Genomic DNA, 144,179 nt, shown 5'->3' with positions numbered 1-144,179 from the left:
TGCTTTTGTTTTTTTTTGGTCCATTTAGAATAATATTTCGGGAGAGGGGGAAGATTTTTAGGTAATACATGTGTCATGTTTCCCATGCAGATGGAATAATAGCACTAAGATTGGTGAATAGCTGTGTGCATGTTTCCGCTCAGTGTGTGGTGTCTGAGTGGAATCTAATACAATAGACATTGCTGGGCGTACATGTACCAGCAAAGAGGCCTATGGAAACATAGTTCAATAATGCATATAAATTAGTGATAGTACCACAGGTTATTGAGAATGCTATATGTGAAACTGTGGTGTTTCTGAATGAAGGTCCGAGGCCTCTATTGATCACACGAACAGTCTAAGAATAGGAAGTATTTTGTGTATATTGGGGCCACAAATAAAACAGAAAAATTCAATCACATGAAAAATTTCTATCACATGATCGTAGTAATAGGGAGAGCTACATCAGCACTAGGTACTTAGGAGATAGGTATGATATGTCAGGTATGAACAATAACCAGAGACAAAATCAGGATCAAAGAAATAATGGTCCCTACCAGACATTGGGGACACAGAGCAGATTTGATCCCAACACCATGATATATGGTTATCAGGATAGACCGCGATATGTGAATCGATTTATTGATAATGGGAATCAACATAGGGGTCAGTACCCACAACTTGAGAGACAGGACATGAGGCAGAATATGAATTACGTTTCACGTCAGTACAGTGATTCCCCACCAGGGGACTATAACCAAAGGATGGGTGCACCCCGCTCCCCTCCACATATGAGTTAAGAGTTCAGGAACAATCCCAATAGAAATCATTCTCCTGAGAGGTATCAGAATAGATCCAATCAGGGGGAAAACAACCAATATCGATCTAGGCCACAGAGAGTGGATTCTAGAGAGATGGAAAGATTCCAGTGTCTCGAGGCCCAAGTGAAAATGTTAGCTGAGCAAATAGGAAAGCTCTGTACAGCACAAAAACAGTCATCAAAGGAGGGGGTAGAAGGCCGTAGCAATGACCGGGTGGTTTCTGAAAAGTGACTAAGTACTTATAATACCTGCAGTGCCAAGAAAACAGATTGCTCTGATGTGATTTTCCATAATGACTCTGAGATGTATAAGGATTCAAAAATAAAGATACCGGTAAATGAACATGTGACAGAGAGTGCAAATACCCTTATTAAATAAGTTCGGTTTAACCTAGAGCTAAATCAAACATTGGAGATTTGTACAAATAAAAAAGGAAAACCTGAAATTCCAAAGGAACAAAGAGACAGATTTAAGAAAAATGACTCATGCATGGGGAATACCAGTGAACAGGGAGTAAGTGGGGATGCTATAACTCCTTCCTTGGGCAATCAGAACAATAACCAAACACAGGCAGAAAAAAGAAATACTCAAAAGGAGGGTACAGGTCAATCACCTGAAGAAGTCTTTGAGCCACATATTTTTGAAGAAGTTGAAAGGACTGGTACCATACTAAATAATCACAAAAGCACAGAGTTAGACAATGACAAATTGCCAAGTGATGTTGTTACACATGTTCAGTTGAAGGATTGTAATGTGACCTCTGATGATACCTGGATGGATGGGCGAACGGTGGCCACACTCCAAAAAACCTCTGAACATGGAGAAATGAATAAAGTCTCTCACACAGAAATGAGCAAAAAGGAGGGGAAAATGTCTTTCCATTTACCAATGTGCTTAGCCAAAAGTGAAAAAGGCCTGAGAAAGGTGAGCCCTGAAATCAGTTAGAATTCGCACTTCTTATGTGTGTTAGAGGAAGTTGAAGACAGGTATTATGCTCCCATCACTGTAGAAGAGAAATGCAATACATTTGCAATGATTGACACTGGCGCACAGGCCACAATTCTGTCTAAAGAATTGGTAAAGAGTATTAATGAAGGGAAATCCCCACAGAATCAGATCACAGTGAAGGGAAATGAAGGTCCAGTACATAATTTTAACAGGGAGGAGGTGCCCATTATAGGTGTTACCGAGGTTGACATAAAGATAGGAAAACACAGAATGAAACAGGAGGTATTGATCACATCTATTTGTGAAATTCCATTTCTGACGGGAACAGATTGCCTGAAAAGATTGTTTCCTCTCATAGATGGGGTGAATGGAGTACTGTGGTCCTTGACCAAAAAACCATTGAGACCTAAGAAACTAAAATCACAAAACAGCAATATAAATGAATGTCACACCGTTGCCAAAACAAATGATGCAGTAGAGGTATATCTCCAGCATAGCTGTATACCTAGCGTCACTGTTATCTTGATGTGTCAAGATAAAATGCAGAGTGAAGATGAGAAACAATCTGTACAAAAATATTTAGACCCAAGGAAAAAATGGCAAACTGCCATAGATGAGCACACATTACATTTTTATTTAAAAGAAAAGACATGCAAACAGAATACTGCTCGTAAAACAGATACAGAAAAACACATCGCCACTCTTGCTGAAATACACATGGAAGATGAGCAACCATGGGTTCACATTGGTATAAATGACTATTCTAAAATAATAAAAGCCACTTTAGCGCTTGAACAGGAAAGAAGCTTTATTAATGAGAATTGCTGCAAAAAATAATGGAGAGGGAGGAGATCCCGAAATTTAGAATTAAAAACCAATATGTCTCTGGTTTGGACAGTCCAGATTTTGAAAAACGAATTGCGGGCAGATGCATGCTGAAGATTAGTATTGGACAAAAAAAATTCACCATAATGTTTGGATAGTGAGTGGGACACAAAATGACTTTTACATGGGCAATGATATCATGCACAAAATGTGTATGGTTTAGATTTCCTTAATCAAAAAATATGGTCACGCCTAGGTGGGCCGGCACCTGAATTTGAAGACAAAAGAAGGGCTTATCATTGCGCACAGCTGGTCCCATATGCAATTGAATTACAGCTGAGGAAGGATACTATTATCCTTGCATTCACTAAGCAGTTTGCAATAACACTAAAGTGCAAAAATGGACAACAGATGAAAGATCCTGATGCATTTGTGTGTTTGAATGAATCCATAAAACAGCAAGGTCTGGATTATGAATACATGCCATTGATAGATGTTAGTGAAGGGTCTATAAAGATTATGATGAATAATAAAGGGTGTCAATATGTTTATTTAGAGGAAAATTCTTCATTAGGAATGGCCATACAAAAATCACATTATACTTAGATCTAAATAACATGGTGATTGGAAGTATCCCTAAAAAGTATGTGGATGCCAGGGTAAGTTGCCAGAATACCTGGATTCTCAGCCCAAAGGAATCTTTAAAATTCATTCTGTGTACCCTTATGATTCAAATGAGGCAGTGTGCTGTCATCAAGAGGATTGTATAACATTTAACTTAAATGAAAATGAAACAGAAAATCAGCCAATTGAAGTGGAAGCTGATATACCAAAATATTTAAAAGTGGCAGCATTACAGAGAGACAAAGCCACACAGTTAGAAGAAAGCACAGAGATTCCTCCACTGGAAGATTTCCCAGAATTTTCAAAAATGGTAGATGAGCAGATTATATCAGCAGATGCATGCGACAGCGATGAGGATAGAAATGAATTGAGGAGAATATTTATGGAGTTTAAAGATGTCTTTGCTAAAGATGCTTATGACTGCGGCCTAATCGATTTACATGTGGCCACGCTACTGGAAGGATGTAGTAGAAGCCCAGTATTTGTGCGCCAGTATAGGTTACCACTGGCATGTTTAGAGTCATTGGCAGAGATAATTAAAATTGTGGAGTCTCGGGGAATCATCAGGCCTATTCAGAGCACATCCAACACACCTATTTTAGGTGTGTTAAAGCCAAATGGTCAATGGCAGCTATGTGCAGATTTGAGGGAATTAAATAAAAGAGTGCCAGTATCCAGATGGCCACTGCCATTCATTGATCAAGGCCTGGCTCAGGTGCATGGCTCAAAAGTGTTTAACACGTTAGATCTCACCTCTGGATATTGGTGCGTGCCATTGGCAGAGGAGATCCTGAATTTATTTTCATTTTCATTTGATAAGACTCAATACGCATGGGTTAGAGTTCTATTTGGGTATGTCAATAGTGGAAGTGAATTTGGAATATTTTTGAGAAAAGCCATGCCTGATGCAGCGGAAAGGGGAACCATAGTTTATGTGGATGATGTCCTGATAAAAAATGAAAGCTTGAAAAGCCATTTTGATGAAATAAGACATGTTCTTGGCCAATTTCAAAAAGCAGGCGCCAAAGTATCTTTACAAAAAGCACAATGGTGCAAGAAAAAAGTGAATTTTCTAGGCCATGAAGTGACAGAACATGGACTAAACCCACAAAAGAAGAAAGCAGAGGCCATACAAAAACTAAAAGACCCTAAAAGTGTGAAAGGGGTAAAAAGTTTATTAGGAATGACAGGCTATAACAGGAAGTTCATTGAAAATTATGCTGAAATTACTCAACCATTGACTAAACTGTTAAAGCTGAATACACCCTGGAAATGGGAAAAAGAGCAGTCTGGGGCAGTGGCTAAATTAAAGGAATGTCTTGTAAAGGCACCATGTTTAGCATACCCCATAAAGGATAGGGATTTCTTTATAGAAATACGTTTCTCTGAACATTGTATGTCAGCAGTGTTATCACAAAAACATGATTTCAATCACAAAACCATTGCCTATGCAAGTAAAGCGTTTTTCCAAGTTGAAATTAAATTTAATGAATGTCAAAAGGCCCTTTTGACCACAGTCTGGGCGCTACAGCATTTCCACCCCATTGTTCAGGGAGAAAAGGTGATAATTGAGACAAATCATCAACCTTTGCAGTTTTTAGAGAGTAAAAGAATTAGGACAGGTAACCTAGCACAGTCCAGAATCACTTAATGGACACTGGCATTACAGGGTTTTCCTGTAGAAGTGAGATATGGCCAAAATAAAAAGAGCCCAGCTGCTCAAGGTTTAGCAGATCTACATGACTGTGCAGCTGAACATGTATCAAACGAAGTAGAAGTGGAATCTAGTTTACAGGAATTTGGGCAATCACCACACAAAGCTTTTGATGAAAAGACATGCAAGGATTTCCTGACTGTATATGTTGAAGGTTGTGCTTTTCACATTCAAAATGACAGTAATAAACAATTGGTGTCAGGAATAGGAAATGTCTGGTTGAAATGTGAAGACATCCCCAGTATAGGGATGAGAATTGGAGCTCGGAGCAGTCAAGTAGCGGAATTGGCAGCCATTTATGAAGCAATTACTACTGCAGTTGATAATAAATTTAGTGAAAGTGTCCTGGTGGCGGATTCTTTGTGGAATATTTACCTGGCTGAAAAGTGAGAGGCATGATTACATACAATAAGAAGCCACTTAAACATGGAAAAATGATACAAGCCATAGACAAATTGGTGTCAGAGAATGATTTGACAATATACTGGAGAAACATTCGTGGACATTTAAAAACTCCAGGAGAGGATAAGGAAGGAAATGATAAGGCAGGTCATTTAGCCAAAATTGGGGCTGTGATGGGAGAATTGCTACCTATTGAACATTTACTTGGTGAAATACAAATTGATGCAGTAACACGCTCTAAAGCACCAAAAGAGGTGGATCAACCAATAGTACAATGGAATTACGATACACCAGATCAAGATCTGATTAAGGTACAGAAGGATGATCCCATTTTGGGAATCTATTATAATTATTTGATAAACCCTGAACAAAACCCTTTAACAGAAAATGATTGTGTGGGAAAAGAAGAGTTGAGGGTGCTATTAAAGAATAAGAAACAAATTAGACTACAGGATGGGCTCATGATTAGAGAGTCCATAATAGGACAAATACAGTGGGTGGTGCCCCTTTCATTCAGAGGGCTAATGCTACACCATGCACATGATGCAATAACTGCAGGCCACAGAGCTTCACAAAAAACATTGGAGATACTGAAAGATTATGCTTACTGGCCACATATGTCCCAAGATGTGGAATTATATACTAGAGGATGTCTAGTATGTGCCCAATTTAAACCTGCTTCACCAATGCATAGAGCCCCATTAATGAAAAGAGGCTTAACTCTTCCATGGTCAGATTTGCAAATAGACTATGTAGGGCCTGTAAGGAGGTCGAACAGGGGGAACCGGTATATTTTTGAGTGTGGTCTGTTTAATGTCAAAATGGATAGAGTGCATTCCTGCACCAGATTGTAGTGCGCAAACAGCGGCTACATTACTGGGAAATCATATATTTTCAAGATTTGGGTTACCACAAAGAATAGAATCAGACAGAGGAAGTCATTTCACAAGCGCTCTAATGAGTAAGGTATGGCAAATACTGGGAGTGAAAAGAAAATTACACATTGCATATAGACCTGCTTCTTCTGGGGAAGTTGAACGCTGTAATAGGTCTGTTGTGGATATATTAAAGAAGTTTGTAGTAGAGGCAGGTTCCAGCTGGGATTTACCTTTACCTTTGGTTTTGATGGCAATCAGATCAACTCCTGCCAAGGCAACAGGTATGAGCCCTTATGAAGTTTTGACAGGTAGGAGAATGGTGTTGCCGCAATACCTGCTATACAGAACACATAAGCAGACACTTGTAAGCGCATCTACAGTTCATGAATACATGGATGAGCTGAGGAAGCATTTACAACATGCATTTGCTTTTGTGCAGCGGAATCTAGAAAGCACTGCTGACAGTGCAAAGTCATATTATGATAAAAAGACATCCATGAAAGAGTATTGTGTGGGGGATCAGGTGTATACATTTCATTTTGGAAAAGGTAAACAGAAAAATTCTAAATTTCTGGCAGCCTGGCAGGGGCCATTATAGATAAGATTTCTCCCGTGGTGTACAAAATTTTGAAAACTGACAGTGAAACAGTAACAGAACAGTTTGTTCATGTAAATCAAATTAAACCCTGGCACCCCAAACTTGAGCGTGTAGAAATAGATAAAGCCCCTTAAATACATGAAAGAGGATACATGAGTCTATTCATAGAACAATGACAGAGAAATAAAAATAGAAGTGATTGTTGTAATAGAATAGCTGTGAACAAAAAGACTATATGTGAAGATCATTAAAATAGGGTTGAAACTGGTTTTATTTTTACAAAGTTGAAATATGTTGAATGATCAATGATGCTTTATGTATATTTGTTTTCTCTCTAACATGTGCTTAATTCCAGAAGGTGAAAAGAAAAGGGCGAAAGATTTTGCAAAAGCACATGGATATTTTTTTGCCAAAAGGGTGAAATTAGTATTGTGCTATATACTTAATTTGTTTCTTTCTATTTGATTTAGAACACTAACAAATCTTTGGTTGGAGGTCACGGGACCGGAGGACACGGGAGACGATGGAGTCCTGAAGTCCCCTGGATGAAGATCAAGTGATACCTGCCTCCGGGTGGAGGTGAAGACAAAGTAACCGGGATGCCAAAAGAGATGACTCCTATGGAAAAAGCATCCAAGAGTGCCAGGATGAAAGAGTGCCCCAAATGAACCAGATGATGGGATGTTGCTGATCGGGACTTCTCAGAGGCAGACAACAGTAAAAGAACAATGAACTTGCAGCATTGTTGGTGCATGAATTCCGATGTGTCCTGGAGTATGGAGTTCCACGTCTTTATTGTTTTAATTAATTATTTTAATTTGTTCTGTTAATTCTTTGTTTTAATTATTTATTTATTTTATTGTTTTATGATTGACTTCAAGCATAAAAACAAGACACTAGACTGTAGACACTTCAATTGGGAAGAAATATGTAAAATATTTTATAAAGACTGATGGACTCAGAGATGAATTTTGATATTACAGTGGTTGAACAGTGATTTATTGTGAAATGTGTGAATATTCATTTTGTTGAATTGCTATGATTTAAAAGAAGAAAAGGAGCGCAAGTTGGGTTTCTTCCAATTGTGGCTTGGACCACTGCCAAATTCTCAGAAAAGGAGGCATAATGTAGTATAATTTATTTTGTTTTGGAGTACAGCGCCACTGAATGTGATAACATTATTGCCAGCAATAATGTGGCACATATAGCCAGCCCTATGTTCCTAGCATAACATATGAGTATGCAAATGGAGACAGGCTGCAGGTTTAAAAGTACACCAGAATATATATTTATTTTTTCCTTTTTTCTCTTACTTGAAATGCCTCATTCACAGGAGACTACATTAGCTGTCTAATTTACTGACTTAATTAACAAATACTAACACTAGTACTAACTCAATAACATTATAATGTAATCTCTATGTGGAAAAGAGGCAGAAAGACATGTTCTGAGATTCATTTTAAACGTGCATTTGGATTTTTGTTTCTTCTCTCTTAGTTCACTCTGTTTGCAGAAAGCAGAATATGCATGCCAGGAAATGAGTTTAGCTACACTTTCTTACTATGAAAATGTAGCTATTGTGGAAGGAAGGGTAGGGTGATACGGTCTTTTGAATTTGATTGGTGCAGAGTATCTGCAGTGATTCCACGTAAGCAGAGGGGGACGAGACTGAGGTTTGCTGGAAGAGTCGGACAGAAAAAAGTTCAGATTGCTTTTTGCTAAGCTGCTGACACGGACCATCTGAGACTGGGCTGTGAGGAGGCATTCCCAGTCTCAATTAGCACTGGCTTGAGAACTGCAGATAACTGAACTGCATGTACTCGCTGTGCACTTCAAACTTCAAGATTACGAGGACAACCCTGGGCCCATTCCTCAGAGGCGAGCAAAGGGAGGTCGCTTGTGGGAGAACTACAGATAGCTTGTAAATATCCAAAGTGAATTGAGGTTATCGCGTGCTGTATGAATGTCCTTCTATAAATATCCGGCAGGGAGAGTAGCAGAAGGGAATCCCCTGTGTTTAATTTCCACGCTACAATGTTGCAAAGTGAATGTTGTTCTATCACTGTGTTTTTTTCCTCTTCTGTTTGTTACAGATGATGCAAAGTGAATTTCGTCCTATTGCTGTATTTTTTATCTCTTCTGTTTGTTCCAGAGAATACTGTAATAAAAAAAAGCTAAGATATTATTTTGAAATGCAACTGTTTTATAATACAAATGTAATGTACACGAACCATGTAGAGTGTTTTTGCTTTTGTTTTTGGGTACATTTAGAATAATATTTCAGTAGAGGGGGAAGATATTTAGGTAATACATGTGTCATGTTTCCCATGCAGATGGAACAATAGCACTAAGAGTGATGAATAGCTTTGTGCGTGTTTCCACTCAGTGTGTGGTGTCTGAGTGGAATCTAATACAATAGACATTGCTGGGCGTACATGAACCAGCAAAGAGGCCTATGGAAACATAGTTCTCTAATGTATATAAATTAGTGATAGTACCACAGGTTATTGAGAATGCTATATGTGAAACTGTGGTGTTTCTGAATGTAGGTCCGAGGCCTCTATAGATCACACGAACAGTCTTAGAATAGGAAGTATTTTGTGTATATTGGGGCCACAAATAAAACAGAAAAATTATGCTCATTACTAAACCACCAACAATAATGTATACCACTAAATGATCCTATATAATGTAATAAGGATTGGTCACTGAAAGGAAGTAAGGCCAAACCCAATCTAAATGCAAGGAGTAGTCAACACCAAATTACCATTATTTTTGGCAGTAAGAAAATACTGCCAGACCCCAAATCTACACAAAATACCCAACAGTTCAAATGGATATGGGAAATGTAAAAAATGTTTTAATTGTAACAATTCGTTTTTTTACAAACTTTAATTACAAAACAAGAACAGTGACATCACAAGACACATCACTAAGAGATAAAACACATAAGTCCAATCAAACATGTGGGCTCAAGCAACACTTATACCAGCCATTGATGGTTCTTCAGTCATCTATGGTGGACGTTTGTTTCCACTTCCCTCTCGCCCATCTTATGATTTGTCAAAATGGAACTTTGTCAGTGTTGGCAGGCCACAGTAATTCATTTGCTGGAGTACAGCAACCAATATAATTCAATTCAATTAAGAGATTGGTCACTATTCCAAGAGTTTTTCCAGGAAATCAATCACTGCACAGGTTACCATCACATTATTTCCAGTCAGCAGCTTCCACCACCATTCATCCAAATTGATGTCAGGTGGTGCAAATCTGCCCAAAAAACATAGCCGTTGAGTAGTTATTGTGGGACATTCCATAATTAGATGTTTTAGTGATTCTATTTCCATTGTACAGAATCGACAAAGATTGTCAGCCGTCTTCAAGTCGTGTATTCTCCATAGAACTTCTTTCATTTTATAAACGTTCAGATGCAGCCTCAGAAACTTATTCCGATGCCACCTGGAAGGAAATCTTGCTAGTTATCTTGGAAGTTTATCTAAGCAGTTACAAGATAGACATAGATTCAAGGATGATGACATTGGCGTACGCAGTTCTTCATTCGAAATCCAGTTCCATTGCCTTAGTTTTTTCTTTGCAAGTTGAGGCATTGCTATTACCATCTGCCATGAAATATCAGCTATTTCTAGGATTTCCCTGATTTTGTTTGCCCACGCCAAAAGAATTCCTTCATGTGGATTCTTAAGTGTTGATTCAAAGATCTTGTATGCTGGAGCTTTATTAGACAACTGCATTTTACGTAAGACTGCAATAGATTTCCATTGGATGGTTCCATGTAGTGCCTCCAAGCCCAGTTCATATCTTAATGCAACAATCAAGGTGCTGCTGGGAAGTCGCAGAATTTTCTTCCAAAATTGGCCTTCTAAGATGGCTCAAATTCGGCTATCAATGTTCCGTCCTGCTTCTGCCCCATACGTAATTACAGGGATTACTTACTGTATATAAAAAGTCATAATGTTTGGAGAGTGAATTTGCTGTATTCAAAGTGTAGCTTTTGGCATTGCATTGTTAGTATGGACATACAATGTTTCAACTCTGCCACTCAAGCTGATTCACAGATCAAGCTATTTATGTGCACACCCAGATATCGGATTGCTGATACAGTCTAGATTAACTCACCAGCTGCCGACCACTTGAATTAGTTGGATTTCTTTTTAAGTCCTGTTCCAATTCCCATTATTTTAGATTTCTTCGTGTTGATCGCTAAGTCATTTGCTTGAAAATATGAGACTAAGTTATTCAAAAGTCGTTGCAGACCAATTTGAGTTAGGTGGAATAGCACAATGTTGTCTGCATAATAAGCCCAGCTGATCTCTTGCCGTTCAATTTCGGTTTAAAACGATGGGTGTTTTCTAGAGTACTTGAGATATCTGAAATGAATAATTTAAACAGTAGGGTAGCTAAAGGACACACCTGTTTTACACCCTTAGAGGTTTTTATTTAATTTGTCAAATGACCAGATGCATCCAAGCATACTCTTGTAGAAGTATCATTATCTAGTGCAATCAACGGTTGAAGCAAGGCTGGTGGGCAGAGCCATGATTGTAGTTTTGTCCATAATCTTCCACGATTAATAGTGTCAAAAGTTTGAAGCATGTCTATAAAAGCTATAAACAATTTCTTGCTATGTTTTAGTGCGTTAGGTTTTAGTAAGTTTAATATCAGCAAGTTCACCTCAGTTCCTATGCCTTTGGTGAAACCTGTTTGTCGACAGTCCATTAGCCCAATGGCGTATGCCCACGATGTTAACTTTTGTTGTAAGCAGGTTGAACATATTTTTCCTATTGTATCCAGAAGGGCAATAGGGTGATAGTTGTTCGGATCATCCCTATTCCCCTTCTTGAATACTGGTACAATAACTGATGTTGTCCAAGACGTTGGGATGCTTTTTGAGTTTGATATCAATTGTAAGAGGTTCTCGATGAAATTGGCCAAAAGTTCCTTCTTTTCTTTTAGCATCATATTGGACAAGCCGTCAGGGCCTGCCGCACGAGAGTTTTTTAGTTGTTGTATCAGTATCAAAATATTATCTTTTGATTCATTCATATCCCAAGGTGCTGGACAATCCAAAGCTATTTGCTCAATTTGCTTTGTTCTGCCATTAAAGGCTAAGTTGAAGTGGTCTTCCCAAACGGATGCAGAAATTTCATTTGCTAATTTTGCATCTTGGCATAATGATCCTTTGTTCAGAATTGTCCAAAAGTCTTTTGCTTTATGTTGTGCAATCAGTTTTAGCATAAGTTCGGCTCGTTCTTGATCTCTTATTAATTTGAATGATTTAAGCCAATTTCGATATTTCGCCTTACGCTTTCTGATTTTGATCGCCATGTCACAGCCTCTACTTTTTTTCAACAGCCTTCTGTCTTTGGCCAGTTGTTTTTTCACGGTGCTCACCAGAACACTAAATATGTATTTGTTTGTTTGACAAGTGTTCCTTTGCTGGGATTATTTAGTGCAAATTGTTGAAGCAGAGGAGAGAAGTTTAATCATTTGGCTATGGCATTGGTCGAATTATCTAAATTTTTGCTCAGCATCTGAATTTGTTGGTTGTTTATTCTGAGTCTGTTCATTACTTGATTTATCACAGGTGGACAATTGTACATTAGTTTTGTACCACACCTTGCTATTAGCAAGGACAACTCCAAGACATGATGATCGCTTTTAGATGACTTGTGTATGTCTAAGCTTTCTATTTTTGAAGAGCTGATCCAGAAATAATCTAGTTTTTCTTACAGCTCTCTGTCTGCCATGTGAAACCAGGTGGAATGTCACTTTGTACTCTACCGTTTATCATTTCACAGTTTCTTGCTTTTAGAGCTTGACTCCAAGGCTCACCTCTTGACAATCTTGTGGAGACCGTGGTTGAACTTGTTTGCAAATCTTCATACCAAGAATAATTAAAATCTCCACAAATTATTATGACGAGGTTTGAAAGTGTTATTAAACATTGATCGATGATCGTTGTGACAGAGTTGATAAACTGTACTGTAGATATCGTGACAGGGTTCTAGTAGATGTTCATCAGCAGCAAACGTTTCACCTCCTCTTTCTTTATATGCTAATCCAAAACCAGCAGAGTTCCTTGTACATAGATGTTCAGGTTATATATCTCGATAACCTTCCATCCATAAGCGTTGTTCACTAGAGTTATTAGCCCAGAAAAAGGGCGGCCCAGCTTGTTTTTGCCAGCTGCGTTTAACAGTAAAGTATAGCCGTCTTTTACTGGGGTTTCACGCAGCCAAGTTTCTTGAAGAAAAATTACAAAATTGTTTTCCAAAGGTAAAGACCATTCTTGGAACAGGTGATTGAAACCTCTTGTATTCCATGAGATTAGTCCACACTTCTCCTCTCCACAGAGATTTGCTAGTTATGAGTTCTGTCTAAAGTTAGCGCTTCCTCTTGAATTAGTATCAATGCTTTGTTGGTAGCGCGCTTCTTTAGATGGTTTGGGCGATTTCAATTTGAAATGTTGCCTTAGCACCTCTTCTAGACTTGTTTGAAGATTTTGTGCCTACTGGCGACATGTTACTAGCTACGCTCAGGTCGGATTGTTGTTTTTCGACCTGGATGTCAAAGCCGTATGATAGTAACTAACCCGTCCTTTGCAGCAAGTAGAGTCTTTTCTACTGCATTCAATCTCATATGCAGAAATATCCTATCTGCAACATCCTCTGAGATGTATTCGACAATAGCAATGTCGTCCGAGGTAATTGTCCAAAGGGAAGGAATTGTGTGAAGTAAAGGCATCATGTTTCTTCGATTGAGATTGTCCTTGTCTTCCGGGAAAAGATTTTCGACTCTGATCTTCCAGGTCTTTGTTTTTTTTCCAAGAGGGGACCTTGACCTCATTCTTGTTTTGCGATCTCCTTGGTTCTTCATTTGAGCCAAAGTCATTTTTGGATTAAACTTATGGCTCTGTGAGGAACTTACTTGCGCAGGTTTTTCCACAGCGACTGCTGGCAAATTTTTGATAATGAGAGTTTGGACATCGGTTGATGTTTTCGCAGCTCCGCGATCGAGTTCTCTAAGAGGGGGTATGTCCTCATCTTCCATATTGTTAGGCCTACCACGCAAGATCGTACTGGCAACCGAAACAATCGGGGCCGACTGCTGCGGCCATCTTCCACCATTAATACTCATGGAGTTAGCTGATTCAATGGAGTAGGTCAAAAGGTCACATAAATTGATTGATTCGTCTTGCACCCGACTAGCATCCATTTCAGAATCGATTTGTGCTCTTTTCCTAGAGCTTTGTTTTTTAATTACAGTTTTCTGATCAGATACTTTTGGAATTTTTGTTAAATCAACATTTGATACTGAGTGTATCTTTTGAGTTTTCTTGACTTTGTTGCGATCAAATAACCCCAGTTTTTGAGCTGTTGGTAAATTTTGTACAAATTATTTAGTATTAGTTGACTTTCGCTTTGAGCCTGGTTTTGTGGCCTTTATGTTAGTTGTTCTGACTTGGCTTTATTCGATAAAAGACTCTTTTCAGACAAATCCATAGTGGACCTGATAAACATTCCAAAGGAAGGTTGCTTTGACTTAATGGGCACACTTTCTTTAGTGGACTGCTTGCATGCTGGATTAGAGCCATTTGCAGCAGCATCCCCTGAGGCACAGATGCTAGTACTTGGGTAATCAGTCGAGTTTGATACAGAATTTGCCAGAATAGCAGGCACATTTACGGCAGGAGCTTCAGTTAGCGTCTTCCGACTGGGAGCTGAACCCACGGCTGAGTCAGAAGTTAGCACGTTCAGTGTTTCGCTCAGCACTTTGGTAGATGACGTTTGTGATCCTGTGCTTTTGGCAGAAGTTGTGTGCCAGGAAATGAGTTTGGTGGGTTGTATTTCAAATGCCCACTTTTCTTGTTTTCATTATGACTAAACCATTTCATGCATTCATAAGAGTTGCATTATCAGTATGTGTGGTAGATGCTAAATCACCTAGTCGATAATGCCATTGTGTTGATATTTCTGCTTCCCTTTCGGTGAGCATCTGTAAAGCATTATTAGATTGTTCCAGTTTCTCCATTTTTGTCAAGATGGTAGATAGCTGTGAACCTTGGTCTTTTATAGAGTCATTGAGGGACTCATACAGTTTCATAAAAGGAATCAACGCTAAAGAGGTTGCTGCAAGCACATTATTGTGAATTTGAATGCCTGCAGCCACTGATATGTTCGCTGTGTTACAGCGCTCCATTTCTTGGTCCTGTGTATGGAGAGAATCAGGGCAAGGCTGTGTCTGGCCGATGTTGGAGCACATGCTTGAGGCGATGTGCAGCTGGGAGACACTTTTATCCACCAAACTAGTGGAAGGAGCATCTAACACGATGGCCTCACTGCACAGTAGAAATTGATCTTTTAATGCCAAACCCTTCATGAGTGGTGTGCTTGTCTGGGTCTTGGTTTGCAAGTGTAAAATTGAATGTTGCGACTTTTGCAACTCATCCTTGGCAAATGTAATTTTAGGCTGTGAATGAGGCTTTTTCATAGATTTGGAACAGAAACTGTTGATTAGCTTGTCCTTTATTTGTTGATAATCAGCTGACAATCACTCCGCCAGACGTGCTTCACGGGCTGCTAGGTCATGACCTGCCAATGTGTTCAGTTTGGCAGGAACTGCAGAGCCATTCACAGGTGGTCGTTTATCTTCAAGAACGGCACATGAAAGTTGCGGGGCAGTGCGACCAGGCGTGTCTATTAAGCTATTGGAGTGCAGAAGAGACCCCTCCAGCATGGCGCTCTTGTGCACGCAATATTCCTGCCTCGCTTTGTCTGGCGTGTCCACTTTAGCTTGCGTGTCCACTTTAGCTACAAATGATTCATTAGATGACTTTTTTGAGAGCACCATTCCTTTTGTTTTTATGTCGTACCCACTTGAACAATGCTGCAGATTTTTGTCGAGGAAAGGGATTCATTGTTTCGTGGGTATCAGTTCATGGAGCAAAACATGGGATTGCGAAATATGGAGCATCACACTTTCCGAATCAGGGTTTCTGCAAGGACTCTCATGCGCACGTTGTAGTGCAAAACAATCATCACCTGTGTGAAGTGGGGTATTGAACACGAATGGCAGAAACTTGTATTTAGAGAAGCTCATGATCTGTTACATCAAACAGCGAGAGAAACAACTCCGTATTTATTTCTATAACTTTTCCTCCTGCGTCATCATTTGGCTCCAGTGCACAAGTGAAATTTACTTCTTGGTCTGCGAGACTACGATCTACAATGTTTCCATCTAAAGTCTGGGAGTCAAGTGTTTTCGCAGTTGCCGCTCGTGCATTGGGTTTGTATATTTCATCAGATTCATCAGCCGGTAATAAGGTGCCCACAGGTGGTGCAATGCGCCCATTGTTTGGTTCTTTTATTAACGGCTCAGCTTGTGAAGTGACTGGTAAAATACGAGAGCATTCAGGTGCCGCTGACCGTAATCCATTGTCAACAACGTTCATTTTGGCTAGAGATTGTAACGTAGGAACACGTACTGCTGAGGTCAGTTTCAAGGCTTCTAAATCAATAAATCTTTTGTCGCAGCCTTGCTTATTGCCGAAGGACTGTTCATTCTGCTTTCATTCACATTACCTGGAACCATGCGCCTTTCCAACAGCATGCGTTGTCGTGTGGAGGGGCCGACCATGTCTAACACAGGCGCAAGGCAACCTATAGCGGACTGGGGCAGACTGGGACTCTCCTCGGGACTCCGGGTGGCGCTCTGCACCCACAAACACCTTTGAAGGTGGAGTCTTGGAGTTCCAGCCAGAAAGTTTTAAAGGGTCAACACAGTAAATAGAAAAAGTGGCAAAATGCAGGTCATTTCTGCAGCTCCTCTTTCACAAAGGGACTGGCAGAATGGGACTCTCCTAGGGACTCCAAAATGTAAATGTGTCCTGTACAGTAATCCAGTATGTGGACGATTTGCTTGTCTGTAGCACTTCAGAAGAGCAGTGTCAAGGAGATTCAATAACGTTGCCCACCCTGCTTGTGCAGAAGGGGTACAAAGTGGACAAAGAAAAATTGCAGTACTGCCAGACAGAGGTAGTATATTTGAGACAAGTGATATCGCCCACAGGAAGGAATGTAATGCCAGAGAGAGCCACCACAGTTCAAAATACACCTCAACCAGTCACAGTGAGAAAAATACAGTAGTTTGTGGGACTCTGTAGAAGGGTCTGATAGAACGGTCTGAAGAGATGGTGACTTGCTTTCGGGAACTCAAGGCTGCGATCAGCAATGCTCCGGTCTTGGCGAATAACAAGAAAACATTATATCTGTTTTCTCACCTAAACAGACAGGTGATGACAGATGTCCTGGCCTAGCAAACATTGCTAGGCCATAAACCTTTGGCATACCATAGTGGACTCTTAGACCCAGTGGTGCAGGGACAGTTCCCTTGTGAGCAAGCTTTAGTGGCAGTGGCTCTTGCAATTCAAAAGTCTTCAACCATTGCTACAGGTTGCCTGGCGACATTGTATGTGGAGCAAGCAGTTTTTTCAATCTAGGAAAAATTAAAGTCGACTTTAATGACTCAAAGAGTCTTGGGGTATGAGGTTATTCTGTTGAATGCATACATACATTCTGTATGGTGTCATATACTCAACAGTGCAACATTTGTAGCTGAGCCAGTGAAACCTGATGATATTGTCCACGATTGTGCAACGTATGAAGGAGTACATTTTACTTGCAAAAGAAAGCAGGATTTTGTGATTTGTGTTGATTTATGAACATGTTACAATTTCATCCCTTGAATATAAACATGTTACCTCCCTCGACACGTGTTTCCCCATAGGTCAAACTATGGTTCATCAGGAGAGATAACTTTTGAAGGTATAATGGTGTTCACTCTGAACTGCAATTTCGCTTTTTGTTATAAACAAGAAAGTTTTTCTCATTGTGGCTGAGTTATAGAATCTTGTTAATGGTCATATGTCCAGGTGTTGACCTGATTGGGCTTTATTTCTTATTCTCATAACCTTGGAGTGTGGAAGGGTATGTTCGATGGCCTTCTACACATGCGGATCCTGGCGCTGTGCCAATGACTTGAGATTGGTCCCTGCATACACCTTGATACAGCAAATGTTTTGGTGAGGGAGGTATTTCCATGGTGGGGAATTTGTGAGGTCCTGAAGTCTCACAATGGAACACACTTCTTTGATGCCTTGTTCTCAGAGATCACTTTGCTCTTGGGGATCAAGCACAGGTTGTGTTCAGTGTACCACCCATAGGCCAACAGGTTTGTAGTTCGGCTCAATGTCATTCTTCAGGTTTGGTTATCCAAAATGTGGAGTGATTTACGTAAAAATTGGTTGTATTGTTTGCAACTGGTTTTGTTTTATTTGAGGAATCTGTCAGAGAAAGAGCACCACATTTGTCCCCATGAGAGTGTGACTGGGGCTAGGTTACAAACACCGCTCTCAGCTACACACGCACACCATCAGATCCACATAAAGCAGCAGAGGTCCTGGGTGAGGAGTTTAGGGCAGTAACTAGGGCATTAACCAAAGGTGTCTGAATTATTTCTTCACAGGTTGTGTCTTCTCACCAACATCCTACAGGAGGAAGTGGCAAAGAATATGATGATCTGCACAAGCAACCATCACTCTAGAGGGACCTGATTTTTATCTGCTCCTTTGTGCGATGCTGGAATGAGCAGCGTTTCCATGGGCCACACCTCATGATTTTTGCAACTTCAGCCCCTCTAGTGGCACAGGAGCATGACCAGGACCAGGCTCAAAGTTAAATATGCCCTAAGGAATCTCAGTTCATTCTAGTAGAAAAGGGCTGAGAAAATAGAAACCAATACATTGTTATTTTTCAAGAATAAGAAACCTTGGATTTCCAATGTTTTTTAGAATGATTGTTTATATTTCTTTCTTGTTTCTCTTGCCATCATGTTCAAAGATGGCAAACAATATGGATGTGAAGGGTTTGAATGTATCTTGTATTATAGAATTTGATAAGATACTATTGGAGTCACAAAGGAATGTTGATGCTGGTTTTCTGGGTAATGAGGACAATGTACAAACAAACAAACAATGTAAATTTAGCACCGATATTAGATGCACATGGTTTTGCAGCAGATAATGTATGGCATGGCCATATGAGGAGAGTGGGGAGAGAGAGAGATCTCTAGGATTTTGCTACATATGCTCTCTGATCCCCCAGGCTTCTGATGTGACTAGGATGTTATCCCAGATGAAATAGAGTTAGCAGAGGCACTATGTCTAGTGCACCTAGCTTTGTGCAGGGTCCAAGGGCAGTTTCAATAGCAATCAGTCACAGTATCTATTTGACCTGTTCAAAAAGAATTTTCAGCTACAGATCGTAAAGAGCAGATGAATGTTTGGTGTACACCAAGAGTCGAGTTCAGTTTAAAAGTGGACATTACTATCAACAACCAATGGGAGCAAGGGGTGAGGAGTTGCAGAGCTGGAGGTTTGGGAGAATTTTCAGAAGAAGTGGTGGCATGTGTGAACCAAGAATGTGGAAATGTGTGGCAAAAGTACTTAAAATATCTGACATGGCTAAAGGAGACAGAAAAACTTGTTAAGATACAGACACTTTCACAATGTGCTCTGTGTTTAAAGGGAAATGACACGGTGCCTGTTGGCACAAATCGAAACTGCAGCCACACGCTTTGTATCAGTGATCAGGCTGGTGGTACAGAGGCACTTCTCGACATATTTTGGACTTGTGGAGAATATGCCTATAGACAATTGCCTCCAGCCTGGCGAGGTGTGTTCAGTTTCACCATGTTACATGTGCCTGTTCTTGTTATTCCTGAGGAAAATGTAATCCTTGCCCGCCTGATGCTCAAAGACACATCTGTGCCCCCTTTGTCCCCTGTGCCCATTGCTTCCCCTGTATTATCATGCATGGACACCCCAAGGACTTTGCCTGATGGCGGAAAGAAGTGAGTATTGCGACAGACCAAGCGCTTGAACTACCTCTCAGTAGCATCTTCAAATTTGTCTCTTCCCCCCTGGCACCTAATGTTCAAGCTACTGCAAATGCAAAGTGGCTCCTGGTGACCCGGTACAGATTCCTGCTATTTTTGAATTCCTCTGAATCAACTTTCAGTGCCATCAAGGAAGAACTACTGGCCCTGAGGCTCATTGCCTTGCAGAATAGATATATTTTCGACCTCCTAACAGCTATGGAGGGAGGGGTCTGCCAGAAGATAGGGAGCACCTGCTGCACATTTGTGCACCCTACTGACTCAGAGAATGGGACTCTGACATAAACAATCATCACCTTGCACAGGCTTAGGGTGGTCATGCAGAACGAGGCAGGCATCACAAATGACCCTTGGTTGGACTCTCTTCTTTCTTGGTTGCAGTCTTGGATGAGCCTAGTTATGAAGATTGTAATACCAATTTTGGTCTTTTTTCATTGTTATCACTTGCTCCTGCCAAATGCTCTTACGATACTGTTCTGTCCAGGTACCGAAAGTAGCTGCCTTGATGACTGTGACCCTGTCCACAGCTAGCACCACTATCATTTAATTTCACATGTGTTCTTAGACTGAAGCTGTCTTGTCTACTCCACCAAATTGGGATGATCGTGTGGAGCATCGGGTAGATTGCAGAAATGGTTGAGGGACGAGTTGGGTTTGTTCCGTGGAGGAGTATGGCCATATTGGGACCAATGTGAGAGACTATTGTAGAGGTTTTTCCCCAAAGAAGATGGTTTTAAAGAACAAGAACTTGGTGTTTTAGGTAAAATATTAACTAAATGGGGGAATGTTGGGGTGGTCAGGTAACGTTCCAGTGAGAAAGAGGGGTTCGCATTGCGTGCACCATATTGGTGACTGGGGGAGCAGCGAAGCTGGCGCGATGTTGCAATTTTACATGTATCTAAGCGTAGTAAATGAGAATGGGATATGTGTTACTTTAGTGTTACCTTGTATTTTAGTTGATACATTTAGATTTGCATGCACGCACGCAAGATAAATGCCCAAATTGCTGATGAAATATAAACACAATATGGGTATGGTGTGCCACGAAGTGCCTAGAAGTGATGCAACGTGGCACTTCATAATGCACATGCGAGAAAGGAGATTTGGCATGAAGGAACCACTGTGAAGAGGATGCAGTAGTTTTAAAACATGCATGCACAAACATACATACATGCAGTCTCAAGGGAAAAATGCTGGGGATAGTTTGGGGTACATGGGACATTTACAAATCTATATGCAGTGTGCTTTTCATAGTTTGGCCAAGCTCTGCAGCCAGGGTTTATGAGATGAACTCTCAGTGACTGGGAAAGGATTGAAGGACCGAGCAAGGGCAGCTGTAACAATAATCAGATTGTCACACACAGGTAGGCACAGGGTTTTTATGACTTGGCAGTATTGTGGGAAGGAGATGCAATCTTTTTAAGTGCATGGGAGCTTGTTATTTATTGTTTAGCAGAATCTGGCCTTTTGTTTTTTGACCAGCAATTAACCTGGGGTAAAAGGATGCCTGAGACCAGAGTTGGGCGATACATTATGGGTTTTCAATTATTTTCTCAGATTGTGTCTGGAGGACATGAGTGTTGAATTGGTAGTGGTTTAGATTACAGTGTTCCAGGGACGCCAGCAAGTCTGGGTTTAGTTTAGTTTGGTTTATTCATTTGTATTGCGCACCAGACCCGAGGGTATGAGGGCGCATGAGCAGCAAGGTGATTCAAAGCTTGGTTACAGGATGCTTATACTTTACATTACATAATTATACTTTACATTACATAATTACAGTGTGACGATGAAGGAACATGTGTACAGTTTGGCAGGAGAGAATGCAGTAGATGTATTTAAAGAATTACAGATATATACAAGTTTAGTATTACAAATTTACAGATTCTCTTAAAGCATGCAACGCGGAGAGCAGCCGTGTGGTGTTAGAGGTGTTAGTGGTTCGTGTTCTTTAACCAATGGATGTAGTTGCGTCTAAAAAGTGAGTAAGGTTGGGGAGTTCTGAGCGATGGTGGTAGGGAGTTCCAGTGTTGAGGTGCTTTCACCTGGAAGCTGTTGCCACCCATTTTAGTGTGTTTAAACCTGGGGACGGTGAGCAGATTAGCATTGGAGGTTCTGGTGGGTCTGATGGGGCTGTGTTTGCATATTCTGTCTGCCAGATAGCGTGGGGCAGCATTATTCAGGCATTTGTGGGTGAGCGATGCTACTTTAAGCAGGATTTTGTCTGTTGTGCTGAGCCAGTTATGGGATTTCCTGATATTGGAAATGTGTTCCCTCCTGGGAATATTGAGTGCTGCCCTAAGGGCGTTGTTTTGTAGCGTCTGAATTTTGTTGGTGATTTGTTTGGTGGCTCCTATGTAGAGGGCGTTACAATAGTCCAGTTTGGATAATACCAATGCTCTGGCTAGTGTAGTGCAGCTGTGGGTGGAGAGGAAGGGTTTGGCTGCTCTTATGAGCTTACATGTGTAGGCCGTAGAGGATGCCATCGAGCTAACCTGTTTGTGGAAGGTTAGGGAGGAGTCGAGGTATATTCCTAGGGTTTTTACTTCTTTCGAAACCTTGATTAGGTTCCCATCTATGATGAAGTTGGCATAATTGTGGTCGAGTTTGGTTAGGTTGGACGTAGAACCAAGGATGATGAGTTCAGTTTTGTCATCATTCAGGCATAGACTGTGCGAAGCCATCCATGCCTGGATGATGAGATACACCCTGTTCACCAAGGCCAAATCCTGGTTGTAATCTCCCGTCAACGGGATGAGGATCTGTATATCATCGGCGTAGTTAGTGTAGGTGATACCCAGGCCATCTAGATCATCAAACAGGGGCTTTGTGAACACGTTGTACAGAGTGGGGGAGACGCACGAGCCCTGTGGGACTCCACATGTAATGGGGATGGGTTCGGCGGCGGCAGAGGAGGAGAAGACTCGCATGGATCTGTTGTTGAGGAATGACTCAATCCAACTGATGGCTTCTTGTGAAAAGTGGGCAGCTGAGTCTAAATGATTACATAGGATTTTATGGTCAACTAGGTCAAACGCTGCAGAGAGGTCTAGCAGGAGTAGTAATGCAGTTTTCCCGTTATCTCTAAGGACGTCTATTTGGGCTTTGAGATCTATCAGGGCTGTTTCAGTTCCATGTTGGGGTCTGAAGCCGGATTGTCTTATTCCTAGAAGGTGGTTTGTTTCAAGATACTTTTGAATTTGTTGGTATGCTGTCTTGTCTAGTATCTTGAGCAGGAATGGGACGGTGGTAATCGGTCTGTAGTTGGTTGGGATGGACGGGTCAAGGGAGGGTTTTTTGAGGAGAGGGAGGACCCAGGACTCTTTAAGGTTACTGGGGACTGTTCCTGAGGAAAAAGAGGCATTGATGAGTCTGGTGATGAATGGCGAGAGGTCTCGCGCCGCGTCTTTAATGATTTGTGGGGGGCAGAGGTCACCTTTGCAGTTGGAGGGTTTAAGGCCAAGAATTATTTTTTCTACTTCGAGGGAAGAGACTTTGGAAAAGCTGAAGCGAGCAGTGTTAGGTGTGTGGTGTGAGGGTGGAGGGCTCGAGTGGGCGTTGATGGGGTTGGTAAGATTGGTGAGGGAGTCTTTCTTATTTTTAATTTTTGTTTGAAGGCCAGTGACTTTGTTGTTTAGTGCATTTTGGACACTGGTGCACCATTGTTTGTTTTTAACGCAAGTATCTGGGATTGTTACCGGGGTTTCCAATTCTTTCAGGATAGTAAATAATTCTCTGGAGCTGCAGTTGGATTGGGAGATTCTCTGGTTATACGATTCTTGTTTGGCCGCTATGATTTCTTTTTTATAGTTGGCCTTTATTTTGTTAAGCAATAGTTTGTTGTGGTCAGTCGGAGATTGTCTCCAGACTTGTTCCAGTTTACTCTTTTCCAATCTAAGGGTTTTAAGATGGCTGGAGAACCATTGGTTGAGGTGCTTTTTTGGTTTGGATTTTCTAAGTTTCAATGGTGCAATGGCGTCTAAGGCTATGCGCATGGTGTTGTTAGAGCCTTCTACGAGGTCATAGGGATTAGAGTCTTGGAGTTGGCTTAGTGTAGGAAGAATGAGTGGGATCAGTTTTTCTACTGTAATATTTTTTTTGCTTCTCGTGTGGATGGCTGGGGCTAGTGCCATGTTGGTTGTAGGGCTTGGGGCCTCAAGTGAGAAGGAGAGGAGGTGGTGGTCGGTCTAGGATTGGGGAGTGTTGTTAGTGATCGATACGGCACAGTTATAGTCTGCTATCCAATCAAGGGTTCTCCCTTTGTTATGGGTGGGGCTGGTTACTTTTTGTGTGAAGCCTAGTTCAGACAGGGTGTTACTGATGAGAGTGGCTTGATTGTCTTTGGGGTCTTTGTAGCCTAAATTGAAGTCTCCTAAGAGAAGGCATTGTGAGGAGTTTTTTAGGTTGTCGGTAAGGATGGCATTGAGGTCTTCCTCGAAAGATCCCGGGGGTCCGGGCGGTCTGTATAGTAAGTGAATGGATATTGTTTGGGAGTTAGCGATGGGTAGTTTGGCTGTAAGTGATTCACATGATGGGAGGTGTGTGGCGGAGTTCAGTCTGATGTTAAGGTGGGTCTTGGCAATGATGGCCAAACCACCGCCTTTAGCTTCAGTTCTGTCCGCTCGGATGATGGTGTAGTCAGTGGGGATGGCTAGCGAAAGGGCTGGGCCTGCGGCTGCATGAAGCCAGGACTCTGTTATGGCTAGGAAGTCTAGGTCTTCAGCTAAAATGAGATCAGCGATGTCCGTGGCATGGGCAATCATGGAGCGTGCGTTGATGAGGGCACCTTTTATAGGTAGGGTTTTGGCTTTGGCAGGGGTGGGGGTGGTAGCTGTGTTGAGCGCTCTATTGTTGGTTGTAGTGGAGTTGACGGGTTTAGGTTCGGGTTTTTTTAGCGTAAGGTTAGCGCAGGAGCTAATGGATGTTCGGTGTGTGAGTATTGGTTGTGTGGAGTCCCTGGCTCTAGGCTCATGTATTTTGGGAAGTCTGGATCGTAATCTGGTCAGCCTGTCAGAAAGGCATGGGGGAGCGAGTAGGGTAAGCATCATTGTGGTGCAGGGCTCTGTGAGGGTGGGTGATGCGGTGCCTAGGCTGGTCAAGTTAAGGGGTGAGCTGGGCAGGCATGCGGAATTGGTGATGTGGAGAATGGTTCTCAGTAGTATAGAGTAAAGGCCCGGGAGGAACATTGTGTGAGGGGGGTAAGGTGCAGTGTGTGTCCTGTCTAGGTCGAAATCTAGCAGTGGACAGTGCGGCCTGCTTGGAGTAGCCGACTACTACCTAATCCATGTAGTGCAAGGTTGCAGATTGGCATCTGGCTCAGGTACAGGTAAGCAAAGTGGTCATAGTAAGCGTTTGTCAATTAGCACAGCATTAGGTTTAGAATTGCGCCAGTTTACCAATTAACATCTTGGATCAGAGTAGCATGTATTCAGAATAGCGCCTGGAATGGGAATAGCACCTAGGTTCAGAGTAACACTTAGTTCAAGATAACACCTAGAATCAGATTAACCCCTAACTTCAGAATAGCACTTAGAGCAGATTAAGCACAACATTGAGTTTAGTGGCTATAAAAGTATGTTGAGCGGGGACACATTGGCCTGCAGGTCAACAGATCTAGAGGCAATTGGTGAGCAGATCAGCAGAACAGAGCAGATGGTTACAATGCGGTTAAAAATGGCAACTAGAATTGCATAGGGTAGCCGAGCAGCAGTGAGGCACAGTGCAGTTATATGTTACAGGGATGACTAGCGACACAATAGTCTAAATGCGACTGAGCACCTATGTACTTGAAATGGCAGCAACTTTGGGCACAGATACAGCATGCAATAAGGCCTGAGTGCACGAGAGTGGCAATAAGTAGCTTGTGGTAACAAAGCCTTTTCCAGAGACTAGGCAGTTCAATTTAAAAGCGAAGTGGCGTTTACCGTTGAGGCTGGTCTGGAATCCGGCAGGGGGTCCAGGCGAACGGCGAGGAAGGCTGAGGACAGGTGAAGACAGGTATTGGCCTTATTATCCTGGGCCTTGCTGGGAGTGGGCCGGCTTCGCCTACCGGCTGGCGATAGGCTGCTTAAGGTGGCTCAATGGCCAATCGGATGCGAGGACAGTCGGATGTGCTCAGTTAGGCACTGGGGTTCCTTGAGACATGGCGGGCGGCCATCTTGGAAGTGTAAAAACCTCGTGGTGGCTCGTTCCTCTCCTGGCGTTCCTCGTCAGGGAATCGACGGCCCTTCTTGAGTGCCCTCCCTCACGGGTCTTCGAACGTCCGATGGAGAACAGGGTGAACTACAGCGGTGAAGTGGCAGCTTCTTTCTTAGCGGTGCTCGTCGACGGAGAAGCGTAAACGTCCTGCAAGGAAGAAGGCGTGCGGGGCACCTCGGTGTCGATATTTCTGGACTGCAAAGAGTTTGAAGAACTGTGGCCCAGCAAGGATGTCGAGTCGTCGGCGTCTCTGTGGTCTTTGGGTGGCGGGAAACCCACCGGCAGATGCTCCCCAGCACGTCGAAAGCCTGCCCTTCTCTGGCGGGATAAGGCGGGCGGTGGTGCGGATGGGCACGTCCGTGAATCGAAAGTTCTTAGGCAACGGGAGCACGTCGGCTCCGGTTGGCGACGGCGGTCGTCAGCAGTGGCGGACTACAGTCCGGGCGCTTCTCTTTGGGATTCCGTGGCAGTCCCCGTCTCCGGTCAGCAGCCTGTCGTAGGTCTGTCTACCAGGGAGCTTTGGCAAAGATCAGCTGGTGCACGATGGTCCCTCGTAGCTCTGGAAGAGGGCGCCTTACCAGGTCCTCTCTGGGTCAGTCCTTGGAGACACAGCAGCTTTCAGATTGATGAAGAAGGGCAACAGCAATTCTTCTCTTCCAGGGCTTCAAGGACAAGCTTCATTTTCACTCTGGGTGGGTGAGATAGTTATCACCAGTTCAAAGGAAACTTATTTACTCTCCCTCTTCCCATATTGTTTGAAGTGCAAACCATGTGCAATCACGTCGGGGGTTAAAAGGTTCCAGACCAGCTGGAACTTGTAATGATTACGTGTCATGCCCGCGCCGCTGGCGCACGCTTTGGCAACCCTCATGGACTACTTGGTACTCATTTATCCTCCTAATACTCCTTGAACAACTCCTTTTCACGCCTTGGTCTTTTATTTCCATTTGCTCAACTTTGGTTCTTTCTTATTTTATTCAATTAACTACATTTACCACAATGCACCTGGCTGCAGTCCTCAATTCCTGGCTATTCTCATTCATCGTTATTGGGACCACAATCCCCAGAAGCCCTAGCGGCCAGTGCTGCTTCCACCTGCTCAGGACCAGAGAGGGAGGAGGCAGATTGTCTTCAGGTGTGCTGCTACAGGTGCTGTCAATTAGCCTGCCTCAGAACAGGGCAGGGCTGTATATAAGCAGCTGCCTGCAGGAGCACAGTGTCTTGCATCTTGAGTTCTCCCTGCTCCTGTTTGTCTTGACCCTTTACTTTGTATGCTGTTCCTGTTGCTGCATTATCCTGTTTTGTTCCAGTGCCCTTTCCGGGCTCCCTGCCTTGCAGCCGATCACGCTCCGCGGCCTTCTACCTACAGCCCTTGTCCTCTGGGCTTCCTGCCTTGCAGCCTATTACAGTCCTCTGCAGCCCTCTACAGTCAGCGGCCCTACTCCTCTGGGCTCACTCCTAGCTGTCCTACTCCTCTGGGCTCCTTGCCCTGCAGCCTGCCTCACTCCGGCTGCCTACAGTCCTTGTTCTCTGGGCTCCTTGCACTACAGCCTACCTCACTCCGGCTGCCTACAGTCCTAGTCCTCTGCAGCCCGCCTTGCAGCCTGCCTCACTCCGGCTGCCTACAATCCTTGTCCTCTTGGCTCCCTGCCCTGCAGCCTGCCTCACTCCGGCTGCCTACCATCCTTGTCCTCTGGGCTCCCTGCTCTGCAGCCTGCTTCACTCCGGCTGCCTACAGTCCTAGTCCTCTGCTGCCCGCCTTGCAGCCTGCCTCACTCCGGCTGCCTACAGTCCTAGTCCTCTGCTGCCCGCCTTGCAGCCTGCCTCACTCTGGCTGCCTACAATCCTTGTCCTCTGGGCTCCCTGCCCTGCAGCCTGCCTCACTCCGGCTGCCCACCGTCCTTGTCCTCTGGGCTCCCTGCCCTGCAGCCTGCCTCACTCCGGCTGCCTACAGCCCTTGTCCTCTGGGCTCCCTACCGTGCAGCTTGCAACCTTCTGCTGTCTCCAAGCCCTTGTTCCCTGGGCTCCTTACCTTGCAGGCTGCACCTCTTCGCTGCTTACAGCCCTGCTCCTCTGGGCTCCCTACCTAGCGGCCCTATTCTTTTGGGCTCTCTGTCTGTCACCTACTACTAATCTCTCTCTGTCCTGTTCTTCTGGACTCCCTGCCTTTCAGCCTACTACAGTCCCTCCGCAGTCCAATACAGTTTGCCTGCACCTAGTGCCACTCTTGACTGCAGACCTGCTTCCTACTTTGCAGCCTTCTGTTTTCCTGACTGCTGCTCCTTGTTCTCTTCCTTGAGTCCTCTGTACTCCACCTTAGGTTATCTATTTCAGTCTAACTGCCTTTCCTTCATTTCGTTCTGGTAGATTGGTCATTGACTTCCTTTTCGCTGGATATTTCTGTTCTTGTCTTCTTATGTGCCTTGTGTAATCCCTTTGTACAGAGCTTGCCCGTTGGTTTCCGGCAGGCAACCTCTGCCCCTTCCTTTGTCGCATTTTCAGTGTTACAGACACCCACTGCTGTTGTTCCCAGCCATGAGCATACAGCTTGGGCCTCTGTTATAGCAATCTGTGCAGAAGGCTGGAGTTTCCTAAGGTTCGTGGAACACTCTTCCCCTTTTCAGCATACACCCCAAGAGGGAATCCAGTTTGTTTGTACCTTTGTATCTTTTGCCCCTTTTGGCTCACAGCTACTATTTCCTACTCTTCTTTCTTGTTGAACTTCCTGCTGTGTGTGCTTATCTGCTACCTTACCTCAGCACAGCCACCCAAACCTTACTTGGGTACCCTGTGCCACTCTTGACAGAGCGCTGTTCCTGACATTACGTTTATGTTTAACTATGTGATGATGTCATGACCTACCACAGACAAATCCTAAAAGGGGGTGTGCTGTACACACGAGCTAATGATGGTAGTTAAGATAAATGTAACCAATGAGAATGGGTAATTGGAGAAGATTGGATTTCTTTTGTATAGGTTTTGATCAATCATGTGTGGGAGTGGTTGTAATAAAATATGTGGGGGATTTTTAACTGTTGCGCAATTGTATATAATGTGTCAACATGTGTGGTTTAGGGAGACTTCGGTTAGTTTGACTCTATAGAATCATCTAGCCCCTCCAGTCCGATTGTACAATAAACCTGCTTTACGTACACACGTGCAGTCGCTTCTTAAGTTGTGGGCCTACTTGTGGGTGAGGTGATTAAAGGCCCATCCACACAATTCTAACACACTTGGTTCAAGTATCTCTCAAAAAATCATTCCATCTTTTGTTTTTCCGTCTGTACTCAATTATCTTCTACTAATTTGTTTGGGAAGCCCAATTTACTAAACACAATGGGCCTCATTACACGGACGGCGGTGGACCAAGGTGCTATTAGCACCTTCGTCCATGCCGGTAAAATACCGGCACCGCCTTGGAGGAAAGGGGAATTACCACCCTATTCCAAAGTTGGTGGGGAGGTAATTCCCCCTTCCCCCTTGCCCTTCCCCATTCCCATTTTTGCCCCATAGTGCATAATGGGCATGGGGAAGGTGCTAATTACGGCACCGCAAATTGCGGTACCGTAATTAGTTCCCTGGTCCCTTTGCGCGTTGGTTTTTAACGCCTGCAAAAAGCAGGCGTTAAAGTCTCCAACCCGCGAAGGGACCTCATAGTAAGGCGGTAAGGGTTAACGGTCACCGGTACCATTAACGGTGACCGTTAACCCTTACCGCCGTCCGTGTAATGAGGCCCAATCCCTACAAATGCGATAATAATTCTAGCTGTTTCCTTAATTATGATGAAAATCTTAGGCTGTTTGGAAAATCGATCAATGTGTGTGAAAACAAACGTTTTACCTACACTTTGGGCACTAATGGTACCAGGTATTGCAAGGATACTTTTTTCCAATGAAACCTAGGCATGTTGCACGTGTCTAAAGATATTTGTTAGATCTTTAACACTTGGGACATCCTCAACAGTTTGGCACTTTTTACCTTGGCCAAACTTGATTGCTGTTACATTATGCTGTAACAATTTAGTAACGGGAATAGGGCCTCATCAGGGGTTGGGCGGAGCGGAATAAATGCGGCAGTAATGCTATACTGCTGCTTTACTGCTCCACCCAATCCCGAGTTTGGGCAGAAAGCTGGAGATTTACATACAGCTCTAGCTGGAGATTATGCCCATTTTCAGTGCTATTATCGCCAGTGCTATTACTGCCTGCGGTAATAGCACCGAAAATCCCCATGCAGACCTATGGACTCATAACAAATGGGGACTAACAGCACCACCGCAACTCAGGATCTGGCACAAATTGCGCCAGACCGAGTTGTAGAAAGCTAATAGTGCGGGGTGGTACCCCAGTGCAATTACCGCCGGGATACTGCCCAACACGTGATGAGGCCCATAGTCTTCATGATTAGAGTTATGCGTAGTAAGTAGTTATCCTCCATTTTGGAGTGTCTTGGATGTTGGACTCGATATGTTTCTCTTCCACTTTGTCCTTGGTTGGCCAAGATGCATTTGTTTCAAGCAAATCAACAAGACTGTCAAAACTGCGAACCCCAGAAGGCGCTGTAATTCTGCATCAATGGGATATGTGGTGGCCATCTTTGGTCTTGAGCTCTATAAATAAAGCTGACCACTTCTCCACTGTTGCCAGACATCTGACGCCTTGCTCAGAAAACCTACGCATGCCTGCATATGTCTCTCAGACTTCCAGCAGCCCCTTTTTAACCCCTTTGAAAATTCAGCGGCCGGATCTGAAATATAAAAGCACAAGTGAAGAAAGAAGGAAGAATAAGGTGAGCCCACCTGTTAAACCAACACCCCATTTTTGTTGCAAATACTTACTTTAACGAATTTTACCCGACATCTGTCAAAGCCTACATCCAATGGAAAGAAATGTAGAAGAAACTAGTATTTATCCAACATAACCTAGCAATCCACACTATATAAGGGAAAGGGTACTGTGCCAGGGACCTTCTGCATTGGACACTGGCGCAAGCATTAGGCATAAGAGCATATCATGTCCTGGACAATAGTGCTAATTAAAGCATACGCAAGTGGTTGCTAAACATGAACAGGAGGACGAGGTTAGCGCAGTTGCCAACAGGTTGCACCATCAACTCCTCTCACCCTGCAGGTGAATATCAACCACATTTATCACACCCAGATTTCATCTACAGCAACCATGGATGCACACAGGTGCTGTAGGTGCCTTGGGAGGGAGGTAGGCTGGAAGTTAGAGAATTTGGAAATAAGACTAAAAACCCCATGTTGTAGGGTGAACAGACTTCTCAGGTTTTTCCAGGACTGTCTATTGGGTGCTCTGTCCCCCTTTCTCAAGATTATGTTACCATTGGAAACTGCAGTGACCCCCGTTTTTTGTAGTAGGTCCTCAAAGCTGGCTGCCAGGAATGCATAATCTCGCACAGAAGAAATGCTGTACTTTACAACTTAAGATAGTGTTAGTTTTGAGATAAATTCATTATAATATGTGTTTCTTTGAAACACTTAAGCCCCCTTCTCCTCCCAACGCTACTGAAGTGCAGTGCCTTGACAGCCAGTTTCAAGAGTTAGTCCTACTTTTATATTGGTTGCCCTGTCCCAGTTTTTTTCTTTTGAAATCTGGTCACCCTACTATGTTGCCTCCTTTGAGGTAGAAACCCTGCACAGAGCTGAAGGAGGAATTTCCTGTCCAAGCACATTCCTGCAAGTCAACTCAACACTTTTCCCATATGAATAATTCACTTTGAGCAGTTTCCGTTCCAGTCCTTTCGGAATGTACGCGTGGGAATGGAAATGCTCAAATTGCCTCTGAATGAGGGGCCGCTAAATCCAACAGCCAGTGTGATGGGAGCTGGCACAGTCATTTTTAAGAAAATGTATCATCTATGCAGAATTCCTCCTGTTTTCATTTGGGATAATAGTAATAATAACAATAATATTAATAATAATAATCATACAACCATGTTTGGTTTTGTTATCTAACCAAAGGAGACGTTTTTGGTCCTTAGAGTTGATACTACGAATCAACAAAGTGTGATACGCAAACAGTTTAATACAATGATACAATTCCTGTCACCCTGATGAACACACAACACCCATTATTTGGAAGGCTGGGGTCTTGTAATAGGATACAGGAAGCCAGTATATTTGCTTATATGGTGTGACTAAAAAGTAACAGGAAGATGAAACTAATTATGTTATAGTCATTGCCCAGGATCACATGGGCTGGGAACTGAAGTCTTGTGCCCGGGATTGACAATGCCTCTGAAAAAGACATGACCAGCATTGCAAATACGGATGGAGAGTTGGTCTGGGAGGCACACGTGTGCAGATGAAGGCTGGAGCAAGGGTAGATATTTGACTTATGATAACAGGAGGAAAACACAAAAAGTGAAGAGAACATGTGTTGCATGAAGAAAGATCTAGGTTTGAAATTACAAAATGGAATCTACTAAGAAAGGCTGAATGTGAGAATGTACAGTGGAATATCTTTCCAGCAGGTAATGTGCAGACCACGGAGAGTTCCCTGGCGCTGAGACTGTAATCTGACAACATTCTTCTTGCTAAAGTCTGATACACTTCTTCTTTGGTGATTTTTTTTTGGTAGAAGGGTTTTTATTGGTTTTTCATAAATGCTGATCCATTCCACTCATAAGAAATGAACGAAGAATGGAACACCACAACGGAATGCTCAAGGTTCCCTTTACTAGTTAGTGACATCTCAGGAGGAAATTGGCTGGCAGTTGTCAGAGAATTGAGTCCTTCCATCAATGTATTATAGGTTAATGGCAACTTCCTGATAATTTGCTAGTATTCACTCTTTGGTGGTTATTTTATTTGATTTATGTTTATAAAATTGTTTATAAAATTGTTTAACAAGGCTACTTTAGTAATCATAATATGCATTTCAGTATGGACCTCTGCAAGAAACTAGGGTCCGAGCATTGTGATACTCACGTTCTAGTCAGTGCTTATAGTTTAGTGCAATAGTTTGCTTGGTGTGGGCTAGAAGGCACTCAGCATTTATTTTAAACTAGCAAAAAGTACCTGTTCTCTGAACGGGCTCCGTGGACAGACATGACAACACTGTCTTCAATTGTTGAAAATCAATGATCCTGTAGGTCGCTGTTCCGATTCACTTATCGCTTGATGTGCTTTGCACTCTGGAGTAAACTGAACTGAGAATTGGTGCGTGTGGCTGGCTGACATACCCTAGAGCAGACTATGGAGGGAGGCGAGAGTTGGCGTGCTGCTGCATACTGGGATGTTCTGTGCTCTCTCCCTACCTTTCGCCTCACCCTGACGTGTTGCAATTCGTTGCAGTGGATTGCAGTGCACATCTCTCAGGAACCATGCATCTTAGGGCCTTGAAATGTGGTTTTTGAGTTCCCATAAGGACCTCAAATTTTGTTCCTTGTCGAGACAAGTCCTTCTACGACCACATTGCTGTTTTGACAATTTGAGGCAACTGTCTCATGTGTGAATGTGCTGAAATCTGGGGAAAGGGGTGGGGTGTCCTAATGCCATGTAGCCAGTAATGTCCGTAAGGTCCTAACAGGTAACTATGCAAAATGTGGTGCAGATTGGTGAAACGGTGTAGAATTGTATAAGGAACAATGCTTCGCCAAGCCACAAACACACATATTTTGACTTTTGCCGAAAACCAGGTAAAGAGGTGGGGTGTCCAAATGTCATGTAGCTAGTAATGCCTGGAAGGTCCTAACAGGCAACTATGCAAAATTTGGTGCAGATAGATGAAACAGTGTGGAATTCTAAAAGGAACACCGCCTCGTCAAGCCACAAACCTGCAAACACATTTTGACTATTATAAATATAGATGAAACTGTTTTGAAGAGCAGCAGAGTGAAGCAAGGGTGTCTGGGGTATACTGCCTGTATACGGCATGGAGATATACTTGTGGAGAAGTGCACAGCGCTTAGAAATCACTTTCTATTACTGTCATTTGAAATAGAGAATAGGGTGTCTCCAAAATGAATTGTCATGTGTTGAAATAGCACAACATTCTTCTTAGCAGTTGAGGAGCCAACATGCTTTCATCAGAGTTTTGTCACATTATTAGATGTGTTAGAAGGGTAGGGGAGAAGAGAGTAAGGTGAGAGAAAAACACTGACATACGTGCGTTTTAGACAGATCACCGTTTATAGATATATAACATGTGACATGAAAAATAAATACTGTCAATTAAGGTAGCCAACCATTTGCAGAAGAGGCCAAAATACTGGACTGCACCCACCCAAATCCCCCCAAGTAAAATATATAAGCATTCAAATGACTTTTGTGGTTTAAGGCAAATCAATATAGTTCCTATTGAAGACACTTACCATGCATTAAGCTGTACTGATCAAAGAAAGCCACAGATGCAAAAAACAGTATCCACATATATGATTAAGACCCGGACAGACCAAAAGGGCTGTAATTCTAGATTTGTGATAGCCGGGATATTTCCAAGTCTACTATGCAAAGCTATTTCTCAGCTAAGCTTAGCTAGGAGCTGGGTGCAAGTCTGGAAAACGAGCAATTGTCAACCCCCTCGGAGGCGGTTCCCGATGGGAACGAAAGAGAAATAGAAGTAGCAAAGCATTGACTTGAAAGTAATGAATTCCACAGGGAGATGCGAAGGCACTTAAGCTGATTTAAGATAGTTGAGACACAGAATAAGCCATAGATATGTAAAGTTAAGCGTTTTTAATGATACTCTTTTATTGTGCTCATTCATACCCCTAAAGTAACCTATTTCTGGCAATCCAATAAGTCAGTTACCTGTAAACCTATGTTTTTTGCTCTACTCCGAAGAAGGCTAAAATGAAATGCATGTATGCCTGGCCTCCTAGCATCTGCTTGTTCCAATTTAATAGTCTGCATAAGGAACCTGGATATGAGTTCTCTGTCTGTAATATTCACAATGCTGCTGCCATAGGCAGCCTTGCCTTAAGCATCAACTGCTAGTACTATTATATAACATACATGCACACATGAATCCAAGAGCCCTGACAGAAGAAGGGTGAATATATATGCTTAGCAATGGTATAGAAAGTGTGATGAAGTCTTATGCCTGGTTTAGCAATACGGCAAGGTTGTGACTCGGGATAATCTGGCAGATTGCATAGCTCCCAACCTTTTTTGTAACCAAAGCGGGTGAAAACACCTGATTTTATTATTGGCAGGTGATAGCCTATTTAAGTGAATGGGCATATGAGGGACATGGCGGGTGATTCAGCTGCTTGCAAGGTGGGTGACACCCGCCAAAATCGGGTGAGTTGAGAGCTATGACATTGGGTGCAACCCCGAAAGAGAAGTTCAGCCTGGGAGTGGTATGGGTAGGATCCTCTTCAGGACGCTGCCCACCCTACTGGCTTAGTAGAATAGAAAACCCCTCCAGCTCTAACCCCCTCTGAGGCCCAGCTGGGTATTAATTGTGTAACCCATCTTCAATCGAGAGAGCCTTCACCTCGCTATAAGTAGACACAAACCTTTAACAGTACAATTGACAGATTTCCCTTTAAGGTAAAACAGTTATTTTGACGTGCCGCTGCAAGTGAGGCTTTTGTTACAGTAGCAGATTCAGCCAAGAATTCAAATTAGCCAATTCACACAGATTGATGGACATGTGGTTAACTCTGGGGTCCTGCTTACAGAGTTTGCCAATTCATTACTTCCCGTGCACTGAAGGTTTAGGGCAGGACACAAAGTTACCAAAGCATTGTTACCTAGCTAGAGCTTGGCAGGCTGGGGATATAGAGTTCCAATTCACCCACATGCAGGGGCAAGGGTGCTGCTGTAGAATTCACGATTTGGACACATTTGACCAGATTTTCATGGATGGCGAACCACCCAAACACTACTTTGCGCAGTATGACTTGCTTGCACAGTGTACTACAGAGCCACTTTGAAAAACATTTGCAGGGGCGCTGTTGGTTCCCAGTCTACTACTGTTGCAGAAAACATCAGTCCACGGGACTGAAAGTATTCATTAATTTATACAAAATTCATTTATACACATTCATTGGCTACAACAGGGCCTTCACATGATATTTTGTACAATGATAATAACACATATCTGTTTTAGACACAAAAACCAGACACTGGTATTTTCCATAAAAGAACCTTTACATACAGCTAGCATCAGCACTGGTTAAGCTAGGGCAGGTTCTCTATAACAAAGAAAAGGAATTGAAATAAGACACTGGAAAATACCAGTGTCTGTTTTTTGTGTCTAAAACAGATATGGGTTGTTATCATTGTAAAAGCATCACACGAAGGCCCTGTTGTGGCAAATGAATGTGTATACATGGATTGTTTTTTTAAGAGAGATGCATATAAGTCATGCTGGTACAAAATAATAAAAGAGATCTTTTTATGAGAAATGAAAAAGTTACATAGTACTGGTTGGAAAAGTGTAAAAAGAGGGGACTGTGACACAATAGCCTTGGCGAATTTTTTTTTTTCTATAATATACCTGGACGACCAGGGCTCACCAGGAACCCTTATATAAGATACAGGGGACTGAAAGTCAAGAGGATTGCTAGGAGCAGGGGGTCAGGGGAAATTGGTAAGAGCCCTAGAGAAGGGGAAGGTGACCACACAGACAAAGTAACATCCAGAAGCAAGACGTCTTGGAGAGGGTAATGAAGATACCAAGAATAGCTTGTATGGACACTAACGGTGGTACAGGCTGAGGGAATAAAATAAAGAGGAGAAAGGAAACAGGAACACCAGGTGTCCAGGAATGGGACCCGGAGGAGAGAAAGAGAGAGAAGGGACAGCTTAATAGTATGAACAGATACAGTTCTGGAGGGCCTGGTTGCTCATCGTGGGAAAGCCTGAGGATCGTCTCTAGCCCTCCGTGCCAGCGGTTTCCACTGACCAGCCTGTTCATAAGACCTTGTCATTGAGGGTGTTGTGTGGTACGAGAGACTGGGAACCAGTAGCCAGTTCAGAATAAACAGAAGAAAGGTTCAGTTAGCCCTAGAGCTTGCAATGCCAGAAGGGATGAGGGAACCCCTCTTGACCTGGTTGGTCTGTGGCTAAGAAGGCCAATGTACCCAACTTTGTGGAAGAGATATTGGACAAGAGGGAGGATGCAGAGAGCAAGGAACTCAACACGCACCGAGGAGAGAACCATTTTGACCCTTTTCATTGTTTGGGAAGATCCTGTTTGATTTCAAGTTGTCCAATCTGGTAACCATCCCTGAATGAAGTAAGTCAACTGTGATGTAGGGTTTTGAAGTCCTTCTTGATCCCAAGTTGAACCATGTGACCGGAATTGCAAATAAAGAGGGACAAAGAAGACATTTCTTTACATATGTGTCAACTAAGTGCTCAGAGTATTGCGAAATAAACCAAATATTTTTTTACCATTTTAAAGCAAGGTGGAAGCAGGAATCTCTAAATCAGATGAAGATATTCCATTTCTGACAGTCAAAGGCAGATTTACGATGAAGAAGAGACATGTTTCCCTTCCTAAAAGCAAAATGGGAGAAAGTCCTATTTTCCCTTTGATGGGGATATGAAAACTGCAAATAAACCTATTGCAGAGTAATACAAATTGAAAAAAGTAATTTTTTTTCTATAAACTCAGCCAAATAATAGTTGAGAATATTTCCTAAAGTTCAATTTCATCAGATACATACCCACAGGGCAATGCCAGCAATGGCAAAATATGTTCTTAAGCATATGTTCAAGCCTCACAAATGGTATGCAATTCTGTGTGCAGCATCTGAATAAAGAGTGCCAATTATATGAATTACAGTATTTAGTGGTTTTAAATGAAAATCCATTGTGTTCATTCTAATGTAAAAAGTCACAGGCTGTAAAGAATTCTGTTGCATGGAACATAAGGAAAGTCTTTCAAGAAATATCCACAATGAATACTTTAAAAAACATTGTTGAAAAAAAGCAGACACACAGTTCCTCCTCAGAGCCTTGGCCGCATCCTGGCGATAAATCTGCCGGGATATCGTCAATGCAAATAGCTTTAATGCAAGGCTGTAAGTCCCTATTTTTTTATAGGACTCTATGGGGCATGCTGGGTGCTATTACCGCAGTGCAATTTGTGCCACGGTTAGAGTGCCGCAAATGGGAGGAAAGTGGAGAATTTTACCTCCAACAAAAAGCCGGAGGTAAACCTCCAACTTTCCACCCAAGCTCAGGATTGGGCACAGCGGTAATGCTGCAATAATAGCATTACTGCTGCATTTTTGCAACTCTTCCCAAAGCCCGATGAGGGCCACAGACAATGGGCCTCATCACAAGTCCGGCGGTAACCCTTAGAAGAGGTGGTAGTGGAATTAGCACCACCAAAACCGCCCTGCCGGGACGTGAGCCGGCGCAAATACCGCTGACTGTGAAATCAGCCGGAGCTATTACAGCCGGAGCTATTACAGCCAGCGCGATTACAGCTACCCACACACATCGCAAAAACCCAGCCACATCACAAGTCCATGTACGGTGGTGTTAGCACCAAAAGCAAGCATTTATACTGCTGAAAACACAGCACAGTTATCTCGAGCTTCTAGCTGGAGGTAAATGAACGCAGGTGCCTGAAATGAAGCCACAGGTGATCCCAAACCACTCCAGAGGGCTACATAAGACATACCCCTACCCCGGACACTGTTACCAACACCATGCTGCCACTAGCCACTGTGAGCTGGGACAGGCAACTGTTCATGCTGCACTTGGAAGCAGAGAGGCAGGAAAACCAGGCCAGGGTCCATGGAGTACAGGTTGGGAGGAGGATGAGGAGGAAAAGAATGGAGGCCAAGCAAGGTGTCCACCGATCCCCAGGGTTAGGCCCTCACCTTGGATCCTCACTGACAGCCAGTTGGTCACCCTGTTCCGACTCAACAGGTAGACCATAACAGAGCTGCTCACCACAATACAGGATACAATAGGGGGCAGGATCAACATCCAAACAGCTGTGCACCCACATCTGAAGCTAGTGTCTTGGAACTGGCAACTAACAGCACTCTGTGGCCATGATTATGGCATGGCACAGCCCACATTCTGTGCAGTGTTGGGCTACGTGCTTGAAGCTCTCCTGTGCAAGTGCAATGCCACATCTCACTGCCTACCACCCCAGCCCTGGTCAATGCCATGAAGGCACAGTTCCATGCAGTTGCCCAAATGACAAATGTGATCGCTGCCCTGGAGTGTACCCATGTTACATTGGTGGCCCTGCAGGCCCACAACACAATGCATCATAACTGCAAGCACTACCACTCCCTGAAGTGCAGGTGACCTGCAACCCCAACCTGTACATCACCTTCTGATGTGCACACTAACCTGGTTCCACCCACATGCCATGGTTTCTACGGAAAAACACACTGCCAGGATACATGAAGAGGCACAGAGGAAAATGGACCTCGATAGTGCGTGAGGAGAAATGCCAGCACACATGCTCTGCAAAGTACATGTCCAAATGGGGGGAGGGCACGAATAACTACACAACGCATGGCATGACAAGCAAATGCTAAATCCATACTTGACCACCCCCCGCACCAATGTCACAGTACAGGCCAGGGAGAATGAACATGTCAGACTTACCTGGACGGAGAAGCTGACGTACACATACAGTAGCAACTATAAACACCAACATGACTTCAGGTACCACAATGCAACATGCACTAACCAAAGCAATGCTGACAAATGGCCACATTTCCTCACACAACAACAACCCTGCAAGTACCATAGCCATGCACACATGTGCGGCCAGCCCACAATGCCCACCTGTTGGCACTAGAGGCACAAGGAGGGCCCATGGCAAATCCAGCATGCCACATGCATGGTGGAAATACACTGCCACATGACAGCCACCATCTCAGCGGCACATGTCAACAACAGACACCTTACATAACATATGCTGCAAGGGAACAGGGTTCATGTAAAGCAGAAACAATGCATGACACGAGCGACACAGCATGCATGGACATTGAACAGACACATGACATTTAATGAAGATGTCAATTGCCTTGATATTGTGTAAGGCTACCCCTACACCTAACACTGTGACTAATGCCTGTAACTCCTCCCATGCAGGTGATTCCAGATACCCACAGCTGCCCTGGCTAATGAATCCCAGTGCATGGTCCACAAACACTGCAGAATAATGCTTACAACCACGCTCACAGTAGGACCTGCGTGGGCATCGAGCATACCTTTGGCCTCCTGCAGGCACATTTCCGTTGCCCCGACCGTACCAATGAAGCCCTGATGTACGCTCCAGGGAAAGTGGGTACAATTGTGCTTGTGTGTGTCTAAAGGGAAATGTTCTGCTACCCCTGACATGCACATGCCACCCCCAGAGGATGAGGATGCAGTGCCTGTGGCAAAGGCAAATGCATGCATTGCCAGAGATGACGCGAGGGATGGGAGATTGGCCCACCAGTGACAGAAAGACAATTTATTCTGACACTTTCACATGGCACAAGCCATGCACAACTCTGTGTCACTCACTAAAATAAATAAGCACGACAATGACACAATCTGGAATGTCCTCGTATTGATTAATTTTAACAGATTTAATGATTGGAAGTGCCGCAACTATCCCCCCTCCCTCCTCAACCACCAACTCCCCAGCACAATATATCCCCCTCTCTCCTCCCACCGCCAACTCCCCAGCACACTCTGCCCCCTCTGTCCCCCCTCTACCAACTCCCCAGCATGGCCACTCAGGGCAATAAGTGTCTTAATGTGGTTTACCACTGTGGCCTTTTTACCCCCCCCCCCCGGCCAGCCCCTGTGATCTTGGGCATAGATGGCGCTGGGACTGATGCCTCAGTGTGCTCTGCTGAGACTCTTCTGTGGGAGTCATAGAACTGAAAGGGAAGTAGCCTGTCCCCTGATCTGTTGGCGTGTCAACTCGTTGCTCTGGCGGATGGCCTCGGCCAGTGCAGAGACACCTTTGTTCATCTCCCTGACCCTCTGGGTGTATAGTGTCAGGGCAGCTGTACTGGCAGTTGTCTCAGCCCAGTTCTTCGCAATTGCCCCCACAATCCTGTGGGTGGCCCTTTGTATTGTGTCAGGTATGGCCTGCAGGTTTCCCGAGTGTGTGTGCCCTGTTGCCTCCATCTCTCTCTGTCTATTCTCCATCTCCTCCAGCCTCTGCAGCACCCTGCTGCTTGTTGGTGTGTGCCGTATGGGATGGGGGCTGTGCAGTGGCTGTGTCTTTGTAAGGAGAGCCTTGTGAAGGTGTGTCAATTTCAGGCTCAGGTGTTTGAGCATGCTGGTGGTGGCGAAGGCCTTCTGGGGACTGAGCATGCTGACAGCAGTGAGGGCCTTCTAGGGACTGAGCATGCTGGCAGCAGTGAGGGCTTTCTGGGGACTGAGCACGCTGGCGGCTGTGAGGGCTTTCTGGTGTTGGTGAACACTGGCAGTTGCGAGTGCGCCCAGGGGTTTGTGGCCCTTCTGTATGCTGTAACACTGGGCTTGTGACCCCCTATTTTTCCACAGTCCCCCTGCCTGGAAGTGTGGCCTTCATGTCAGATGCACCAGCTGTGGGAGGGGGTGCAGTGGGCCTTGTGGTGGTTCTGCTAGGCTGTGGAGTCAATGTCAGCCTGGCCATGCTGGGTTGCAGAGTCTCATGGCCGGACATCCGCCTTGGCATAGCTTGTTTGCATCTTTGTGGGGTGTGGTGGTGGTGGACCTTGTGGGCCTGGATGCGCCACTCTCAGATAGGCCTGCCCCCTCGTCCTCCTCGGATGCCTCTGGCGATGAGTGAGTGCCTGTAGTGGACATAGGAAATGTCATCAGGTATGGTTCCCCCACATGTGTTGGCATACAAGACACATTTACTATGGTACAGAATGGGACTCCACACATTTATGCAGATGGGCATGGTTATTCAGGGAGATTGCATGTGGCCCAGCATTATGGGGATGGTTCCAACAATGAGTGTGTGACACATGGCAAGTTGGTCTTTGGCCTGTTTGTGGGGAGGGCAGGCTGCCCATGCTGGGGCAGCTGATGTTTGGCAAGCATACTTGTGATCCTACATGCCCCCATAACCCCTCCCCGGTTGGCACTCAGCTTGTGGGAATGGCGGTGGTGGCTTACTCCATGGCACTGGCATGGCTCTATGGGGCACTGCTGTGCAGCTAGAAGGGTTGTGCTGTGGTGTACAGTGATTGTTTAGCTGAGACCATGTGTATTGGGACACGTACTTCCCTGTGTCTTGTCTGCCATGCCAACATGGGGCAGGCCAACTGGGCCCGCAATGTGCTGGTGTGACTGCTGCACGGTGTTGTGGCTGCTCACGCACTACAATCCTGCTGGCTCAGGGTGCGCCAGTAGGGTTGTGGTGTGCATGGCACTTGGATAGGTCACTTGCTAACCCTTCCCGCTGTTGTAACACATAGGGGTGCCCTTGGTGCCCTGACACATAGCTGCTGTGGAGGGTGGCTGATCTGCCACCCCGTCACTACAGTCTGATTGGCCTGCCCAGGTCTTGGGTCTGTTTCCCTGTCCACTGGGGCATCTTATGGTAGACTGTCATTTGTGCATGCACTTGTGCTGATGGAATGCCAGATGTCTGTCCTAGCTGTGCTGAGGTTTTATATTGTCTGATGCCATATAGCTCATCACTGTGAGCAACAACCTCATTGGTTAGTACCACCAGCTCCGCCTCACTAAATTTGGGTTTCCTAAGATGATCCTCTCTTGACACACACACACACACACACACACACACACACACTCTCTCTCTCTCTCTCTCTCTCTCTCTCTCTCTCTCTCTCTCTCTCTCTCTCTCTCTCTGTCTCTCCTAGATGCATGTATCCCTACTTGGAGATATCGGTGGTACAGACCAAGGCTCTAGACACCCACAGAACTACCAGTCTAAGGATTGTTGGGGAAAAAAGACTGGCAATCTACCCAAAGACAGCTCAGTGGATCAATTCTAGTCTGCTAGTTTAACTTTACTTTTAACTTTAATGGATTTATATAGCCACTGACCTGAAGGCTTAAGGGCACTCGACATATAGGACAATGGCCGTACAGGAGTATACTATGAGCAGAAAGGAACAACAGAGAAACGTTTAGTTGAATAGAAGGGTTTTCAGTCCCTTTCTGAAAACCATGGTGGAGGTAATTTCCTTCAGGTTGTAAGGTAGACCGTTCCAATATGTTGGTGCTGCAGCATGGAAGGCTCCAGTTTTCACTTGTGATAGTTTGCAAGTGGGAACTTTAAGTAAAGAGCGATTGTTAGATCTTAAATTGTAACTGCTGGTTTTTGATACCAGTTCAGTATTAAGATATATTGGCTAAGTACTAATCAGACAGTTGTGTGTAATCACCATTAGATGGAACTGGATTCTCTCCCTAATTGGTAACTAATCTAGCTCCCTTCACGCATCTGAGATATGTTCCCTTCGGCTACGATCAGCAATAATTCTCACTGCATTATTTTGCATTACTTGGAGTCTGTTGATTTCACAGTTAGGTAAGCCAATCAATAGGCTACTGCAGTAGTCTATTCTCGATCACATGAGAGCACGTGCCAAGGTTTCTCGACTTGTTCTAGACAAAAAGGGACGTGCATGCGACAAGAATTTGATGTAGTAAGCTGCAGAGGTGACTAGACTGTTCACCTGTGCCTTCATATTCAGGTTACAGTCCAGATACACCCCTAATGTCTTCACCTTCGTTTTAACTTCAAGGGTTAAACTTCAAGGGTACAACCATCAATATGTACTTGGGAGTATCCATTTTCAATTTTGCGAGTTTCCGTTTCAGTTCCTATGAGCATGAGCTCTGTTTTACTCACATTGAGTGATAAGCCATTAGCGGACATCCATTCACGGATAAGGCAGTATATCCTATTGAGAGTCAATTCATTGTCAGAAAATATACCAGGGAGGGGTATAATGCACTGAGTATCATCAGCACATTTTGAGAACTCAATGTCGTTGATGTCCAAGAAGTCCAGAAATGGAACTGTAAAGATGTTATAGAATAAGGGGGAAAGACAAGCTCCCTGCGGCACCCCCGCTCCAGTTCTTTGGGAATTTGCATCAGCCAGGGGACTGCTCACTCTGTTAATACTAGTCCGAATCTTTGCCTTGCGTTAATAAAAGCAATTTAGAAATTAGGTAAATTCTCACCTTGGCAGACTGGCGTATCCAATGGGAAGCAAATGCTGAAAGCAAAGATTGCCTCGACCGCTGCGTAACTCTCTACCCGGTAAGAAAACCTCGAGAGAAAATACGCGACCGTCAGAGAAACCCTCTGGGGTAGAAAACCCTGGTAGGAAGCAGGATCCAGTGACTCGAACGAAAGGTGCCTTCAGCGCCACAGATGGAACTGGAAGTACGATGCTGGGCGGTTTCTTCTGGAGGTAAGAAAACAACAGGATGAAATGAAAGGAGAACAAGTAAGCTCAGATACAAGAAGTAGGTAAGATTATGAACTCCCTCTAACCTCTTGATCAGCAACTTGGTGAATACCTAAACAATGGGATACGATAGAAGGAGTTGACGGGAAGTCTATGGAATAAAGAGAACTGAAATAATAATCTTGTGTTCCAATGAGGAGTGAGCAACAACTCCGAGAATCGGGCACACGGGACAGGCGGAGGGAAAGTGGAGCATCAGCCACAACAGTAGCGACGCGAAGAGCGTTCAATCTTCGTGCCTTATAAGGGATCACATGAGCTGTTTGCCGCGTTCCTGGCGAACGTGGAAAGACTGCAACGTTGCTCTCTGAACGGCCCGTACAGTGGTCCACCATCTTGGAATTCCTGACTCGAAATGAGCCGCAATAATTGGTTTGAGACCAGAGGGACCAATGTCTGGTATGTGTAACAGTATGCCCCCTTCACCTGGGAGGCGACCCTGGCTTCCCCAGGTGTAATCTAAAAAAATGCCGAACTAATCGGGGAGCATGAACCCCTGATGCTGGTTCCCACGTCCTTTCTGCGGGAGAGTACCCCTTCCGGTCCACCAGGAATTGTAGTTTCCCCCTGTGATAACGGGAGTCACAGATGTTTGCGACTTCAAATTCTGGACCGGTGTCTGTAGATACCGGAGGCGGAGGGGTTCGGTCCACTCGATGAAAACGGTCTTGAACTGCTAGTTTTATCTGGTAAAGATGAAAGACAGGGTGTATTCGAGACCAGGACTGAGGTAGAGCTAGTTTTACAGCAGCCGGCCCCACCGAAGAGACAATCTTGAAAGGTCCAAAGAATCGCAGGGAAAGTTTAGACGGGACCAAATGATGAGGGAGAAATCTAGACGCCAGCCAAACCGAATCTCCCGGGGTCAAAGGTGGAGAGTCTCGACGATGTTGATCTGCAATACTCTTGGCTCGGTCTTGAGCAGCCAGTAATGCGATCTTGGCTAGTCTATGTCCTTCTTGAATGTCAGATATCAAACTATCCACTCCCGGGCTGCATGGAGGAGAGTGGGTAACTGTAGGTACAAAGGAAGGATAAAACCCATAGGAACAGTGGAAAGGGCTAGTGCGAAGAGCAGAATGTCGAGCATTGTTGTAGGTAAATTCTGCAAACGGTAATAAATCCAACCAATTATCCTGAGCGGCGGAAACAAAGCATCGTAGATATCCCTCAAGGGTCTGATTAAGGCGCTCGGTCTGTCCGTTGGTCTGTGGATGATATCCAGAACTAAGAGCCCATTTAATTCCTAATGTATGGCAGACCTTCTCCCAGAACACTGAAGTGTACTGAGGACCCCAATCCAATACTACAGTATCCGGTAGGCCATTTTGGGCAAAGATTTCTGAAATAAAAACCTTTGCCATACTTCGGCTCCTGGTAATTTGTCCAGTGGTGTAAAATGAGCCAGCTTGGTTAAGTAATCTATAGTAACCATTATAGTGGTCTTGTTATGCGAAGGAGGAAGATCCACGATAAAGTCTGTAGATATTACTTGCCAAGGCTTATTTGGGATTGGCATTCGAGTCAGTAATCCCATCAGCGGTGTTTGTGGAGTCTTAGCTTGAGAGCACACAGGACATGCAGCTACGTAGTCCTGAACATTAGCACAGACTTCGGGCCACCAAAAGTGACGTTGAATTAAGTCTAAAGTGCCTTGAATTCCTCGATGACCTGCTGCTCGGGAGTCATGGCACATCTGCAACACTTCTTTTTGAAGTGACAAAGTAGGAACCAAAACCTGAGAATTGTGAAAATAGTAGTATTTGTCCCGGGTTAGGTGATGATTAGAGGCTATCTTTTCACAGATCGATTGGTTAGTTGTGGAAGCATATTTGAGTTCTTGTAGAAAGTCTGTGAGAACAGCGATGAATGTTTCTTTGGGAAATAGTGGTTCTGGACTAAATTGGGAGGTAGGCAAATCTTTTCGAGAAAGGGCATCGGCCTTCAAATTTTGTTTTCCAGGGAGAAAGGTGAATTCAATCCAAAACGGGAGAAAGAAATAGGCCCAGTGTGCTTGTGCACTATTAGTCGTGCATTTTGTAAAACCTTGAGGTTGTGATGATCTGTGCGAACTACCACAGGAAATGGTGATCCTAATAGTAAGTGTCTCCATTCCTCAAAGGCCCTTTTTATCACCAGTAATTCTTTCTCGAGCACCGAATAGTTCTGTTCAGAAGCATTGAAAGTTTTGGAAAGGTATGCTACTGGTCTTTCTTCTCCATCTTCCGTGCATTGTAGTAAAACTGCACCTAAAGCATGATGGGAAGTATCTGTCTCTACAAAGAATTGCTTAGTCTGGTCTGGAGTTACCAAAATGGCTGCAGATGTGAACATAGTTTTTAGTTTTTTGAATGCTAGATCGGTTGAGTAGTCCCAGCAATACGGTATTCCTTTCTTCAGCAGATGAGTAAGTGGTAAGATGATTTCAGAAAAACAAGGGATGAACTTTCTATAAAAATTAGCAAACCCTAAGAATCTTTGGATCTCTTTAACATTGACTGGAATAGGCCATTCGACTACCGCAGACACCTTCTTTGGATCCATGGAGATGCCTGGTGGTGACATGACAAACCCTAAATAGGTTACTTGATTTTGATGAAATTCACATTTGGAGGCTTTGCAGTAGAGTTGATTAGACTGCAGGCGTTTAAGTACCATGTTGACATGTTTGATATGTTCTTCTCGGGTCGATGAGTACACAAGGATATCATCTAGGTATATAATCACAAAGTGAAACAGAATATCTGCAAAGAGATGATCCATAAAACGTTGGAACACAGCTGGTGCGTTTACCAACCCAAAAGGCATCACATGATATTCGAAATGGCCAAAAGGTGTTCGGAAGGCTGTTTTCCATTCATCTCCGGGAGCAATGCGAATGAGGTGATATGCCCCACGGAGGTCTAATTTCGTATAGAAGCAGGCTCCCCTGATGGCTTCAAGGATGTCCGGAATAAGTGGCATAGGGTACTTGTCTGCCACAGTGATTTTATTGATTCCTCTAAAGTCGATACATGGTCTGAGTTCATCAGTATCTTTTTTTGGTATAAAGAAGAGTGATGCTCCTGCAGGGGATACTGATTCTGTGATAAGTCCATTTCGTATGTTCGCCTGAAGGTAGTCTTTAAGGACTTCCTTTTCTTGTTGTGACAGAACATACATTCGTCCAAAGGGAATAGGTTGGTCAGGCAGTAATTCTATGTGACAGTCGTCTCTTCAGTGAGGCGGTAGAGTCGGGAATTCAGGAGTAGAGAACACAGACTGGTACTTCCGATGACAGTCTGGGATGGTCTCTAAATGATTTATGGTGGAAACCGAAGGAGACTCTGAGCTGTCTGAAGGGATGTGTATGCCTACTGACTCATTGGATAAACAATGGCAAACACAATATTCAGAGCCGAGAAAAAGGGTTCCAGCTGTCCAATTTATAAAAGGGTTATGAAGCCCAAGGAAGACCTAATATGATAGGAAAATGAGCCGCTTTGATTAGGTCAAAAACTAGGGATTCTTGGTGCGCGGCAATCTGACAAGTAACAGGATCAGTTTGTTCTCGGATAGGTCCTGAGCTTAATGGGATACCATCGACCCCTTGGATAGGAGTGATTATGGCTTTGGATCTACGAGTGATTCCGTGATCAGTGGCCCATTGGTCGTCCACAAAGTTTCCTGCGGCTCCACAGTCTATTAAGGCAGTTAATATTCTAGCGTTTGATTAGGCAAAGTAAGAGTTAAAGATACAATGACCATATTCTTAGTGGACGCTGCAGTGTCAATGTTTAAATTCACTCTTTTTGGGGAATCTGGTTTGTAAACCCCTACCGTTGTTCCCCTGGCGGTAGGGTTTTGGAGTTTCCCGACCCCATACCTTGGGTACGACGTGGAGGAACCATAAGACAATCACATAAGATATGCGATGATGCTCTGCAGTACATACACAATCCCAGAGTCTTTCTTCGCTCTTTTTCAGTAGCAGATAGAGGACCTCAAACTGCTCCAATTTGCATAGGTTTGTCATTTGTTACTGTTTTACTGGCTAATGAAGAGAATTCGACATGAGATCGTGGCCCCTTAGTCTTCTTCTTTTCATGTGAACGTTCCTGTAGAGGATAATAAATCTGCATGGTAAGAGTGATCATATCTGCAAGATTGGCAGGGTGGGGAACCTTAGCTACCTCATCCTTAAGGTCATCAGATAAACCCTCTCTAAACAGTGTGAGGAGACCGTCATCAGGCCATCCAGTTTCAGAGGATAACTGTTTGAAAAGCTTCATATATGTCAACAGATCCTTATTGCCTTGCTTAAGGTCTAACAGTTGTCCTTGAGTGGAGACTGAAATCTCTTGTCTGCTAAACATGGACTTTAGGCTGTTAGTGAAGGCTGAGTAAGAGTCTAAGATCGCGTTGTTTGAAGTTACCAAGGGCGTGGCCCAGGCTAAAGCGGGTCCCGCAAGATGAGAAATCACAAACCCGACCTTCTCATTGTCTGTAGGAAAGAAGCGGGATTTAAAGGTAAACTGTACCGTGCAACTGTCAAGAAACTCCTTCAGTTTATGCGGGTCTTCATCAAACTTGCCTGTACTCAATGTTGATGGAGGTGAATCAGAAAATGCTTGGGCGACCTGTTTTTTTTTTTAATATGTATTTTATTTTATAACCACACAGTGCAACAGAACATAAATAGAACACATCAAGCCACAACAAAGGCCAAACAACAGATATGAAAAAGAAAAGAAAGAAAAAACAGAACAGAATTAACTTAACAATCCCCTTCCCTCCCCCCTATGAGCCTGTAGGGTGTCCACCATCATTGTCCGTTCCGTGTGGTGGGGTTCCGTCGCTCTCAGATCCAGCCGAGGTCGACCCCGTACTAAACAGTTCAGCCAATAGCACCTTCCATGCCGTGAGGGAGCTCACCTCTTCCTCCCCTCCCACCCTGCTGGCCTCCCACCATGCTGTCGTCTCGGCAGCAGCCCATTTCTGGAGGTCACGCCACCATACCTCCACCCGTGGCCTCCGGCAATTCTTCCATCCCATGGCTATTCTGCGTTTGGCAAGTGTATAAGCCAAATCTTTAAGCTTCTCCACGTGCCGAAGCTTGCGCGCCCTGGGGTACCCCCCAAGCAAACAGGCCCAGGCCGAATCTATCTTAAGTACAATGCCCCTCCCTGCCAGCTTCTGCGCCACTTCACTCCAGTAGGTTGCAATCACAGGGCAGGCCCAGAACATGTGAATCATATCAGCGTTCTCTGTGTTACACTTGGGACACGCCTGGCGCCCAGCGTCTCGAAATCTGGAAATTCTCAGGGGGGTCATGTATGCCCTATGCGTGATATATAGTTGTATCTGTTTAAACCTGGCATTCCTCGATACTTTTTTGTGGTACCCCAGGGCGCGCTCCCACTGCCCATCCGCCATCGGGGCCCCCATCTCTGTTTCCCATTCCAACCTCAGGTACCCCAAATCCTTCCCAACCTTTGCCATCAGCATCTCGTACAGCCTGGAGACCTCGTGCCCGCCCTCGGATGCGTCATACATAATCTCCAGCGTCGCATCCGGCTCGTCAGCCAATACGGTCTCGGGCCAAGTGCTCCGGACCTCCCTGACCACTCTGTGGAACGTCATGTATTGCCCCGCATGCAGCCCCGCCCCCGCCTCCAGATCTGCGAACTCCGCCAAGGCCCCATCCTGCCAAATGTCCCCCAAAGTGACCAGCCCCACTGCCTCCCAGTATGTTCGCAGGATGGCCCTAAGCTGTCCGTCTTCCCCTGCCAAGGCCACCAGCGGCAGCTGCGGCATGCACGGCAGGGGATCCCCCATCATCCGGCAGGCTCTTCGCCACATGTTCCTGCCCAACGCTAGCATCTTAGGACGCCCCCTCATCCATGTGCTGGATACCCAAATAATCTCTCGCAGGTAGAAGGGGGAGCAGTCCTTTCCCAACAGTCTATGTTCCGGGGTTTCGTCGTCTGAAAGCCACTTGGCCACGTACTGCAGCTGCGCTGCCACGTAGTAGGCCTCAAAGTTCGGCAGCCTCACGCCGCCTTTCTCATAAGCCTTCTGCAATTTCCACAATGCGACCCTGTTACGTGTGCCCTGCCATAAGAAATCTCTACATGCCCCATGTAGTCTAGCAAAAAACCCCTTGGGTATCATGTGTGGAATGTTATTGAAATAATGCAGCAGCCTAGGTAGCACGACCATCTTAAGCATAGCACCCCGGCCCATCATCGCTAAGGGTAGTTTCTCCCAAAACCTCATGCACTTCTCGATCCTCCCCACTGCCAATTCAGTATTGTGCCTGTGTTCCTCCCCGGTCGTGTGATATACGTCTATGCCAAGGTACCGAAAGGTGCTTGTCGCCCATGGGATTCGCAATACTGGCAACCTCTCAGCCGGTATCCCCACATAGCCGACCAGCGGGAACAGGGTGGATTTCCGAGGGTTGACCGCTATACCAGAAAGCCAAGCAAACCTCTCCATCACCTCCAAGACATATTGCAGGTTCTCTTCAGGGTATTGGAGGTACAACAGCATATCGTCGGCATACAGGGATATCAGATGGCTCTCCCCCCCCACCTCTATGCCCACCGGGTCATACTGTTGCCGGAGGTAAATTGCCAAGGGCTCAAGGGCCAGGATGTACAACATTGGGGACCAAGGACATCCCTGCCTGGTGCCTCTACCTAACTGCCACCTATCCGACACTACTGCCCCCGTACGAACTCTGGCTAGAGGCGCGCTATATAATAATTCGGCCCACCTCCTGTACCCTGGCCCCATTCCGAAGTGATCCAGTGCCGCCAACAGCCACGGCCAGCGAACAGAGTCGAACGCCTTGACCGCATCCAGCGCCACTATCGCCATTTCGCCGTCTTTGCTACATCCCCATTCGACCACTCTGTGTAGGCGTCTATGGTTGTGGGTAATGTTCCTGTCCGGGACATAGCCCGTCTGGTCAGGGTGAATCAGCTTGCCTATCACTCTCCTCATTCTAGCCGCCAAGACAGCTGTTAGGATCTTGCTGTCCTGGTTCAGCATTGACAAGGGTCGATAGGAGCCGCAACCGTGTCCCGGTGTATTGTGCTTGGGGAGTGGCACTATGACCGCTTCCCTGAGTGATTCTGGTAGCTGTCCCAGCTCAAACGCCTCATTAAACATGTCCAGCATGGGTGGGAGTACCTCCTCCCCATACGCCTTATAAAACTCGCTGGGGAACCCGTCCGCCCCCGGGGCCTTGCAAGTGGGCAGCTGTCGCACTATTTCTCTGAGCTCTTCCAGAGTGATCGGAGCATCCATCTCCTCTCGCTCTTCATCGCTGATTCTGGGCAGGCCTATATCCCCGAGTACTTCATCTATCTCCTCTCGGCTCCCCCCTTCCCGATCTTCATACAATGTTTGGTAGTATTCTGCGAATGCCCCATTTACCCCTTCTTGCGTATCGATCTCCGCACCCCCTTCAGTGATGACCGATCGGATCGGAGCCCTAGGGGTTTCGCTCTTATATAGCCAAGCGAGGAGCCTGCCTGTCTTGTCCCCACCCGCATGCAACCTCTCAATGTACTTCGTATAATTCAGGTTACAAAGTCTGTCCCAATGCCCAGTGCACCGCTGCTGCAGCTCAGTAACTACTTCCACATCGGTCCCACCCTTCTCCAATTCTTTTTCCAGCTCGATCTCGGCCTCTCGCAGGTCGGTCAGGATTCCGCCCATTAATCCCTTGGACTTCGCGATAGCAACTCCCCTCATCACCACCTTAAAAGCCTCCCACAAAGTACCAGCCGATTTGACACTCCCTGTGTTCGACTCAAAGTACGCGACTATCTCCTCCCTAATGTCCTCCTTGAATACCGGATCCCGTAGCGCTTCCGCCCGAAGGCGCCATGTTGGAATCCGTGCACGTGGGGGGCGCAGCCGCCAATGCATGATTAGGGGCGAGTGGTCCGAGAGGACCCTCGCCCTGTAGTCAATCTGTTCACACTCCGTAAGAATGTCTGGAGTGGCAAAAAAGTAGTCGAGCCTCGTGTGCAGTTGGTGCGGAGCCGAATAGTGCGAATACTGCCTCCCACCCGGGTGTCTCGCTCTCCACACGTCTACCAGGCCTAGATCCGCTAGCAGCGACTGCAACACCTTGGCCGCTGGGCTGGGCCTAACCATTTTGTCATCCGACCTGTCCTCCCTGGGGTTAAGCACACAATTAAAGTCTCCACCCCAGATTACTGTGCTCCCCATCCCTTCACCGAGTCTCGCGCACAGTGTCTTGAAGTAAGTCGCTGTGTCCTGGTTGGGCGCATAAGTGTTTATGATACAGACAACTCTACCTTCCACAATCCCCCGAACCATGGCCAGCCGCCCGTCCGACTCCACAACCTCCCCCAAGAGCTTGAACGGGACATGTGGTGCAACCCAAACCAGCACACCCCTGGCATACGCAGAGAATGTGGATCCAACCACTGTCCCCCTCCATTTTCTCCGCACCATTTCAAGTTTATCCCGTGTCAAATGCGTCTCCTGTAACAAGGCCACGTCTATCCTCTGCCTCTTCAAATACAACATGACCTTATTACGCTTCAGGTAGCTATTCAACCCTCTAACATTCCATGTCAATACCTTAAGGTCTCCCATGATTTATCCGTAGCTCCCACTTCCCCCTCTGGTCTGATCGCCTCCCCCCAGTCCCGACTACATCCCTTCTCAGTTTCTTCCCCAGGCTCACATAACAACTAACACCCCCCACCCCCCTAACCCAACCAACCGCCCAGCTCCATCCCTGGATCTCAGGCATCCCCGTGTTCGGTTCTCTACGGAAGCCCCCGTAGAGAACCCGACAGGGTGTCACACCCCACACAGTGACTAACCTAACCACACACTGGGGTACGAATAAAACGGCCCTCGGATGCCCCCTACACATTTATATCCGCGCTCGCGGACCATGTTCGCAACAGTTAAACAATGCATCCCCATCACAAAGTGGCAAAGACTATATTCCAGTCCAAATGTTCAAAGTCCGCCAGGCCCACTGTTTCACTTAACTCTCCCTGCTCCGTCCGCCATCTGCTCATCAGGCTCCTGAGGGCAGTTCTGCGCATCGAGCCATTCCATGGCCTCCTCAGGGGTGTCGAAAAACAGCGTCTTAGCCTTGAAGAAGACCTTAAGTTTGGCTGGGTAGAGTAACATATACTTGAAACCGGCCGTCCGCAGGCGCCTTTTGACCGCCCCAAAGTTCATCCGACTGCGCTGCACTTGTAGAGTGTAGTCGGGGTAAGCAGAGATGGTTGCCTCCCCTCGCCGTATGGTGCCCCCTTTACGAAAATGTTCCAGAATCTTCTCCCGGTCTTTGTAGTTGAGGATCTTGGCGATCACGGGCCTGGGCGGATTACCCGGCGGTGGCCTTCTGATCAGGGCCCTGTGTGCCCTCTCCACTGCAAATCCCTGCGTTAGGGCACCTCCGGTGATCTCCTGCAGCAGCAAAGTCTCAATAAAATCTGTGGGATTCTGGCCCTCAGCTCCCTCCGGTAGGCCCACAATCCGGATGTTGTTTCTGCGGGCCCGACCTTCTGCCTCTTCAGCCCTGCTTTCCAGGTTGCCTACCCTCTGCACCAGGGCATGGATCTCTCGTTTGTGCGCGGTGCATTCCGCCACAGTCGGGCCCATCTCCTTCTCCAGGGTCTCTGTGCGCTCGGCCAGGGTTCGCACATCTTGCCTCAGGAGGTTCACGTCTTCCTGTACCGCCCCGACCTGGAGTTCCATCGCAGTTTTCAGTTCGGCCACCGCAAGTTGGAGTTTGGTCTCCCATGTCGCCTTCAGATCTGCGATCGCTGCCAGGACCTCCTGGTTCGTTCCTCCTGGGGCCATCTCCTTGGGCTGGGCCTTTTCTTTGCTCCTGGTCCCCTCGGTGCCAGGCGATGTCTTGGCAAATTCGTCGAGCGTGGGCTGTTTATTCTTCGCCCTCAGGAGCTTGCTCGTCATATCTTCGATCAGGAGCGTCCCTTCGATCTCGCTTAGGCCCCAGGCCTGGGGGCACTATGTCCCCCCGTCGCCACTCAGTTTCGGCTACCTCCAGTCAAGCTTGCTTTCGCTGGATCGCGCTGAACGTGAACTGAGGGAATCGCCTCCAGAATCCGGTCCCCGATCCTTTGTCCCAACATCAAGCGACGGCAGCCATTTTGTCTGCCGGCGAAGCTCCGGCCCAAAAACCTCACGCGGCTCCTGAGTACACAAGCGCTGCACAATCCCGTATGAGAATGCATCCACATGTGCAGCCGAGCTTCGCATTTACAGTCATCACCGTCTATGCCACATCGTAGCGGCCGTTGCGCGGATTCAGCCGGATAATGTTCGGATCAGCGGGAGCTCCCGTTCAGGCACGTCCTTTCACATGGCGTCCAAGCCACGCCCCCATCATGCTTGGGCGACCTGTTGTCGTAGTTGGACATTATCTTGTTTGAGTGAATGCACTTCTAGTTTTATGGCTTGCATGGCAGACATAAGCTGTTGCATTTGCTGATCCATCGAATATTAGTCTACCAATGCGACTTCAGTCTAAATTGAAAGGGCATTGCTATCTGTTAATACTAGTCCGAATCTTTGCCTTGGGTTAACAAAAGAAATTTAGAAATTAGGTAAATTCTCACCTTGGCAGACTGGTGTATCCAATGGGAAGCAAATGCTGAAAGCAAAGATTGCCTCGACCGCTGCGTAACTCTCTACCCGGTAAGAAAACCTCGAGAGAAAGTACGCGACCATCAGGGAAACCCTCTAGGGTAGAAAACCCTGGTAGGAAGCAGGATCCAGTGACTTGAGCGAAAGGTGCCTTCAGCGCCACCGATGGAACTGGAAGTACGATGCTGGGCGGTTTCTTCTGGAGGTAAGAAAACAACAGGATGAGATGAAAGGAGAAGAAGTAAGCTTAGATACAAGAAGTAGGTAAGATTATGAACTCCCTCTAACCTCTTGATCAGCAACTTCGTGAATACCTAAAGAATGGGATACGATAGAAGGAGTTGGACGGGAAGTGTATGGAATTAAGAGAACTGAAATAATAATCTTGTGTTCCGACGAGGAGTGAGCAACAACTCCGAGAATCGCGCGCACGGGACAGGCGGAGGGAAAGTGGAGCATCAGCCACAACAGTAGCGACGCGAAGAGGGTTCAATCTTCGTGCCGTATAAGCGATCATGTGAGCTGTTCGCCGCGTTCCTGGCGAACGTGGAAAGACTGCAACCTTGCTCTCTGAACGGCCCATACAGTGGTCCACCATCTTGGAATCCCTGACTCGAAGTGAGCCGCATAATCGGTTTTGAGACCAGAGGGACCAATGTCTGGTATGTGTAACACACTCTCCAGTGACGTCCCCCCAAGAAGGATTTGACCCATTGTGCTGCTGAGGTGGACAAGCCAGTTACCTCCTCCAACCTGGTGGTCAGCATTGAGTGGTCCACCAGGTCGAAGGCGGCAGATAGGTCCAAGAGCATAAGAATGCTTGTGTTTCCTAGTTCATTCAACAACCAATCTAAACTACCCATTTGCAGAAGTCAGAAAAGCTGTTACACAGATTTAGCTAATGATTTATGTTGTCCTTAACTCGATGCCACTCTACAGGAGTGATAGGCTTTGTATGAGACGTATGCTCCTCAGGAAATCCCCCAGGCTCCAACACTGACATTAGGGAGGGAAACATCATTGGCTCTTGGGCAACCTTCTCCACCTTTTCCCCAAACAAAGTTAGGGCCATAGAAGGTAGAACCAATGAAAGATTCAAGGCACATTCAGGAGGTCCGGCATTCGCCCTGGTAGGAAGTCTACCTTAGGTTGGGAACGGTCTTTGTTGCCCCCAACCTGGGCAAGTCCCTGACCCTAGCACATACTTCCACACCTCTTTTTCAGCCCCCCTTTCTTCAGGTTTGCTAGCTATCTGACAATATCTGGATAAGAAATCCACAACAGCCTGTTTTATATAGCTATAAGGCTAGGAACCATCTCAGGATTCTTGGGTTAATGTCTATGTTGCAGGCCATACACACCAAAGGTGCATGGATTGTGACCAACCTGGATTTTCTCCCGGTCAGTACTATTGCAGGCTGTGGGCAGCTTACTTCACCTCCAAACACTCTTAATTCCACTATGGGGTAGTTATACTCTTTGGGAAACAATATTGTACTAATGCAGAGGATATCGTTTTTGTCAGCATATTTGACTTGCCAGAGGGCTGCCCTCAGATCAACAAGGGCGGCATTAGCCTGCAAGATACATTCCTTGGAGAAGCCAGGTATGGTTAATACTGGGCTATTACTTAGCTGGGACTTCAGTTTTTCCAAGGCACTCGTGTCTTCTCCATCCCAACAGATGGTGTTGCTTTGGGGCTTTTTCAGTTTGTCGGTTAACGGAACAGCAATCCAGGAAAGGTTTGTATAGAAATGTCGATGGCACCCCACCAACCCAAATGAATGCTATTATGTCCTTTTTTTGCCTTTGGGTAGGGGAACTTTTAACTGCTTCTGCCTGGCTTGTATTAAGTAGTTATATGCTGTTCACTACTTGAAACCCTTGGTATTTCACAGATTATTGGGCTAGGTGGTGTTTTCGCGGGTTCCCTTAAAGCCGAACATTTTGCAGATGGCATAAACGTTTTTTGAGGGGTCTATCCAAGTCTCAGCATGGATGACAATGTCATATAAATAGGCACCTTCAAAACGTAGGCACGGTTCTAATACTCTGTCCATCAACCTCTGAAATGTGGCTGGGGCTCCATGCAAGCCAAAGGGTAGTACCCCCTTCTTCACCTTCACCCTTATACTCACTCGCCTACCTCCCACACCCATCCCTTCTAACATGTACTCCATATACACACTCACCTCCAGCACTTTCTCCCACATACACTCCTCACAGTCACAGCTTCACTCTTACAATTTGGTACCACTCACTATCACAATCAAAACCTTTCCTACACTCACATCCATCACCGCCGCAGACTACTAAGCACACCACTCCATCTTCATCCTCCTCCTGGTCTCTCGGTCCACCTCCACAACTCCTGATTTCAACTGAACACCTTTCACTATGATTTCTCTCAGTGGATCCTTTAAACCTTTGTCTTCCTGTTTCCTTTGTTCGTCCCCCCATCTGTTGACTCTGTGACTCACCTGGCTTTTAGGGCTAATCTAATCCTGCACTTCTCCCAGAGGGTGGGAAAACCCATAGTAATGTTTCATTATCCCCCCTTTAGCAGGCTCTGACTGGCCGGTAGGGCAATAGGCCCATGGCAAACCAAAAACACAAAATGCGCGTGTGGGCCAGTATTTTGGTCAAAGTGGGCTACTTTTTTGGCCAATTTGAGCCAGTTTGATGAGTTAATTCACTCTGCGGCTCATAGTTTTGACCAGTGTAACTGAATAAATATTCTTTAAAATGCACAATTTGCTTTACACTTTATCAATAAACTCCCCCTTGGGTACTATTCAAACAGTGTCACAAAAGGAATGAATAGCCTTTTGCAACAGTGGGCCACTTTTTCATTGGTGCCAGAGACAATTATATGGCCCAGACCAACCTTGCGCTTTAGCCCCACCGCCTCTTCATGTGTCGGTCTCTCCATTTGGTGTTTGCTTCTCTTTTAGTTCCAGTAAGTGTTCTTCGGTTCCCATACCCTGGAGGCTGATTGTCAGTGGAGTCAAATGGTCCTTGGCATCAACGGTGAATGTGTTCAATTGTTCGTTCCGGGATGGGCACATGTGTTACACTTTAACATTAGTGATAATTAAATACAAAGTCATCATGGAACTGAATGGGAAGATCTATTAAATAAGTGAGTATAGAGCAAAGATGACAGCTAATCTTTGATAAATAGGTTTATTTATTATCCAGGAACTAATTGACACATGAATGTGCAAGAGCTCAGTTAAGAACAATATCCAGGAAGAAGGAAAAGGAACAACATCCCAAACCATCTTAGGTTAGGGAAGGGAGCTTTTGGAAACACATGAGGTGAATGCACAGAACTGAGCAGATACACTCTCTAAACCAAGTTGTGCTGTCTGGAGAGCAAGGGTACCATGGGTGCTTGATGTAATGCCACATGCTTTCAGTAAGGTGTGCTTAGTAGCCTGTGGTGGTGATGGATGTGAGCTGATAGCCAATATGCCTAGAGCACTCCTATTCTTAGGAAAGTCTTTTAAGTTTAAGGTAATTAGTGGGGTGCAGGGGAGAAAAACCAACCCTGACACTGGGTTGTATCAAACAATGTAAAAGCAACATGTTTTTTTGTTGCCTCAATTTTTGTAATTGCAACAATGTTATGAGAGGAAGCTACGTGAGACATCCAAACAATGGATATAAGATCAAACTTAATGACTACACAACATGTGATACAAAGTCTGTAATATACGGACTAAGTTGCCCTTGCGCCATCTTTTACGTAGGACAGACGAACAGTAAAGCCAAGGAACGGTGGAATGAACATAAGAGTAATATACGTACCAACAATATAAAGTCACCAGTGGCACGACACTTTGCCCAAAATAAACACAGTGTAGCACAACTCAAAGTAATCATTTTAGAGGTTGTGAAAAAATCACTAAGAGGTGGGAATCACATTAGACATATGAATCAACGAGAAATCTACTGGGTAGACAAACTGAACAGTTTATCACCCAATGGAATGAATGAAGAATACAACCTTAGCTCTTTCCTATGAAATATAAACCAACCTACCTACCTATGCATATGTGACATACAGGAGTACCTATGATGATATGTGATAGATAGAATGATGTATATTGTGTAATTGACATTATGCTCAGGGATTGAACGCATCTTTACACTCAAATATTAACATTCTAACATTGGACTGAGTTTGTATCATCATGAACGTATTGCGCCCAAAACATAAACCACAGGGTAAGAATCAACTAGCATATGGTGATACTTTAATTATGCATAATCTACATAAATCCATGGGGTATTATAGCCATCTTTCTTTCCCTTTACCTATAGATTGTCTACTTTAGACAGATTTACTGTGTTGAAACTACAGACCTCTGAGTTTGTCCATTAACACCAAGACCTTAGGCTCCTATACCACATGACTATTACTGACTCAGGTAACTATCTGAACTAGTCTTTTGACTATATAACCAAAGAGACTCTCTGGTTATTTTATATTTTTTAACTGATGATTTAGAACATCATTGTACTTACCTTGGATTTTTTGTTTTTTTAGGGCCATATACTTGGTATTATACCATTAAGGAACAAGATTACATATTAACAAATCCAGGTGATTATAACTTATGAGTTATCAGGTCATGACAGGACTACATGAACAATATGATCTAATGTAATGTTGATTTAAAAATTCCCATTTACTGTACATTATAGATATACCACAAAAGGGATCTGGTAGACAACTTCTGAAGAAGGGGAAGACTATGCCCGAAACGCGTCAAGTGTAAAGCATTAAAGAACACCATGAATAATATGTACAACATGGAAGGATGTCACATCAGGTTATATATGAATATGTGAAACAGTGATGTCTTATATTGTGCTGATGTCTACCTGAAGCCATAAGATTGATTGAATTATAATGCATTAATCAAACTATGATGAAACTACAATAGTTTGCTCTTAATTGATTACCAATTGTATACATATATTCAGTCAATGATAAATGTGTTTTTTTTCGAAGTTTATTATATCAAATTTCTTTAGAAATATACTAGAAACAGTTTGGTTGTGTTTACAACAGAAACAGGGTGTGCAGGGGACGGGAGTGTTCCACAAGTTTGTGGACATCTGGTGATGGATGTGAGTGCAGGAAAGGTTTTGATTGTGATAGTGAGTGGTACCAAATTGCAAGAGTGAAGCTGTGACTGTTACGCTCACCTGGTTCCCACGGGGGTGTCGACCGGAACTGGGCCTCTGTTGTTTCCACCAGCGTGATGTGTAGCACCGAGATGACTGACTGGACTGGCCCGTTCAGCCTAGTTTGTCTGGCTCGCAGGAATATTCTTCTGCAAAGGAGAAAGGGAAGTAACCACCCGTGGAATTGAGTGTCAACCCACCTTCCCCACTCCCGTTGTCTTCCCACAGATCACTCCTGATGTCCCCTCCTTAGTCTCACCTGATGGTTTGGAAGGATGAGCTCTCCATCCTGCGTCGACCGCAGGGGCGCGTTGATGACCAGTTACTTCACTGGAGTAGAGGAATTGGTGAGTTCCAGTATTGACTCTAAAGTCCAATTGTTCATAAGAGTTGAAATGTCTGATCTTCACTCTGTCCGATTCCTTGCAGGTTGCTGATTAATCCACTCGAAGATTTCCAAATGGCAATTGGTAAGATTCAGGTAAGTCTATTGTGGTTTTCCCCTTAGGGGCCGGGGTACGGCGATGAAGCAGAGTTGACTGCGCCGACCCGAGATGAGGTGAGACCCCCGTGGTAAATCAGGTAAGTTTTGTGGGGGGTAACTTGTATTGTCTTTGCTTTCTCCCCTTAGGGGCAGGGGTACGGCGATGAAGCAGAGTTGACTGCGCCGACCTGAGATGAGGTGAGTACCCCCCGTGGTAAATCAGGTAAGTCCTTGGGGGTAGCTTGTATAGCCTTAGAGAGTCCCCTTGCTCACCTTGCTGTCTTTGTCTCCTTAGGTGTCGGAGGGCGGCCGCGAGATGGAGAGAGCGTGATGGAATGCTGAAGTACCGTCAAGCAGGTGAGTTCAGCGTGGCGCCGTAGGAATGCGAAGTGATGCTTGAAAGACTTCTGTCTTTCAGCTCCGTGTCGAAATGGATCAGGATTCAGGTAAGGATTAAAGTTAAAACTCCTGTTCTAACCTTTATCCTGCTTTTCTTCTTGTTTCAGGAGTCCCCGGACTGAAGCGGGCGTGGCTGAAGACTGGAGCTGCTGAAAACACGGCGAGCCTTACGCTGCAGCAACCAGAATAACGCGAAGCACGTGTGGCTGTCCGGGCGTGGTTTAAATAGCCTTGGAAGAAGTTCCAGGTAAGTATTCTTCCACAGCCCCACCCAAGTAACAAAATAGTCCCTTCAGTAAAATAGTCCCTCCTAAGCCTCATTTGGCTTGAGTCTTCATGCAGCATGGTCTGCCTCAGGTGAGTATGCAGCATGGTCTGCTTCAGGTAAGTTATCAATAATGAGCCTGGCGCCCATGGCGCCAGGACTGACTTTATCTTTATGAGCCTGGCGCCATAGGCGCCAGGACTGCACCCAAACAGCCCCTAACTGGGGCTTTTGGGCATGCTCCAAGTGGCATGATCCCTGCTTCCGGGGCTGCTGGGCCTGGTCTGCTCTTCCGGGGGCAGGCATCATGACAGTGACTGTGAGGAGTGTATGTGGGAGAATGTGCTGGAGGTGAGCGTGTATGTAAGCGTATGTGCTAGCAGAGATGGGTGTAAGAGGTAGGCAAGTGAGTATAAGGGTGAAGGTGAAGAAGGGGGTACTACCCTTTGGCTTGCATGGAGCCCCAGCCACGTTCCAGAGGTTGATGGACAGAGTATTAGAACCGTGCCTACGTTTTGCTGGTGCCTATCTAGATGACATTGTCATCCATGCTGAGACTTGAAAACACGAAAACACCACCTAGCCCAATAATCTGTGAAATACCAAGGGTTTCAAGTAGTGAACAGCATATTACTACCTAATACCAGCCAGGCAGAAGCAGTTAAAAGTTCCTCCACCCAAAGTCAAAAAAGGACATAATAGCATTCATTTGGGTTGGTGGGGTGCCATCGCCATTTCTTTACAAACCTTTCCTGGATTGTTGTTCCGTTAACAGACAAACTGGAAAAGTCCTGAACCAACACCATCTGTTGGGACGGAGAAGACAAAAGTGCCTTGGAAAAACTAAAGGCCCGCTATGTAATAGCCCAGTATTAACCATACCTGACTTCTCCAAGGAATTTATCTTGTGGGCTAATGCCACCCTTGTTGATCTGGTGGCAGCCCTCTGGCAAGTCAAATATGCTGACAAAAACCGTATCCTCTACATCAGTACAATATTGTTTCCAAGAGAGTAAAACGACCCCATAGTGGATTTAGAGTGTTTGGAGGTCAAGTAAGCTGTCCACAGCCTGCAATAGTATTGACCGAGAGAAAATTCAGGTTGGTCACAATCCATGCACCTTTGGTGTGGATGGCCCGCAACGAAGCCATTAACCCAAGAATCCTGAGATGGTCCTAGCTTTATAACCATACAAAACTGGTTTACGTGGATTTCTTATCTAGATATTTTCAGATAGCTAGTGAACCTGAAGATGTGAGGCCTGCGGCACCCGGACTCACACTGTTTACCACATGGTTACTAGTTGTAGTGGGTCGACTCATATTCCTTGGCAGTGCTGACAGTGTGTATGGATCACCTGAATAATGGCAAAGAGCTTGCTCTGTTAGGTTGCTACCTTCGCTGCAGCTAATTTGGTTATGTAACACACCTCAGTTCCTTTTAGCTACTGGTTTATTGCCAGGCTTTCAAATATATCACTACGCATCAGCCTATATCAGCGTTAATACCATTAGCTCAATTGCTGGTAGCTAGGGGATGAAGAACCTCACACTTACTTTCAAAGGCTATTACCATGCTAACTGAAACTCTTAGACGAGTGCCCTCTTGCACACTATGAGAGATATTTAGCTTCAAGCAAAGTCCCAAACAGGGATTTCTCTTCCGGATAATGCACCCTGTAATTGCTCCTGCTATCAGGTCGTAGTCTATGAATAGGGTCAGAGCTGGTGCAAGGATTTATGCCACCTCAGGCACAAGTACTTTTTTGAGTTTGGATCAGATATGTTTAGGGCTTCTCTGGTGCACATTGTTTACCCTTCATGGCCGTACACTACTTGCCCACCTAGAATAGCCTCTCTGCAGCACTGGATTTGAGCTTGCATTATTCAAGGTGGATGATATTTTGGTGCTTGAAGGATTACGATTTACTTATACAAGGACCAAAGTATTGTTAGTATTCATGATTCTGTGTAATAGATACATAGCAGTACTACTTACGCAATCATGACTTCCGAGCCTCTGGATAGTGATTCCAGGTCAATTGACAAGCATGCCTTCGAGGATAGGGAACAGGAAACAGGAAACAGACTAATAGTTGACCTTCCTAGGAGAGACCTAACTGAAGAACTGAGCAAGTGATGAGGAAGAGGAAATTGAGAACAGCTATCCACAGAGGCAAAACATGATATCGATCATATCCCAAACTGCACAAGACCACAGCAGCACTATTGGTCGGAGCTCAGGGAAGGGCCCTTTATGAAGATCATCCCATCCTTATCGCCATCATCACGTCAATTACTGTTTCACTTCAAGCCATTACAATAATAAAACAAACCCGCTACATTATTTGTTATCATCACATTGGCTTAAAATCAGATGCTTTTCCTCAAAAATCACGTACTTTTAATTTTTCTGAACAGAACTTCCAACTCTAACTCTAACACAATAATAACAATACTACTACTAATAATAATAAAGGGAGTCAGTATTATAAACTATCCCCGCTGTCACATAAGGTCAGCGTAGATTTGTGAAGTGTATTCCATGATTCCAGGTGTGCATGCCAACTGAATTTAACAACAGAAGTACACACAGCTATTTGCCCACTCCAAGTCATTTAAAAGATGTCTTAGCTCTGCTTCCTTCATTAAGGATTCCTAACCCTTTTCTCTAATGGCCCCATACATCCCTCACACAAATCTGTATATTAGCTATGCCTGATAAGGACCATGAGATGATCCAGGTAACACAGAATGTTAAGATCACATAGATGGCCAGACAAGGCTGCGTGGTTCCTCCCATTGTTTTCAATATTTGTTTTTAATGACATGAGTAGTTGAGGGAGTAGGAATTGCCTACAATGATTTTACACCTTAAAAATATCCCAGAAAACTGAAAACTGGGTAATTCGATCCCGCGCTATTCACTGGAAATTCCCTCTTCTATACATTGAAAATCCTTCATGGAGTTTATATATGCTAAGAAAACCCCCTTCTATGGCGAGGGGCTGCTAGGAATACTTATTATAAAGAAGGTCGCCTTTGTCGACTTTGCAGTCTGATGCTTGACACTCCCAATCACGTGCACTGAATGTGTTTGAGATGAGGATATAAACAATGAGATGGATTAAGCCTGTGTGTAAATTTACAAATTCTAGCAAATTCCTTGGATTCTTAGATATGATATGGATATCCATTGGTAATACAGATGTTTTTTATTGAAACCTGACAGTGATATTATTTCTCTTTTCATCATTTGCCAGAATGATTTTAAATATGGTGCATTGCTTTTGAATTATGTTTATATTTTAGCCTATCCAATTTTTCTCTGTAATTTACCGTGTGTATGTGTTTGTTTATGCTTGTTATCAAACTAATACAACTGTTGCCGTAGCAGTGGGATAGACTATTGGAACTTTTAGAAAAGAGTGATCAAGTATTGAATGAAATGACTGAGCCCCCTCATTATTGTGAGTGGTGTGTTAGCTGCTATTAAAGCCACAGAAGAGAATATTATGCATTTCTCGTCCTTATAGACTCATCCATTAGCAACTAAAATATACATTTAAAGAACTTTGTATGTGTAGGACTAAGAGTTAGAATGACAAAAATAGTCCTTAGTGCTGGGGTCATGACCAAGCCCCATATGGGCAGCACATTAAAGAGTGTGTTATCAGTCTCTCTTCCTCTTCTTTAGCACTCAGAAACAACTTCAACTCCTGCCACCAAAACAAGAGAAGGAAGACGATAAATCATGCAATCTAGTAGAAAAACCAAAAGGTGTTCTCCAAGCTACTTCGCCATTTCATCAGTCATTGTTAACTGAGAAAAAAAAAGAAAACAAACAGGGTGGCTAGGAGGCCCCACTGATATTACAAATCCCATTTTCCCCCAACATGTCGGGGAAGATTAATATAGGGGACTAGCAGGCTCTCAGTAAGAACTGGGTAGCATTACAAAAAGGGTAATAGAGTATATTTGTATAGCTCTTACACGCAAGAGAGGCTTTGTATGAAGACCTATTTAAGAATACAATGTTTGATTATCATGCATGGAAGTTCGTTATTGATGGCAACACTACAGTGGAAACACTGGAGAAATGTAACGTGACATAATCTTGCTACCGTAGGAGAGAACACAAACCTGTGAAGCATATGGCAGAATGAAAAATACAATCTTAACATCTTGTGCAGGAAAAGCATTACTATAAAACAAGGCATTGATGCATGATTTTCATCCACTGTTTGTTAAGACAACAAGTTTTAGGGAAAAGATAAACTGACCATATTGCCATTTCATAGTGAAGGGAACCCGTTATCATTAGAAGATGCATTTTTGATGAGTGTAAGGTTCTCTGCATACAGATGGTCCTGAAAGGTCCCCCCTTTCATTAATGATGAGAGCCAGAAGGGTGACGGACCCATTTGTTTGTGAGGAAAAGGAACCCTTTTTGGTTGTGAAACTACGACCCTGTGTTTCCCTGCCTGACATACAAATAATGGGAATTATTTGCTCACTTGTGTTTTTTGTTACCCTCCGAGAAACAAGAGGACCTTTGACCTATAACCTATAGGATTGTCAATATCCTCTACTCAGAAATCATGAGGGGAATAATCACTGCTAAAATTCGGACCAAAATCTACAAAGACATGAATATGAGTGAGCATGGAAGTATTAGCTTGAGGGATGTGGGATGAATCAGATGCTGTCATCACTCCTTTCCCAGTGTTGACCTCTCCCCATGTGGCTAGAGGATTGAAGCCACTACCTGATCCTGCCCTGGGGGCAGCTATATGAGGGAGGATCAAATAGGGGGAGGTAATCCTCAGAGGGGTGCCACAACATCATCGGACGAGACATGGTATCCTCCTTTTTCCTTTAGGGATACCACCTCCATTACCCATGCATTTATGTCATATGTCATAACTCCCCTCACCCAGCTTTCAAAGCTATTGAGAATACTATGCCATAATCTGTATACAAGTCATCAAGAACTGACTTCCCTTTCCCTGAAACAAAAGTACTTTAAAGAAGCACAAGCTGCACTCTAGTGGTTGCAAGCGCATACTTGATGGTAGGGCATTTAAACCGCTGAACCAGCTGACAAGGAAGGGGGAGATGTTGGTTGGAGAAGTCTTGTCCTCTGGGCACCCACTGGGGACTGCTGGGCTGGTGCAGGTTTGTGGAGCCAACCAGCTCATAGAAGAGGCTGAGGAGTGCAGACTGCAGGAGATGGTATGCTACAAGGGGGCCAGAAGGTGAATAAAGGCTTCCTGGAATATGTAGGTACCAAAGGCAGCCCTCACACTGCTCGAGCCTGGAGAAACCCAGAGCAGGTGAGCAGGAGCTGTGAGGGGCACAGAAGTCATGGAGTAGAGGCTGCAAACCCAGAGAGAAGGAGCGGGATGCTGAAGAGCTACTGCAGGTATGCCACGGGAGAACCAACGCACGCCACAGAGCGCCAGTGAGTCCACCTAAGGTAAGCAGGGTCATAGGGGCACTTTGGAAACCCTACCAAAGGGAATTAAATGTAAATGAAGCATCTGAGAAAGAACAAGGGACTCAATATTTTTAAAGAGACACAACAGAATATATATGAGAGACTGTCAAGTTTGCAAGTGTGCACAGGGTACCTATGAGAAAGGCCCTGGCTGGAGAGAATACCAGGCAGATTCAAGTTGCAAGTGCATTCATATGAGAAAAGCCCTGACAGGAGAGTATACCAGGCAGATTCAAGTTGCAATTGTGCTCATATGAGAAGGTCCTGGCAGAAGAGTATACTAGGCAGATTCAGGAGGCAAGTGTGTTCATATGATAAAGCCCTGGCAAGAGAGTGTACCAGGCAAGGTGAAGTTGGACAGCGTGTAAAGTACATCACATGAAGAAGTCCTGATAAGGATGAATCAGGAGTAGCCAAAGACGGTGTTAAAATAATATTAAAGAAGAGAAGAAACGTGGCAGGTGAGTACACCTGGTATACTACCGAGATTAAGACTAACAGCCAAATTTATTTCATACCAGTAGTGTTGTTGATCAAAAGAAACTCAATGAACTGATATCCTTAAAAGTACAAATCTGAGTGAAGAGAAATCCAGGGCAAGGAACCATCCTCTGGAGCTGTGAACTTTATCTATTTAGAACTTTTCTTGTGTTCGAGTTACACCTTTAATTTTTGGAGCATTGATAAACTTTTCTAGGCCAAAGGCATTTTCCCTTTCACCTTAGAGTTGATGTTTAGAATGTGAGGGCCAGAATAATACTTTGGACACAGGAAATTTTGCTTCGGACATCTTGACATCGGACAGACCTTTAGTTTTGTTTTAGGGAAATACCTCTTAGAGTAGGTATTAGGAAAGATTTCGTAATTGTAGGTAATTTTCCTTCCATGTGGCAACCCCTAAACTTTTTGCTGTTGTTTTTCACCTTGTTCTTGACTTTACCAGAGAAGTGCAGCCTTCTGCCGCACTCCTCTGGGCTTTCGCTCCTTTCTCACGGGGAAACTGACATGCCCTTAAGACAGTCCGTACCGGGGAACGCTGTTTCCCGTAGTTTCTTTTATCATGTTGCGGCTTTCGTGCAACATGACACAAGAGGGCACTGTAAGCTAAGTTACAGCTCTCTTGGGTCTCTAGCCTTCTACAGGCCCTAGATACTAGTTTAGGATTGTATCTGATCGGTGCAAGTGATTCAGGGACGGAATGGTGGCAGCGATCGTTTCTTGTGTTTTGAGCTCCTTTTGGCGTTCTAAGCGCGTTTTCTGCGCTTAACCCAAAATGGTGGCCTGGCTCCCAAAATGGCCAGACCACGAGGCTCCTTTGTCCTGTCCGCTGACCGTCTTGCTCCCTTCACCTTCCCCAGGTCGAGCCGACCCGGGGCCTTCCTTATTTGGGCATGTACTTTCCCGCGAAACACGGATGCTTTCGCGGGCTTCTACATGTCTTGTGTGTGCCTCCAGGATGTGGGCTGGGATGTCTGGTCCCAATACACATCCTGGGTGCCAGAGAGTCTAGGGTGGTGTGAATGCCTGGGACCACCGTGGTCCGTGATTGGTCCACGAATGGTGTGAGTGTTGATGAGCGGATCTCCCATTGGGTCCCCTCCGTTTTGGCGCGAAGGGAACCGTGGATAAGAGGGGGCTGGAAACACCACTACCATGTCGATCTCCTGAGTTCTCACGAACGAAGGAATACAGGAGCCAAGTATCCTGCAACCAAGAGGCTGGACCGAGGAATCGCTGGTGACCCGCTGAAGGACTTCTCCTCTGCACTGTTGTCGCCTTGTGAAACCCTTTTCACCTTTGATCGAACCAGAAGGCCTGTACTGGTACTTCGACCCTTGGAATAGCGGGAACAGCTATTCTCGGCATCTTCACCATCTCCTGCCAGTAAGCCTTCGGAAGCATCTCTGGGCCATCCAGCTGACTGACCAGCTTACACGGGAGTCTTGCTCTGTAACTGCCGCCAGGTTGTGTAGTATTTCGAGTCCTTGTCACTCTCACATGCTTCGTACACTTGGCGTTCCCAGGTCTGAAGTGAGTAGTGTACATTTGGCTCAGATACACACGGCCGCTCCGTTGCCCTGCTGTGTAAACAAACTGTGCGGGTTTCTTCGATTGGGACGTCTTTTTACTCAACACGACGACGAGGCGTTCCCTGCTCTTCTGAACCTGCCAGCTGCTGAAACTGACACGGAGAAGCCTGGGTCTGCTTGCATCGGGGACCGGTGAGTAGCATAGCTAGGATCTGGTCGCCCTCCTGCAGGAGCCCATTGCTTTTCCCCGCTGTGTCAAACAGCACCCTTTTCCATACTCGTGCTCTGCTTCTGCCCACTGTGGAGGCTGCGCTTGAGTCGCGGAACTTGTTCTTCTTCTTTTGTGCACTAAACTGAACTGCCTGATTTCCCTCAAAGAGCTTCTCCTTTTGCCCGTTGGCACCAGCGCGTGCAGGTACTTTTGAGCACAAGGCTCCACTCTTCGCAGGGCTCGGACTTCCATCTAGTTAGGTGCCTCTGAAGGCGAACTGGGTCTAAGCATTATTGCGCACTGCCTGTTTTCCCTCCCTTTTAGGTGGACTACACATTTCGTGCATATAACGCTTGAGACTTGTTGTATATATATATTGTGTTGATATGGTATGTGTTGGTTTACTATCGTTATATTGTGATTTTCTCGCTACGGTCATTGTTTTAAAGGCCTTGAAATAAATGTGTATATATTTTTAATATAACAACTGTTTGGAGTAGTTTGTAAGTGATCTTGCTTTGTGTGCTCATTGCGGGCTTTCAGTCACCCTCACCCCTCTTGAGACCTAGTCTTGACCGCAGCGATCGCTACCTTGATTGGTCTGGCCCGTCCAGAGGTTACCCTGTTCCAAGTAATTAGGTTGGCCTTCTGAACTTCTGCGCCACCAGGACAGAGTTCAGAAATCCGTCTTAACAAATTGGTGTACAGCGGTGGGATACGACTGAAGGTATCCAGTGTTGCGCACGAACTAAGGCATTTCAGGTTATTCCAACCAGGAAACGTAGTGAATTGTTGTAGTATAACTTTAAAAAGGCCATAGTCCTATCTAACAGTATGGAAACAAATACCTTGTTAACTTTAAATGCTTCCAAATCAGAAACATTGAAAAAGATGTGTGCGGAGAGAGGTGTTTCCTCTCAAGGCACGAAATTGGAAATGATCCAAAGAATCGTGGCGTGGCAAGAAGCGCAGCTTGACGCTATAACTTCTGAGGACAGTGCGGAAGGAGGTGGGGCTGCTCTCACTGGTAGAACCGACGGTTCTGCCGCTGCACTGATCCATCGCGACCACAAGGACAGGGAGGACGAGATGTCTAATGTTTCCTCTGCCAGTGCTGATGGGGAGGCGATGCTTGAATTCAAGAAGCAAGAGCTGCGGTTTAGGCAGCAGGAGCTTGAATTCAGCATAGCCAAACTAAAAATCGAACAGGCAGAAAAACAAAAAGACAGGGATCACCAGTTGGAACTGGCCAAGCTTCAGGTTGCAAATGGGTCCAAGGGTCCTGGACATGGGTCTGGGGCCTCCTCTCATCCACGGTTTCCGAAAGATCTGCTCAGTGTGTATGAGGAAAGGAATGACATTATGGACTGGCTAAATGCGTTTGAGTATGCATGCGAAGTTCAACAAGTTGACAATGCTGATAAGATTGCCTGGTTACTCAGCAGACTGCTCCATTCTGGCTGTAGTGCCATTATGAAAATGTCGAAGGCTGAGCGAGCTGATTTCGCAATGTTAAAGCAAACTCTCATTTTAAAGTTTGGGAAGACTCCGGCCCAATATTTGAAACGTTTCAGAGAGTGTAAGAAAAAGGAAGGTGGTACTTGGGTATCTTATGTCACTGAGTCCTTGAAAAACTTAACTGGCTGGGTCGAAGGTTATAAGGTTTCTACCTTCGAAGGCATGATAAATCTTGTCATGCTGGAACACATTTTTGCATCTTCTTCCCCGGAGCTTAAGCAGCATTTGGCCGATTCGAAGGAGATAGATCCTAAGAAGCTGGCCATTGCAGCCGACTTATGGGTGTCACATCGAGTGTCCCATAAGGACAAAACTCATCCTGGTAAGCAGGAGGAAGGGAAAAAGTCCAAAGATAAGGAGGGTGGAGAATCTGATAAATCTTCTTCTCATAAGGGCCACAAAAGGAAAAATAAGGGTAAGACACAAGAGAACTCACAGGGTAGTGGAGGTCAGCCTCCGAAACAGAGCTCTGGTTACAATAAGCCTCCCTATGTAAACAGACCCAATGGATCTTGTTTTGCTTGTGGAGCAACTGACCACGTGAAGGGGGATCCCCGGTGTAAGGTTAGACCTTTGGGGGTCCACTCCGCTAATCTGGCCTTCTCCTCCTACGAGGAAGAAGAGATTACAGGAGCATCCTTCTCCTCAGACTCTTTTCCCAGAGGGATAGAGGCTGAGGTAGTTTTAGTTTCCCTGGGTTCCTGGGAGCCTAAAGTCGCAGAGGCTTATGCTAGGATTCCGGATAATACCAAGCACTACTTTAAAGACAGTGTGCTGATCAATGGAGTAGATACTCCAGCTCTTAGGGATAGTGGATGCAGTCGCACTGTAGTGGATTCTACCTTTGTAGACTCAGAGGAAGTTGCCAGAGCTACTCTGATGCCCACTAAGTTGGCTGACGGCCCACTCTGTATGTTCCCAGTAATACCTGTAAATCTTACTTTAAATGGTACAGCAGTCAGGATTCCAGTGAGCATTCAGAGAAACGTCCCGGGAAAGGTCTTGTTAGGTAATGATCTCAGAGCTTTAGGGCTCGTAGGAGACACTGCCGAAAGACCCTACACACGGTCTCAAGCACGGGCAGCATTGGCCAAGACCAATACGCTGCCCCAGCCGAAGGGGAAACCCAAGGCGAAAGGAGTCGACAAGTCAAGACGAGGGAAAGAGAATAGTCCCCCGAGCTCGCCTACCACTGCGGTGGAGGAAGTTGGTCAATCCCCCGGGCCTGACGAGGAGGTGGCGATGCCTGAAGTATTTGACCCCAACGATCATCCTGAACTAAACGACTTGTTAGTTGAAGGAGGTCCTGATAGGGACGAATTCAGTAAAGGCCAACGTGAGTGCCCATCTCTGGAAGGCCTAAGGAGACAGGCCTGCTCCCAGCTTGAGGGTGAACCTCCTGGGATGCATAGGATTTATTGGGAAGGTGGACTCCTGTATAGTGAGCCCACAGAGTCTACAGAAGGAGACCATAGGAGGTTGGTGGTTCCCCTTGCTGTTAGGCCCTTCCTCCTGCAGTTGGCGCATGAAGTTCCCCTTGCTGGTCACCTTGGTATGAAGAGGACCAAGCAAAGGTTATCCATGCACTTCTACTGGCCCAAGATGGGGGTGCAAGTAGAAAGTCACTGCAGGAGTTGTGCCTCCTGCCAGTTGTCTGGTAGGTTGGCGCGACAATCCAAGCTCCGTTGGTACCGCTCCCAGTTGTGGGGGTACCATTTGAAAGGGTAGGGATTGACATCGTTGGTCCCCTTGACCCGCAAACATCCTCGGGCAATCGGTTTATCCTGGTGCTGGTCGACCATGCAACCAGATATCCTTAGGCCATCCCATTGAAAACTGTAACTGCCAAGTCAGTTGCAAAAGCTTTACTTGGCATATTTACTAGGGTTGGCTTCCCTAAAGAAGTTGTGTCGGATCGTGGCAGCAACTTTATGTCGAAGTATATGCAGGCTATGTGGAAAGAATGTGGGGTCACCTACAAGTTCTCTTCTGCATACCACCCCCAGACCAATGGTCTGGTGGAACGTTTCAACAGAACATTAAAGAGCATGATTGGGGCTCTGGAGGAACCTCAGAGAAGAAAATGGGATCTTCTTTTACCATGCTTACTGTTTGCCTACCGAGAGGTACCACAGGAGGGTGTTGGCTTCAGCCACTTCGAACTTCTGTTCGGTCATCCCGTACGGGGACCCTTAGCCATCGTCAAAGAGGGATGGGAGATGCCCACTCCCCCTGTTACTACCAACGTAGTTGATTATGTGCTAGGGCTCAGAAAACGGATGGTACTTCTGATGGGCTTGGCTAGTGATAAATTGAAGGCAGGACAAGCGCTGGTGAAACATTGGTACGACCAGAAAGCTTCCCTCATCAACTTTACACCTGGTCAGCAAGTCCTGATCATGAATCCCATAAGGCCTCGAGCTTTACAGGACAAATGGTCAGGCCCTTACACAGTGGTGGAGCCCCTGGGTGAGGTTAACTATTTAGTGGACCTTGGAAGGCCTGGACAGGCTCCAAAAGTGTTTCACGTGAATAGGCTGAAGGCTTTCGTCCCAAGAGTCGAAATCGCAGCACTGCTACTGGCTTCAGATGTTGAGGAAGAGGAGTCTGAACCTCTCCCCGACCTGTTCCAAAGCAGTCCTTCAGATAGCTCCTTTGAGGGTGTCCGAGTGGCCCCTCACCTGACTTCTGATCAGCAGGCTGAGGTGAAAAGTTTGCTTAGGCAGTTTTCCCCCCTGTTTTCACAGTCGCCTGGTTTGACACCTTGGTGCAAACATAACATTGACACAGGAGACAGTGTACCTACCAAAAGTAAGGGATACAGGATGTCAGACAAAGTACAGTCTTATATTAAGACCGAGGTCAACAAGATGTTAGACCTTGGGGTGATTGAACCCTCTAGTAGTCCTTGGTCCAGCCCTGTGGTTTTGGTTCCAAAGGCAGGCACTTCTGAATTGAGGTTCTGCGTCGATTACAGGGCTCTGAATGCTGTCACCAAGACAGATGCACACCCCTTGCCTCGAACAGATGAGCTGGTGGATACTTTGGGTGCCTCCAAGTACCTCAGCACGTTTGACCTCACTGCTGGCTATTGGCAAATAGCTTTAGCAGTACATGCCAAGGAGAAGACAGCATTTTCTACTCCAGACGGCCTTTACCAATTCCGGGTAATGCCGTTCGGGTTGAAGAATGCACTTGCCACTTTCCAGAGGCTTGTGAATCATGTGTTGAATGGGTTGGACGAATTCTGTCTTGCATATCTGGACGATATAGCAGTTTTCAGTGCCACGTGGGAAGACCATGTGAAACACCTCGGGATTGTGCTCCAGGCTCTTCAGAAAGCACACCTGACCATAAAGGCTAGTAAATGCCAGATTGGACAAGGCTCAGTGGTTTACCTTGGACATGAAGTAGGTGGAGGGAGGATACAGCCTCTTCCCAGTAAAGTACAAGCAGTACAAGACTGGCCTACCCCCACTACGCAAACCCAAGTGAGAGCCTTCTTAGGACTCACGGGGTATTACCGCAATTTTGTGGCAGACTATGGCACCATAGCTGCCCCTCTGACTGGCCTCACAACTCCGAAGAAACCCAAGAAGGTAACTTGGACCGACGAGTGTGAGAAGGCCTTCAATGGCTTAAAAGACTCCTTGTGCCAGGCCCCTGTCCTCAGGGCCCCTGATTATCAAAGACCTTTTATCGTGCAGACGGACGCCTCTGACACTGGGATAGGAGCTGTACTATCACAAGTAGACGAGAAGGGTAAGGAACACCCTATTGGTTTTATTAGCCGCCAGCGTAAGGACAGAGAGCTCAGATGGTCCACGGTAGAGAAAGAATGTTTCTCTGTTGTGTGGGCCCTAAGGAAGCTGAGGCCCTACCTCTATGGGAACCACGTCACTGTGCAAACTGACCATAAGCCCTTAAAGTGGCTAATGAACATGAAGGGGGAGAATCCAAAGTTGCTTAGGTGGTCCATAAGTCTACAAGGCTTCGACTTCACTATTGAGCATAGGCCAGGTGTCCAACATAGCAATGCTGATGGGTTGTCCAGAATGTTTAACCGACCTGAACAAGAGACTCATCCAGGGGTGGATTAGTTCCCCCTGTCCATAGTCTGGGAGGGGCGAGTGTTAGGAGAGATTTCGTAATTGTAGGTAATTTTCCTTCCATGTGGCAACCCCTAAACCTTTTGCTGTTGTTTTTCACCTTGTTCTTAACTTTGCCAGAGAAGTGCAGCCTTCTGCCGCACTCCTCTGGGCTTTCGCTCCTTTCTTACGGGGAAACTGACATGCCCTTAAGAAAGTCAGTACCGGGGAACGCTGTTTCCCGTAGTTTCTTTTATCATGTTGCGGCTTTCGTGCAACATGACACAAGAGGGCACTTTAAGCTAAGTTACAGCTCTCTTGGGTCTCTAGCCTTCTACAGGCCCTAGATACTCGTTTAGGATTGTATCTGATCGGTGCAAGTGATTCAGGGACGGGAATGGTGGCAGCAATCGTTTCTTGTGTTTTGAGCTCCTTTTGGCGTTCTAAGCGTGTTTTCCGTGCTTAACCCAAAATGGTGGCCTGGCTCCCAAAATGGCCAGACCACGAGACTCCTTTGTCCTGTCCACTGACCGTCTTGCTCCCTTAACCTTCCCCAGGTCGAGCCGACCCGGGTCCTTCCTTATTTGGGCATGTACTTTCCCGCGAAACACGGATGCTTTCCCGGGCTTCTACATGTCTTGTGTGTGCCTCCAGGATGTGGGCTGGGATGTCTGGTCCCAATACACATACTGGGTGCCAGAGAGTCTAGGGTGGTGTGAATGCCTGGCACCACCGTGGTCCGTGATTGGTCCATGAATGGTGTGAGTGTTGATGAGCGGATCTCCCATTGGGTCCCCTCCGTTTTGGCGCGAAGGGAACCGTGGATAAGAGGGGGCTGGAAACACCACTACCATGTCGATCTCCTGAGTTCTCACGAACGAAGGAATACAGGAGCCAAGTATCCTGCAACCAAGAGGCTGGACCGAGGAATCGCTGGTGACCCGCTGAAGGACTTCTCCTCTGCACTGCTGTCGCCTTGTGAAACCCTTTTCACCTTTGATCGAACCAGAAGGCCTGTACTGGTACTTCGACCCTTGGAATAGCGGGAACAGCTATTCTCGGCATCTTCACCATCTCCTGCCAGTAAGCCTTCGGAAGCGTCTCTGGGCCATCCAGCTGACTGACCAGTTTACACGGGAGTCTTGCTCTGTAACCGCCGCCAGGTTGTGTAGTATTTCGAGTCCTTGTCACTCTCACACACTTCGTACACTTGGCGTTCCCAGGTCTGAAGTGAGTAGTGTACATTTGGCTCAGATACACACGGCCGCTCCGTTGCCCTGCTGTGGTAACAAACTGTGCGGGTTTCTTCGATTGGGACGTCTTTTTACTCAACACGATGACGAGGCGTTCCCTGCTCTTCTGAACCTGCCAGCTGCTGAAACTGATGCGGAGAAGCCTGGGTCTGCTTGTATCGGGGACCGGTGAGTAGCATAGCTAGGATCTGGTCGCCCTCCTGCAGGAGCCCATTGCTTTTCCCCGCTGTGTCAAACAGCACCCTTTTCCGTACTCGCGCTCTGCTTCTGCCCACTGTGGAGGCTGCGCTTGAGTCGCGGAACTTGTTCTTCTTCTTTTGTGCACTAAACTGAACTGCCTGATTTCCCTCGAAGAGCTTCTCCTTTTGCCCGTTGGCACCAGCGCGTGCAGGTACTTTTGAGCACAAGGCTCCACTCTTCACAGGGCTCGGACTTCCATCTAGTTAGGTGCCTCTGAAGGCGAACTGGGTCTAAGCATTATTGCGCACTGCCTGTTTTCCCTCCCTTTTAGGTGGACTACACATTTCGTGCATATAACGCTTGAGACTTGTTGTATTTGTATATATATTGTGTTGATATGGTATGTGTTGGTTTACTTTCGTTATATTGTGATTTTCTTGCTACGGTCATTGTTTTAAAGGCCTTGAAATAAATGTGTATATATTTTTAATATAACAACTGTTTGGAGTAGTTTGTAAGTGATCTTGCTTTGTGTGCTCATTGCGGGGTTTCAGTCACCCTGACCCCTCTTGAGACCTAGTCTTGACCGCCGCGATCGCTACCTTGATTGGTCTGGCTCGTCCAGAGGTTACCCTGTTCCAAGTAATTAGGTTGGCCTTCTGAACATCTGCGCCACCAGGACAGAGTTCAGAAATCCGTCTTAACAGTAGGGACAGGGAGGCATTTTCCAACCCCCTTTTTGTTTCACTAAACTTTTATGGCCAAAATCATAGGTCCCATATGTCCGTGTCTCATTCCTGGTTCCTCACAGATGCTCGAAGACCAGCCAAGCATGGGTCAAGGAGGTTAATTTCATATTTTGGATGATGACTTGAACATTAGGTTTCATCAATTCCACCTTGCTGAAAAAAATGTATCTAGAGGGAAACCCCAATTGTAAGTGAGGAAGAGCCTTATTAAGATGGCTACTTTTAATGGAAAGCCTTTACTGAACATTTGAGGCAATTGGACAGCCTTCTTTAAGAGAGAGAAAAGAGGGTTAATTTTAAGAAAGTATGCCTGCCGAACACCCTTGAAAGAAATTATGTAATTTGCACATACATGATTACATATAAAAGCCATTTCTTACCTGGACCATTATCAGGACCTTACAGGTTAATCTTGTGACCATAGTGCCATGAAATGTAAACCCACCTATTCACTCTGATAGTTTGGCTCCTGCAAAGGCCACTTTTCATATATATGTCTATTTATTTGCAGCTGCTGAGTTCTTATTACAGAAGCATTTGTTAGGTAAGATTTTCATAATATGATACATCTTCCTGATCTGTGTCAACCCTAGACCTTTTTGCTTGGACTTGGTAACTATTTCACCTTGTCCCTAGGTGAAGGGGAATCTTTTTCCTCTATGCCCTATTCTTTTACTCTTTTTATGGGTGACCATTTTATATCTCTCCATAGTGTATGGTTGAAGTTGTTGTTTCCTACAACTTTTGGGCTTAGGCTTGGTTGCCCCTTTGGGCTCTCCTGTTAATTTCTCTTCCCTAATCTTGGGTGAACTACTGTTCCTAAGTAGCAAAGAGGGATTTTCATCCCCTTTACATTTTGTATAAGTGAGCCAACATACCTCACCTTATCTGGACTGCTGGGGGATACTCCTTATCCCCTTTCTAACGTACCTGGCTACATTTTATTATAATTGAGAGCATACATGAATGGCTGGTGGCAGTGGTTTTACTTTATGACTTTTAGTCTTTACTACTCACAGGCTGTTAATTCAGCTCGTTAATGCACAGAAGGTCCACAATTTTTCCAAAATGGTGCACTCCTCTTCTTTCACCATTTCTTGTCTGCTTGCTGTTTCTGAGTTCTTCCACTGCCATTCTAGGCAGGAACAACCTCAGTGGAAGTTCTGTCTTCGGCAGGAATCCTTTGGATTCCCCACCCAGGCTCCAGAGTGTCTGCGAAGGCAGGATGCAAGGGAGGAGTCCAAAACACTGCAGCCCTTTGTCTTTCACCTTAAAGGAACCAACTCTCAGTGGTGAGCTGGCTGTCCTGAATAGACAGCCAGACCAGCCCTTGCTGTAAAATGCAGGGAGAGAATGCAGAGGTTGTGCTGTGATTCCGGTTAAATACTCCGAACCTGGAAGCTGCTGACAAGTTGACCACTGGAGCTGAAACTGAAGAGGACGATGAAGAAACAATGGCTTTACCTCCAGCAACTTCATTTGAATCCTTGAAGTGCCCTCAACAGAGTGCTAGACCAGATTATCGATGAGAATCTAACCAGCGTTATTCAGCTTGTTCTGGCTCCTGAAAAGGGTGGCAAAACCACACAACCATATACAGCCATGAAGAAACCCTTGCCGGGAGTCTTCCCCATTGATCCCTGCTGCAAATTCCCTTCTGGTGTCCTGTCTTCAGCCTTCACGACAAGGAATTAATCAACTGGGTTTTTGGCTACAGATCCTGAAGACGTCCAGCTGCAAATTCTTCTTCTGTGCTGAGGTACTGTGTTGGCTGGGGTATTACTTACTATAAGCCTTTTGTGGTTCCTTTGAGCTTTGGGGGTGATTCATGTGATTGGGAGTCCTCTCATCCACTTCACCCAGGCCCATTGCTAGAATCCCTACAGGGTGTCTTCTCTGAAGCCCCTGGTCCTTTTTGTAACTATAAAGTAAAAGACTTACTTGTTTCGAACAGCTTTCCTCAGGAAATCTGACTTTTCCTACATCTGTGCGTGCCTATCTTGACGTGTCTGTTGGCCACTAGAGACCTAGTGACCCCCTCCTGCCACTGAGAACACTCATGCTCCAAGAATATGGAAGGACTTATAAGGTTTGGGCTTATTGCCTAGTAAATGCAACAAGTGTTTAAAAGTTACTTTCTAATAGAGTTAATTGGGTAAACTGTCCCTGCCCTGTGAAATATGAGCAGTTGCAAAAGTTCTTACTATCATTTGAAGGTGTTTTGCCATTCTTAAAAGTATATATAAGGTTATTTTACTCACCTGTGAATTGGTTCCTCCACTTCCCAAAAATAATCCTGTTGACTTCACCTAACTATATCTTTCAGAATATAAGTGTATACGTTTACCAACTCGGTTTTGCTTCCCCTGACCTGCTGTATAGCCTGTCTAGAATAAGTCTGCCTTGGGTTTTACTTACCTTGAATAACTTTGTGCAATTCTTAATAAGTGTATACTGAGGGTTATCCTGAATGTAGTTGTAGGTTTATACTGTTTATACTGTTTCATGAATTGGTGTTTCATTATTCAGAAAAGTATCCTGGTAACAGGGTTGGTTTACTAGGTGATTTCTTAGCTGATTGTCACTGTATGACTGACAGGGTCTACTACCGTTGAATTACTGTAAGTAATCTAATAGTAACTTTTGGTTTTACTCGCTCTGAATAGGTGTGTTCTATTCTAAATGTGTATGATGAGGTCTGACTTGCCTAGAAATACTGGTAGTGATTCTGAACAAGGTCTATGCTTTGATCTGTGTACTCTAAGCACTGTGTTGTGTTTTTATATTGTATTTATGTTGAGTTATCTTATGTTAAGGTAACTTGTACAGAGCAGGTTCACCCGAAGGCATCTTGGCGCTAGAGAGAGCAGAGACTGATGAGTAAGTCAACGAGGAGAGCCAATGAACTAAAACAAGGTGGTTTTGAATATTCTCCTAAACTGTAGATGATTTGACACATTTTTGACTGTCCTAGGTAGGTCGTTCCACATTTGAGCGACAACGACCGAAAAAGCCCGGCCTCCAATGCGAGATCTACAGAGCCACGGGATGACCAAAAAGCCGGCTTCAGCAGAGCGAAGGTGATGGGCAGGAACATAGCGGATGAATTTAGATTGAAGGTACTCAGCCCCCTGCCCATGAAGTGCTCTCTGCAGAATGCACAAGGCCTTAAACCTAATCCACTGCATGATGGGGAGTCAGTTCAGGGTGTGAAGCACAGGGGAGATGTGAGCCCCAAAGGGGGGCCCAGTAGCCACCCGGGCGGCAAAGTTCTGAAGACACTGAAGTCGCTGGGTGGTGCCTTTGGGCTGAGCCAGTTATAGAGCATTACAATAATCAAGTCTGCTCAGCACCGGGGCGGCCACCAATGGAGAATGAAGAGTTGCTGGTATCAGAGGGAGGACCTTCCTTAAGATTTTTAAGTGAAAGTGGCCCGCTTTACAAACGGCAGACACTTGATCTTTCATTGAGAGAGAAGATGAAAGGATTACTCCCAGATTCCTCACTTTGGACACCATGATCGGAAGGACACCAAGTGAAGAAGGCCAGAACGAAGACACCCAGAGAGTGGGATCAGAGGGGGGGCACCAACCACCAGCCCCTCTGTCTTGTTCCCATTCAATTTCAGCCAATTGCGACTCATCTACTCACCAACGACATCAGGCACTTATGAAGGCACAACGACACCTCAGGCCGATCAAGATCTAAACATATCATGACTTGGGTTTCGTCGGCATACGAATAGCACCTGACACTGAGGGAGCAGATGAGACAAATCAATGGCCAGATGTAGATATTGAAAAGAATGGGTGAAAGGTGGATCCCTGTCAGACACCGCAAGATAAGTGGCAGGTGCTCGAGAGGAAAGAGGCCAGAGAGAGCACCTGAGTGCGATCAGTCAGAAAGGAAGAGAACCAGGAAAGTACATGACCTGAGATGCCCATTTTAGATAGGCGAGTCAACAGGATAGGGTGGTCTATGGTGTCAAATGCTGCTGACAGGTCTAAAAGAATCAGCGCAACCACCCCACCTTAATCAACCAATCTGACCATGTCATCAAACACTGAGACCAATACACTTTCGGTGCCTCTCCCAGGCCAGAAACCAGATTGAGCTGGATCAAGCAGAGTAGAAGATTCTACATAGGAAGACAGAAGAGGAGAGACCAGAGATTCCAGTAATTTCATAGAGAAAGGGAGTAAAGAAATAGGCTGGAAATTAGAAGGAAGAGATGGATCCAGGGAGGGTTTTTTCAGAAGAGGAATCACTGTTGCCATTTTCAATACAGCTGGGATAACCCCCGATTGACAGGAGACATTCACAGCCTGAGCGAGCTCAGGGAGAAGCTCATGGGAGATGACTTTCATAATGGTCAAGGGCACCACATCGCTGGGAGAACATGATTTAATAGGCTGTATCGCCAAGGATACTGTCTCCTCAGAGAAGGACGGAAATGAAGACCATTGTACCATAAGATGTGGGTTACTGGGGACCGAACTGAGACTTTCAGGAGAAAGTGGAGAGATAGACATCTGAATGTTATTACGAATTGTCTCTATTTTAGAGATAAAATACTGGGACAGGGCATCACAACGGGCTTGGGATGGACTGAACATGGGGGAGAGATTGTCAGACTGGGATAAGGACTTCACTGCAGCGAAGAGAGCCTTAGGTTGGAATAAGGCTGTCTCAATTTAATGAGCAAAATAAAGCTTCTTAGCAGCAGTTATGGGCGAGCAATAAGCAGCAGAACATACTCTGTACTCCTCATTAGAGTTGCAGTCGTAGGCTTTACGCCACTTGTGCTCCGATTATTTAAGCCTAAGGCGAGCAGCTCTAAGATCTTCCATAAACCAAGCTGCTGCGGGCAGCCGGCGAGGTTGGATAAGCCGACGGGGGGAAATAACATCAGTGGCTTTAAGGAGCAGATCGGATATGGGTGGCAAGAGAGATGTCGTCAGTCAGAAGGCATTTGGCTTTGACTAATCCAACCAGTTCAGTTAAGTCGGCCGACTGCCAACCCCTAGTCCAAATCAGAGGCGGGGGATGTCTGACGGGTGTCAAGGCAGATTTGATTTTACAAGTCACTAAGAAATGGTCAGACCATAAGACAGGTTTCAACGCTGAGACAGATAGCAATGTTTCACTGGCCAGTACCAGATCTAAAGTGTTGCCTAGGGAATGTGTAGGACCAGATACTAGCTGAGGAAGATCTAGATCCAGGATAGTAGTGAAAAATAGATTAAGAGCCGGAGCTCTGGGTTCATTGAATTTGAGATTAAGATCCCCTAAAACCACCAAGTGGGTGTGTTTCGAATGGAGGTCCGCCACTAGGTCACCCAAAGGTTCAAGTACTCTATGACACATTTCTTACATGCCAAGATTACCTTGGCCTATTTGTATTTATAATAAACCTTTATTTTTTTATAATACTTCTGGGTGTGCTTCTTCTGAACCATTTGTATCCTACAGGTTCTTTGTACTTTCCTACAACCCTCTCTCCCTCCTAAAATAAGCCTGGCTGCTCTGTCTATGCTACCAAATACGCAGGTGGTACAACCTTATACTAAGAATGGAGTTGTATGGTTTTAGACTTTAGAAAAACTGTCCTAACAGCATTGTTAAACAGAAACAGAGAAACAAATCTCCCTATCATTAGGTTAATACCTTCCGATCTCTCCAAAGGCATCCTTGAAACAGAAACTACAAGTCAAGTTAAAACAGGAATTATTAAGAGAACCAAATGTTGACATTCTTACAAATACTGCAATGAAAGGGAGAGGACAATGCTATACCTAAGAGAGGGAAAACATTTGTATTTGTGAAACATAAATGTCTAATTGATGCCTGAGGGAAAAAAGAGGGGGGTAAGACTGGGTGGGGGAGAAGACCGAATGCATCCTCATCAGTCCCCCGCTAAATAGCAACTTGCCCAAAAATGGCTCAATGATATGCACCTAGAAGGATTTGCAACACAACTCTGAGAATTCAGCAAAATACTTACGCTTCACCATTGACAACAGCCTGTCCTTCCACCAACACATAGTCAAGATGTCCCAAACGGCCTGTCTCCAAATCGCCACCCTTTCCGAAATCTACCCCTTGACCCCACTGCAGGATTTATGGTCCATAGTGCAGGCCTTTGTTGTCACACATTGATGGGGAAATGCCCACCTGACAGGGTTCCCAGCTGTTCCCTACGCTACCCTAAAAGCAGTCCTCCATGATGCAGCACATCTTATTATGGGTTCGCAAACTACATAGGCTTCCTCTCCAGGTCAGGATACTGTTGAAGACTGCATGTAACATCTACAAAGCAGTCATGATTAGCACACCAGCATTCCTGGTGGTTAAACGCCACATATCTGGTGGCACCCGCTCCTCGTGCAGCAAATCAACTGACAGGCTTGAATCACAACTAGTTTGTAAAGAGAAGCCCCACAAATAATCCTTCTTTTGTCCTGCACCTACTCTCTGGAACTCGATTTTGGTATGGGCTTGGTATGCCTCCACAATTCTCCAATTTCACAGATGTCTCAAAACATAACTTTTCAAAAACACCTGACCATGGACTAATCCCAATGGAAGCACAGACCACAACTCAAAACTGTGCTACTGTTCAAAGATGCCAGCCCAAACACTGGCTACTAGATCTCCTGCATAGCGCTTTCATAATACACACTGAAAGCAGATTACTACACACAGCAGCATATATAAATGTGCTCGCTCCTAAAACGCAACTGAAGCAACTCATTAAACGGAGGAGACAGTTGTAAGCAATTGGAAAATGAAGTCGAAAATCACAGTGACTAGCTAAGACCTCAGATACTAGTGGAAATCGCCTCCAGATGACAAGGAAACAGGTGAGTTTGCAACCCAGAACAATTAAGAAAAGAAGAAACTATTGTAAACGAAATAGTGAGTCCTGTCTAGAATGGGACGAAAGGGCACATCTGGACGAGAAATACTAGATATTGCCCAATTTGGTAAAGTCACAGGATCAAACCAGTGTAGACACTGCAGTCTGAAGAGCAATTCTTCTGGAAAGACGCCATGGGGAAAACAACAGGAGGAATCGCTGAAAGGGTCATTAGGGCTTGTCCCTGAGGAAAGAGGTAAACACATGACTCCCTGCTGAGGCAAATTCAGAAGCAACAGCAGTCTGTTTTCCAGTGTCATTGTGTCCTGATACAGATGGTAGTGAGAGTAGGACTGACCAGGCAGCTATCAAAGGTACTCTGTGTCACAACGACATGTCTCATGATATGGGGTGGCAGTCTGAATACAGTAAGAAGCAAGGTCCTCTTTCTCCTGTATAGGTATAACCAATGATTCAAAGAGTATACTTTCATTAATTCAAAGAATCGCCCATATAGAAAAAACACCATTATTCTTTTCAGTGCACACAGACACATGAAGAACATCTGTAAACAGACACAGGTTTGACAAAAACATACATAATTTGGGGGAAAGGTATATTAAATCCGTTTGAAAAATAAGTTTAAGAATACATATGGCTTTATACATGCACCCAATAAGCATCAACATGTGCAGGAACTAAAGAGATTAAAAATGACACAAAATACCATAGACCCAAACAAAGAAAATATACATTTCCTGGACTTACAAATAACTGCAAACCTAGGGAAACTATGTTCTAAAGTCTAAAAAAACCACACACATCGGAACTCGTTGCTGGCTTATTCGAGTTACCATCCACAAGCCTTTAAAGACAATCTCCCCTTCGGGCAGTTTTTACGATATTGCTGGTTATGTACCAACACCTCAGACTACACGACCCAGGGTAAACTGTTAAAAACACAATTGACTAACCGCGGATATCCAAAACACATTGTCAACTTCACATACAAGCAGGCACACCATATCCCGAGAGAAACCACGCGCCTACAACATCCAAAAACTCCACCCAGAGAAAACATCAAAGCTGTATTTAGCTACTCCTCTCTAGTTAATAAAATCAAAACGAAATCAACAGACTCTGGCCCATCCTAAATACAGGAGAATATCCTATTGAGATGCCATCTTTCGCTCTGAAATGAAGACAAAACCTCTGAGACAGATTGGTGAAAACATTGCCGGAACCAGTTACACATATCCAGACCTCCCAAACCACACTCTGGACAAGTATGCCTCCCAGGGCACATTCTCCCTGTGAACAGTGCTCAATGTGCATACAAACCAGACAAACTGTAGAGAAAGACATCGGGTGGAACACATTGTGGATCCAAAAAACATTCAGGAACTGCAACAGCTTGGGCGTCATCTACCTTATTATGTTAGATTTCAAAAACAGGGTACACTCCAGACCAGGACTCTTGCTACTGGCCGGGGATGCAGCGCACAATCAAAATACTTTTATTTTGTTTCTATTGAATTCAATTTGAGAAGGCACCCAACCCGTCTTACACCCACCTTTACAAACAGCCCGGGCCACAGTGGACCATGAACCTGGCTGGTGTGTAATAATACAATATTTATTTATTTTCAATTTCAATGAAAATCACACAAATTTAATATAGGGCAGCAATCACCAATGTGGTGATAATTACACTGTAAATTGATAGAACACACTTAGTTTGACCTTTTAACATCAAATATGTAATGCCCAAGTGAATACAGGCAAGATTACTTTTCAGGGATTATTTGCAGATAGCACCACAGCTAGTATTTCCCCCTGCAACACTCCCTCAAACCCTTGTTAACCGAATTTTGTGTGGGTAGAAAGGAGTAGCAAGGAGTCAGGGATAATAGGTAACAAACAGAATGCAAATTCGACCTTCCCCCTCAAAATTGGATTGAAAACATTGGAAAATTGAGCAAAATATCACTCGTAATGGCTAAATACTTATTTTACATGTGCGGTTGAATGAATAAGGTTGAAATGAGTACAGCAGTATTAAAGATGTAAGAACACTAGCAAACTACAAGGCAATGTACTAACAACAGGTATGCAGTTCAGAAAATTGACTTTAGAAGGAAAAACACAGTGCAGCCAAATCACACGTGGAGAAATTGCATTTGCTTATTTTCACAGGTTTAAAATGTCAAAACAGCTTGAAAAATGGGTTAAACAGACAATGAATGAGGTTTTGATGCTAAGGGTCAAATGCACATCACAGGTATAATATGCAAGTGAAAGGGTAACTCTGAATGGATGACAAGATGAGATTCTTAACGGGAATGGAAATTCGGTTTTAAAATGGGAATCAGTTGCACAGGGAAAATCGGTTTGAAAAGGAAATGACAAGTTTTACTGAGACTAGATTTTAGTGGCTAGAAAAGAGGAACACCGACCTTAAAAAGGTTAAGCTGCAGTCTAAACACCCTCACGTCGTATGTCTCTTCATGGGGGAATTAATTAATTTATTCAAAATAGTACTAAGGACTTACACAAGGACTGAAATGAGTTGGAAAGAAGCGCGCTAACACTTGGAGATCACTACATATTTTCCTAAAAACAAGGTGCACAGAAGTTTCTGACAGTTTTAAGGATTTTTTCCTTGGGCAGTGATAGTATTTCTATGGGATTGGACCTAATACAGGGTAACAAAACAAGGGATGCAATTTGTGGTTGCTGGGGAAGGGAAATACTCACAACAAGCACTTCAATGTTGCAAGGTCGGCTCACTGCACACAGCGGCGGGCTCTCCTAGAAGAGGACGGCTGGGCCTACTGTGGTCACTGGACAGCGAGGTGGATCAGCTGGGCAAGCAGGTAGCAGGGCAAAAGCCGGACTAGTCACAGGATACACCCAAAAGGGTACCACCGCTTTTCCCCTTTTCTCCTTTTCTCCCTGAATTATTGGGATTTGTGCAGGTTTTTTCTAGATCAGTGGTTCTGCCTGAATATGGTCAGCTAGCTCTGGCCTGGCAGTGGAATCTGGAATCTTGCAGGGTGAATCTGGAATGTCTGGATCTCTGAATGCGCGGGAGCTGGAATTTCAGAAGTGAGTCCAGAGCTTCCCATGCCTCCCCTTTATATAAGGCGCATGACATCAGCTTCCATACCTTGCACCTTCACACTGGAATGCCTTACCTCCTACTCTGCGAAGCGAGGTATCTTTCATGGCTTTCCGCAAAGCCTTGAAAACAGCACTTTTCACCTGATGGGCACTTCACTCATCACCCATATTTGCGGAACGCATCTCTTGTTAACCTTCAAAACGTTTTATAAGATGCACCCTACTGTATTATGTATATCATGTAAATGCATTACCTACCTGTAGCTGTACCCCCTGTAACTAAGTTCCCTGCAAGTAACAGCACTTCAATGACCAAGGGCTGTTTTTGCGCTATACAAATGTAATAAATAAAATAAATAAATCACAGAATTTTACTATCGGGCTGACTCAAGCTCGACACACCTCTTAACATCGGATAGGTCAGCCTATGTATTTTTTGGTGGGTGTTTTATGAGGTACCTTTGTTTCACCAAAGTTATCTTTGCCAAAATAAGTTATGGAGCAAAACACTTATTTTTATATCCGTCACTGTTATACAAATTAGATAAACAGATCACATATTTTACCAAGAATATGCCATTCAAATCTCAAAACAGTGCGATGCTGTTTAGTTATTCTGGCAATCTTTCACCGTTTCCATGGAACGCATTTCACCTAAAATTCTACAATTGTATATATGTATACATATTATCACAGGGCATGTTTTCATTCATTTTCAAAGTTGTACCATGTATGTTTTCCCCAGAATTCACATTTTCCTGGGGTTTGCGTCTCCAACATGCTAGAAAAACCTACAACGTCTTTTTTAATGGCGCAAACATGACATTTAAATGGTCATAATTTCACATTAATATGTCTTTTGGTTACTGATATAAATGAGGTTAGCCCAGTGTTTTCCAAGGATTCCCCTTTGAAGCCCTCCAGCTTGAGTTGAGGAGAGGTATCACCAGGAATTCCCACCTCTGTGTCCTGGCAGTCCTTTGTTTTCTGCTGGAGCAGTGCTGCTTCATCTGACGAGGGTGTGAGATGGTTCCCCTTGGCCCATTCATAGTTTCCAGGGGGTTGTCCACTTGGGGGAAGATGATCCTGTTTCCAGGAAAGGCAGGGCTCTTTGAAGCCAGGGTCTGTCAAACCTGTTCTGCTGGTTTCACAGCAATTTTATTTATTTATTTATTTTTCTTTCCCTTAACCAAAAGCAAGTCTTTTAGAAATAAATATCATGTATATGTTTAAAGCAAGCCCCCATCACATTTATATGCAAGCACAGGGTCCTAGTTTAACATTTCACTTTTTAAAAGGCATTTTCTTGTTTGTTAAAAGCACCCTTTTACACGTGAGTTAATATTCCTTGAATGTCCCTTTCCAGATGCGATGTTTCCGCACATATGTGTTCGGCGCATTATTTATAGCCCTAGTCAATTTCTACTACACAGAATCTGTCGAAGGCAAGGGTCCATTGAAACTGACATAAGCAAAGAGAAAGAGGGCTTCTTATGAAGGATTTGTCTGGGTTATTTTGTTGCAAAAAGTAAAGCGTTTTCCGTATGGCTTGGAGTGAAGTTGGCTGCCTTTGAATTCTTTTCTTTGGTGCACATGAGGAAAACACTGGCAGCCATTCTTGGGTGTTCCATGTTCCATCTCACCCCATATGTGCTTGGCCAAGACAGCGCAGCCATCATTTTTGTTGCTGCAAAACACAGTTTTGATGCAAAGGAACAACGCTTAGGAGAACCAGCGCTGCCATTTTACTTGTAACTGCTGAAAATGCAGTTTGGTGATGTTGGGGAGTTCTGCTGGGCTACTGAATGTACCCCACAATTACATGCCCCTGTAATTTGAAGTACATGGGAATGACGATAAGAGCAGTAAAGACAAGAATGATAGAGCATAGATACTGTCTTACAACCAAGAAACTGACAACCCCGCATGTACAACATTTTGTGGCACCAGGACATAGCCCGGAACAATTTACTTGGTGGCCCAGATATGTGATGTCATCAGTGATGTCATCTTTCATGTCCACGGTGTTAGTCTTAGCAGTGTATGGCGATGGCATGAGTTATGGTTGCTTAGCTTACCATAACTGGCAAATTCTGGGGGTTTTCGGTTTTACTTGTAACCATAAAATCCCCTTAACAAAGGTTTTTCAGTGAATTTCATGGGTTTTTACCAGTGCACGCTAATTTCCTACAAATTGCTAATATCATACTTCCCCCAATACAGCAACATTTGGGTCCAATTTACAAGGTTTCACCTTAAAACTCTGCATTACCCACCTTCTAGCTTAATTTTTGACACGTCTATACATTTTTTACAACTTTTTCCACAGTTTTTGTGTTCATCGATGTTCGCGAAAGTCTGACATCATTGTAAACTTTCCGGACAGTGTCACGTGACCATGCACGCGCACATGGCTTGATGATGTATCTGCAAATGTGACCGCACTTTGTGAACGGGTCCGTGCTTCGCGAACAATTCAGAACTGCATTTTCTGCTGATCTAGGAACTTTCAAGCTCAAGATGTACTCTTGCACAGCTCCTACACCTATTCTTACTCATTGTCCATTAACAATCTAGCACACAGCACATACTTGGAAGAATAGGTTTCAGCCAAAATGACTGAATCCAAATGACCTAACCAACTAAAAGTCCAAAAGAAGTTACCACCAAATATTCAACGTTCATTCAGACTTTTGGTTAGGTCATCTGGATTCAGTTTAGGGCTGTGGGAGCTGCAAGGGTGTACCATCTTTCACAGTAAAAAAATAGAACAAAAAGAATTATCTCATAGACTCCATCTACTTTAAAGTTCTCAGTACCATTAAGTACTGTTTGCTGTTCTTGCTGGAAGCCCTGCTCTAACTAAAGGAAATTGTTTTACACCTACGATTACTCTGCCGTGCAAACGAGGAACAATTTGTCCAGGAGGACGTCTTTGCAGGCGGTACCAGTTTTGCCTGACTTCCTACCAACAAGGTGATTACACGGCCAAATCTTTCTGTTTGTCCTGAAACTTATTTGGACTTCCTTGCCTCGTTTTTATTTGGACTATTTGGACTCCTTTTGACATTCTTGGACTCAAGCTGAGTTATACTTGTTGTGGCTTTACACATTCTATTTTATATTAAGTGTGTATTTGTTTTTCTTTTTATTTAAGGAACTTCCTGAAGGAGGTCCCACCCACTCTGCTTGCGTGACATGTATCTCGCTGGCCCCTCCTTTTCCTCTGCAAATACTGTCATCTTGGCGCACTCGCGCCGCGCACTAAGTACCATTAAGTACTGTTTGCTGTTCGCGGTGCGCGGCGCGAGTTGCGGGTCGTTATAATCTCTTCTTTATTTTGTTTCTGAATACTTTTACCCTCCTCTCTAAATGCTCTTTTTGTATTTGTTGGCATCATTTTTTTAAGCTAACTAGATATTGTCTGGTGTGACTTAGTTGCTGGTACTTAAAAACTACAAGTGATATTGTGTGCTACCTGAATCCTTGCATCAGCAACCATTTTCAATCGATAAATATCTAATAGGCTCCTGACCTGTATTTCGTCAGGTACGTGATATTTGTCCTACATTTATGGCCTCTCTCTGTGACATGCCTAAATCAAAAATGTCCTTATAGTCAGGGATGCCCAAGATTGGTAACTGACCTTACGATATTCTTCCCTTGGAATCTCGAAAAGTCTTCCTAGCTAAAAGACTCAAAGAGAACCAGGAAAAGAAAAAAAGGTCCATATCTTTGACCGCTGACATTCGTTCTTTTTGTCAAACTGATGGTGTAAGGTTTCAAAAGCCACTCTGTAACATCGCATCCACCCCCCCAATAACAAATATAGCGACTCCGTTGTCTACAGTTGCAATGCAGAGTGAAGTAACTGTACAAAGTGAAATTAACGTGCCATACATTTCTCCTGAAATTGTGACGAGTAAGGAAATTGCTGATGCTTCTATTGTTTTAGCATGCAAATCTGGTGAAATACATGTGTCCCAACAATCTAGAATATTTTCCCAAACACTAGTGGACTTACCACCGACAAACCCACCATTATGTTCAGTTCAGGCCCAACACTTACTTAGAAAGGAATACGAAAAACATATTTCCACAGGTGAAATAGATGCCGAGAGTTTTGAATTTTGTAACTCCTCCCCACCTCATGATACCAGTAATTCTGATGTGCAATACATCTGTTCAAACACTGGTGATCTAATACAATTAAATGATAAATCATGCAGATCCAGTCCTCCGTCCGTTCCATCTATCCCGGCTTCGCTAACTGTTCCACCAGTTCCTGCTTCTCCAAATAAGCCGGAAGACGCTGAAAAGCAAGAATTGTACAAATCTCCAGTAATGTTCGAATAATCATCTAGTGTTTCCAACCGGTCCTCATCATTTGTAGCTCCCACCCCTAGACGTTCACAGTTTCAGGAAAATGCTGGTGGTCATCCATATTTCATACATGATCCGCAAACTTGGAACAGAACTAATAGATTCTCTTTCCCGGAATCTCCCGCTCTTAACAACACCTTGACAGCTATGAACACAGCTCTTTTGTCATTGGCCAAACTTTATGAAAATCTAGATAGCAAAATACAATACCAAACTGAACGCATGTTACAATCTCATGATTATATTGTTCATGAAATAGGTTTAAAGTCTCAAATGGATGACAAGTCATTGGTTAAGCATCTTGAGACTGTAGATGGTAAAATACAACACCTCACTGAATGCATGTTAAAATCACACGATCATATTATCTGTGAGATGGGTTTAAAGACGCAAATAGATGCTAAGCACCTTAGGTCTCATATTGATCAAGGTACTCAAACCATCTGCACTGCCAAAGCCTCTTTAAAGCCTTTCATACCATTTGTGCCTGTGACTCTTACTCCTCATTCTGCTAATGTGTTAACTGATGTTTCTGGAAAACCTGCTTTGTCTACCCATGTTTCTGAAGCTATTGTCATATTTGATTCTCAACAAGCTTGTGAGCAATCTGTGAATACGGTATCTGAGGTCTTTGCAAAACCTGGATCGTCCACTCTTGTTTCTGAAATTGTCGCTGTTGGCAATCTGAAATATGTCCCTAGGTCAGATATAGACGCCCGATCAGAGCAAAAAGTGGCAACCAATTTAGCTCCTATGTTTCTTGGCTTTAAACATGCGGTTTCGAGCCTCGAAAATGATGCCTTGCTATCGAATTCAGCTCAAACCACTGACAGACTGCCTCTAAATATCAAACATAAAAAGGTTGCAAGACTAATAACGGCAGCAAAGAAAAAGAGACGCTTACAACTTAAACAAGTTGTGGAGCGTTAAACAAAAGAACCCATATCTTATAAGCCTCTGGGTGATCTTTTGGCGGCTTCCGCCTCAATGGTGTCGGAAAAAGCCCCTAATCATACTCACAATCAAATCATGAAAAATATTCTGCTGCCTACACCATTGATGAATACAACTCATCCCATGAGCTTTGCAGGTATGCTCCCTTCAATTGATGCTGCAAATGGCACTCAACGATGAGAAAGTGACTTGCTTTTTGATAGTCGCTCAGTGCAAGTTGCAATACCATCTGACACAGAGTGCACCCTCCAGGAGCTTCGCAATGAAATACGAACATCATTTGCGAACTATAAAAGAGAAAACGAAAACATCATCAGCTTATGCTACAATCATGTCCTGGTGTGACTAACGAGTCCACAAATTTGATACAAAGCGCATATCCCAATGTTAAACAACTCTTGAAGGGTCCGATCTTACAAGGTTGAGAACAAGAAACTGCATCTTTGAGCTTACGGAAACCACCAGTTGAGGGTCCAAATTCAGCTTTTCATAATGAATCTGGACCTTCAATTAATGTATCTAAGAATCAAACACAATTTAAAAAACATCATCGATTGTTAATCAAATGCAGAGACTCTCCCTTTAATAGGTACGATCTGAATCGTGCAAGTATTTGGAACATTTGTGCTGAGATCACAGCCTTGGAAGATTTAACCTCTATGGACATTGATCTTGTTGAGTTTACCAACCCTTCAGACCTCTCTGAGGCACAATTGTATATTCGATTGGGTGTCATACTCAACACTCTATGGCTAGCCCGAACAGCCTTTTATAACATAGGGTTTATTCTCACTCAAGACCCTTCGACGAAGGCTCAGACTATGGCTACATCTACCTTGCAGCAGTCAAGAATATATGGCGACAAAACCTCTGTCCATCTGAATCCTGAATCAAATACTTATAAAGCATGGGTGAACCAATATTGTATTCAATCATCGTAACAATCCCAGTCAGATGAACATATTAGCCTACTTTCCTGGAATACTAGAGGTTTTAAGCATTTTATCAATAGCAGTAATCTCGATATCCTAAAATATGATATAATTGTCCTCCAGGAAACTTGGCTAAGCTTTATTCCAACATGGGACCCATATGAAGTATATTTAGTGCCTGCGATTGTTACTCTTGTTGGCAGACCTATGGTGGGCCTTCTAACTGCCTTTCGAAAAGATCGAGACTTTGCAATTATTTCAGAGCAGTCTCCATCACCCTGTTTCCAAATTATAAAGTTCAAACGAAATGCAATTGTATGTGCAATTGTTAACATCTACTGGGATAAAAAACACCTAACATCAGATGAATGTTTTAATAATCTTAATAATACTTTAGACCAACTATCACAAGATACAGCTATCTTGGAAATCTTCATAATGGGTGATTTAAATATGCACTTACTAAAAGGTTCAACATCTCCATCTACTCAGACACCTGATGAACATCATTGGTCAACGCTAATACAAAACAGGCACTTTACAATGTTAAATGGTACAATTCCAAGTGATGTTCCTCACAGACCCAGCTGGCATAATGAGGGTAGTCATTCCACCCTGGATTATATATATATGTCAACAATCAGCTTTTCTCTAATATCATCTCTTTAAAAATTAGACAAACTAAAATGAGCGATCATAGCCAGTTAGTTGTAACTTGTAGATGGCCGATTTTGATCTCAAGAATCTATAACTTAAACTTTACGAACCTCCAAGTTAATACTTCGGGAAATCGCATCAAGTGGTCTAAAGCCAAATGGCTTTGTCTTAAGAGAAAGCTGTATAACACATACAGTGTTTCCACGGTGGATGACAGCCCCTGTTATGTACATGCTATGCAACAATTCTCATCTGATTCCCGAAATGTCAAGGGTTCTCGTGTAAAACACCTCCACATCTTTGACATCGAGGTAAAAGATAAGAAGACTGAATTCAGAAAGCAGGTGAGAAGGTTACTAAAAGGCTCACTAGAACCTTTTGCTAGTAACCTTGAAGAAATAAAACAATTAAAATCTGAATATAAAAGATGGCTATTTAGTCGTCGCGTGCTTCAATATCAGCGCGATGGCGAAGCCATGCTGAGGCAAATAATGTCTAAATCTTCAGGGGGAATATGGGCACTTCTGAATTCTGCTTGTAATCAACATCAAATTACACTTCAAATCAATTCCATCCCTGAAAGCAATTGGGAAGCGTATTTTACTAACCTATATAACTCCCTGTTGCCTGATGTTAGTTTGGAATGGAATACAATTGTTGGTAATCATGAAATACACTTCAACCAGGAAGATATATTACATTGTATAACCAAATTAAGCACGTCAAGAGCAACAGGACCTGATGGCCTACACAATGCACAAATCAAACAGGATAAGGAATTATGGTCTGAAATATTGTATCTCATCTTCAAAGAAATCATGAGCTCGGGGAAACTGCCTCATTCCTGGCAAACATCTGTGAGTCTCCCCATACATAAAAAAGGTGATCGAACAAACCCTTCATCCTATAGACCAATCACCCTGTTGGATTGTCCAGGAAAACTTTTTGATCGCTTGGTTCTGAAGGAGTTCAACAGCTGGTTAGACAGTTTGAACTATAGAGATCCTTACCAGACGGGCTTTATTCCTGGATTAGGCATGGCCATTAACCTAACAGTCTTGCAAGCCATTATTATGCATGGGAAAGACTTGAAAAAACCTACCTATGCTGCTTTTGTTTACTTCAAGTCTGCTTTTGATCTTGTTCCAAGAGAACTGCTCTTTAAGAAGTTATAAGACCTTATATGTCCTTGGCACATTCTAAAATGGATTGTAGAATTCCACTCTAACACATCCATACAAATCAGGCTAAACAATATAGGCTTATTGTCTGCACCGATAAGTACGGCTAGCGGTTTGAAGCAGGGGTGCCTTCTGGCATCGGCCTTATTTAATTTTTTCATCTGGGATACTGGAAACGGGTTTTCAAATGTCATCACCGATCCTGTGAAGCTTCAAGAAGCGAGAATTAATCGGCTTCTTTATGCGGATGACATGGTTCTCATCTCTCAAACACCAATTGGACGATGCCTTCGGTCTGATGCGCGCTTAACAAATGCGAATAAATAAATAAATAAATAAATAAATAAATAAATAAATAAATAAATTGGTTTACGCAATATGCTAAATGTCGTAGATATTTATGCTTGTAAAAATTGCATTAGCATCAATCTTTTGAAGACCCAAGTTATCCAATTTGGTGAAAGAAAGAACCAAAAGAGTAAACAATGGTGCCTGCAAAAAGTGGCATTGAAAGTCGTACACTCTTACATCTATTTGGGTACTTGCGTTAATGATGACATCTCGGACAAACCATACGAGGAGCATCTCCTGATAAAACAAAAAACAGCTCTATCTCAGATGTCATTGATTCGCAAAAAGTATTGCATATTCTCAGTTAAACCATTAATTGTGTACTTTAAACAAAAATACATACCCACTATACTGTATGGATCGGAGTCTAAAAAATGTCAAACTTATTCCTACTGGTTGAAATTTGAAAGTACATATTGGAAAAAGTCACTGATGTTGCCTATGTCGGAATCCATGTGTGTCATCAGACATGAGTTGGGGTTGCTCTCAATTTATGCAATATATAAGTGAAAAATCTGCCAACTTTTTAGGAAATGCATAATGACAGAAAACAAGAATGGTTTGCTTCTCATGTTGTCTAATTATTGCCTACATTCTAATGATAAATTTGCAAAGATCTGGCGCTCCTTTGCTTACAAAATTTTGAATGGTGAACTATTAATTGAGAACCCTGATAAAGCAAAATCTAAACTTTGGAAGCATGATTGGATTAAAACAAGAACGGCCTGACTGTCATTGCAAAAATGTAATCAAAACCCATTTGATCATAAATGTCTCGGTCAAACTGAAAAAATACTTGATACAATCTCCGAGCCCGTCTCAGCGCTCTGATTTCCCGAGATTCAGGCTAAATATATGGCCTACAAGGGAAATAATGGCAAAATGGGGTAGAATCCCAAAGGAAAGTATCCAATGTCACTTTTGTATGAAAGGTAATGAGACATTGAAACACTTAGCGGTGGAATGTGAAGCTTTATTGCCTGCAAGAATTTTGTATTTTAAACACTTATTTGATGCTAATCATACACTATACAAGTATGATCTATGGATAAAATTGTTTGTGGGAATTTCTAAACCCTTAAGATATGCTATTGTAAAATACCTTAATCAACTGATGCCTAAGTCCATTAACAAATTTGGAGTGGATGAAACATCAAGGGTGAATCAAACATGAATTAATATTTCTCTATCTCAAAGTTGGATGCAATACAATGAACCATCCAAAAAATTGTTTTGTATGTTAGTACATGTAGATAGAAATAACTTGAATGTGAAGAATGCATACGATCTAGCTATATCCATATTTGGGTGCTTTATTGTATTGCTGTAATGTTTTAAATGAATGTGTTTACCTTTTTTTTTGCTTATTATTTTTATCTGTAATGTTGAAAGGTTAGATTAACCTCTGACCAAAACAACAATAAATAAATAAAAAATACATTTACAGTTCTCAGTAAAGTAGTTAGACTCAATAGGATTTTCCAACATTTCCATTAGCATTTTGTGTTATGCTAATTGAAATAGCGGACAATTGTATACTATAGAAATATATAAAAGGACAGAAAAATTTTTCTGTTCCAAATACTTTTCTCTAGCATACAATAAGGTTCATAATCGATGGACCTTTATAACTATCCGCGGTCTCCTCAGTGCCCCTACCAGGCCATGGATCATTAAGAGACCCGGATGGCACGTGCACACCATCGCACCGGGCAGCCCTTCTACCATTTTTATATTTGTAACACTCCTTCAATGCCTGCTTTCAAATAGTTACACATCCATCCACCAATCATTTCCACAAACTGTACATATAACTCTATGACCATATTAAGCTTCCAGACACCAACTGCCACTTAACAATCTTCTACAAATCTTGTGTATTTGCATTTCCCTTACTTATACAAAACATGTTTACACAGTGCTCCTATAAATGCACATTTGCATGGTGCAGTGAGAGAGGTGCATAAATAGAAGAGGCAATATGGATGGGAAAGTGCCCATGAGAACCCAGGAGGGAAATGCCAAGGGATGTCAAGGTGTTTTATGACAATTTAATAGGTTTTTTATAAGTGAAAATGTTTCATGGTGTTACATCACTGTATATAAGTTTTTAATAATTCCTCTTTTCATATATATGAAAGAACTATAAACCACCTTTAAGAAACATATGTTTTGCAACACATACATATGTCTGTCGTGCCCAGCAGTGCATGCTGAGGATGCAAAACATCCTTCTATTGCCTATGACATAAGGCTCAACCATGACCCCAGCCCAACAAAACTACCCCTATTATTCACGGCACCTACCCTGCATCCTAGCTCAGTGTTCACTACACCCTAATAATGCAACCAATGGGCAGTGCTCATGGCTTGCAGCCATGGCCAGTCTCCAAATCCATGGGACATCGGTTTTGGCCATGCCACATCCCCCAATAAGCAAATCAGAGTACACATTTGCATTTGCCGAGGGGCAGGCCCACTACCCAGACACCAAATGTATATCACTAGTTTTTCTACTTACAGTCTTACACTTTGGAAAAATAAAACACAAGACATATTTCCAAAGACATGCTTTCAGGTCCGTGCTAATGCTCGTAGTGTAAGTATGTTGTAATCTAGTTCACCAATTCAAGCTGTAATTGCAAGCAGAATGTTTTTCTCATTTAAACCTACCACTTTAGCCATGCCGGATACCCCAATAAGAAAATTACAGTACACATTTCTCCTTGCTGACGACCAGGCCCATTGCCCAGACACCTATGTTATATCAATATACAGTGTACTTACATGTTCACACTTTCAAAAAAATAAAACACAGGACATATTTGCAAAACCATGCTTTGAAGTTTTTGCTGACCCTCTTCGTGCACATTTACTGCAATCCCATCCAGCAATTCAACGTGTACCGACGAGCAGATTTTTTTCCCATTTAAACCTATCCCAATTTCTAAAAACGTTACCACATGGCCGGTCCGTAGTGGCCGTGCCCACTTTAACCCCATTGCTGTTCCCTCGAAATCATGGCCAGTAGCCAGATCGTCCGGGGCATGGCCTAAGGCTAAGGACATGACCTGGATGGTCTGGCCACTGCCCATGGCCACAGGCTATACCTCAGTCACCAAAGGTATATCACTATTTTTTGTACCTACATTATGACACTTTTAAAAAAATAAAACACGGCCACATTATCAAAACCATGCTTTCAGGTCCTTACCAATGCTCCCTGCACGAGTTTGCTACAAATTCACCCATGTTTTTTTTTGACAAGTGTCAAAATGTACGTACATAATTTAGTCATATAACGTAGCCCCCACTTGACAAGATCCATTCAGTCTTTGCACAAACATTCAAGGTTGGGTCTATAATCTTTCTGAAAAACATTTGTCAAAATGGCAACAAAGTTATAAATGATCTAAAAATGTTGAACCCCCCCCTTGTAATTTTGACCCCTTTTGACAGAATCTCACCAAACTCTGCAACAACATTTATATCTAGGTCTAAAATCTTTCTGCAAACTTTAGTGCAGATTCGTCAAATGGCACCACATATATAAGCCTTTAAAATATTTTGGGAACCCACCTCTAATTTTCCCTCTTGATAAAACAGCACCACACTTTGCAGAACCATTCAGAGCCAGGTCTAGAATGAGATTTCAAATCATCATGCAGTTTCCTTGAGTGGAACCAAAAGTATAAGCCATTAAAAAACTGCTTTTCACCAACCCTGTAATGCAGAAATAGGCATAGATGTCGCCGAACATCACAGGACTGCCCCAGACATCCAGACTGGTCGCGGATGTCGGAGTTGAAAAAGCACCAATTTTTGGGGATTTTTAAGGCTATATTCCATTCCATTCTCATCACCCCTCACCTCCCCGGAGATTGTTTCATTAGTTTGACAAGTGCAATGTTGAGTTTTTTAATATGTTGTTACTTCACTGTCTATTGATGTAGGCCGCTGTCAGTGAATTCAAAATGGTGGGTGTTTCCAAAAATGTGACACACTTCACGCTTTTCACCATCCAATCAGCGGGTGTGTCCAAAGTCCATGGACATCATGACGGCCCTTGGACCAATCGGAGGCCTGTCCGCGGACCGAACAGGGAAGTGAGTCCACGGACGGAACATAGATATCACTAATTTGTTTTACCTACTTTTTGGACATTTAAAAAAAATATACTGGACAGATTTACACCAAATTTAAAAAAGCCCGCTTTCTGGACCAAGCCGCCGCTCCTGCCGCTTATTGGGTGAAAATCCATCCAGCGATTTGGGCTGTAGGTGTGAGCACATTTTTTTCCAATTGCGTCTGTGGGAAAAACCACACATTTTGGGATCCCTCTTTAACTTTCCTCACCAAACGTTGCAGAATCAATCTGAGGGGGCTTTTTCTGCAAAGTTTTGTGATGATTCATCCAGGAGGGAGCAAAGTTATAAGCCACCTGAAAAGTGCTCTTCCTCTGGGTTTAGCAACTTAACGATAACTGAGCTGTGGATGTAGATCTGAATGCCCCTGAGACATTAACAGTGACTCATACTCTGCAGTCAAGCAAAAGGCATGAGAAATAAATATGGTCCTGCTGCTTAAGAGGCTTCATTATTTCACAAAACAGGCAGCCACTGGCGAAATACTTCATTGATAACTCCTGGGTAATGTAGAAAGTGAGGAAACACCATTCTCACCAGAAGATACCACTAGGAAAAATGCAGGCGGAAACAGAAGTTCAGTGCCATATTCATGTAAGTTTCAGCTGCAGAAGCCACCAACTCTAAATGAGTGGGGTGCTGCGTTGCAACACAAGGACACAGAGAGCCAGCACCAAAGGTTGCCCACAGCTGCTGTAGCCTGTAGGCCCAGCGTCGCTCATACCAAAGAGGGGGGAGCTTTATATTACACAGAACACCGAGAGCCACAAGTTCAGTTAAGAAATAAAAAGCATACACATAACTTAAACACACGGTTAACATATTGCAGAGAGTAATTAGTAATCAGGCATTTGGGGAAATGCAGAGCAGTTATCCACTGAGTTAAGCAGCAAGGAAAATAGACTGATTACACATGCTTTTAAGTGCTGTGACACATGGTGTTTGGTTTTCCCGGGGCCCCATGCCCAGCTCATTAAGAAGCCCAGTTTCATGTTTTTCTTTCGAACCGTTAATGCTCCACCGTATTGTTTTTAAAAAGTGTATTTATTCGTTGCTGCTGGAGGAATACATAAAGAGGATTCGTGCACTATAGGAAGCCTCAGGTCATGACATAACATCAGGTACCTTTTGGGGCAGAGCAAGACAAAGCAAACAATGGATGAATCATTTTGCTGGTGATTTGTTTTATGAAAAATACAGAAAGAAATAGAGAGGCTCTAAACACCATCAAACTGGGGCACCCTCCAACGAGGAAAGAATTGACAACATGCTTGAAGATTTTAAAAAGAGGTATTCATGGACGACACTGAAACTTTTTTGTAGTAGCTGGATGATGTTTTGGCGGCAGTGACTGTAGCATTAGAAGAAAGTAGACTGATGCCCAGATTTAAGAGAATTGTAGAGATAGGTCAAATCTTTAAAAGGGGTATTTTCAATGCCTGTAGAGGTAATATAATAGGTCAATATCCCTACTTGCTAGAGCTGGAAAATTGTGCAGCAAAGTAACACTACATTTGGTGCCATACTGGTCCGGTGAGGGACCACTGATACCCAGTTATCAAGGGTGTATGGCATATGATTCAATAGACCACTGAGTTGTTTTTATGTAACAACAATCTGTAGGTCTTATTTATCGATCTAGCACCAACTATTGATGCTTTTATTCCAGGGTTTCGCTAGACAAGAAGCTTCGAGCTTAGCAATGTTTATGGGTAACCTGCCCAGATCCTAGTGGTGTCTAAGGCAACTTCATGAGGTTTAGTAACAGGGATAGCGTACAAAAGCATTTCTGATGAACTGATCTTATTTGCTCTTTCTCTGTCATAATTTGAAGGAAAGGTGAAGACTGATAATGCCTATAAAATGAATGGCGCTACTTAGTTCTTGTTATTCCACGCTAATAACAAAGCCGTCACTGATCTCACACAAAAGGGTTGAAAGCAGGGACAAGTTTGGCAAGAACATACTTCAAAAAAAGGATCTAAAACTGAACACGAACCAAGATAAAGAGTTTATGTTTGGGCAGAAAGAAGCATGATGTAACCTCAGACTTGGAGGGTAATTCCATCAAGGGTTCAAATTCTTGCAACCATTTGAGAATGGCGTTTGCAGCAAATGACTCATGGAAGACATATACCCATAGGATACTGGTGGGAAAACCTGCTGCCCTCCAGATGTTTTGCCCTACAAATCCAACCAGCTCATGGCAGGTGAAAGATCATGGGAATCTTAGGTCAAAAGCTCTGGAGGGCTGTAATGTGTCCAAAGCTGATGCGGGGTATGGAGTCAAGCTAAGAAAGCCACAGGGGGACCTTTCCAGATATTCTCTCCAAATTAAGTTTTGTTAACATTTACGGAGCACATTTCAACTTGTAGCCACATTGCTACCAAACCTTTAGTGATACATAAGAATTGTGCGGTTTATAATAATGATAGCATCGAAAATAAACCATCGACATACTAAAGCATCTAATACAGACCATCGTCTGCCAAAGCATTGACAACCTATATTTTACATGTAAACCAGTCCATCGACAATATACATGGATTGGTTTCAACACTGGCCAGTTCCTTGTGATGTTTTCAAGTATTGGGGTGGCGGTTCCCCCTGAACTCCCAAATCCCATGCCCAGCCCCCAACCCTAACCCTAACCCTAGCCCTAACCCTAATGTAACCCTTAAGCTAACCCTACCCCCAACCCTAACCCTAATGTAACCCTTAATATAACCCTAGCCCCAACCCTCACCCTAACCCTAATGAAACCCTTAAGCTAACCCTAGCCCCACCCCTAACCCTAATGTAACCCTTAATCTAACCCTAGCCCCAACCATAACCCTAATGTAACCCTAAAATAATCCTAGCCAATAATCCTAACCCTAATGTAACCCTATGCTAACCCTAGACCATCATTGAAGGGCCACCTGGGTGCCCCCCAGTCCTGGCCCTCTCCTCTTTCTTACTGCGTTCCAGCTCTTTGACCCTGAATTATAGGGCCACTTCATATATGTCAGCTGAACTTTGGTAATGCTCAAGGGTCTCCACCCGGTCCTCCACCTTTGAGACCCTGTCTACAGTGGCCCCCAGGGAGGTCTGTAGCTCTGTCATGAATGGTTTGAATTCCAGAAGGATAGTCTGTACATCTTGTTCCAGGGTATCCATGCCCCCTGCCGCCACTGTCTTTCCTGTCTGTCTTTGTGTGCCTGAGGGTCTGCAGCTCGAGAGTCTGTGTTATCCTCCCTGGGGTCCTCTCCTATGTGGGCGGGTGAGCTTTTCACAAGATGCATCCAGCTGTTTCCACCCTCCTGATATCACTCTAGGGGCTCTTGCTACTGAATCTCTAAGTGGCGTCTCCTGTCGAGCAATTCCGTGCTACAGATGTGCCCTGATCTCTGGGCTCCCAATCTGTGCCAATGGCTCATCTCAGACCCCCGAGCCGATTCTCTTTTCAGAATTTTTCACTCTGCGTTGTGTGCCCCCCGAATCCAGCACCCTGGGCAAATCTCTCTCCTTTCCACCCCAGCAGATCCTTATTCCCAGGCAGTCCCTCCAAGATTATGTTTGAAATGTGGGGCTCCTCATTCCTGGCCCCTCAGCTTTTTTCCCAGGGCCTCCCCCAAGCCTATTGCTCTTGGGGCGCTGTGCATCTAAACTCTTGGCTGCTCGTTCCCCTGTGGGTCGGCTAGCAGTGCTTTGTTTCAGGGATTGGCCTGTGATTCCTCCAAGACTCTCTGCTGGCTGCCGGCGGCAGAGAGTTCCCCCACACCCAGCTTGCTTCCACAGGGCACTCCCTGAATAATTTTTTTTTTTTTTTTTTTTTTTTATATAATTATTCCTCGTGGCCGTTGGTAACACGTAGTCCTGAACGGCGCATTTGGCTTCTGCACGGGGGGGTATTCTCAGCTGACCACCCTCCTTTACTCCCCTCGCACATTGATACGCCCCCCCCATCCCTGTTGCATGGCACCCCTCTAGTATCCCGTCATGTTTCGTTTTAGTAACCTCGTGGCCGGTGTTGGCGTATCTGAGGGCTGTGTGGCGAGTGGGAGTAATTGAGTCATTGGTTGTTCTGAGCGGTTGGGGGGCTGTTTTAGAATGGACCATTCTATGTGGAAGGGGGTGTGTTACCAGCTGGGCCTGGCGGAGACTCTGCAGCCTCCTGGGAGGCAGAGGGGCTGCCGGGGGTTGTAGTCTTGAAAGGCGAACTCTGGGAATTGTAGGTCCGTCTTCACCACGCGTTCGACGGGAGGGGACAGGTACTGTGTGAACCCACCCCTCTCGTCCCCACCTCTATCTAGGACCCCATGCAGAGTGAGAAGTGCGCCGAATTACCTGCCTCGAGCATCGATGAGGCCATGGCGCTCCCTGACGCACAGAAAGCCTTCGCGATGGCTCCAATGTAAACAGACAAGCCGTACAGCGGGCTTAAAACAAAACATTACTTTGTGGCACCCGAGGCACAGTGGCCATCATATAAACCAAAAATTTCGACGGGCCATACGAAAAGGCGCATGGCCACGAGACTCCGCACCTTGCAATCGAACCCCGGTCTCCCGCATTACCAGTCCAAGCCCTTAACGCTTGCGCCACTGGCGGCTGCGCTAAACAAACGTAAAATTCACTCTAGATAAAGCAGCTTTCGTTAAAGCTGCTTTATTTAGTTTTTCCATGCTGTAAACATATCACGCCATAACAATGCCGTCGTGTAACAGCCCATTTCTTGAACAAACGCACTCGGCGGCCCCAAAGCACACAAGTAACCCGGCAGACAGCCCCAGTTCTGCTCCTCCCCACCACACAATCCACAAGGTGGTCGGGAGCAGAAGATTCAGCACTTGTTGTAGTGCAGGCTGCTTCCACTGCACAACCCCTTTTTGAAGCCTGCATACAGCCACTGCTGATGCTGACGTACAATTAAAAGAAAAGGAGATTGATCCCGTAAAATATTGTATTCCTCGGGTCCGCTCCAGCTGGCGCGGCGGCCAGCGAGCAGACCCTTCTCCCTTCCCCCCCCATACTTACCAAATCCACCGTCTTATAATCCTCCCTGGGCGGGATTCGGACGGTGCCCTCGCTCACTACCCAACAGTACCTGCGCACTAGCGTCGAGGCCACCGCACAATCCCCACCCGAACTTCTGCGTTATGAGGGCCTGCGCCACACCACCCCGAGAACTCTTACCCCCCACTATCGCCCCCCATGAACCCGTCCACACGAGACCCGCACAACCGGCCCGACGTTCGAGCGCTTACCTGCAATCCACCATGTGGCGACAAACGATCTCCGGGCAGCAACTTTCGCCAGCGACTCCCGAACTCCTCACTCTTCCACTGGAACCGCGAACTCCTCGCTCCTCCACCCGAACCGCGGGAAACCCAGACACCAAACAGCCGCTCGAACACAGAGAATAGAGCGAGCTAACGAAGAACGCAGCTCCGGCAAGACGGCCTGAAAGATCCAGTTGACACCACTTCCCTACCAGCAGTCCTAACAATGTCTATATATGCCCGCAATTTATGAACATATGCCCCAAGACGTTTGGACCCACTACCCTCCTAGCAGTCCTGTACATGTCTTCACCTATCCACGTGTGCCCATGCTAAGGCGAGGCGTTGGGCACAAGTCAATTTAACCAACACAATCCATAGTCTGGCCGCCCACTTCCAGGCAGGAATTGGCCCCAATCGAGGACGCATCTGTGTATTTGCGAACATCAAGCCCCAGCGCCTTTCCGGGTGAATTCAACGCACAAACCAGAGTTGCGGGATACTCTGCACCGAAGAACTTCAAATCTCCCTAATGGTGTGCCCCCTTGCAAACTGGGGACTCCTTCCTAACCCATGTTGAGGATGGATACCCTCAGTGACTAGCCCCAACCTGAAACCCAGCGGAATACCACCAACGCCAACTTGAACCCGCTCTCTCACTGACCTCCCTTCAAAAACTTGTACTAACCCACCACTGCCCCCCCACACAGAATTTTTTTTTTTTTTTTTTTTTTTTTTTTCCCTTATCTTCCTCCCCTTTATTTCTCATGCTCTCCACCCTCCTTCCCACGCGTTGACCCTCTTCCCTGCAATCCCCCCTCCTTCCCCCGCCGCCCTTCCTGCGCACGCTGCCGCTGGGACTGGGCTCCACAAGGCACCCACCCCTCCCAGGGAGGCCTGCGAAAAACCCACGACATGCACAACAGCACAATGCAGAGCGTCGTCCCTCGCCACCACAATGGCTCTCCCCCCCCGACAAGGCCGTGTCCGAGCGCGAGGGAGAAGTCCCCGCGGGCCCAGAAGTTAAGATTCAGTCTAAACCTTCCAGCCATCACCTTTGTTTTTGCTTCTAGACCCAGTTTCACTGGAAATTGGGCCTTCCGTCATAATAAACCAAAATGGCTGCGTAATTGATTGGAATAATGGCTTAACATAATTTTCTTCTGCAGAAGTTGGTGCTTTTCCGTAGTGCGGGGGGTAGCACTATTTAATAACAAGGAGTCTGGTTCCCCCGGTGACTTCTCGTTTAATGAAATCCATAACGCACAGGCATGCTGTCATCGTTTCAGGAGGGTACGAATACGGTACGGTACATAAGGTACATACGAATCAGACCGGGGCAACCCAAACCGCGCACACCCCCAAGCGCCGACATCGCCAAAACAACCTCTCCACCCTCCGAACCACCGCGCGCCACCCCCGCGAGGCACACGGAGGACGGCGGCCCCAGACACATCCCGCGGCAGCCACCCCCAAACACACTGCATCCCGCTCGCTGCCAGAAACACGGACCAAGGTAGAAACCGTGAAAAAAACACTGAGAAGGCGGCTTAAACAGGAAGGCAATATGGCCGTCTTCCATAGGGGCATGGGGTAGTGAGTGAAAGCCAGTAGAGGCAATGAGGGAAGGGACTGGGATACGGCACACACCGTGAACCGGTTGGATCGGGGTAGAAGCAAAGTCGGTTTTTTAAAAGGCTGAAAAGCACAACTAAATGTTAGCAGATCCAGGAGGTGCTGCGGCTGCAGAGGGGATGGGGTAGCGAGGCTGGCGAACCCAGCGGATAAGAGGTCGCACCAGACCTAGTCACCGCGGGCTGCCATGAACAATAAGGAGTGAGGTTAGAGAGAGGGGGTTAGTAGATGGAGTAACTCTCTAAGCAGTAGTCGCACAACCTGCGTCAGCGCGTAACTCATCGCTCCGAGGTGATAATGTGTTCGCGCCCCAGCAAACGAGGAGCCCCCATGCCCCCCACTCGCAGACTTGCGTGATCTCGCCTGTCCCCGGGAATATTCAGGCGCGAACGAAAGCTGCAGACGCTTAAAACAACGGTATTGATTCTCCAAACAAAACTGCGCGAGTCACCCCTGTGGGGCACACGGAGGACGGCGGCCCTATGGCAAATCAAACACATACTGCGGCCGCGGAGACTCCTTGAAATATGCATTCCCAAACATACTTGAAATTACGGGGCGCACCGTGAGTCCATAGATCCCCATAGTCATTATTGATATTAATTATCCGTTAGAAGAACGTGTTCTTTCTGGCACGGGGCGGGCTAGGAAGGGGGCACACGGGCACTTGCCAACCACACTGGCTGGACTCTGATACATATTACATCTTAGCATTTTCCCAATCCTATCACGTTATGTAGCATGCCCAAAGCACATATTTCGCAGCGATCGCGTAAACATAGTTCTGATATTTACAAAACTAGCCACCCCTGTGGTGCACACGGACGACGTTCAGAGGCCCACGCCCCGCGATATCATCGGCTCCCTAAGCGGAGCTGTACCCCTTCGAATGGATGCTCCTACCCCCCCCCCCATCCGCCCGCGGCCCCCGTCGACCTCGACTCCCCCGTTTCCCCCCGACCCAACGAACATGTATCCCCCCTTCTGGGTGCCCGCGAATGCAAAAGGTGGAGTTTGTCCCGCCGCCGGGATCCGAACCTGCGTTAGACCAACGGAGCTGCTCCAAACAACCGAAAAGGAAGGAAGCCATCCCCCCTTCGTAAACAAAGAAACACCTAAGAGCCTCTGTTAAGAAGGGATAGTGCTCAGCAACTTGCTCAAAACCTGAACCTTTTGGAGAATTCCTGAAATATTAGATAAAACCACTTTCCCACCAGCAATCTTATGAACTGCCAATGCCTTCAAATGCCAAACTCACACACACCAAACCATCCACCCACACACACGATCACGGTGTGTGGGCTTGGAATACACGCGGCACGGCGGCTCCGCCATTTTTTCGTTCCCAAATGCATCGCCCTCGCCGCGGTGTGCCCCCCCCCCACCTGTATGCCTTCCTCCTTGCAAACCCCCCCCCCCCCCGCCCTACCCCAGCTCCTCATGGCCCCCACCGTGTGCATGATGTTATTGGGACTATAGTGGGGCTGTGAGCCTTCTGGGTGCCCACGGATGCAAAAGTTAGAATTAGTCCCGCCGCCGGGATTCGAACCTGCGTTAGCAGGCTCTAAACGGATGTCAACGCGAGCGCTCTGCTCGCTGTGCCACTCGACCAGCTCCTGCACATTCTGGCTCGCAGACCAGACCAAGGGAGCTATACCAACCAGAAATACTATGGGCTTTAAAATTGGACGCGGCGCGGCTCCTTCATAAAAGCGAGCCACCCATGAGAGGCACACGGACGGCCGGCGGCCCTGATGACCTCCCAGCAGTTCGGAGGCCATCGTATAAGAATTAAACGCGGCAAGACATAACAGGCACTATAATGCGGAACGGCATACCCTAACTATAGAAAATGCCCCCCTTCCCCCCCAGAACCGGGGCCGACATCGACCCCACTCGCTCCCCCCCACCTCCACAACGCCGCGAACCTATATCCCCAGTGCCTACCTCCAACGTTTGCTCCTGGAACCGACCGCTGCAGCACCGGGAACTTCCTCGAACTCGTACACTACCTCCTGTACCGACGCGATACCCGTACTCCTTCTGCCGACGCTAGAACGCCACCGTCACCACCTTCGACCCTGTCCCCGACCTCGCGACCACTGCAACGATGCGGATGGCTGCCTGATGCGGAACGAGCGCTGCTCCGACTGGCTGCCCACGACAAAAAAAGAACGCAGCTCCGGCAAGACGGGAAACCGAGGGAGGATGTGTGAATGCTCACACCAGCACGGGCTTTTATGCCCGGCTTCTCCCCGGTTTCCCGCCCTGCCCCGAAGCTTTCGCGCCCTGCCAGGGGGGGGCGGGCCCCTTTCCGTCATCATCCGCCCCCCCCGGCGCATTTCCCTTACGTGTGTGGGGGGAGGGGAAGGGCGGCCTGTACCGCCCCCACTAAGGGGCGGCGCTCGCCATGCCTGCTTCGCCGGCGCGTTCGCCCGCCGTATCACTGCTCGTCCTTGCTCTCCTGGGCCACCCCACCTCTTTGCAATGCCCGGTCTCCTTCCACTCTGCAGCTCTGCACGGGGTGTTGGTTTCCTCCGGGCGGGCCCGTTAAGTCTCCTCGCAGTGTCACTGGATCTCAGCACTTCGCTGTGCGCCCACGCCTCTCCTTTGTGTGCCTGTCCAGTTGCTCTGCTGTGTCAGAGGTGCCGGTCACAGGGTCATTGCAGCCCCCGGGTGGTTGCAGCCTCCGACAGGCTTTCTCCGCTGCTGTGCTGCTCTTTTTCCTGCGCCGCAGCTCATCAGGCTTCAGTGCTCCCATCACCATGCGGTGAGCGCGGCTTGTCTCAACTGGTCCTCTCTGTTGCTCAGCCTCTTCCATGTCACGGCGCTGCACCTTGCGGGCACAATTGTTGGGGTTTTAGTGCTTTATTTCATTGTCCATGTCTGACAGGGTGAAGAGCTCCAGACCCACGCGGCCATCTTGATTCACGCCTCCGTGCGTCTGTCTTTCCAGATTTGAATACAGAAAGAGTAGACAATTATTACCAAAATGTCTTTACCTGCTTTTTTCATGCTAGAAATCTGTTTTTAGATTTGTGGTGTCAGGGGTCAATCAGCTTTGTTGATAAATGTAACCAATTGTTTTAAGTCTCGATCAGATATTGCTTTAAAGCTGTTCATTTGTGGGGTTGATGGATGAATATCATGGACCAGGCTTTGAGCGTTGCTTCCAGTTCCGTTCATTATTGCTGTGTTCATGCCTTGCTTTATATTTAGTACTTTCCTTCTGAAATCGTTGGTGATATCATTAAATAGTGTTTTGGTAGGTCAAGGTACTTTGCTACAGAAAGTGGGGTTCCTCATTTTATTAATGATTTTGTTACTTTTTTTCTGGCTTGGTTCGTTTGGAATAATGTTTCTTTACATGATGGAGTTCTGCTTTGTAGTGGCAGATCTTTCTTTAGATGACAACCTTGTCATGTGATGTGTAATGTTTCCTCCATGTTTTTTCACATATTCAATTTCTTTTTTCATTGCTCTTACGTGGGGGTGTGGACCATTTGAATTCTTTTTTTCTTAGATGGTAATGCGCTTTAGTGGGGCAAAGGTGTCTAGTGCTTTGGTTATCCAATTTTCTAGTTTTGCCAAACATTCCTTCTAAAAGTAAGAGTTATGGGTCATTGTGTTTGGGCTTCGTCTCATCTATAGGATTTCTGAGTTACTCTTGGTTTAAAGTTTTTCAGCTTCTCTTGGCGGTGGTTGTTTGTTTTTTGTGAGATGGGAGTTGGTGCTTTGGCATCTTGATACTCAAAGGAATCAGATGATCACCCAAGAGTACCTGAATGGGCAATGAGGTGGCTATTAGTCCTGCTTTAAATATTAGTCACGGTGTGTCCTGCAGTGTGTGCCGCTCCTTTGAAAAGCTGAAGCTTTCGGATGTCGATTCCTTTTGCTCCTCGAACCAAATGTTAAAGTCTCTGATGACTGCTAGGCTTTTGTGTTGTACATCTAAGTTAGCATTTACATCTGCAAAGTTTTATGCAAAAGATGGGCTGTGTGATGGTAGTCTGTAAATAAGTGGGAATGAGAGTTGACGAGAATAACAACAAAATAACAGTTTTAAAAAGCACTTTATGAATTATTCCCTGTGGCTAAGTGTTGAAACAATATCTTTTATTATTACCAAATGTAAGAATACTAAATGCATAACCGTCAGAAGGAGACAGGCTTAATATGGCTCTGCAGTATACAGCATTGCTAAGAGCATACAAGCATCATGTCGGAGACAAGTGCTGAACTTGCTGAGCAATTCTCCACGACCTATCCGTTCCATCTCCTCTGCTACCCCCACATCCTTACTGGTGCGCCCCTTGTGTACAGCGCTCTATTGCTTCCCAGCTATAGATGCCATACATACAAGATCATGCCAGCATGACCGTAATGCAGGCATAAGGCAATGCTGTCAATTATGCAGTTGCAAGGTTTGTTTCTCGAAGATTTATGAAAACGTCGCATTCATCACTATGCGGTGTATCACCCCAGGTTTACAGGAAGACAGGAGCAACTGGCCAATCAGGCAGTGGAAACATGTCAAGGATTGAATAGGTAATGTCTCTCAATTCATTGCCTCCTTGGGCGAACTCTCTCCCTCCCTGTAGGACCATTTGCCACCTCACCATCATCATGCACATCACTATGAAGGGCTGAGTCATGCCGAGTCAACATGCAACTGTGGGTTTCGGAGGTACCCCTTACCAACAGCTGGCATGAATGCTTTGAAGATCCAGGTGTCACTTCAACTGTACTGGTTCTGGTCAACCATGAACCAATGTCAGTTAATTTCACACCATGCTGGGCAATTCTGCACTAACATTTGCACCAAATAACTGGTGCAGAATGTTGTTTTGCACTGGCTTAATGGTGAACATGGTGATTTTTAACTGATCAAAAGGTCAGTGCAAGATCTATCGGCACCAAAGCAATATATGTGATTTGGAGGCACTGTTCTGCTATTTTGGCCACATTTTAGAAAATGTTGTGCAAGTTATCAGTTGACATTCAGGGCGCTATGGTTATGCTTTTAGCATGGTGCAATGTCCCTTCGGATGTGACCACATTGTTCCTGCTGCAATGCAAGCCCATCAGAGCCTCGCTTTCATTGACAACAATTATGAGAGGGGTTGACAGCTTGGCGATAAGACCAGCAGGCGCAGCGGGAAGGTTTCCACGCTAATGTGCCGAAAATAATACAGTCCAAAGAGCATCATTTATTTTTCTAACGTCTTTTTGCAGGCAGGATGGTTGCTTAATCCTTAGCAGAAAATAATTACACGGCAGGGCTTTGTGATGCCATTAATTAGGAACTTTCCTTAATAAATGGGACTTAGAGATTAGAATTTGGAATCCCTATGGAGTTGGGGAATGAAGGAGGGAGCGCATAACCACATGCAGAGATGGCAAGATTCTGAAGGTGATCTAACAAGTGAAAAGAATTGGAGATTGAGGAAAAGTTAACAATTCTATTGAAAGGACCGTACACACCGCAATACGATTCATCAGTCTTTCTTTACTTTTTCTCCCTGATCATAAAGAACACTGATTCCCAGAGGGCACCAACATCATTCACCTTATAGAGCAGGGGTCTGCAACTTTGGCTCCCAAGATGCTCTGGGCTGTGACTTTCATTATCCCTCACCATTGACTGTGCTAACTAGGGCTGATGGTAGATACAGGCCAAAACATAAGGAAGACCAAAGGTTGCTGACCCCTGTTTATAGAACGTATGCAAAAGATGTTTCCTCCGCACCTTGCCGTGGCCATTTGCTTGAGTTCATGTAGGATATGGAGCTCATGGTCTGTAATACAAACCCTTGTCTTTCCAGAATAAAGTCTGGATGTTTCAGGGCTCTCAAGGTTCATCTTAGTGTACTGGCACGCCATGAAGACCTACCATCTTCACCCTGCCTTCTGCTGCTACGAAATCCTGCACTTAAAGGAACATCTTCTCCACATTGAAAAACTCCACAGATCTGTGCCACGATCTTCAGGTAAACCAAGATGATGCTCTCATAACCTATCCTGATGTTTCGGGTTCGGGCTGGCCTTTTTCATTGGTGCACGAGACAATTTTTTGCCCCAGTTCGACCCTGCTGATGTTTCAAAATATATGCATCCTTAAACCAGTCCTGGTGCTGCACGCACCTTCTATCTGGAACCAGTCTACTTCAATGCCATTTCCAAGACCAGCTGGCTAGGTCGTAGTTTGCCGTTCCTTTACAGTTGACGGTAACGTGAACCTTTCTTTGCTGGCATTACATTTATTTGGTATAATCTGCCTATGCTCAATTTTTAAGAGTATATCTACTAGCCTTATGTCATGTTGGCACATTGTCCCGGGAGGATAGCTCAGCAGCAACGTGCTTGCCTTGGACCCAAAACTACACGAAGCAACACAGGTTCGATCCTCGGGTCTTCACATAGAAACCACTGGGTATTTAAGCACCCTATAAATACACAACTAAGACATCCTCGGGTCTTCACATAGAAACCACTGGGTATTTAAGCACCCTATAAATACACAACTAAGACAAAAACAATTAAGCAACTAGAAAACAAATAATTCCTGTAACCCCGCCTCGATGCCCACAGGCTGTGTGAGTGCTTCAAAAATGTAAATAAATAAATGGAAGTCATTATGAACTTCATTTTAGCCAATCAGAATGGTCGCAATGCGTTCAATAACTGCTGGTATTTACTGCATTTTCGACATTCTGGCTTCTGCAGGAGTCAGGGGAAAAAGAAAGAGCATTTCTCTGCATTCTAGAAAAAGCAATGCAATTTGCCAGCAAGATTTCTTTGAACAAGACACTGCAACCTAATTTCACACAATAAAGTGAAATCTAAAAAAAAAACAATAATGGTATCACTTTTGTAAAGAAAACACGTTCACATCAACATTACAACTGAAGCAAGCTCATGCTAAAACTTTTAAAATTCAAGCATGCAATTAAAATGCTTGATTATAATGCCAACCTCATTATTTAAATATTACAATGAAACCGCATTTAATTTACTGACAGGGTTTGCGTAATGTACTCATTATTAAACTAACACATTTTACTTCACACCCACAACTCCAAAACCTTTGTTGCTGCTCGCACCATATGCTAATAGCCTTATAGACATGGAGAAGGGTTATTATAGATTGGGATACTGACCGTTTCCCAAATTATAGCACTTGCCTTCACCTCAGGCCATACCTTGGGAGTGGGTCATTATCCTGCAACCTCTGTTATGTTATTGTGACTTCAACAGATCAATGCTGCCATTTTTCATGATCTCCAGGAGCTCAGGTGGATCTGAAAAGGAAGGGGGTTTGGGTGGTTGGTTAGTGAGGTTGAGAGGGACAAGCGCAAGAGAGGTTTGAGGTGCTGTTGGTAGCTTCAGTTTGGAAAAAACGGTCACTGTGTGTTGTTATGGTTTTAGTTGATTGGCATTGTGAGATTTTTGAGTGTGGTTGTATGCGGGTACTTCATGTGTGTGTTGGGTGTTATGGAGAGTTGGTAGAGTGCCTGTAGATTGGGTGTTTTTGTGGTTAAGGTCGGGTTGGGTGGTGGGTATGCAGAGTGTTAGAAAGTTATTAGCATTAGTCGGGGGTTGTCTGGGTGGTTTTTGTGTTGGGTTCCCCCTTCGGATATTCCTTTGGGTGGTTTCCTTGTTTTGCAGTGGTGGGATTTCTCTCTCTGGTGATTTCTTCAGCTTGGCGCATTAAAGAGCCATGTTTTTAATAGCTTCCTGAATTGTATGTGATCTTGTGCTGTTTGTATTTCCTTTGGGAGCGAGTTCCATAGTTTCACCGCTATACAGGAGAATGCTGATGCCCTGAATTTCTGTTTTGCGCGTTGTTTTGGTTCTAGGCGGATGTCACAGATGGATATTAGTATTAGGGTTGGTTTGTAGATGGTCTCCCCCAGTCGGTAAGGCAATATAATGTTAACAAGATTGTGTACTGCTTTAATAATCACTGTAGTTGGTTTACAGTACCAAGGCTGGTCCGAATAGTAGCATATTGTTCCATCATGCTTGGTACCAGATCATGGTCTGTAGGTGAAGTGAAAGGGCAGCAAGGGTGAGGATGGAAAAACGGGAGACGGGTAGAAATGGACAGATGAGCAGTTGGAAAGTTACAAGGGAGTTCATGTGAAGGGTATTTGATTGTTCGTTTGTGTAATCATTGGTAACAGTTCAAACTGATAGACAGCATTTGTGTTTATGGCAGTTTCTATAACATGCTGGGTGCTACTAGAATAACCTCAAGATGCAGTCAAGCATTACCCGAAACTGCCAGGCCGACTGTCAGAAGTGACAGAGCCAAGGGTTGGCTGTGTAGAGTTAAATGCGAAGACCAGAAAGTGGAGGAAGATAATAGACTGTTAAATCCCTTTTAAACACTGTGCCTGGTGGTGTAAGAGAAAATAGTACGTCATGAACATCCAGGAGTGGATCATGTATACTCAGTTTCAGTACCAGGAAGAATTCATAAAACACAATGATTGGCCTTAGCCCGTCAGATGCAACTGGACGACAAAGGCAAAAGGTATTGCAAGAAAAAGTGAATAAGATCACAATTATGGAAATGTCATTTGATGCTGTAGAAATGACTGAGAGCGATACCAGATTGTAGTCCTCTACTCTCACATCCCTATTCCTCTTCCCAGTCCTGACTATTGTTGGGGAGAAGCTGGACCCCCACCAGGGCTGTGGTGGGCCAGCAGCTATGGGAGACCCCAACACCTCCCATTTGGCCCACAGGAATGCAACAGAGACCCAAGCAGGCAGCCACATGTTCCAAACTGGGTTTATTCCTGGGCAGCAAAAAAGAAAAAACAAACACGCAGAGCTTCGTACACATCAAAAGTCCAGGCACCGTCTCCCCCGGGGCTGGCTTGCAAGCCAGCTTTGTAACACACTGCAGGCCGACCTCTCAGAATTGGTCCAGCTCCCAGAAACCTATCTCATCCTGCTATTGGCTGCTAGGTAATAGGTTACCTATGTAGCCCTTATAGAGAGCCTGATAATTGGACATTAGAGTTTTGCGTCAGTGGGTTGGTTTAGCTGTGCCACCCACCATTACCTAATTCTAACTTGTTACATTATGAATCTGTTCCCATCAGTTTTTAGCTGAAACAGGTTTTTTCGCCCCTGGGCTCTGTGTTCATTGGCTAGGGCTGAGCCATTCTTGTTACAATTATGTTTCAAATGGTGTGCGAGTCTTGCGAAAATGTCTTTTGTTCCCAGAAAGAAAAGTTAAAAAAAAAACACACTGGGCCCTGGATGCTCTGCTGTGGCTTTACTCGTATTTGTTGAGAACTAAAAAATGTTTGTCTGCAATCTTATCTCACTCTGCGACCTTGGCTGCTCCTGGGTTTGCGAAGAGTATTAATGAAGTCAGCACGGCTGGTGTTCAGTGAGGCAAAATGCACTTGGCTGTGATTTTCCTGAAACATGGCTTTACACTGTGCAATTAGTTCATGTTAATTACTATAGGCATCTGCAGCCTTTAAACAGGGGTTCTTGTGTTTTGTAGATTATGGTATTGCTGCATTGATTCTAATGCAGCATGGAAGGTGCAATGTTGGTGGAGTGGGTGTCTTTCGGCATGTTTGTCACCCATGGGTGCGCTGGGGCCTGGTTCAAATGATAAGTGCGCTCCTTGTTCTTCCTGCTGTTCTTCTGTATATGCGCCTGGGGTCAGGGGGCAGGTGTTTGATCTCGATTTTCCCTCTTCAGTCCCCCCTCTGGTCGACTTGTCGACCACACCACCAATCAACATTCACCTTCTTCCGGTCTTCATATCTTTGTCAATTCTTTGAAGTGTCCATAATTGTTCACATTGTTGTCGATGAACAGTACATGTAGGAGTGTTGTCCTTCTGCGTTCCACCACACTCACTTCCCTTCGTACTTCCTCGGTTCACAGGGAATGTCCACCTTTATTACTGCTGGAACCATGTCGCACACCGCTATCTTCTCCCTTAGTCCGGCTCTTCCTTTCACCGTGTCTCTTATTTGCATTCCTATTTCTTCTTCTGCTGTTCTCTCGCATCTTGCAATGTATCTTGATCTTGCACCATTATGCTGCGCCCGGTACTAGTGCTTCCATTATCACCTTCAATCGACCAGCCAGTCATGATGGCATCCATTACTATGTAAACGCTAGCCAGTTCTTGTCTTTCTCTGTTCACATGTATTTTCTGCTGATCATTCTTTTGTGTGCTGGTACTTTATCCAATGTTGCTTCTGTCTCGCTCGACAAGTAATTCCCCCCTCTTTTCACTCCTCTGTCTGTTTCTCTTCTTCCGTTGTTTTCCATCTTGGGGAATATGTCATTCTTCACATCTTCCTTGGACATCACCAACAAGGGCATGCTGATGCGCACCAACAAACAGTCTCCTTCTCAATTCGGTGGTTGTTTCTCTTGAGCTTTAGATGCATGTGCTCAATTGTAGTCCATAAGCAGTGATGTTCCTGCTCTCACCTCCCTACTTGTCTGAACCTTCTTGCATCCAGCATGATTGTCCACTTCTTTTCACTGTTGTGCTGGTAACATAAGGCTGGTACCTTCACAGTATACGTCCTTCTTCATTCTCCACCCAAGTCACCATCTTCGCTCTTTTTTCTCACTTCGTTAGGCACTAATCATATTTTTGTCTCTTTTTTTCTTCTTCTCTTTTGTTTTTTCTTTCTTCTTTTATTATTTATTTATTTATTTCTTCCTTTAGTTTTTTTTTTCTTGCAGCTTGCTCACTGGTGCATTTGCTCGTTGTTTCTTCTTTCTCTGGTCACTTGCCACATATAGTTGTTCTTCAATTAGCTGCTTTATGTAATCATCTTCCATAGGGGATTACCCCCTTTTTTTCATCAATCTCAATGTTGCTGTCTTCCCTTGCAATCTTCTTCACACCTTGTGATACATGGGCGTCCTGCTCTGCTGTAGTAATTCCTGTTGTAATCAATTCTCTCACGGCATATGTTAAAGAGCAGTCAGGACAGCTCTCTCCAGTGGTGTCCCTACCAATTTTGTACATGTGTGCATGTTGTTGGTCACTTCTGCTATGTGTGTTATGTGTATGTTTTACTCCCTTTGTGTCTGCCCTTACCGCTCCTTACTTTAGCAGCAGCTTTTCGTCACCCACTGACACCGTAAGTCTTCCTGCTTAGGTTAGGGAATGTTAGCAGGGGATACAGCGGTAATGCTCCCTATTACATATAATTTTCAAATTACCACCCCCATTATTTCGTTCATCATTAATAGTCCCATCGTGAAGGTAAAAGTCCTTATTTGCTTGCCCATAACCACTTACGCTGCTGGGTCCTTGCAGCTGATGAGATTATAAAGTTGCCCGCCTAAAAATCGCAAGAAAGGCGTTAATACGTTAGTACTTGTTAGTAACCTCAAGCTCCGCGAACTAAACAATCACTAATGGCAAAAATGAAACCTCCCCCTGGACATCTCGTGTTTTAAAAATTTCTCAATATGGGTAGGGAAAATCTTGGGCTGTTTATTCAATGGAAGCAAGGACATATACTTCAGGGAAACATGCTCTAAGGGGTCTGAGGTTCCTGATAGGGTGGGCAATTGAGTGGGGAATGCTTCATGATGGTTTAATTAGTAGGCCTCAGGGTTACTAATGGAAGATAACATTAAGGAAATTTCCTACACAATTCTAACAGCATACATACGCAACAACCTGCATGTGTGGGAAAAAGAGAAGGAACAAAACAGTGTTACAGCTGTAGGTGCACAAAATGTAATATGAAACTCAATTAAACTTTGGACATGGGTGTGTCGGTCCCTATTCTAGATGCTAGTGTGCGTTGGACCATAGGATGGCCATGTTTCCCTAACTCGGGAGTGTTTGTGCTGTTTTGCAGTTGATGAAAATCTTTTGCGTTGGCCCTGTTGATGGTTGCTCCCTCATTGCCAGGGTGGCCACCACTTTGTAGGGCTTGACGCCTTACACGGTGTGCAGTCAAAATATCGAAAAGAAATGTCGAATGACAAAAATGTCGAAAAAAAAGTCGAAAAAAAGTCGAATCATTTTTTTTTTTATTTATTGTTATTTTTTGGCTCTCGTATGTAAAAAAAAAGGTAAAATCAAAAAAAAAAAAGGGGGGTTAGGGGGGAACATCCCCATTTCGAATAAAAAACGTCATAAAAAGAAAATTAGACTTTTTTGTTTCGATATTTTGACTTTCGACATTTTGATTTTCGAGGTTTTGACTATGAACCGCCTTACACATCTAACAAAGTCTGTCAGGAGGGCAAAATGTCCCACTGTAGTCCCTACCCATTGGAATTTTTAGTTCTTCGTTGTCTTCAGGCCTGCCCTGGGTCCTTTGTATCTGGCGAGAAATGAAAAAGAAGCGCTTGAGACCTGAGAATTGACATATTCTTTAATTTCTTGACCTAACCTCTCTGCACTACTCTTGCACTATTCAGTGTCCTAGTGGGAGGAGCCAATGGTACATTTATGCACCATCCTGTCACCACCTGGTGGCGTTCAATGGCGGTCTGACCATAAATTGTTACACAATTCGAAATTTACCTGGAAAATGGGTAGACAACCACTATCCTGTAGCTGTATCCTTAACACATCTGGATCATCTGCACTTAATTTAGGTGAATATAGTCATGACACCCTTGGATCATATATACATAATTCAGTTGGTGGTGTACAAATGGGCCTTTGAGTCTTGTATTTACTGTACTTTACTATAAGCTATTTATAGTGCGCACCCGGGGGGGCATTAGGCACTGACAAGCTAAACAGGGAAGCATCATGGTGATAATTCTGTCATATAGGGTGGCTGTGTTTCTAAATTAAGAGGATCATGTTGCTTAGTTAAAATAATCACAGGGTTTTAAAATCTTTTTTCTATGGCTCCTCTCTCCACTTCTTAGGGCGTGTCTCGCAGTGAACTGCATGCACGTTAAGCTGGTACTAATGAAATTTGCTACCAATTATTCGCTACCTGTCCCCCCCTCTTTGTATTTATTTATTTATTTATTTATTTATTTATTTGTTTGCTTCCTCTTTTCTTTCAAACCCAATTCTCACAATATACTCCCATTCTCTCTATCCCACCCCATGTCCACTTGTTAAACCCTACCTACTCTGTTAATTACTCATTTAGTCTAGTATTTTATTACTACACTACTTTAATTACTGTTACATTTAAACAAAATATTTCTCCCCCCCATTATCTGCTCTCAAATTTTAATACAACCATTATTCTCCAGTTCGTGCAGCAATGACCTCTTTCCCTATATGTGTTGGCTAATGCATTTGTGCCAGTGCTGTTTTCAAAAGCGCTAGTGGCATTACCACTTGCACTGTGTTATTTTGTCGCCAAATTTGGTCTGTTGGGAGCATGGATCATCCACCCATTACCCCTATTTCTCCCCTCCCGTGTTGAACCGTCAATAAAATGTACGCCTCCCCCCTGAAGTGCACCTTCCTCCACCTTGTGTGTCTCATTTAATTGCTGTGTTATTCGTGTATGTATGAGCCCAGTCTCCTCGCTGAAAGATGTGTGCTCAGAATGTAGCTAAATGTACTCTCTTGTTATGCGCTATCTCTATGCACCCCCCTCTGTACCGTGCACCCCCACTATTCTTAAACAATCTTCCTTACTTTCAACATGTGTATGCCTGGTGTTTAACAAGTTATGGCTTTCTCTGTTAATAAGGTGGTCATATCCACATCGCTCATGATGTCACAATTCTCTCTTCCCTAATGCATGGCCTAGTCGCCCCACTGTCACCCAGAAAAGAAAATATTTTGATACCTATCACCACCCCTATGCAATTGTCCTCTGCATTATTCAGTGTGTGTGAGTGTGTGTGTCGGCGTGCGTCTCGCCCGCTCTGTCGGGGAGGTGGAGCATGAGTGTGTGTGGCAGAGTGAGTCAAATCAAGTTTGTCTTGGGCTGTCCTATTAAGGGTATAATGTCAATCTATGTCCTTTGGAAGGTTTGTTCCCCATCAGAAAGACCCCTCCCAGTCATGTAACCGGTACCGTTGAAATTGTGTCAGTGTTCTGTATGGGTGCTGGCAGCTGTGCAGTGCCCCTGGGTTGTGATGCTTGTGAGTCCTGGGGTAGAGGTGCTGTCATTTGTTGTGTCTGTGTCTGTACATGTAGTGGTGACAGTGCCTGCGTTGGTGCTTGTGGTGTCTGCTGAAATGATCCCATCCTGCCCCATGTATCCTCCCCACATGGGCGGTGCATATTGTGGTGGTTGTTGATACTGCTATTGTGATGCTTGTGCGTGTGTGTTGAGGCTGTTTTTAACTGCCCCTCCCATTGCATAGTTTAATAATTTATTAATTTATTTTGTGCCTACTTGTCCTCATCTGCCTTTCTCTTGCCGTTTTTTTTTTATTATTATTTTTTTTTAACCGTCTTCTCTTGCCACAATCAATCTACAATGCACACAGTCAATGGGCCTCATTACACGGTAGGCGGTGAGCCATGGCGATATTAGCGCCATGGTTCATGCCGGTAAAATACCGGCACCGCCTTGGCGGAAAGGGGATTTACCGCCCCATTCGAAGGTTGGAGGGGCGGTAAATCCCCCTTTCGCCATTGCCCTTCCCCATTCCCATTTCTGCCCCATAGGGCTCTATGGGAATGGGGAAGGCGCTAATTACGGCACCGCAATTTTGCGGTGCCGTAATTAGCTCCGAGGTCCCTTAGCGGGTTGGTTTTTAACGCCTGCAAAAAGCAGGCGTTAAAGCACCAACCCACTAAGGGACCTCGTAGTAAGGCGGTAATGGTTAACGGCCACCGTTACCATTAACGGTGGCCGTTAACCATTACCGCCTTCCGTGTAATGAGGCCCAATGTCTAGCGCGCTATACTTCCTGCCTCCCTTCCATAACCCCATGCATGCTGCACCACCCCTTACTGATCCTCTATCATGTTTGGCTGTGCTGTCTTGTTCAGTCCTTCTCTCCTCCTCCCATCACTTCCTTTCTTATTCCAGTGAAACCCACTCACTGGCCACTTTTATCGCCCGTTCATCCTCCTGTTTCTCTACCCATTCCCTTGCCATCTACCCCTTCTGCACGCTCTTTTCCCATAATCTCCCTCTCATCCTTCCTCCTCCAATCCCTTTCTTCCCTTTCCAGTTCCCCCTCTCTGTTGCTATTGTTACTCCTTGAACCTCCCCCGTTATCTTCCCTTTAAATTTAATTCCTCTGTACCTGTGCCTTCAAATCTGCTTCCATGCACTGCAGCCCTCCCTTGCTCGCTCCTGTGCTGCTAGTGGGTTGTTCTGCACCTTCCTGTTTGTTCTCTTTAGTGTATTGTGATTGTGTGTGTGTGTTGTTTAAATGTCCTTCTGCTGTTTTCAGTTCTCTCATGCAATTAATTCCTTGCTTACCATCTGTGTCATCAAATATTACACTCCCGGAGGTGCAGAAGGGTGAGTCCCCTTTTCCCTCTGCTCGTGCTGGTTCAGCGTCTGCTGACGCCTCGCCACTTCCCTTCCCTTCGTGCACACCGTTCAACTGTAGCCAGGTGCTTTTTCCCCAGCTTCTTTCCTGTGTAAGTGCTATGCATGTGTGTCATTAGCGATTGCTGCATGCTTCTGGAGAAGCTGCCTATGGGCAGCCATGGTTTTATTTATTTACCTTCAGTATTTTGAATCTTTGCACACTATGTTTTACTAACTTATTTTGGCATGGAAGCTGTGTGCTACACAACAGGTGAAGGGGAGTCATTTCTCTATTGTGTGATACCTTTTACCTCACCTCAGTTTGAAAATTTCGATGGTCTGCTGTTCAGGGAGCAAAAGTTAGAAGATAATTGAACATATTTTCAATTTCTGTGAGCCTTCTTGGCTCCGCACCTTAGCCAGTGCACTCCACGTGCAGCCCATCTTCACCAAACCATTGCCTTCTCCGGCACACCCCCACAATCTTGCGCATGTGTCTTCCACACACCGCCTCTGGGTCACCTCTTCTTCTTTTCCAAAACCACACCACCATCTCCTCACCATCAAAATCAGCATCCTATGTATCAATCTAAAGGTGACGTCACCAAACTAAAAACATAATACAAATGAACAGTCAAATGTGCATACACAGAACAATAACCCATTGCTTCCAACCCCACAAATATCCCAAAATAAAACCCCACAATCCCCACAGCTGTCTTCCTGTTTCAACTGGAACAAGGTAAACCACAATAAAACTCTTCTAATTGGACTGTGCACGCTGCGTCGCCTCGCGCGTGACACGCCCCTCACCAGAGGACCTTAACCAGCCAACTATCTTCTGCACTCGGGAACAATCTAGCTACCTCCTACGGGGAAACATCATCCACTCACTGAACTAAAACACTCAATTAGCAGGGAACCTCATCTACTTATTGATCTACAAAGTCAATTCATAGGAAATCCACACCCCCATACATGAAATCGCCATCCAGACCAACCAGTGCGACACTCCGTCCTATAAGTGGGGAGTCACCACCCCACCCAATATGCTCATAAACACAAGAAGGGACCACTGCCAACGCTCCAGTCCCAACTACAATTCACGTGCCGATCACCACCAATGCGCCAAATGTTTGCAACAATATACAATCTCCCACCACCCAATTTACAATACCTCCCCCCAGTTTCTACCCAAACAAAACAACTTTAAATTTCTGCAACATATTGATCAACAATACTTCATAATACTTGAAAAATGTGCCCATTGTTACCCCAATCACAACCTCCCGTCAAAGCCCATGTTGCTGGTTGCTTGAACTTGTACTTACATTTCCTATGCTGCACTGGCACTTTCTCTGCTACTGGACACCCCCTCAAGCGCTTCACCGGACCACTTCTGCTGCAGGGCTCTCACCTGCCCTCAAGCGGGGTATTTCCAAGTGGCCCCCGATGCCTTTAGCCGGTTACACGTTTTCCGGTGGTCTTCAGGTGCAGGCGAGGGTCCCACAGCTTCCTTGAGTCGGTGGCAGGGAGTGCAGTTCAATGCAGGGCAGGCAGGCAGTGCTCATTCCTCCATCTCTTACAATGAGCAATGAGCCTCACAGAGGGCACCAACTTGTTGGGGAGAAGCTGGACCCCCACCAGGGCTGTGGGGGGACAGCAGCCATGGGAGACCCCAACACCTCCCATTTGGCCAACAGGAATGCAAGAGAGTCCCAAGCAGGCAGCCACATGTTCCAAACTGCGTTTATTCCTGGGCAGCAAAAAAGAAAAAGCAAACACGCAGAGCTTCGTGCACATCGAAAGTCCAGGCGCCGTCTCCCCCGGGGCTGGCTTGCAAGCCAGCTTTGTAACACACTGCAGGCTGACCTCACAGAATTGGACCAGCTCCCAGAAACCTATCTCATCCTGCTATTGTCTGCTAGGCAATAGGTTACCTATGTAGCCCTTATAGAGAGCCTGATAATTGGACATTAGAGATTTGTTTAGCTGTGCCACCCACCATTACCTAATTCTAACTTGTTGCATTATGAATCTGTTCCCATCAGTTTTTAGCTGAAACAGGTTTTTTCGCCCCTGGGCTCTGTGTTCATTGGCTAGGGCTGAGCCATTCTTGTTACAATTATGTTTCAAATGGTGTGCGAGTCTTGCGAAAATGTCTTTTGTTCCCAGAAAGAAAAGGAAAAAAAAACACACTGGGCTCTGGATGCTCTGCCATGGCTTTACTCGTATTTGTTGAGAATTAAAAAATGTCTGCAATCTTATCTCACTCTGCGACCTTGGCTGCTCCTGGGTTTGCGAGGAGTATTGATGAAGTCACTACGGCTGGTGTTCAGTGAGGCAAAATGCACTTGGCTGTGATTTTCCTGAAACATGGCTTTACACTGTGCAATTAGTTCATATTAATTACTATAGGCATCTGCAGCCTTTAAACAGGGGTTTTTGTGTTTTGTAGATTATGGTATTTCTGCATTGATTCTAGTGCAATGTTGGTGGAGTGGGTGTTTTTCAGCATGTTTGTCACCCATGGGTGCGCTGGGGCCTGGTTCAAATGATAAGTGCGCTCCTTGTTCTTCGTGCTATTCTTCTGTATATGCGCCTGGGGTGAGGGGGCAGGAGTTTGATCTCGATTTTCCCTCTTCACTATCTTGAAGGACCTCTGCCTCTGCTATAGTGATTCTTAATAGTTATTTTCATTTTGAGGCAGATCATAAAAAATATGGCAAATGTGTATACTGTCATTTATTCTGATCCACCTCATTTTGGTGACTGTGTACAGTGGAGTTGGAGAGTGTGGCAGTCAGCTTGGTCTACCGCTCTACCATACAAATGCTGATGCATTAATGCCAGCATGGATTTTCAGTCCAGCATCAATGCAGTGGATTCCCATGGAATCTGCCTGAATGTACCACAAGCCATTATTTGTAGGAGGTATTTACACTTTTTCTTTTTACCATGTATTGGACAAGCACAGATTAAAGTTGATGCAGCCTTCTGTGGGAAATACCTTTATTTATTTATGTATTTATTTATTTATATAGCGCACCAAACCCAGAGGTATATAGGCGCTCATGCTTAATTGATTGGTTACAGTGCTTATGGTTACAGGACGGGAAGCACAGGAAGTAAATACAGCATACAACATAGAGAGCAGTACAGAGGTGGATACATCATAGGCAGATGTGCAAGAGTTAAGTGGGCACAATCATGGAATCATGCCCCATGTTTCAGGGCAGCTACAACACAAAGACGCAAAAGTCAAGATCGGTGGGCACATTCATGGAGTCTTACCGCATGTTGCAGGGCAGCTGCAACACAAAGACGCAAAAGTCAAGATCGGTGAGCAGATTCATGGATTTTTACCCCAAGTTGCAGGGCAGCTGCAACACAAAGACGCAAAAGTCAAGATCGGTGGGAAGATTCATGGAGTCTTACCCCATGTTGCAGGGCAGCTGCAACCCAAAGACGCAAATGTCAAGATCGGTGGACACATTCATGGAGTCTTACCCCATGTTGCAGGGCAGCTGCAACACAAAGACGCAAATGTCAAGATCGGTGGGCACGTTCATGGAGTCTTACCCCATGTTGCAGGGCAGCTACAACAAAAAGATGCAAATGTCAAGATCGGTGAGCACATTCATGAAGTCTTACCCCATGTTGCAGGGCAGCTGCAACACAAAGATGCAAATGTCAAGATCAGTGGGCACATTCATGGAGTCTTAACCCATGTTGCAGGGCAGCTGCAAGACAAAGACGCAAAAGTCAAGATCGGTGGGCACATTCATGGAGTCTTACCCCATGATGTAGGGCAGCTGCAACACAAAGATGCAAAAGTCAAGATCGGAGGGCACATTCATGGAGCCTTACCCCACGCTGCAGGGCATGCTACAACACAAAGATGCAAAAATTAAGATCGGTAGACACATTCATGGAGTCTTACCCCATGTTGCAGGGCAGCTACAACACAAAGATGCAAATGTCCAGATCGGTGGGCACATTCATGGAGTCTTACCCAGGTTGCAGGGCAGCTACAACACAAAGATGCAAATGTCAAGATCGGTGGGCAACATTCAGATATATACATACAGCAGGGCAGCATCTCACCTGTGAGCATCCTGGAAGCGGATGGGAAGTAGACAGGGGCCGTAGAAGTGGGCGTTGGGAGAAGGGGGCCGGCTAAAGCCTGCTGTCCCTGGTTGGCCAATACGTTGGGCCTGGTTTCCAATCCGAAACAGAAGCAGGTAGAGAAGCAGTCTCTACAAAGAACACATGGTGGTCGCCATATTTGAATAAGCCGCAAGTACGGCTGTGAAATGCAAAGCAGGGCACAAAGGTGTGCAGCAGCCCACAAACATAGCCTAAACAGGGCACTTCTAACAGTAATACATTGCGCAATCAGCGCAGGTGAATCCTGCCGTGAAACTGCAAGAAACGCCAGGCATGATTTTCTTCTTTGCTTTTGCATCCAAATAACATATTTCATGTCAGCTGGTGGGAGACATTAATCCTGTTGCCCCACATACCTTAAAGTGAGGAGCAAAGGTCCAGGAGTCCGTCCCATTGTGCAGCCAGGCTCAGATGGAGGGAGAAACAGCTGATGGCACCACGGAGAAGAGAGAGGAGGGACAAGTGCAGGGATGTTCAGTAGATGGGCCTTGAAGAAGGGGGCTGGCTAAAGCCTGCCGGTCCCCGGTTGGCCACTATGTTGGGCCTGGTGTCCAATCCAAAACAGAGGCAGGTAGAGAAGCAGCCTCTAAAAAGAACACATGGCGCGGCCATATTTGAATAAGCCGCAAGTACGGCTGTGAAAAGCGGAGCAGGGCACAAAGGTGTGCGGCAGCCCACAAACATAGCCTAAACAGTGCAACTGTGCTTCTATTTGTAACTGGCCTCTTTCCCAACATCGAGGAATTTATTTTCCCCGTTTGTCATGCATTTCAGAAATTGGCAGTCTTCTTTTATTATTTCCCCACTTCTCAGGCCTGATAATATATAACATATTACCTTGTGTTGTGTTGCAGCATTGCTCATTACTAACACTTCTTTTATGAAATCATCCACATGCTGGGAATTGTCTTTGCTACCCAGTGCATGGAGGCCCTTCTGCCCTGAAATTTACTTCTTTTCACACATGTAGCAAGATTTGTCAGGCAGTGTGCTACGTGTGCAGATGCTTTGGTGGGTATGAATAGTTTGGAGGCACTCATGGCATAGGGTGTGAGGGAACACACAAAGCAGCTCTCATCAGACGTCTCTCTCCCCACTTGGCTCATGTGGCCGTACCACATATTGTTGGAGACTAGGCGATATTATCAAAATGTTGTCCCATAAAGCATGGATCCTCAAGCATACTTCTTTTTACACTCCTACCTGGAGTGCTATGTTTAGGATATGACTCAGGGGTTGGTTAATTTGGCATGACTATACATATTGTACTGGTGTTGACAACATAAAGAACAGAAACAGATGGTCTTATTGCATCATAGGTGCTATAGTGTTGTACTGGAAACCAATAAAGAAAATAAAGACACACAAAGAAGGAAAGCACTGCTCCTATCATCGTCGCTACAGTATCTCTCTTCTGCAAATTTGGACGGATATTAATCCTTCCAGGTGCTAAAAGACGAGATCTAATTTCATTACATGAATACATATTTCCTTTTGTTTGTTAGGAAACAAGAGTTCAGAGGAAAAACTTTTTCAAGAGTGAGAGAAAAGGTTTTCTAAAACGATGTAAGATTTTAAAATAAATAACAAGGCCGAAACATGTCTGGGGTTGCTTGTGTTTCTGTGCAGAGGGGACCTGGCCTAGCAGTTTGGGCTGGGCTGCTACCATTGGTGGCGGCAGCTGACTGATTTGCATATGGCTGGACCCCTTATGCAATGGCGCAGACAGGCTAAAAAGCGGTGGTGTGGAAGGTTGCCCAGAGCAATTGCCAGTGGTTCAGATTCATTCGAAACCTTCCACCCATCACTTTTGTGGTGACAGTTTGTCTCACCATGTGGGAGAGGGTATGCCCAGACGTGGGTCCCTTGCTCGCTGCGCCGTAGGCAACCAAGCTGCACCTCACTGAGGCGATCCAACAAGGCCAAAACATGTCTGGGGTTGCTTGTGTTTCTGTGCAGAGGGGACCTGGCCTAGCAGTTCGGGCTGGGCTGCTACCATTGGTGGCGGCAGCTGACTGATTTGCATATGGCTGGACCCCTTATGCAATGGCGCAGACGGGCCAAAAAAACGGTGGTGTGGAAGGTTTCCCAGAGCAACTGCCAGTGGTTCAGATTCATTCGAAACCTTCCACCCATCACTTTTGTGGTGACAGTTTGTCTCACCATGTGAGAGAGGGTATGCCCAGACATGGTTCCCTTGCTCACTGCGCCATAGGGAACCAAGCTGCACCTCACTGAGGAGGTCCAACAAGGCCGAAACATGTCTGGGGTTGCTTGTGTTTCTGTGGAGAGGGGACCTGGCCTAGCAGTTCGGGCTGGGCTGCTACCATTGGTGGTGGCAGCTGACTGATTTGCATATGGCTGGACCCCTTATGCAATGGCGCAGACAGGCTAAAAAACAGTGGTGTGGAAGGTTGCCCAGAGCAATTGCCAGTGGTTCAGATTCATTCGAAACCTTCCACCCATCACTTTTGTGGTCACAGCTTTTAAAATAAATAACAATAGATCCAAACAGATGTTCCAGACCCCCAAAAAGGGTTAAGTGTTCATAAAAAAAGAAAAGACCAAAAGGAATAGCATGGCTATGGGGAACAGTTGCTGTTTTTCTTTTACTTTAAAAATGTCACATTTTAGATTAGGTGCTAGTTTTTTAGAGATGTTGGACCAACTGTCCTTAAATATGTAGAAGCGATGTGTCCTTATTCTTCTTGTTGCTGGCCTTCGTCATTGATTTTGTCTGTGGTCGTCTCATGTCTTCTTCACTTTCTGGCTCAATGTTTGTGGACAGGCTGTCTCACCTCTGCAATAGCTTGATGTTGCTGAGGTGTATCCAAGCACGCTTGCTCTCCACCTTCACGGCAAACTGAGTGATAGCCTCCACTTTATATGGACGCTGGAAACAAGGTGTGTGCAACTTCTTTGTGAAGGTTTGGCACAAAACCTTCTCTCTAGGGTACAACAACAATGCTTTTAACAAATTGTCAGTGTCAATTGGTTCTTGGGTTTCATCTGTGGTCTTCGAACCCCCCTGCCACGTCTGTACCTGTCAAAATATGCATTTAAGAGATTCCTTCATAACTCAAATAATTGTGCATTTCCTTCCCTAAAACAGAAGCAGCATTCTCTGCATCAGTGTGAGCCTGAGTGGGAGGAGCAAGGGGCATGTGCATTTGGCTTCACATCACCAGCTCATGTGAAGTCAGGAGATGGGCAGAGGCTGCGTAGTTGTGTAATGCAAATAAAGCTAAAGGAAGGCAATCTAACCAGCCTTTTTTCAGAGTCTGTTTTAACTTGGAAATTCTTTTTTTAGGAGTCCATTGAGGTGCACACAAACACTGTTTGTTTGTGGGTGATAGGTGGATGAGAATTCATGCTTTATGCCAAAAAAAGATAGTGATGTGCTTGAGCACCTCATTTACAAAGTGTGGTCCTTTGCCAGACCAGAGTACTTTGTACACTCCCCATCATGTAAATACCTCACATACAGAGGACATGAATGGAGGATAGCCCATGGGCCAGGTGCTGGTCTTGGAAGCAAGACCACGCAGAGCAACAGAGGTTTGAATCCCGGATCCGCGCTTAGAAACAGAACTCGCATCGGTATTAAGTGTGTTATAAAAAACAATAAATAAATAAATGTATGAGGAACTTCACAGCACACGTGGCATCTAGATGTGTGCATGGACCAGTTCAATCATTACAAATTTGGAGCATATCCCCATACTTGATATGCAAATGCTGAAATGGTTATGTAGAGCAGGGTATTTCTCTTCTTGCTGTTTGCAGAGTATGCCCAGCTGTGAATTTCTGACATGCCAAACCATTTGTGACAAAGTTAGCAAGGTGCTCGGAAAGATTAGGAATGAACCAGTACTCTAGAATCAGTACTGCAAGACACTCTCTTGATGTGTGTGCAGGGTAATAGAAGTGTTCTAAAGCTACTGTAAGCAGCCCCAGATGCATAACAGGTTTTCCAGAGCTGTCATGCCACCACATTGTATCTGTCTGGGACAATGAGTACCCATTCCTTTTCCACAGCTCTTGTTTTTCTGGTGGTGCCCTCCCTTGTAATTCAGTAATTTGCGCTATGGGTAGCCTATTAAAATTCTCCTTCAACACCTTGTTGCATGCATGTATATATTTGTTTTGCTGGAGTCGCAATGTCATATATTTCTGGAAAATATGCTGCTCTTTTTGCTTCTAGTTCAGCGGCCTTGTTGCCACTAGAAATTAAATCTGCACATCTGGTGTGTGCTGCGCACATCATCACAGCGATGGGCGATGCAGCGCGTAAGTGATTCTATGAGCCTGTTAGGAAGCCTTTCCTTTTCCATCATCACAGTCCTGAGTGTTCTTTTGATGCCAGGTAGGCCGAGTCGGAGTACACCGTTACCGCCTCATCTTCATGTGCTTCAAGCACTAATATCAATGCTACTAATTCTGCCGCTTGTGCTGAGAAATGTGCTGGCAATCTCACACTTGTCACTGTCTCAATGCTGTCATCCTCCCCTGCCTCCATCACTGCGGTACCACTATGCTTCTCCCTTCTGCTCTGGCCTATTGACGAGGACCCATCAATAAAGAGAATTATCCTCCCTACTGGGGCATTTTCCTTTACATGGGGTATCTCATCATGGTATTCAGTGTAGTTGGTGCAATCATGCACATAATCTCCCACCTTCACTGGTTCTACTATGAATCTGGCTGGGTTTGCCACTCAAGACCTGACCATTTTGATTGATGGATTTGATTTAATCACCTCATAATCATAACCTCTCTGTGTTGTCAATGTGCTTTTGGGTTTTTCAAGGATGGCAAAAATGAGCATGTTCAACATATAATGTAACTGAACAGCCCAGTGTTATGTTTGTTGATTCTCAATTGCAAAAGCTGCTGCAGCCAAAGCTTGCTCACATGGGTAATGGCCTCTCATTACTGGACCTAAGATCTCACTGTAGAATGCTAATGGTTTGTGCCCCATGGTCATTTTCTCTGAAAGGACAGCTGTGATCACTACTCCATCTGAATGGGAAAACACAAAGAAGTCCTCATTATAATTGGGGATCTCTAACACTGGAGTGGTGCTGATTGCTAACATCAACTAATCAAAAGTGTCTGCCATCTCACCTGTCCAGGCTATGTTACTGTTGTTTTTCTCTGCTTCCTTACGTCCTTTTAAAAGTGGTCTAACATATGTGCTCTAATCAAAGACCCATACTCTACAATAATTGCAAAGCTTAGACATTGCTGTAACTCATTCACTGTCTCTGGCCTGCCTGTATTCATTATTGCTTCTTCTCTTTCAGGTGTCACATTTCCCCCCTCTTTTGATATCAACAGAACCTCCTTCTGATGCTATTGCATCTTCTCTTTGTCCACATTATACCGTTCTCTGCCAATACAGTCATCAGTGTTACTGAGTCTCCCGTGCACTCTTCCTCTGTGGTGCAACACACCAAGATGTCATCCACATATTGCATTACTGTGCTGTCAAGTTGTACATATCCCAAATCCATCTGCAGCACTCAGTTATAAACCGATGGTGACTCACAGTACTGGGGAAAACAAGTATGTTGCAACTTAATTCCATGGTTAGTGATCAAGGTCAAATATTTTGACTCTTCATTTAAGGGGATTGAAAAGAAAGCATTCTTTCAATCATTCACAGTAAAATATTTAGCTTAGGATGAGATGTTACACAATATTGTGGCTGAATTTGGCAGCAGTGGAAATGTGGCCTCAACAATATTATCCAGGAACATAAGTCCTGGATAAATCTCCATGACCATCGTCCCATTGCCTTCTTGATAGGGTACACAACAGTGTTAAATGGGGATTCTGAGGGCACTAATATCCCTTGTTGTACTAAGGTGGCATGAGTCACATAGTGTACACTTTTCAGCTTCCTTTGACATGGGACACTGTCTTACTCGTGGTAAAATAGCTCCCTTCTTGAGTTTAATGTTGACCGCTCCTGCTCCTTTTAATAGACTGATGTCATATTTATTTATTTATTTGTATATTTATACAGTGCACCAAACCCATGGGCATCAGACATTGCATAGGTATAGTAAAAGTGGTAGTTACAGTATTACAGAAGTGTGGTACAAGTGCATAGGTGGTGACACAGAGTAGCAAGTAGTACATGTGCAACTAATGCTCCTGTTTGCTGTTACAGAGTGGTAGGTGGTACATTCCCTACCTCAAAGTACAGGTCAAACTGGAGCTTAATTATCTTGTGTGATAACTGCTGCTCCACAGTGTGCTCAGTACAAGTGCCAAATACTCTGGGAGGAATGGGGATAGCGTCTTCGCTTCTGACATTCTCTGGGGAATTTCTCTGTTCTCCATTTGTACCTGATATGTAAGACTGATCGTAAACATTGCATCATCATCCGCGTCTTCATCTGTAAACAATTCGTCATCTGTCGGTTCAGTCAGTATTTGTGCTTTGTCGAGTGCTAGTACAGTGTGCTAATTTACCCCTTTCTGATCTATTCCATGAAAATTACTCTGGCCCTCACTATAAGGTTGGCGGAATGGGTTTACCGGCACCGGTAAAGGTGCCGGTGCCGGTAAACCCGTTCCGCCCTATTACGAGGTCTCCTCGCGGGACCCGCAATGGGCGCCTGGAAAAACCAGGTGTCCTTACCGGGTCCCGCGAGGGGACCAGGGAGCTAACAACGGGCCCGTCATTAACGGGCCCGTTGTTAGCTCCATCCCCATTCCCATTGAGCCCTATGGGGGCTCGAATGGGGATGGACCGGGTCCAGGTTCCTCAGATGGGGAATTACCGGGTCCGCCAAGGTTGCGATGGCCCGGTAATTCCTTATTCGAGGAACCCGGGCCCTGATTGCGGTATGGAGGCAATCATGCCGCTAAAAGCGGCATGGTTACCTCCAACTTTCTAATGAGGCCCTCTGTCTTCCTTTACTTTTGCTACTTCTAGCTCAACTGTAATTACCTGTCCCTCTTCCATGTCCATGGTTGCTTCTGGTCTGAATAAAAACTCTGTGGGTAACCTCAATATTTTGTCTCATATTCAGGGTAACCATACTAATAACACATGCACCCCATAAAGGAATACATCCAGGTCCAGTGGAACCCCTCTCTTTGCTTTCTGACCATAAAATGCTGTTAGGGATTCTTGTGTATTCACATAATGGATCCCTGGGGTAGAAGGTATCATGCCCGGGTCAGTAAATTATATTGTCATGTTTAATTTGCTAATCAAGACTCTCCCCAATATGTTAACTGGTGTCTTGCGAGAAAATCATAATGGTATAGACATGTGTTCTCCTATGGCGATGGGTAAATTGTCTGTAAAAGGACCATAGTTTTTGCCCCAGAAAATCCTTGTGCATTCATATTAATGCCTGACATATGGCACTCCCCCTCTTTAAAGAGGATCGAGTTGCCCCGGTATCTACCACAAAGGAAAATGTTTTGTTGCATATGGTCACTCTGACCCTCGGTTCCTCTTGTGGGTCTGGTGTAATCGAGAGGATGGAACACATCAAATGTCTCTGTGGGCTGTCCTAATGTGGGTACATATTCAGTCCTGTGCTGGGGAAAGGATTCCCTTCCACTGCTGTCACACCCCATATTCTCGGTGTCTGTGTCTCTTGTACTATGTTTTTCCATGGTGTCATTGTATTCTGCTCTGTGTTTGGTTGTACTGGTGCCTGCATCTGCATTGGTGCTGGCTGCATCTTGGGTTGCCTTTCCTGTTGTGTTTGCTGTATTTGTGGCGCTGGTGTATGATACTGTGTGTGATCTTGGGCAAAATATTCTGGTGGTTCTGCACTAGAGGGTGGGGGTATGCTGTTCTTCTCTTGGGTCCGTTGCTTGCTAGTTCTGTTGCATCTCTCCCCTGATTCTGCATACCTGTGAAATGTAGCCTGTTGTCCTACATGTAAAATACTGTTGTGGTGGTCCTCCAAATCTTGCTTACCCTCCATTAAACACTCCTCCTGGTGGAGCTTGAAACCCAAACCCTCTGCCTCAGGGTGCAAACCCTTCTCCTCTGGGAAAATAATTATACTCTCCTCTTCCTGCAACATTTCCGTTCATCCCTGGTTGCACCTGCTGTGCCCCTTGTACATGGTAACGGTCTCCCCCACTTGCCAATACTGCTCCTTTCACTGACAATTTCAACAGTTTCTTCTGAACCAATTTTGCCTCCACAATCTTTCTATTCTCAACTTTCTTTCTGTCTTTTTCTTGTCTTAATCGACAATGGTGAATGATAGTCAATTATATCTGTACCAATGGCTTTTCTTCCAATCCCACAATCTTTCTCAGCTGTCTTTGCACTTCTTCAGAAAGTCCCTGACATAAAGGGCCTGATTCACAGAATGTTTTCCTACGGGATTGCGCCATTATAGAACACTGCCATGAATCAGGCTCAACATGTTTTACAAAATAGTTCTTTTTTGACTCAAGGTTCTCTAGTTTCTATCTGCCATTTGTCTTGAATGTCCTGTATATAAGCAGTCGGATCTTCGTCTGCTCTCATTATACAAGTCATATTTGTGCTCACGTCTGATGAGTCTGGGTATTGTGCCGTGAGTGCTCTCGATACGTCAGCTTGCCAATTGTTAAATGGCTCCCTGTGATGGTTAGTATTTTGTGCTGTCACCACAGGATACCCTGCTCAGTTCCAAATATCATCGGATTGCTCCCCTAATGTGGCAGCAAGCAGGCATTTTATGTCGCCTACTGCTAAGGTCATCCCAGCCGTCATTCTCTCTAACTCATAAATCCATTTGCCTGCCCCTAATGTGAGTGAAGGAAATTTACAAATTAAATTGTTTTTGTCCATTTGTGGCCATGGAATATATTGTGGCAGTCCTCCCCCTTTTTTCCAATAAAGGGATTTGTGTTAGCCCTGTGCCCCATCCACAACACGGCCACATCCTTTGTCTTTGTCACTGCGTCTGTCATGCTAACTTTCTTTTGTCCTGGTAAATTCCTCAGCCTTTTCACATACAGCGTTTTTGCTTCTAGACTATTTGAGTGCACCTTCAGGTACTTTGAATAATCAAATGGTTCTGGCCTCCTCATTGGTTCTTCTAAATCTAACCACACTATCTCTCTCCCTATTTCCATAGTTGTGGATGGGGCCCTTGCAGCTTCCTCTTTCCTGCCCCCTTCATCTTCATCCTCGAACATTGTATCTTCACTGTTTTCTTTTTCCTCTCCATCCTCAAACTATAGTCTTCCAAGGGGACTCGTCCTATATGTTCCACTTGTTACATCTTCTAATATATTCCTTCCTTCATCTTGCAGAGACCCTCCTCTACTCCTCTTTGTGCTGGTGCCATCCCTCCTGCTCATGCACAGTTTGCCAATCCTCTTTCATATAGCTCCTTCCTCTCTCTGTCTGGAAGAGCAGGCTTTTTAAGAATCTCATCAACTTCCTTTCGTCACCTCTCCCTACTTCTTTTCGCATTTTGTTGTCTCTCTCTGTCCCTTCCTCCTTTTTCCTTTCTTTTTCTTTTCTGCATCCCTTTGTTTCTCCTTCCCCTTTCTTCTTCTCATCTCACCTCCCTTTCTCTTTCTTCCTCTGGTTTCTTTTCCCACTCCCTTTCTTCTTCATCCCTTCCTTCATTTTTTCTCTCTTTTCTTTCTTCACTATCTTTCTCTCTCTTCCCGCACTCTTTTCTCTTCATCTTTCTCTTGTCTTTCTTTAACTTCCCTTTCCTTTCCCTTAGAATCCTCAATGCCCTTTCCATCTAACTTAAACATTATTTGTCCTCCTAGCCATTTATTTGATACAATCGCTGTCTCATCCCTGTTGCTCTGCCTGTCTCTGTCTCTCTGAACCTCTTCCTCGGCTTCAGCAAGCGTTGCTTGTAAGCTGCAGTGCTCGTCATATTCTACATGTGCGGAGATTGGTCGTTGGTTGCTTGTTTTCTCTCAATTTATAATATCTTCACTGCTATACGTGGGGCCGCTTATGTGGGATTAGTATACCATGTTGCTGCTTTTAATGCTTTTGACGGGCATAACCCATATACGACTGAAGATTAATTAGTTCCTTGAGAAGGAAGAGGAGACCTGGGTATCATACACCCTTCGTCGTGCTGGATAAGCATCCATTCCTTCGTAATTGTCTCTGCCTCCTGTTCCTCAAACATTTTCCTTACAAGCAGCATGCAAATAGGTGCACATGTGTTGCAGTACGGTTCTTGAATGAGTGCTCTCCTGTGGCTGGGGCATAAACATTTTGCACGCAGTGTTTTTCAGGTTTGGGTATGTTCCTCGTGTGCAAATTGGCAGGGGAAATTCGACCGGAAAACATTTGCACGCATACCCGATAAAAACATATGTGTATTTTATGTGTGTAATACAATTGCAACTATTTATGTTTATGTGTTTGAAATTGTATGCAGGGAAAAAAAGAAAGAGTTTTCTATTGTTGTCCCCCACCTCCATTGTTAAGGGTGTGGAGGACACCCCTGCAACCCTTTTTGACATACTTACACGAAAATGAGGAGCTGGGGACACCCCGCAACCACCGCACCTCATGTTCAGGTAAGTAGGTAAGTGGTATTACCCTATTTGATCTAGAATTTAAAAAGTCAATTTGGACCAGATGCAAAAAAGGTCAATTTGGTCATTAGGTCAAATGTTTTAGGTCAACTAGGCCTATACCATCTTTCACCCACTCCGTGTGATATTTTGTCATTTTGTCCTAATCTCGGGGCATTGATTTGCACATATGAATTATCGGAGTGTCTCCCATGATAATAGTACAAAAACATAACTTACCAATGATCGTTAAACACAACTGTGATTCTCGCTCACCTTTTTCCTCTTCATTCACCCCTGCCCAACCATATTTCCCCACAAATCAACACCTTTGCATCACTCTCTGAGACCCTGCCTCCTATTTCACCCAATTCCTTAGAGTAGCACTACAAAAGCCACTCATGCTCCGAACAGCCTCACCTCGCTGTTACTCTCAGTCCTTCACACCTGCACCACAAACACCAATTACTCCGAGCAGTCCCACCTCACTGCTCCCACACTGGACCACATCCCTCAGTCTACACCATCACTTTACGTCCCTCATAAAATATACAAAAGAATACTTCTATAAGCGTAAACTCTCACAACATAAGGCTGGCACCAGTAATTAATACATAAATAAATGCACTACAGCTGTCTTCCCAACTCCTGGGGAGGTAACCAACTCTTTTTATGACTGCCCCTAATGAGGCTTACCACGTGATCTTTTCTGACCCTTGTCGGAAGGTAACTTTCTCATTCTTTTACTTCTTCACAAACCCACAATATACAAAAAGGCCTTTCTTAATTTTGCCATGCCTATGCCATACTTAGATCTACGGATCTGCTGAAGGTCTTCCAGGTTGAGTCTCTCCTATCAGCCAGCTGCCCTCTGCCCTATGCGGTGCCCTTAGGGGACCAGGCAGGACCTCTCTCCAAAGGGGGCTCTTGTCGACCTCTCTCTGTTGCACGTAGTCCTGCTCGCCACAGGTTGCCTCCATAGCCTTCAGGCCATGGTGGGGACCCCTGGACAATCCAACGACACTTAGCCGACCTTCATCTGCTGCTACCTATTAAGACAGCACAAAATAACTCCTAATAACCCAGAACACCTGGAGACAATCTAAACTGGACTGATAGACGAAGTGCAGAAGGTGCAAGGCAAAATCCAGCTTTTTATCAGTCAAATAAAGCAAGGGGAGCATACAAGCATTAATATCTTGCTGCTCTCAGCGCATCAATTACAAACAATGATAGTTGTACATCTTATCACATTTTATCAGTTTATGAAAACCTACAGGGAATGGGGATTGGTTAGTGGTGGTGGCTACATATACAAACTGTAGGGTTTAAACATCTAATTGGGTTATACTTGTCTGATTGCTCCTCCTGAAACCACCTCTAAATTGATAAAGGTAAAAATACATCAGCTCTACAACAGGTAATAGGTTGGCACCTTAATCCATGGGCAGCATAACAATGGGGTTTCTAATTGGATGGCTTCTTGCTAACCAACCTTGGACACTTGACAGGCCATCAAAACATGAGAAAGATGGAGAGTAGGGAGAAAGAGGTCCACTGATTGCTTTTCTTCCAATTAAAACAGTTACCATCCCTTATTGCTATGTCATGAGCCAGGGGAATCTCTTTGTACTTAGCTTTGTGCAGTGTCACGTATCTGTGTGTATGTGTAGGGAGTAAGGCAGGTTTCCTATCTTTGTTTGCTTCCAATGAATAGACAGAGTCTTCCAATTGTGGGTCGCAGTGATGGACCGTGTTTGGGATAGATTCATCCTGTATTTAATGAGAATTTAGCTAATATTAATGTAAGTGTTATGTTTACTGTTGCCACTGGAGACACTCTTGAGTTATTCTTCATGGAGTCTTTTGCTTATAGTTTGATGGCACCTTGCTAACAAAGGCTGGTTGTGCTCTTAATAAATCTGGGAGCACACTGTTTGCGTCCTGGGAATTGCTATCCTGTACCTTCTCTGATGTTCCTATCCTCCCTTATTTCACTGTAACCTTGGCACAGGTTGTTAGCTACTGTCTGAGCTCTACACAGATCTATATTTCTGTGAATTTAGCATTTTGAGTTCTCTAGTAGACTTGGGGCCTTCGTTTATTTAAAAGCGGGCTGCGGCTTCCATTTTAGAGAAGATGGCAGCCCTATGTTACTTGTTTTTCTATGTTAATGAGCAGTGTTTGCGTGTCTTTCATGTTGCATTCAGCTTATGCATCGGTTATGTTAGTGTTCTTTATGTCTAGTGGATGCTATGTTGATATTCTCCATGTATAAATGCATATATTACCTATTGTATGGGTTCTTCATGTTGAGTGCATATTTGCTTCATGTTTAAATGCATGCACATTTATTGTTATGTCAGTTTGACTACCTTTGAATCTTCAGTTTAGGTTGTTTCTGTATCCTCCTGTTCCCCGCCTGGGCAGTACGGTTGTCCTAGTGAGTAACATTCCTCACCTGTGCAGCATTGGGCTGGGGGAGGGGCAGAAGCAGAAGCTATGTATGATGTATTTATCAGCTTCCTGGCAACTTCAAAGAGGATTTTGTTCCTTGTAGAGGCTGCTGTGATGGTGGTGGATTAGTAAGCAGATTTAGCCTTGGTAATCAGAATCCTATGGTGGTGCAGAGAGATTTGTGGTTGGTGTGGTCTCCAAGGTTACGGTTTTGCATGAGCATTCCTCTAGCACTCTGATTGAGCATTTGTTGGAGGCAAGGGGCAGATGGTGTGGTCATTTGTAGGGGGCATGAGTGTCCACCAGTTTCATAGGATAGATTTTGAATAATTCTAGGAGGAACAAGGCATTCCATGTGGTGGGGAAGTCTGCAAAGTTTGCTTCTAGCTCATTGACTGGTAAGGTTTTGAATGAGCAGCTCTCAGTGAGGGGGCATTTAGTTTGACCTCTGTGAAGCGATAGTGGGATTTGAGGTGGGGTCCGACTAGTTGAGTGGGATAGGGATGGTCTGCAGAGGTGGTGAGGGGGATGATGTAAAGTCTAAGTCTAGGGTGTTGCCTCTGTTTTGCCTGGGGGGAGCACCATTAGCTTAAGGTCTGTAGGTCTCGTCAGCGCAAAAAGCATGCTTCTAGTGTTGTCGTTGGCTTGTGGCTTGGGGACTATAAAATCTCAGAGAACAACATTGCTAATGTATGCTAATTTTGCAGAGGAGAGTAAGTTTGAGATGTCGGAAATTAAAGACTCACTCCTGTGAGATGGTTTCTAGATGAGGTGGAAGATGATGGATTCCTTGTGAGATAAAGTGAACTGGCAGATAAGGGAATTCAATAAGCTTGCTCTGGGAGAAGGGATGGTGGAGCATGGGCAATCGCTCCTGTGGATGATTGCCAGTCCACTTCCTGTTCTTCCTGTCCAGTCGACATGTTGAATGCAGTGGCCTTCGGGTAGGAGGACGTCAAAACATGTGAGGAGGATGGGGTGAAGTGTGCTTCAGTGATGAACAGGTTAAGTTTGTTGTTCAAGATTAGGTCAGCGATCTGTGCTGCGTGAGCAACTGCTAAGTGAGCACTGATCAACATACGTGGGCATAGGCATGAGGTCTATGGGTGTTAATTGGGGTCAAGCATGATGTTGATAAGGTTTTCTAGGGTAGCTTGCCGAGGCTGCACAGGGCTCTTGGCCATTCAAACCTTTGTGGTGGGGATTTGCTGTGGAGGGAGGAGACACATGGTGATGTCCGCTAGCGAACAGCAGTAATAGTGGCTACTTTGTAGATGAAATACAGGATAAGAGGTCTGGCCCATGGACCTATCAGGCACAAACAGGCAAGGTCATTGTCTTTGTCCATCCTTTGCAGAGAACACCAGCAATGAAGATGTGTAGGAGGACTTGTGAAATAGGTGGTGCAACACAGTTGCTGACTGGCAGGGCTAGGTCATGCCCAGTAGCCTACTCAATGTTGTCTGCCTGGAGCTGACATAGAATCCTTAAGTACATACCTGGAAGGCGCGAATGCTGGTGGAAGGTGGACTCATGAGTGGCAGGACCTGGTCATGTTACCAGCAACCTACTCAATGTTGCCTTCCTGGAGCTTGCCTAGAGTCCTTAAGTAGATGCCTGGAAGCCGTGAAAACTGGTGGTGGAGAAGCAGCTGAGTGGCAGGGCATAGGCACGTGGCCAGCAGTCTACTCAATGCTGTCTGACTGGTGCTGGCCTAGAGTCCTTAAGTAGATGCCTGGAAAGTTCAAAAACTGGTGGTGCGTGGAGTAACTGAGTGGCAGGGCCTGGTCATGTGAGAGCAGCCTACTCAATACTGCCTGCCTGCAGCTGGCCTACCGTCTTGAAGTAGATGCTTGGAAGGCATGAAAACTGGTGGTGGGTGGAACAACTGTGTGGCAGGCCATGTCACATTTTCAGCAGCCTACTCAATGATGTCTGCCTGGAACTTGTCTAGAATCCTTAAGTAGATACCTGGAAGGCACGAAAGATGGTGGTGGGTGGAGCAGCTGAGTGGCAGGGCCTGGTCACATGAGAGAAGCCTACTCAGTGCTGTCTGTCTTGAGCAGGCCTACAGTCCTTAAGTAGATGCCAGAAAGGCGTACCAATTGGTGGTGGAAGGGAACAACTGACTGGCAGGGCCTTGTCATGTGACCAACAGCTTGCTCAGTGATGTCTACCTGGACCTGGCTTGCAGGCCTTAAGAAAATCCTGGGAAGGCATAAAAACTGGTGGTGCGTGGAGCAGATGAACGGCAGGATCTGGTTATGTGGAAAACAGCCTACTTAATGCTGTCGTCCTGGCAGTGGCCCACAGATCTTAAGTAGATGCCCGAAAGGCACGAAAACAAGTGCCGGGGGAGCAGCTGAGAGGCAGGCCCTGGTCACAGGACCACCAGCCTACCCAATGCTCAATGCTGTCTCCCTGATAGTTTGCCCACCGTCCTTAAGCATCCTAGACAATTATGAGCAGTGAGTGCAATTCGAGAACTGAATCGGAGGATGCAGTGTAAATATGTGACTTTGAGTGGGATAAGTGGGAGAGGATATGGCAAGCAATAGAAAGTGTTAAACCTAAACCTTGAGTGGAGAAATTACAAAGTCAAGATTGTAGTAAACTGCTCATTCAGGGCTACAGAGAAATTGATACCTGGTCGACAGGATATCATTTGGAGAAGACGCACATATATGTGGATTTTGGCATCTGAATACCAGTGTCAGTAAGGAAAGAACAAGGCTTTAATGGCTTTTTAGCCTGAATATACAGTGTCTGCCGGATACCGCTTCCTGATCATGTGAGTGGATGTTTGGGCGACCAAGGGTGCTAAATGCCACCACAAGCAATGCATAGGGAGGAGCCTGTGGCAACCCCCACCATGCCACTTGCAGATGGCAAGGTCTTTTCACAGTGCAACAGTACATTCTTCAGCTCCTTTAAGAGTATTGAGGAGTGACGGTCCTGTGGAACTGGCCCAGACTGCATGCTCATCCCTAATTGTGCGGTGCCAAAACTGTTCCTAAATCTACCAAGACAAACAGAGGGATCAGCGGTAGGCAGAGAAATAGTAGAGGCATTCAATTAGTCCTCACACATGACATCCATTCTCATACAGTTAGGAAGAGATAGAATAAGGGTGTTCACCATGAGAGCAGAGAGTTTGGGTGAGTGACCCCTTTGGCTGACTCATACCCTGACACAGCCCTTTCCATGCTCCACTCTGCTATATCTGATACTCTCAATGTTCTTGCCCCTGTCATGAGGATCCGCCTGAAGCCCAAAGCCAAGTGAAACTCTTGGTATGACTCAGACCTCGTCACCCATAAACGCAAGTGAAGGGTGGCTGAGAGGAAATGGCGTGCTTCTAGTACATCCTCTGGCAAACTGGCCTGCCGCCTGCTCCAAAGGCAATACCGGCTCTTTGTCCGCACCAAGAAGAGAGCCCACATCCAAGCCTGCATCTCCGCTGCATCTAACAACTCAGCCTACTCTTTAAAATATGCAAGGAACTGGCCAATCATGCTGCAGTCTCTCCCTCTCCCGTCCCCTCCCAGTCCCTCTGCACGGCCCAGGCTTCTCATTTCATCTCTAAAACTCAGGACATCCTTCCTCTCCTTCTCCTCCCCCTACTCCCTGCTCTTCCTCGTTCCCTTCTTTGGCCACCTCTCCTCCCTCCTTCTCTGCCTTTCCCCTGTTCTCCCCAGACAAGGTTTCTAGACAAGTCTGATCTATGAAAGCCTCAACATTCAGGTTCACCCTTGTTCCTCAAAAACCATCAAGGACCACATTGACACCCTGGCTTCTGCTCTGCCCAACCACGCCTTTACCACTGGAGTCTTCACTTCACCCCTGAAGCACTCCCTTGTGCACCCTGTTCTTATCTTAAGAAACACTCTGCTGACCCTTCCTGCCCGGCTAACTATCACCCAATCTCCATCACCCCTTTCCTGGCCAAACTCCTGGAAAAGCTGGCCATCTCCCAGCTTAATCTTCACACTGAATCTGTTGGTTGTCTTCATGACCATCCGTCTGGTTTCAGAGCTGCCATAAGCATGGAAACTGCTCTCCTGAACATCTTTGAAGACATGCTCTCCAACCTTAATTCCAACACCCCCTGTGTCCTCATCCTACTTGATCTCTCTTCTGCCTTTTACACGGTCAACCAGGCCATCCTGCTCAACTGTTTTTCTGATAACCTGGGTATCATCGATCAGGTCCTAGCTTGGCTGACTTCTATCCTCTCAGATCGACCCTCCCAGGTCCAACTTGGGTCCTTCGTCTCCTCTATCTCTATCTCTACCTGTGGTGTTTACCAATACCTGGCACTTCAGCCCACCACATTGCCGCTCTCTGCCCGAACTTTCAGTGCTATGCGGATGACACTCAGCTCATTTTCAGGCTTGCTTCAGCCACCTCTTCTCCTTCTCTCATCTCTGACTGTCTGTCTGCTATGCAGGAGTGGTGTGCCACCAATGATCTCTGCCTTAATGCCAGTAAGACTGAGATCCTCCTCATCGGCACACCCCCTCCCTCCTTTCCTGTCACTCTCTGGCTGGCCTCTCTTGGCCCTCTTTCTTCTTCCACCTGTGAGGCTAAAAACCTTGGGGTCATCTTCGACTCCACAGTCTCCTTCTCTCCTCACATCTCTGACATCTCTAAGAAGTCATACTACCAGCTACAAGTCCTCATAGGTATTCTTCCTTTGCTCTCCTTCCCCCAGAAGCTCACTGTCTCCAGAGCTTTGGTTCTCTCTAGGCTGGACTACTGCAACAGCCTCTTTCTAAATCTGCCTGCCTCTACTTTCCGCCCTCTGCAACTCATCAAACAAAGGACTGTGAGACTTGTCCTTGGCCTCAAGCCCAGGAAGCGTATCTCTCCAGGACTGAAATCTCTGCACTGTCTCCCAGTGGCAGAGAGGATTAGGTTCAAACCCCTCTGCAATATCCACAAGGCCTTCTGGGGCCTGGGGCCTCAATACCTTCAATGCTCTCTTCCTAAATATCTTCCTTCTCGAGCTCTTTGCTCATCCGCCTCCAACTCCCTCAGGGTCAGTCGCTTCTCCAAGCGACGAGTTGGTGGTAGATCTCTTTCTTCGGCTGGGTCCTCCCTCTGGAACAGCCTCCCTGCCTCTCTGAAAATTGAGGAGAACCATCTCCGGTTCCAGAAGCACCTCAAGACCTTCCTCTTTGCTTCTGCTTT

This window comes from Ambystoma mexicanum, chromosome 4q (assembly GCF_040938575.1).
Source record: "Ambystoma mexicanum isolate Mex_15411 chromosome 4q, UKY_AmexF1_1, whole genome shotgun sequence".
Classification (NCBI taxonomy): domain Eukaryota; kingdom Metazoa; phylum Chordata; class Amphibia; order Caudata; family Ambystomatidae; genus Ambystoma; species Ambystoma mexicanum.
Note: the sequence above shows the minus strand (reverse complement) of the source record.